This window comes from Nerophis ophidion, linkage group LG05 (assembly GCF_033978795.1).
Source record: "Nerophis ophidion isolate RoL-2023_Sa linkage group LG05, RoL_Noph_v1.0, whole genome shotgun sequence".
Lineage (NCBI taxonomy): Eukaryota > Metazoa > Chordata > Actinopteri > Syngnathiformes > Syngnathidae > Nerophis > Nerophis ophidion.
In genome coordinates, this window is record NC_084615.1 from 50,843,704 (window position 1) to 50,987,882 (window position 144,179).

The 144,179-nt window shown below is 39.9% G+C and overlaps 2 protein-coding genes across 9 annotated transcripts; both read right to left on the bottom strand.

The window, feature by feature from the left end:
• Positions 1-758: 758 nt before the first annotated feature.
• col12a1b (collagen, type XII, alpha 1b) lies at positions 759-120,771 on the bottom strand. Of its 8 annotated transcripts, XM_061901386.1 has the most exons (77): positions 120,680-120,771; positions 120,371-120,476; positions 115,986-116,102; positions 115,422-115,565; positions 115,222-115,278; positions 113,712-113,963; positions 112,962-113,126; positions 112,369-112,542; positions 112,004-112,294; positions 111,318-111,920; positions 98,531-98,809; positions 98,184-98,459; positions 82,551-82,820; positions 80,559-80,825; positions 79,879-80,071; positions 79,605-79,729; positions 76,785-76,934; positions 74,292-74,411; positions 74,057-74,221; positions 73,843-73,989; positions 72,319-72,458; positions 69,721-69,850; positions 65,308-65,453; positions 65,102-65,231; positions 64,750-64,886; positions 63,320-63,449; positions 63,048-63,187; positions 62,744-62,876; positions 62,651-62,668; positions 57,623-57,762; positions 45,866-45,995; positions 45,550-45,689; positions 45,316-45,445; positions 44,910-45,049; positions 44,714-44,843; positions 44,501-44,640; positions 39,835-39,964; positions 39,618-39,757; positions 39,335-39,464; positions 38,999-39,138; positions 38,794-38,923; positions 38,352-38,491; positions 38,030-38,159; positions 37,652-37,791; positions 37,426-37,555; positions 36,564-36,706; positions 36,010-36,139; positions 35,270-35,412; positions 34,607-34,736; positions 34,417-34,536; positions 34,205-34,351; positions 34,008-34,124; positions 31,102-31,254; positions 30,955-31,029; positions 29,771-29,910; positions 22,327-22,450; positions 22,107-22,250; positions 21,763-21,927; positions 21,645-21,683; positions 21,326-21,464; positions 20,988-21,130; positions 18,137-18,246; positions 15,811-15,969; positions 12,607-12,684; positions 12,091-12,177; positions 11,646-11,699; positions 11,476-11,571; positions 10,930-10,983; positions 8,296-8,349; positions 8,176-8,229; positions 7,933-8,004; positions 7,826-7,861; positions 7,676-7,742; positions 7,419-7,604; positions 7,219-7,288; positions 6,771-6,931; positions 759-1,136 (listed from the first exon to the last, which is right to left on the bottom strand). In XM_061901386.1, the coding sequence occupies exons 2-77, from the start codon at positions 120,438-120,440 to the stop codon at positions 1,015-1,017; spliced, it is 10,641 nt and encodes a 3,546-aa protein (XP_061757370.1). In that variant the 5' UTR covers positions 120,441-120,476; positions 120,680-120,771; the 3' UTR covers positions 759-1,014. The 8 variants fall into 8 exon arrangements, 1 of the variants encoding a protein (XP_061757370.1); XR_009806895.1 differs by having other exon boundaries at positions 759-1,648; positions 6,771-7,288; positions 37,426-37,558; XR_009806894.1 differs by having other exon boundaries at positions 759-1,648; positions 6,771-7,288; positions 72,319-72,461.
• A 3,940-nt stretch (positions 120,772-124,711) lies between these two features.
• On the bottom strand, positions 124,712-138,654 carry LOC133553322 (cytochrome c oxidase subunit 7A2, mitochondrial). The gene is made up of 4 exons (XM_061901387.1): positions 138,502-138,654; positions 138,108-138,197; positions 124,989-125,073; positions 124,712-124,882 (listed from the first exon to the last, which is right to left on the bottom strand). Exons 1-4 carry the CDS (start codon positions 138,517-138,519, stop codon positions 124,824-124,826), a joined length of 252 nt encoding a protein of 83 aa, XP_061757371.1. The 5' UTR covers positions 138,520-138,654; the 3' UTR covers positions 124,712-124,823.
• Between the last annotated feature and the right edge of the window lie 5,525 nt (positions 138,655-144,179).

A 144,179-nucleotide genomic window follows, 5' to 3' on the forward strand; every position in this document is an offset into this window, starting at 1 on the left:
CCTCTGCCCCTCCCTTTCCCTGTCGTTAGTTGGGTGCTCCCATTTTTGGTCATCCAATGGCTTGTTTTCTGGTGGTGGGGCCATGTAGGAGGCCTGTCGCTGGTTGGCTGCGTGCGTGGGACCCTTGGGGCTTTATCTGCTGTTTGGGGTGGGGCATTTTGGGCGGCTAGGGGATGTGCTCTGACTTTCACACATACTGGGCGGCAAAATATACATACACATATATACACCACACATTCATACTACATACGTACACACAAACACAAAAATAGTAGAGCTGCATCAAACGACAATTCCTGAATCGACTAATCCATCGATAATTATTTTAAATTAATCTGTAGATTTATTTAAATTGAATTAACAAATATCTACTGATCATTTAATACTTTAAAACAAAGTACTATATAATTTTAATATAATACTTTTAATACAAATATTATATTATTTGTAAAAGTATTATTTTACATTTAAAAGTCTAAAGGGGATTAATCTAAGACAGAAAACATCTTCCTGCTCTTTTATGAATTCTTGCACTGGAGCATGGTCAAAGTTCGTAGACTCCCGTCAATGTCTTGTCAACAAATACTCAAAAGTTCAGAAGTATCCAACTGAATAGCTGGCAGGAAACTCTTTTCAGCAAGGACATCTATTGGACACTGATGACATCACATAATGACATCATGAAATTTTCAGGGATGCTAAATAGGTAGTATTTAGGTCGTTATGAGGGTGCACACACACAGAAACAGGCGGACAGGTAATTTTTCAGTAGTTTTATTGAAAAATGCCTCTTGTGTGAGAAATAAATAAGAATTGTGGCATGAATAAAAACAGACATGCAACTTAACAAGGTGATGTTTGATTACAGGAAAGAAAAAGAAATAGCGGCTTTTTAATGAATCTGTGCTGATACAAAAGCAAATATGTTACAGCGCCCCAGGTGCACACTCAGAAATATTCACAGACGCTTGAAGGTGTTTCAAAAAGTCCCAGGAAGAAGAAGAAAATGGCGCCTTATGATGCTAGACTCTCAGACCCATTCCTTGCCAGCGATCTCTTCCGGCGCCGCTCCCGAGACGATTCGTCTTCCTCAGGGACCAAGACTGCGCCGGTGTCGGGTGCAGATGGACGGCGGCCTGCTCGGAAAGAGCACGCCGCCCGCTTAACCATTAGTGGTCTTTCTCTGGTGGGCGGGTGTTAGTAGGCAGGATGGGTGGGGCCACTGCAGCTCATTTGCATGTAAACCATGTTAGTCAACAAAGTCACTTGATTAGGTACTGATTGAAGACCCACTCAAGAAGCATCTACTGCTGACAGGTAACTTCTCTTTCACGCCGTCACATGTCACATGCATGATCAGATTAGATTAGATTAGATAGAGTTATACGGCTGATGGCAAGCAGCAGGTTGCTAGGCAACAAAGCATGTTGAGTGTGTTTCCATGGGGACACATTAGTATTTCTGTTGTTGTCGTCCACATGCTCCTCCTTGTCTGGTGGTCATGATGCAAACGTTGTTAGTACTGCTTCCTGTGTCTTTTAGTACTGCTTCCTGTTCTTCTTGTTTGTTAAAGCTTCCTTTAAGCCAGCGAGCGTTTCAGGAAGTCAGTGAAAGCGGCACCGGCGGCAAACAAATCACTACGCAGAACCTGAAAGGATGACACACTGATGACTTTCTCACGCATGCAGCTGCAAATCAAACTCAGCATCACGTGCACAGCAGTACTTCTGTCCTGAACTTTGTACTTCAATACTAACATCAGAATACTCCATCAACAATACTAACATTATAAAACTGCATCAATACTAACCTTAAATTACTGCTTCTGTACTAACAGAACACTCCCATCCTCAATACTAACCTTAAAATACTGTTTCTGTACCAACATAATACTCTATCATCTGTACTAACCTCAGAGTACTGTACTATAACTAACATTATAATGCTCAATCATCACTGCCAACCTCGTCTAATTAACATCAAAATATTGCATCTATACCAACTTCGGAGAACACCATCAATACTAAACTCAAAGTACTGCATAAATAATAACCTTATAACACATGATCAATACTCACATCAAAATACTCCATCATCAATAATCACCTCAGATCACTGTATCTATATTCACATTACAATACCCTGTCTTCAATAATAACATCATAATACTCCACTGTCGATACTATCATAATAGTCAATGAACAATACTATCAGTGTAATACTTAATCATCAACACTGACATCATAATACTCCATTATCAATACTGACATCATAATGCTCCATCATCAAAACTAAGCTCATAATATTCTATTATAAAATGCTAACATTATAATACTCCATCATCAATACTTACATCATAATACTTCATCAATACTAACATCATAATCCATTGTCAATACTAACATCATAAAACTCATCATCTAAGCATACATCATAATACTCTATTATCAATATTAACCAATAATACTCCATAAATACCAACATCATAATAATCCATCATCAATACTAACATTACAAGTGTCCATCAATACTGACATTATAATAGTTCATCATCATAATAGTCCACCCTCAGTACTCACATATTAATACATCATCAACACTAACATTATAATACTAAATCATCAATACTAATATAATACTCCATCATCTAGATTAACATCATGATACTCTATTATCATTGTTACACCGTAATACTCCATTATAAATATCAACAACATAGAACTACATTGTCAATACAAACATCAAAATATTCCATTATCAATATTAACATCATAAAACAACATTATCAATACAATCATTAATACTTAATTGTCAATATTATTATCTCATAACTACATTATCGATACTAACATCCTAATACTCCATCACCAACACTAACATTATAATACTAACATCATTAATATTAACATTATAATTCTTCATTATCAATATTAATATCATACAAATTAATTATCAATACTAACATCATAATTATCCATTACCAATACTAACATGACAATACTCCATCAATAAGAACATCATAATACTCCATCATCAATGCTGCCATCTTAATACTCCAAAATCAATACTAACATCATGAAATTACATAATATTAACATCAAATAATTACATTATCAATACTAACATCATACTACTCCATCATAATACCATCATAAAACTCAATCTTCAATACTAACATTATAAATATACATCATCAATACTAACATCGTAATAATCCGTCATCAATACTAACATCATAATACTCCATTTTAAATACTAACATTATAAATATCCATCATCAATACTAACATCATAATAATCCATTATCAATATGAACATTATAACACTTCATTAATGACATCACATACCTCCATCTTTAATGGTAACATCATAATACCAACAAAACAATCCATTATCAATACTAACATTATAATACGCCATCATCATTAAGAATATTATAATATTACATCATCAATACTAACAAGATAATATTCTACCATCAATACAGACATCATAATATTCCATTTTCAATACCAACATCTTAATTCTATCCATCCATCTTCTTCCGCTTATCCAAAGTCTTCCCTCTACCCAGCCACTTTGTCCAGTTCTTCCCGGGGGATTCCGAGCAATTCCCAGGGAAGCTGGGAAATAGTCTTTCCACCGTATCCCGGGTCTTCTCCGTGGTCTCCGACCATTCGGACATGCCCTAAACACCTCCCCAGGGAGGCGTTCGGGGCGCATTCTGACCAGATGCCCGAACCACCTCATCTGATTCCTCTCGATGTGAAGGACCAACGGCTTTACTCGAGGCTCCTCTGGAATGACAGAGCTTCTCACCCTATCTCTAAGGGAGAGCTCCACCACCCTGCAGAGGAAACTCATTTTGGCCGCTTGTAACCATGATCTTGTGCTTTCGGTCATAACCGACTTACTGCCAGCAATGCGGACCAAGCTCTGACACTGATCATACAGGGAATGAACCGCCACAATCAAGAGGTCCAATACGCCATACTCTCTGAGCACTCTACACAGGACTTCCCGTGGGACATGGTCGAATGCCTTCTCCAAGTCCACAAAGCACATATAGACTGGTTGGGCGAACTACTATGCACCCTCAATGATCCTGCCGAGAATATAGAGTCGCTCCACAGTTCCACAACCAGGACAAAAACCACACTGCTCCTCCTGAATCCAAGGTTCAACTACCCAGCGTAGCCTCCTCTCCAGTCCTGAATAGACCTTCACCAGGAAGTCTAAGGAGTGTGATCCCCTGATAGTTGGAACACACCCTCCTGTTCCCTTTTTTAAATAGAGGGACCACCACCCCAGTCAACCAATCTAGAGACATGGCCCCCTGACGTACACGCAATGCTGCAGAGTCTTGTCAACCATGACAGCCCTACAGCATCAAGAGCCTTAAGGAACTCGAGCAGATCTCATCTACCGGGACCCTGCCAACGAGAAGCTTCTTAACTACCTTGGCAACCTCAGCCCCAGAAATAGGAAAGCCCACCACAAAGTCCCCAGGCACTGCTTCTTTATTAGAAGACGTGAAGGTGGTATTGAGGAGGTCTTTGAAATATTTCTTCCATCGATCCAGAACATTCCCAATCGACATCAGCAACACATCTTCCCCACTATACACAGTGTTGACAGTGCACTGCTTAATCCTGCTGAGGCGGTGGGTGGTGGTCCAGAATCGCTTTGAAGCCGTCAGGAAATTGTTCTTCATGGCTTCTCCAAACACCTCCCATGTCCGAGTTTTTGCATTTGCAACCGCCAAAGCTGCAGACCTGTCGATAACTGTTCGCTGCCTCCGGAGTCCCATGAGCCAAAATCGGCTGCCTCGACGATAGAGGCATGGAACATGAGCCACTCGGACTCAATATGCAACACTTCCCTCGTAACATGTTCAAAGTTCTCCCGGAGGCGGGAATTGAAACTCTCTCTGACGAGAGACTCAGTCAGACGTTCCCAGCAGAGCCTCACTATGCGTTTGGGCCTGCCAGGTCTGTCAAGCATCATCCCCCACCATTTGCGCCAATTCACCACCAGGTGGTGATCGGTTGAAAACTCGGCCATTTTTTTCCCCCAGAGTGTCCTAAACGAGGCCACAAATCTGATGACACAACCACAAAGTCGATCATTGAACTGTGGCCTAGGGTTTCCTGTTACAAAGTGCACATATGGACACCCTTATGTTTGAACTTGGTGTGTTATGAACAATCTGTGACTAGCACAAAAAGCCAATAACAAAACACCACTATGGTTTATATCAGTGTGGCCATTTCTCCCAATCATGCCTCTCCAGGTGTTCAGGTCATACTGTCGCTGCCAACGTGAGCATTGAAGTCCCCCAGTAGAACAAGGGAATCACCACAGGGAGCACTCTAAGGTTGCTCCTTTTAGGGAATCCAAAAAGGGTGGGTATTCTGAACTGTTGTTTGGTGCATAAGCACAAACCAAAGTCAGGACCCATTCCCCAACCTGGCGGCAGAGAAAAGCTACCCTTTCGTCCATCGGGTTAAACTCCAATGTACTGGCTCTGAGCCGCTGGGGAAAAATAATTACCACCCACGCCCGTCGCCTCTCACTGCTGGCAACGCCAGAGTGGAAGAGAGTTCAGCCACTCTCGAGATGAGTGGTTCTAGAGCCCTTGCTGTGTGTCGAAGGGAGATCGTCTAGATTTAGACAGAACTTCTCTACCTTATGCACCAGCTCAGGCTCCTTCCTCCCCAGCGTGGTGACTTTCTACCTCCGAAGAGCTAGCATCTGTAGCCAAGAATAGGAGCGCCAAGGGCCTTGCCTACGACTCACAGAGCACCCGACTTCTATTCCCCCTCCTATGGGTGGTTAGCATATTGGAGGGGGGACCCATGTTGCCTGTTCGGGCTGTGCTTGGCCGGGCCCCAAGTGAGCAGGTCCGGCCACTAGGCGCTCGTCATCGAGCCCCACCTCCGGGCCTGGCTCAAAAGGGGGGCGCCAGTGACCCGCGTCCGGGCGAGGGAAACCATGGTCCTCGTTATAGGACCTGTTTGTCATAGGAGACCCTATCAAGGGCATAGAAGCCCTGGACAACATAGCTCCTAGGATCATTGGGACACGCAAACTCCTCCACCACGGTAAGGAGCATCTCAGGGAGCTAATCATTCATTCTAACAGGGGACATTATAATACTCAATTTTCAATACTAGCATTATAATTTTTATTTGTAATAGTATAATACTCCATCATCAATACTAACCTTATATTTTATCATCAATACATACATCATAATAATCCATCTTCAATACTAACATCATAAGTATCCATTGTCAATACTAACAGTATAATATTCCATCATCAATACCAACATCATAATACTCCATCATCACTACTAACATTATGATACCTGATCATCAAAACTAACATCTCAATACAAACATCATCAATACCAACATAATAATATACTATCATCAATACTATCATTAAAATACTCAATCATCATCAATTCTAACATCATATTACTTCATTATCAATATTAATATCACAAAAGTCCATCATCAATACTAACATCAAAAACATAAATCAATACTAAAATTATAATACACCATAATCAGTACTCATAGTACTACATGTGTACTACATGTGTGTCTAGTGTATATTCTTGGTGTACATCATGCATGTATGATGAGTGTTTAAAAAGCGTTAGCTTATTTTGTTGAGTGTGCTAAACTAACAACAATCCTTCAGAGGTAGCAATATATTCCTTCTCTTTGACGACATCAACAGGAAGTGCCATCCCATACCTACGTATCCTTGACCGTTGTAAGGAATACCGACACACTGGGAAGAGTCGCAGTATCCGGGAGGTCCGGGGGGTCCACGGACTCCAGCGTAACCGGGACGCCCAGGAGGACCGCGTGGTCCTGTGGAGCCTGGTGGTCCTGGCGATCCTGTCCTACTTTCCTTGTGGACCTATGGGACAACCATGGACAGTGATGGTGATGATAATGACTTGAGAAGTCTCTCAGATGAGAAATTTTTTAAGTTAGAACAGGTGAACATTGAAGACGAAAAATTCGTAAAATTTAGGAATGCTGCCTTTGATGACTCACTTTTGAAATACTTTTACATATTTGGATGCTAAGCGGGAACAAGTGTTGACAAATGCGCAACAAACATGAAAAACTATTTTGTGAACTGAGATCTGAAATGCGTGCCATGTAGGCGCAGTCAGTTGAAGGTTAAAACATACCAGGAGGTCCCTTTGGGCCTTTCGGTCCCACTCCTGCTAAGCCTCGTTCGCCCTTCTCTCCCGCTGGCCCTGAACGCCACACCCCCACACACACACACACACACACACACACACACACACACACACACACACACACACACAACTCAGCATTTGTCCGGATGACACCATATCATTTTACAGATCCAGGAGGACTTTCTACCTGCTTCTCCGGCTTGACCCGGTAAACCTGGGTTTCCAGGGAAGCCGTTTCTTCCTGCAGGTCCCAGTTCTCCCTGTGGACCGGGCCTACCGGGAGGTCCAGGTGGGCCGGGAGGACCTGGGTTGTTGCTGCGAGACATGCCATTCGGGATCTGATTGACTAAGTTGTTGACGCGGTTCATCTGGGCTGCAGCGGGACAAGGTGAGTCAGGTGAAAGCGAGTCGGGCTGCCGGGTCAGCAACACCAGGAGGACTTACCATTGACGAGCTGCTCACACACCTGCCTGGCGACGGAGCGCATCATGTTCTGAGGAGCAAAGTCACCCTGTGGGGAAGAAAGTCAAGAAAATTATGAAAGTCCAGTTTAGCCTGATGGGTGGGATCAGAATAATTTCCTGTTCTACTTACTCGCTCTCCCTTGTCTCCCTTTGGACCCATAGAACCCTGCAAGTACAGGAACAAAGAGTTACTCCACAAGAAATCTTGCACTCACACGCCTGCTGACTAAGACTCACAGCTGGTCCACGAGATCCGGTGTTTCCGGCTTTTCCTTCCACACCCGGCGCTCCTGGAGACCCTGGGGGTCCCTGCAAGACAAGTCCAATGAGAGCAGGAAGAGAACCAGCACATGCTCTACTAATGCATGTGGTGATTGTGGTTCTGTTCATTGTGTGATGGTCCAGAAACCCTTGCAGTGCTGTAATGATTACTCAGCAGTTGTTTAGTTTTGCTGACTAAGACAAGTTGATGAAGCTTACCATCGGCCCAGCAGGTCCTCTGGGTCCAACCAGTCCTTCCTTTCCTTGAGGACCCTTAAGACCAGGGGAGTACGAGTCAGCAGATTATGTCACTGATTATGTCCATTATATGCTACTTACCCTCACTCCAGCTGGACCGATGGGTCCAATGGGCCCACGAGGTCCTGGTGAGCCCTGCACACACACGCACGCACACGCGCACGCGCACACGCACACGCACACACACACACACACACACACACACACGCGCACACACACACACACACACACACACACACAGTAAATCTTCTCTGCCAAGAAAGTGCCTTTTTATTGAGGATCTTGTCTTTGAGGCGTTCCATTTAGTGGAAGAAAATATTCTGTTTTATTGACCATTAAAAGATTAGAGGGCGTGGCCTGCCAGCCATTAAAGGATGATGTTTACGTGCTCACAAGCTCTGCCCACACAAGGTACCCTCAAATGGATCCTATTGCTGTGATGTGAACTAGCCTGTCTGGTCACTTTCATTTGTTCTTTTCAGTTCTAGACAGCCCAGTCAGCAGCAGAAGTTCTCCACTCAAATGCTGAAAGGGTCATATTAGTATTTTTTTTTCTACATTTAAAACACTTCCTTTTTGTCTATGTAACAAATAACGGTGTTTTTTTTGGTAAACATGTTGTATACATTTTGTTTAACGGACCATCTAGAAGCCGCTTTCTGACTCTCTCTTCGGGATGAGCCATTTTGTGGATCGTCCTATTTACAAACCAAGTGAAGTTGGCACGTTGTGTAAATCGTAAATAAAAACAGAAATCAATGTTTGGGAAATCCTTTTCAACTCATATTTAATTGAATACACTGCAAAGATAAGATATTTAACGTTTGCACGAAGAAACTTAATTTTTTTTGCAAATCATAATTAACTTACAATTTAATGGCAGCAACACATTGAAAAAAAGTTGGGCCAGGGGTAGTTTTACCACTCTATTACATGGCCTTTCTTTTTAACAAGACTCAGTAAATGTTTGCGAACGGAGAAGACCAATTTTTGAGACTTTTCAGGTGGAATTCCTTCCCATTCTTGCTTGATGTACAGCTTAAGTTGTTCAACAGTCCCGGGTCTCCGTTGTCGTATTTTAGGCTATCATTACGCCACACATTTTCAATGGGAGACAGGTCTGGACTACAGACAGGCCAGTCTAGTACCCACACTCTTTTACTACTTGGCATTCATTGTCTTGCTGAAATAAGCAGGGGCATCCATGAAAAAGACGTTGCTTGGATGGCAAGATATGTTGCTCCAAAACTTGTATATACCTTTCAGCATTAATGGTGCCTTCACAGATGTGTAAGTTACCCATGCCTTGGACACTAATACACCCCTCATACCATCACAGATGCTGGCTTTTGAACTTTGTGCCTATAACAGTCCGTATGTTTCTTTTCCTCTTTGGTTCTTAGGAAAAGACGTCCACAGTTTCCAAAAAACAATTTGAAATGTGGACTGAAGTGTTCTTGAGCCCATGTGGTGATATCCTTTACACACTGATGTCGGTTTTTGATGCAGTACCGCCTGAGGGATCAAAGGCCACAGGCATTCAATGTTGGTTTTTGGCCTTACGTGCAGTGATTTCTCCAGATTCTCTGAATATTTTGATATTACGGACCGTAGATGGTGAAATCCCTAAATTCCTTGCAATAGCTCGTTGAGAAATGTTGTCCTTAAACTGTTCGACAATTTGGTCACGCATTTGTTTACAAAGTGGTGACCCTCGCCACATCCTTGTTTGTGAATGACTGAGTATTTAATGGAAGCTGCTTTTATACCCAATCATGGCACCCACCTGTTCCCAATTAGCCTGTTCAACTGTGGGATGTCCCAAATAAGTGTTTGATTAGCATTCCTCAACTTCACATCTTCTTTAGCCACTTGTGCCAGCTTTTTTGAAACGTGTTGCAGGGATCAAATTCCAAATGAGCTAATATTTGCAAAAAATAACAAAGTTTACCAGTTCGAACGTTAAGTATCTTGTCTTTGCAGTCTATTCAATTGAATGTATGTTGAAAAGGATTTGCAAATCAATGTATTGTTTTTATTTACGATTTACACAATGTGCAAACTTATCTAGTTTTAGGTTTTGTAGATGCTTCCACTTCAACTGCATCTTCTCCCTGTCAGCCATTCTGTAGTTTTTATCGCTTCCATATGGAGTCTACTGACACATAAGTTAAAACTCTACGCTACTTTGTATTAAAAATGGCAACAGCTGAAGATGCATGTGCATGTACAAGCCAGTCTGCCCCACAACAAGATAGAGAAAAAGAAGAAGCTTAATGACTCCAATGTCAGACTTCAATGGCGGACGCACAAGATCTTCGGGTAAAACTACCATATGAGGAGATATCCGCTGATGTCACAACTAGGAAAAACATCCCTAAGTGGGCAAATTCCAAACGGCTCATTTGGAAGAAGTATGAACAAAGGTAAGATTGTTTTATGAATGTGTCCTCAAAATTGTTTCATGAATATCTCCACCATGCCTCCAGGGTCTGCGGGTTTGAGAGACTTATGCAGATCCAAAGTACAAAAACATGTACCAATATGTAAAGTTGTTTTGCATAATAGGTGTCTTTTTAAAAGAGGTCCACATATTCTGGAGAGTTTTCCAGAAGTCTTTGCTTCTGACACCTCAGAACCGTCGTGGGTTGGACCGCTTCTGGAAACAACCTCGCCAGACAAAACAAAAAGCAGCAGAACTGGAGCAGCACTTACTTTTTGTCCAGTTAGACCGGAGTCCCCAGGTTCTCCTTTGGGTCCAGGGCGGCCCTGAACGATGAAGACAACATGATTGAAACAGCCCAGCAGCGATGTCTCACTCTGCACTATATTTCTGTGTTGATTGGTGATGAACACATTCAGTTCGCTGGAAGTCATCACTGACTTGTGCGAATAGTTAAAAGACATTAAAAATATTCGATTTAATATCCACATACATACATGACAACATGCATATAACTGGAATGGTAACTAGTAGATTATGTCAATTATTTGTTATCTGAAATCATTCATGACATAAATTATCTATTATGTGGAATCATTCATGATGAACATTTTTTATTATTTGGAATAAAAACTAAATTTAAATAGTTTATTATCTGAACTCATACAATTATGTAAATTATTCATCATCTGGAATCATACATTATTTAAAGTATTATCCAAAATCATACATGGTATAAATTACTTACAATCTGGAATCATACGTTACATAAAAGAAGACTTCTTATTTCTTAGTTCCATGTGTGCGTGTGTACTCACAGCCTCTCCTGGCATCGACCGTCCGCTGGGTCCTTGGGGTCCCGGCAGGCCCATGGGTCCGGGTGGTCCCATATCTCCATGCGGGCCAACTGGCCCCTGTGACGTGAGGTCAATGTTCAGACAAATAGCAATAAAGACGTTCAGTTTTTGTTGTTTTTAGAGGAACTTACAAGGGAACCGAGTTCTCCTCTTTCTCCCCGTGGCCCTTTTTTGCCGGGGGCACCCTGACCAGGAAATAGAAGTTAATGATGTCAGCATAAAGTAGTAGCTGATGGTTTGTCATATGATACTATAAAAAAATGAGGAGCAAAAAAGGAAGTGGCTTGTGTGGTTGACTGTTTACTAGCACCACTGTTTGTGTTACCATGGCAACCCTGTAGTATTTTATGTTTGCTTGTGCATTTTCCCAGCTTTCATCCTCGCCAACCAAAGGATGAGCAGCAGGATTCACTCACAAGTTTAATTTAAAGCTTCCAATGAAGTTACGAAGCAGCTGAGCAGCACATCTTTGTTAGCAGTCGGGACAAATTGTCGAATGAAAATAATTCAATAATTTATTATTCAGTAGCTGATCCTGTGGCTGTTGTCATAGAGACCTGCAGTGTGCTTTCTTACCACTGGTCCCTGAGGTCCAGGAGGTCCGCTGCCACTGGAAGTGCACTTGCACGCATTGGGTAGGGACGGACACTTAGTCTCATCTCTCTGGTGGACAAAGAATACAATAAAGTTTGCTTGTGGACAAACGTACACACTAATGGGAAACTGTTTGCACGTGATGAGGAGGAAGATCCAGGCTAACAAAGTCCAGACTGTCAGAGCTACAAATGTTCATGATAATGATGAGGATGACGACGTTCTCAAGCGCTACGTTGCATGACTAATGAGAAGAAGGTGCGCGTACATGGAGTGTTTATTTGTCTGACTTTGTGACACAAAAGGTGTTGATTGGCCTTGGAGAGCAGCTGCGCTCGTCAGCAAGCTTTTTAACGAGACACGCGTTCAAGGCCGTGAACTCTGCATGCGAGTTCTTTGAGCCAAAGCAGGTGAAATGTGCACGGTGTCAGTTAAATGAATACTTTGACGTGTTTGTTGTTCAATGACATCATGCAAGTGGTTGCCGTGGTTACTGACCATAGATGGAAGGTCACAGCAGCGGTCCCTGCTGGTCCACGCCAACGTGCACACAATATCAAACATCTGCAGCTGGAACTGCAAAGAAAGGAAAAAAAAGTAAACGGATGCACGTCTCGGATATGTTCTTCAACAACAGCACAGAAGGAAATAGAGCTGGAAAACTTTACGAGCTGTCGTTCACACTACAAAATAATTTATCTTTACACAATACTTTATATTTCATGTATTTGAGAATTGGTGCTTCTTCTGTGTACCAACTTTAAAGATCCTTTGATTTGTACTAAGTTCTAGAAGGTCACAGCTGGACTTTACTAAACAAAAAGAAAATAAAAACTATATAGAAATACTACTATACAAATAGAACATATTCTGTGTATGAATAAAATACATCCATTCATCCATATTCTACCGCTTATTCCCTTTTTGGGGTCGCAGGGGGCGCTGGCGCCTATCTCAGCTACAATCGGGCGGAAGGCGGGGTACACCCTGGACAAGTCGCCACCTCATCGCAGATAGACAGACAACATTCACACTCACATTGAAACACTAGGGCCAATTTAGTGTTGCCAATCAACCTATCCCCAGGTGCATGTCTATGGAAGTGGGAGGAAGCCGGAGTACCCGGAGGAAACCCACGCATTCACGGATGAACATGCAAACTCCACACAGAAAGATCGCAAGTCTGGATTTGAACCCAGGACTGCAGGAACTTCGTATTGTGAGGCAGACGCACTAACCCCTCTTCCACCGTGAAGCCCCGAATAATGTATAAATAAGATAAATACTACTGTATAATTAAAATAAATCATATGAATAAATTAAATAAACACTATGTATGAATACAATAAATACTACTGAACAAACACACACAAATAAATATTACTGTATAAACCAGGGGTGTCAAACTCATTTTAGGTCAGGGTCTACACGGAGAAAAATCTACTCCCAAGTTGGCCGGACTGGTAAAATCATGGCAGAATAATTTAAGAATAAAGACAACTTCAAATTGTTTTCCTTGTTTAAAAATAGAACAAGCACGTTCTGAAAATGTACAAATTAAATGATGTTGGGTTTTATTTTACACTTACATGTTGCAGTTAATAGTATTACATCTTCATTTGTTGTTATTTACATTTTCTGAATAAATAATGTGATAATGTTTATCATTTAACTCATTGGTGTTAATTTTCAATCTATCAAGATAAATTACAGTATGTTATTTATGTAGTGTGATAATTTTCCTCGACTGATGTACTAACATCATGTGGTTTATTTTGTAAATATGTAGCATCATCAACAAAAATACAAATGATTGCTATTGTGACATCCAGTGGAGACATTTAGAACAGCTGTTTCTTTCATTCAAAAATTTCAGTTAAATTTTTATACTTAGCAAACTCATCCCACGGGCCGGATTAAAACCTGTTTGCAGGCATGATTCGGCCCTCAGGCTGTACGTTTGACACCCCTGGTATAAACAATATAAATACCACTGTAGGAATAAAATAAATACTATGTATAAATAAAATAAATACTACTGTATTAATAAAATAAATACTATGAATAAAACAAAGAAACACTATTGTAAAATTTTTATAAATGCTATATATTAAAGGAAGAAATACGACTGTAGAGATAAGATAAATACTATGTATGAATACAAGAAATACTACGGTATAAATAAAATAAACACTACATACAAATTAAAGAAATACTACTGTATAAATAAAATAAATATGTATTAACTAAAATAATTACAATGTATAAATACAATAAATACTACTGTATAAATAAAACATACCATGGGCCTGATCTACTAAGATCCAAATATTGCACACTAAACCGTGTGCAAACTGTAAAATTGTGTGTACTATTAATTGGCGTGTCGCGTATGATTACCTAAGACTGTGTACAATTGAAAAGTGGGGCAAAGAGCCTTTTTAAATGAAGTTTTTGTGGCTTTCACCACTGACACACTCATGTACTTCACATCTGTTATCCTGTATACCTGTGGTGTTTTGCTACGGTTTTAAACAAGCAGCAAACATGTACCACTTTTTCTGGGCATTGTAGAAGTAGTGTGATCTACATCGCAACCCACTTTTTTACCACGCTAAAGGTGTGCCCTGGGAGATGCTAACGCAAACGCTGAAATGTTTCAGACGCAAGAAAACGTATATTGCAAAACATCTTGTATAAAAAACAAAGCCATTTAAAAAGGCCAATTGACACCAAAATGCATCAATGAACGCCTTTAATAATCCCTTGAAGTCATGCGGCAGCTATGAAATTATAAAATAATATTGCTGAATAGACAATATGTCAAATATTTTTTTATTTTGAGCGCCCATACTGTATGTTGACATGCATACGTAGGACATAGCTGCAGCACGATCCTCTCTTTGCTCACAACCATTTCTGCGCAACTGCCAGTTTGCACGTCCTTTCTAGATGTACTAAATAAAGACACAAATCAGCAGCCACAGAACAGTTTTAGTCTTCATAGATCACACTTAGTGCGCTAAATAATAATTTTTTACATTTTCTGCTCCCAGTATTGTGGGCGTTCTGATAATCACCATATATTTTGCTGTCAAGTTTGTGTGTGTCATAGTACATCCTTTAGTAGATCAGGTCCTATGTATAAATAAAATAAATACTACTGTATAATTAAAATAAATACAACTGTATGACTAAAATATAATATGTACAATAACAATAAATACCATATATCCATTATTTAACACTACTATATAAACATACATTAATTGAACAGATACCATGTATAAATACAAAAATACTATGCATAAATAAAATGAATATGTCTACATAGAATAAATGCTGTGCATAATTAGGTTAAATACTGCGTATAAATATACAAAATATTAGATAGATAGAGAGATAAATAGTACTTTATTTATTCTTTCAGGAGAGTTCCTTCAGGAAAATTAACATTTTTTAAATGTTAACATTTATAAATACAAAAAAGATTCTTACGAATTAAAGAAATACTATGCCCGATTGTAGCTGAGATAGGCGCCAGCGCCCCCCGCGACCCCAAAAGGGAATAAGCGGTAGAAAATGGATGGATGGATATGCATAAATATAATTAATACTCTATATAAATAGAATAAATACAAAGTCAAAAAATAATAAATATCAGAAAATAATAAAGGTAGCAGTAAGAGAATAGAGACTTACAGTGGCTGACTCTCCTCTGGAGCCGATGGACTTTGACATTTTTCCCAAGACATGATAGCCATCTTTGGACGTACTTCCAGACACTTTGATGTTCTTTTCGACCACGTGTTGGCAGTCAATGTTGAGTTTGACGTCAGTGGATGAAACCAGGATGTGCAGCTTGAGAGGAAGAAGAGAAAAAACTTGAGATTTTCAACATTCTAATTCTGGTCGTGAGCTATGATGGAGTGTTGCCCCCCTTCAAACATGTATCACTGACTCTTGAAGACATGATTAGCATTGTTAGAATTTTCAAGCAATGTCAATGGAAAATGTGTACAATACAATAATAATTACAACTGAACTCAACTAAAATCAATAATGGCAAAGTTGAAATGTTGATTCTAATAACACTGACATACATGTTGTTTTTTTGCTTTGTATATATATATATATCTATCTATCTATCTATATATATATATATATATATAGATAGATAGATAGATAGATATAGATAGATATATATATAGTATGCCAAAAAGTTAATTACAGGTGATTACTCGCTTGCGTACTTAAAATCTGTTTAAGAAAATACCCCAATATTTGTACAAAAATGCACTTGTATTGTCAGAATATCATCCAGGAATGTTTTTAAACATTGTATTTGAATGCATGTCATTTATTTGCACAAAATTTGGTAACTGTTGTAACTAAATTTGCTTGCAATTACACCAGTCAGTCTACTCACTTATTTTTGTAGTGAAGTATGCATTAATCTGATCTGTAAAAGAGCTTGTCAGGACAAAATAAATTGCATGATTAATCTAAGTGTTTACACGATTAATGCAATATTTGTTTGTGATAAATCACATGAGTTAACTCAGTAACTTTGGCAGCCCTAATATATACATAAATTAATGTGATAAAATGTTTATTATTTTAATCACATTTTTTAATGTTGATTTATTGCGATTAATTGCAGTTGTAAACATTAGCCGCTGTTTGTTGTTGTTGTGATAGTAGCCTTCTTGCCAGTAGCATTCTTGCTTGCGGCTGCCTGAAAAACGTGTTTTAAACTTGTTGCTAAATTACAAGAGAATTAGTTGCTACAAAATATGCAAAATATCCTACAGATGGTAGCCTTGCACTATTGGCTCCTCAGTCAAGCAAACTAAATGTAGTTAGGTTGTTGTAGTAGGTAACCTGAGGTTATGGCATCATGTTATGACCTTATTATGGCGTCACAGTGTAATGATTACATCATAACATAAACTCCAGAATCTTGTAGAAAGTCTTCCAGATGAGAAAAAGATTTTTTCACCTGGTAGCAAACAGACCCAGTCTGAACTTTGACCTGCATGTGGAGGGGAGGTTCTGGCCCTCAGGGATCGTGTGTGTATGTGTGTGTGTGTGTGTGTGTGTGTGTGTGAGTGCGTGTGTGTGTGTGTGTGTGTGTGTGTGTGTGTGTGTGTGTGTGTGTGTGTGTGTGGAGCCAGCACATCTGAAGCAAACATGTGCAGGACATAGTCCAAAATGTCCATTAAGAAGTGCATGTTAAAAACGCTTGATTGGTCGTTGACACTTCTGGACGCCTTCTGACTCCATCTGGAGTCTAGAAGGGCTCATTTCGACGTCTACTCTGACATTTTCCTCTCTCAGTCGCCTACCACCGTAAAAAAACAGAAGGAAAGATTCTGATAAAAGACAAGGAGCAAGATGAATTGCTGCTTGGAGGTGTGTCCAGAGGGTGTACATGTAAATCACTTATTCTTTTCCTGTTACTACAAACTGTTGAAGCAGCGCAGGACTGCCCCACTTCTCCCCCTTCGAAAGCCTGGGCTCAGTAAGTTCGGCAGCACACAGCGGCACAATGGGAGGCTCAACCGCAAAATGGGGCTACCAGGAGCAAGCAAATGTGAGGCAGGAGCGTGGGCTGCTGGGCCGCTCTGATGTCATTGTTTTACTGCAACAGCGCTGAGCCAATATTTTCCAGGCCAGGCCGCCAGCAGGGACCATGGGGCCTGTGAGCCGACCCTAATTGTGCGGGAAACCAGCAGGGCTGGAATGTGTTGGCTATTGTTGAGCGTCAGGAGGAATCTTTGACATGATGGGGAATAGTCTCTGAAGTGCAGCTATGTTTGAAGAAGTTTAAAACCGGCAGCAGACATCTGATGGAACAATATTCCACATTTATCATATTGGCCACATTATGTAATTAGTGAGTGTGGGCTGGGTCGTGTTACCCATGGACTTGGTTGAAAAGAATGTTTCCACGCAGGAAAAAGTCAAAGTGAAGTACAGAGTAAGTATGCTTGTGTTATTCAAAGCAAAACTTGGCTGTGCTTACCTTGTGGAAGCTTCCATGGAAGATTTGCTTGACCTGAGGCTCGTCGAAAGTGACCCGCTGGATCTCACCTCGCTCGTCCTTGTTGTAGAAAGACACAGTCTGTCTGGAGGCTGAGCACAGACAACATTTCAATCAACACATTTTCATCTGGTTCATGTTTCTCATGCTTCACACTGCAGGTATGACACTGTTTTAAATAAACATATACATAATCGCAGCCTAATAGTCTTGTTAAAACGGATCTCATGTACATTACAAAACAATGCAATGTGTAATATAAAAAAAATTGCATCGCAGAATAATGTCACATGTCATATAGATGCTCATCCTGCTGCATTTTTTACAACTTTAAGTGACAACATTTATCATTTCATGTAGGAGATTATGAAGGAAGATGATAAGAATTTTATCTGACAGTTTGTGGGAAAGTTTTTGCGTAACGGTGGGACACTGATATGTTACATTTTATATTCTAATCACTTCTGAAACATCATCGTTTTGTATTTACTTTCAAGCTTTCAGAATTGTGACATTTGTCCCCTTTTGAATATATATATATATATATATATATATATATATATATATATATATGTATGTATGATTTATATCCACATAAGAAAAAGGCCTGCATCACATTTGAAAAAAGTTTAATTGTATTGTTTACAAAATTGCAATTGACCTGCCGTGTAACTTAACCTTTGTGAACCTGATCGTAGATGTCAGCCAAGAACCAGAAGCACTGACATATAGATTCAAACTTTAGCTTACAGTATGTGCTGTCATAAGACTTGTTCTGAAAGTTCTGCAATTGCTAGCATGTACCTGTCAAAGCAGAGTTTCAAACTTTTTACAGTGAGAGGCCAAGGATGGCAGCCATTTTGAAAGGTGCTAAAACCATCCAATGAAGGTCAACATATGCTCACTTACCTGAATAAAACATCTTAGTTTTATAAGTAAACATCTTAATCTTATAATCAAACATCTTAGTTTTATCAGTAATAATCCTAATCTTATATTTTAACATTTTAATATTATTGGTAAACATCTTAAATCTTATTGGTACACATTTTAATCTTATAGGTAAACATTTTCTGCGATGAGGTGGCGACTTGTCCAGGGTGTACACCGCCTCCCGCCTGACTGTAGCTGAGATAGGTACCAGCGCCCCCGCAACCCCAAAGGGAATAAGCGGTAGAAAATGGATGAATTGAAGGTAAATATTTTAATCTTAAAGGTAAACATCTTAGTCGTACAGGTAAACATCTTAACCTTACCTGTAAACATCTTAGTCGTACAGGTAAACATCTTAACCTTACCTGTAAACATCTTAGGCTTACAGGTAAATATCTTAGTCTTATATGTAAACATCTTAGGGCCTGATCCACAAAAGATTTACTGCGTGTACTAAAACATGCAAACTTGATATTAAAAGCAAAGCTGATACTGTCGTCTGTCATGTTGTAGTTTTTAGCGCTTTCATATAGAGTCTATACCAGGGGTGGGCAAACTTTTTGGCTCAGGGGCCACATTGGCTTTTGAAATTTGACAAACGGGCCGGGCGAGCACATGATGCATTACAAAGCACATCATACCTGTTGGAACTAAGAGTAGGCTTGTCAAACATGGGCTATTTTAATCATAATACATCTATTTTCAACAATATCATATCATAAAATCTAAGAAAAATACAAATGCTACTAAAGGGTTGACACTGACATTCTTTTTTAGTGGGAGCAGTGTTATTGAGTATCAGTTTTGTTGTGGCAATTCTCAAAAAAATCCTTACTCAATTTTGTTTTAATATTTGGGGGGCTGGATTAAAGGGACCAACAGGCTGGATGTGGCCCTCGGGCCGTAGTTTGCCCACCCCTGATCTATACTATAAATTTGATCTAAATACAGTTACCAATAGAAAGGTTGGTTTTGCATAATAGGTATTCTTTAAAGAGCCGGTTAAAACAAAACAAAAATTGATGCGTTTTTGTGTCAGCAAACGTATATGAAATAAACTTCTTGCAATATGCATTTTCTTGCGCCTTGGAGCGCACACTCGCAGTTAGTGCCAGCCTCTCTCCTGAGCGCACTTTCAGCGCGCTACAAAAGTGGGTTCAATTCAAGGGTTGGAATTGGGAGTTAAACCACCAAAAATTATTCCCAGGCTTGGCCACCGCTGCTGCTCACTGTTCCCCTCACCTCCCAGGGGGTGATCAAGGCTGATGGGTCAAATGTAGAGAATAATTTCGCCACACCAAGTGTGTGTAACCATCATTGTTACTTTAACTTTAACTTAATTGTAAATGTACTGCAGGACTGCTTCTAAAATGCCCATAAAAACTGCTAGATGTCTGCGGCATGTTCCAAAACATAGCAAAACACCAAAGGTAAAACTTGATAACATAAATGTGCAGTAAAAAAGTGTCTCCATGGTGAAAGTTGCATAGTACACACAAAAACCTAATTTCAATAAGGCGGTCTGCATCGGGTTATCAATTGTACACACAGTCTTAGTAGATCACACGCAACTTGATCATTATTAGTACACATACATTTATAGTTGTTTTAGCACATGGTATACATATCTTAGTAGATAAAAACCTTAGTCCTACAAGTAAACATTCAAGTCTTATGGGTAAGCACCTAAGTCCTATAGGAAACATCTTAGTCCTATAGATGACTAAGCAAGTTCATTAGTGTACAATCTGATCATTTATCTTGTTAATTATCAGTTCTGATTTTCTAGTAATAAAAAAGCAGCTGCAGAATAAAAATGGCCACTGGGAGTTTGGACATAACAAGCAGCGATGTAGTGGTGCCACACAGGTGGATACAGATAGTTATATTGATTATTTACGATCAATGGTGACGCCGGTCTCTGGTTTGTGATCTGGGCTGGACACCTGCCAAATGTCAAAAGCCTCATTCGGCGAGTCAGGCAACAGGCGGAACATGAGGATGATGGTGTAGACATGAGGAAGGCCTTCTGGGTGCACTTCTCTGCGGCCATAGGACAGAATTACAAACATTTCACATTAGCAGCCTCATCTTCTCAGAGTCAATGTTGTGGACAACAGCAATAAACAATGCCCAAATGATGTTGTCCAACCTGCTAGTGAGTTTTTTTTTGGAGAAAACGATGATAGAGATTCCAGGATCTTGTCTTTACGAGTTAACAAACCGGAAGTCACTCACATGCTGGGCATCGTCAGGAAGGCATTCTTGTGGAGTCTGTAGGACGTGAAGCTGTTGAAAGATCCGGGCTCCATGGAGACACCTCGCACTTGACCGTAGCTTTTCTCTGTCAGGTTAAAAGTCTCCAGCATTCGGAAACCTGTCCCAAAAGAAGTCATGATAGTCTGTGCACTTCAGCAGGAGGACGTGTTGACCTGGTGCCTCATGTATTAAGAGCTACGTGGATTTTCTACAAAAAATTGCAGTGAAAAAAGGCGTAAGCCAAATTTTTGTGCATACGCACATTTAATACTTAAGGCTTCAGGTCTGGTCTACTCACCAGGAGACGTGAAGCCGTTGACAAAAATTAGCGGACACCCTGTAGGACAACAGAACTGTTACATGAATAGAAGACGTCCTTCCACCTCTTGTCCAGTTCCACAATGATGAATACTTACTGGAGGTGGCCGTTTCACAAATGAACGTGATCAGGTTCTCCTTGATGGTGTCAAAAGCGTCAAAGTCGTCCACAACGAAGACGTGTCTCTCACTGGGCTTGCTGCTGATCTCCTGCAGCTCCACGAAGTCCACATCAGCCACGCCAATCGCGAAGACGCTGTAACCTTAAGAGCAAGAAGCAAACAACATTTAATGTCTTCTTTGTTTGTATGAGAGTACACAGGACAGAAGAAAACAAGATGATAGCTTTCCGGACTAAAGGTGCAAACCTTCTGAAAATATTAATTTTAGACTTATCGTCAAATGTTTCATTGGTGAAGTAGCTGGAATGCAACTTGTGTACCTGCATGCTGTAGCTTGGCGGCACTCTTCTTCACTTCATCCTGAGAACGTCCATCTGTGATGACCACCACGACCTTGGGGACGTTCCTTCTCATGCCGTTCTCTATAGAGAGGGCCTTTTCGTATGTGTGCTTAAGAGCCACTCCTGCAAGAATAGAATACATTTGGAGGTGTGTAAGTGTGTGCGTGCATTTGTTTGTGGGTGCATGAGAGCAACTGACCTGATTTGGTGTTTCCTCCTCTATAGCGGATGTGATGAGGCGCCAACATGGCAACACCTTTGTCTTGGTATGCGTTGAGCTTGAACTCAGTCTTTGCATCGTCACTGTACTGCACGAACGACACCTGTGTGCAAAGTGACATAGTCTTCAAATGTAAATTAACATTTTGAAAAAAAAAGCAGAAGTTGCAAAAAGAAAACAAATAATACTCACAAAAATAATGAAAATACAAGTACATTACAAAAAATTACAAAAACAATAGTACCTGGGTTTTCATCTGCCCCGGTTTTAGTATGGTTTGGTTTCAGGCAAAAATGTCCTCCAAAAATGTTTTGTTTTGATACACTGTGTTTTATTGGAATAAACAATCAGTGTGTTTTTTTTAATTGAGTACAGCATACAGCCAAAGAAAGTTGTAGCATACAGTAATAGTCTAGTCCTTAAAGAAGGGGTATCAAACTCAATTTACCGAGGGGCCACTGGGTGCAGAAACTGGGTGAGGCTGGACCACAAGAAAACATTTCTTTAAAAAAATCTAACATGCACTTTTTAATGAATTCACCTTCTTTGAATGGCCTTTCCACCTTAGCAACATACTTGCCAACTTTTGCGATCTTTCCGGGAGACACCCGAATATCAGTGCCCCTCCCGACAATGTCCCAGGGCAATCATTCTCCCGGTTTTCACCCAGACAACAATATTAAGGGCGTGCCGTGATGGCACTTCCTTTAGCGTCCTCTACAACCTGCCGTCTCGTCTGCTTTTCCACCATACAATCAGTGTGCCGACCCAGTCACATATTGTATGAGGCTTCTGCAGACCCACGGAAGTGACTGCAAGACATACTTGATCAACAGCCATACAGGTCACACTGAGGGTGGCCGTATAAACAACTTTATCACTGTTACAAATATGCGCCACACTGTAAACCCACACCAAACAAGATTGACAAACACATTTTGGGAGAACATTTGCACCGTAACACAACATAAACACAATAGAACAAATACCCAGAATCCAATGCAGCCCTTCCGGGCTACAATGGGGGCGGGGTTGGAGGGTGCGGGGGTGTATATTGTAGCCCGGAACAGTTAGGGCTGCATGGGGTTCTGGGTATTTGTTCTGTTGTGTTTATGTTGTGTTTATGTTGTGTTACGGAGCGGATGTTCTCCCAAGATGTGTTTGTCATTCTTGTTTGGTGTGGGTTCACATGGTGGCACATATTTTTAAAAGTGTTAAAGTTGTTTATATGGCCACCCTCAGTGTGACCTGTGTGGCTGTTGATCAACTATGTCTTGCAGTCGGTTACTGCGTCTACAGAAGCCAAATACAACATGTGGCTGGGCTGGCACGCTGTTTGCACATGTAGAGGACGCCAAAGGCAGTGTCTCCACAGTGTCCCCTTAATATTGTTGTTTGGGTGAAATTCGAGAGAGTGATTACCCCTGGAGAGCACTGAAAATTGGGAGTCTCCCGGAAAAATCAAGGGTATACAAGTATGACGCTGTGAAGCGCCATTCATATAAAACTTGCGGGCCGCACCAACATTAAATATTCACATTAAGGTGCGGGCCGCAAAATAACGTTTCGTGGGCCGCAATTGAGACCCCTGCCTTAAAGACTGTGTTTCCAGTCAGTGAACTCACCGCACTGCTTTGCAAATTTAGCTAATATGGCGCTAAATGTCTCTCCTCAGAAAATTTTGTAGAGAGCAAAGTTCTACCAGCTGACATAAACAAAGTTGTTGTTTGTACTTTTTTGGATATAACACATGTGGCAGCCCTTTGATGAAGAAGCTGAAAAGGACTCTTACATTCAAGAAAGAACTCGTAGTAAAATACCTGCCCCTCCTCCCTCTGCGTTCATCGCCAAAAGTGATGTTTTTATGGATACATATTTGACAGATGTTATTTGGGCAAATATGAGGACACTGGTAAATCTGATAACTTGAAGAATAGCTGTGATAATGGAAAAAAAACGCTCTAATGAGGCGAGATTACTTTTAGTGTGTTGTAGGTCAGTGTTTTTCAACCACAGTGCCCCGCGGCATACTAGTGTGCCGTGAGATATTGTCTGGTGTGCCGTGGGAAATTATGCAACTTCACCTAATTGGTCCAAAAAATATTATTTGTAAATCAATAATTATAATCTGCAAATAATGTGCCGTTGTCTAGTGTCTGTGCTGTATGGAGCTCGGCAGGGTAACCATCTAAAACTCCACATCAGTAGTTGGCAGAAAGTAGTTCATTGCTTTGTAGAAGTCGGAACGCGTTGAGGATGGTTTGTCATGATCCCAATATGCAGAGCACAGCGGGAGACAGTGTGCAGGTAAAAAGGTATGTAACGCTTTAACCAAAAATGAACAAAACCGAAAGGAAAAGGCAATGAAGCATAGGGATGGCCATGCAAAACGAAGGTATAACTGAACTGGCTTCAAAGTAAACAAAAACAGAATGCTGGATGACAGCTAAGACTTACAGCGTGTGGAGCAGAGACGGCGTCCACAATGTACATCCGTACATGACATGACAATCAACAATGACCCCACAAAGAAGGAAAGCGTCCGCACAACTGAAATAGTCTTGTTTGCCAATAGAAAGCAGGTCAGGCAATAGCACTCAAAGGAAGGCGTGAAGTTGCTCCCGGAAAACACCAACAAAACAGGAAGGGCCATCAAAATAACAATGCAAGACAGGAACTAAAACACTACACACAGTAAAACAACAACAAACTCCAGATAAAGCACAACAACCTGGTGAAGTTTCATTTTTTAACACGAAGGTCCTGAGTATAATCCCGAGCTCGGGTTCTCCCCATGACTGCATGGGTTCCCTCCAGGTACTACGGCTTCCTCCCAACGCCAAAAACATGCACCTGGGGATAGGTTGATTGGCAACACGAAATTGGCCCTCGTGTGTGAATGTGAGGGTGAATGTTGTCCGTCTATCTGTGTTGGCCTGTGATGAGGTGTACCCTGCCTTCCACCCGAATGAAGCTGAGATAGGCTCCAGCACCACCAGCGGCCCCAAAAGGGACAAACGGTAGAAAATGGATGGATGGATGCTGGTGGTGGGCCTTAGTATTCTTTTAATGAAAGGTAATAGGGTGAGCAAATCCGCTGCAAACGGTCTGTCCTAAACTTCCCCTGAGTTCATTGTAAACAAACATGACGTTGATTGTGTGGACTCCTTTACTGCTCCATAGGAAAAGTTTTCTAGCACTATTTGCACCAAAAGATCTGCAAACATTCCACGAGGAGGGAAAAAATATTACGCTTTAACATATAAAACCTTATCAGCCACATGAAACACCAGCATTGTTACAACAATGTTTTGAAATCTTACAAAGAAGCCTGCTGCTAAAGAAGCTGCTCCAAAGAAAGGAGTGTACAAACAACACGTATATTTACATTTACAAAATAGTATGTATAAATGAGTTATCGATATCAGTCTTGAGAAGCAGGAAGTTGTTTGTATCACTTAGAAAAAATACATTGCATAAAATACAATAGCGCTTTTTCTATTGGTATTTGTATTGCTCCAGTTTTAGTGTAAAAATGCTCATTGTCATTACTATATTATTTATTTCACTAACTGCTTATTTGCTATCACTTTTATGATCATATTTGTACATATTATGTATGTGCTGGTGTTGTTCTATTGTTGTTGTTGTTATTGTTGTATTTGCTGTTGTTGTTTTTGTCTCTCTGTCTAATCCACCTCTTATCCGCACAATTTCCCCCTCTGTCTTCCTTTTTTTCTCTTTCTATCCCCTCCTGCTCCGGCCCGGCTGCACCAAATGATAATATAAATACATTTAATAAAGCCACATTCAAATAAGACAACAAGAGAAGTATCTTACACTTCTCTTTTGTAAAGTAAATCTGAACAGCCGATATGGGCATTTACATCAACTATGATTTGCCTGAGAAGCTGGACAGGACAAAAAAAAAAAAAAAGAATAAATACATTGTGCATCCTTAATATATATTCTCTACAAAAAGTGATGTTACTTATATTTTTGGATGTCCAAGGCAGTCTAATTGGATTTATATGATTTCTAATGGGAACAATTGCTCCATTTTTATACGATTTGTTATTCAATGCACCCTTTGTAATGGATTACTAAAGCAAACTGAGGTACTTTTGTATCGAAATGCCCCCTAAAGTATTGGATTTTTCAGCATGCAACCGAAGAGGTCTTAGATGATGCTTAAGTGTCCAATCTTTCCCAAACGAGAGTCACATGCTGAAAAACAAAGCGGCTGTTTTGATCTTTTAAAATATTTTTTCCTTTAGTGAAAAGACAAAAAACAGGTAACTGATGGTTATAAAAGGGAAACTCCACTTTTTTGCGGGAATTTTGCCTGAAGTCACAATCATTATGAGAGACAAGAAGACAAAGGTTTTAGTTTTTTTTGCATTCTAACTTGTAAATATTGGTGGCTAGTAATTAGGGGTGTGGGAAAAAATCCGATTCGAATACGAATCGCGATTCTCAATTTGTGTGATTCAGAATCGATTCTCATTTTCTTTTTAAATCGATTTATTTTTTAAATTATTATTATTATTATTATTTTTAATCAATCCAACAAACCAATACACAGCAATACCATAACAAAGCAATCCAATTCCAAAACTAAACCTGACCCAGCAACACTCAGAACTGCAATAAACAGAGCAATTGAGGAGACACAAACACGACACAGAACAAACCAAAAGTAGTGAAACAAAAATGAATATTATCAACAACAGTATCAATATTAATTATAATTTCAGCATAGCAGTGATTAAAAATCCCTCATTGACATTATCATTAGACATTTATAAAAAATAAAAAAAAAAGAACAATAGGGTCACAGTGTCTTACACTTGCATCGCATCTCATAAGCTTGACAACACACTGTGTCCAATGTTTTCACAAAGATAAAATAAGTCATATTTTTGGTTTGTTTAATAGTTAAAACAAATTTACATTATTGCAATCAGTTGATAAAACATAGTCCTTTACAATTATAAAAGCTTTTTTTAAAGAAATTTACTACTCTGCTCGCATGTCAGCAGACTGGGGTAGATCCTGCTGAAATCCTATGTGTTGAATGAATAGAGAATCGTTTTGAATCGGAAAAACATAGTTTTTTAATTGAGAATCGCTTTGAATCGAAAAAAATCGACATATGATCGAATCGCGACCCTAAGAATCGATATTGAATCGAATCATGGGACACCCAAAGATTCGCAGCCCTACTAGCAATGCAACCAATGGGAGAAATCACTTCTACCTCTAAATTACTTTAAAAATGCATTCAAAACTCGTTAACAATACTTAATTTACGTTCTGTAACTTGTATAATAACCAAGATTTAGCGACATTATTATTGTAAGAACGAACATTTAGGAACTCTTTTTTAAGCATAGTAACACAGCGGCATACTTCGGTTTTAGCCTTTAAAGCTAGCTACGAAAAGAAATAAGCTAGCTTCTAAGTCAGCACGAAATGCGTTTCAGTTTGTAGTGCACAACACAACGCGATAAGAAAACCATTCTTAATGCTTAAAAACGTGAACAATCATATTACAGTATCTGTAAAGTACTAGCCCACATTTCATGTTTTGGTTGTACACAGCTTGCTAGATAGCGCATATAGTTGTAATAACATGTAACATCCTCCGTATATTTAGCTTCAAAAAGGTAAGGTTGTGAGTCCTTGCCTTTGTTGTCTATTACCAAGTCTGCCATGATTAGAAAACATTCGTGCTTGTTTTCGGAAGTAGGAACACACGTTTGTTGCCTAAAGTCTTAAGTGTGCAGAAATCAATGCGTTGAATAAATCAGCCCCGATTATTATTGATTAAAATGACCAAAATACAGTAAATATTGTTCTGAACTTTTCTGTTACTATATTATATATAGACTTGCAGTATATAAATATAACGTTGATGGAGGGTTTTCAAGTTTTTTTAGAGGGCTTTGAAGGCTACAACAGTAACTATCATTAGCCGCATCTTCCAAGCGCTTTTTTTAATCATCGTTTAAAAAAATCCTTAAAAAGACATATGTGTTCTATTCTCTCATAATTATTTGTGAACAAAAGGAAAAATTTCAGTTTACCCTTAAATATTAACATTTCAGCCTATTAGTTTTTAAATTGTTTTGGTTTGTTGATATTCTACATTATGTTACAATAAAACACTTTGGACTCTCTAACCTCGGGTTTCTTAACCTTTTTGACCTCAGGGCCAAACTTTTACACTACAGAGGGAACGGGCCCACTCAAATATTAACACTGAATTAGTCATCTTACTTTTGATTTGAATCATATTGAATAATTATATTTAACCTATTATATAGTTTAACAGGATAAAGCTTGTCAAATGATATTAAAGCATGTGTTGATCACAAAGATTATTATCAAGGTTTAGGTCAAGCTGACTACAAAAAATAAATACTGAACAAAATACTTCAAAAAAAGGGACTTATAACAACTGATGAAAATAAATACATACAATTATGCAGTGCTGAAATAAATACATTCAAACTAAATGAATAATAGACAGTAATTATATTTATGTTTCTTCAATAAACTGCCAATACAATGTTGGTGCAAATGAAAATACAGGTGCACCATTTTAGTCATGATTGTTGCGCTTAACAAACTTTTCTATGACTTTAAATCAGGGATGGGCGAACGACAGCCCAAGGGGCCACATCCAGCCCGTTAGACTTTTTAATCAAGCCTGCCAAATATTAGAACAACATTAAGCAAAGCTATGTTTAGAGAATTGCCACAACAAAACTGATCCAAGACTTTGAAAAAAAAGGTCATCAACAACATTGCTCCTACTGAAAGAGAATGTAAGTATTAAATCTGTTTTACCATTTTTGTGTTTCTTTGAGGTTCTGATATGAAATAGTTAAAAATAGATGCAAAGCCCATGTTTGGGAAGTCTACTCTACTCTCAACAGTAATGATATGCTTTGAAATGCATCATGTGCTCACCCAGCCCGTGTGTGAAATTTCAAAAGCCAATGTGGACCATGAGTCAAAAAGTTTTCCCACCCCAGATTTAGATCCAGACTTCTTCTGTTTGTTTGATATTGTCATTACTGCCATAAGTGGTGGGAAAATGTATTACAACTGAGTACCGCTGCGGCCTCTACGGTCCACGGCTGACAAACAAATATTTTTGGGCAGCCCTCGAAGTGGCGCTTGGGGCCCAACAATGGCCCTACAGTTAAGAAACACTGCTCCAACTTAATGCGAGTCTTAAAGTGTTTCTTTTCTGAGACTATCAATCAACAGAAGGACCATGCCAAGGCTTAAAGTGGACAGGCAAACCTCAAAACCCAGACAGAAATGAAACTGAAGCTTTGCTTAAGTGACACAGCATCAAAGCAGAAGCGTAGCAGAAAGATGTTCTTCTACTGGTTGTTTTCACACTCACCTGCATCCCAGTCGGTCCGATCACGTCAAAGGCTCCGATAATGCTGGAGACAAAATGCACGACTTTGGTGAAGCTCTCTTCGCCGATACTCCACGAGCCGTCAATGAGGAACACAACATCTGCTTTGGCACCTTTGCACACTGCGGCAGGAAAACAAAACACGTGAGTGAGGATCTTTATGGATCAGTAGCAGTCTACCTTCAAAGTGTTTGTGAAGAGCTGAACCAAAGCGCTGAGGTATAATTCACCGCAGAGGCCACCACAGTGGATATGTTTATTTTACTTATTATTGCTAGCTGTATGTAGAAGTGTCTGTGTGTATCTGCTGCTTTAATGTCCTCTGTGTTCTTTGATGTTTGATGTTTCCCTCTTACACACATGGAAGAGGGATGTGTACTATGGCTATGAGTTGTTGTTGTTGTTTTTTTGTTTTTGTTTTTTTCTCCCCTTGGCCTCAGTCTGCACCCCCACTCCAGGGCCTAGGCTGAGACCGATTTTTTAATTTTATTTTAATCTTCTATTTTTTTCTTCCCCAACCCCCACCCCCCTTGTTTACCTGTATGTCATCTTTTTTGTAAGGGGCGCTGGAAGCCGGCAGACCCGTCAGCGATCCTGTTCTGTCTCCCTGTAATATTTGTCTGATCTTGAATGGGATTGTGCTGAAAATTGTAATTTTCCTGAAGGAACTCTCCTGACGTAATAAATAAAGTACTATCCATCTATCTATCTATCTATCTATCTATCTATCTATCTATCTACATTGGGTCTTCTCCCACACAACCCAAATCTTCTCTTGGAATGTGACGTGCATTCTTCATCCTGGTCCACATTGGACTACTTTTGTTTTTTATGAGCCTGTTTCTTTCATGAACTAGCAACACATGTGGCGGCCATTAAAGTACTGGCACGGGCTCGGCCCAGAAGGACCTGGCACTCGGAGCCGCGCCACAGCCAAAACAATTCTTGAGGACTTTCCAATCTGGGCTGAGTCTGAATGAAAAGTCTCGATCCAATCATGTTCACTTCCTGTGAATGCTGTAATGTCACATGACTGGAACACGTAAAAGTAGGATCATTTACGTAAAGGTCACAACCCCATCCTCAACTAAACAACACTTTGTAATGACCCAAAATTAGTAGCATCTGATTAGCAATGACACTAGCGACCGACAGGTGACACCTACCTTCCCATGAGGGGGGGATTGTGGGTGGTGGGCTGGGTGTGGGCGGGAGCGTCGGAATGGGAGTTGGTTTGATCACTGCAACAAAGCAACCCTGGAGTAAATAAGAAAAGTGCCATGATGTTCAGTTTGCTGGATACAAACACTCACAGGTTTTTTCCCTGGTGCTGGCGCCGGGTCCCTCCAGGTTGGGTGTCTGGACAAAGACCGTGGCAGTGTACAAGGCGTCAGGGGAAAGTCCATCAAAGCAGTACTGAGGAACGCCGGCTGGAATGGTGATCTCGTGTTGACCTCTACTGGACGCTGTGAAAGAAGACCAAAAAAGTGCTGAGTGGGACTTATTGATGGATAAATAAATAAATGATAAATGGGTTGTACTTGTATAGCGCTTTTGTACCTTTAAGGTACTCAAAGCGCTTTGACACTACTTCCACATTCACCCATTCACACACTGATGGAGGGAGCTGCCATGCAAGGCGCTAACCAGCACCCATCAAGAGCAAGGGTGAAGTGTCTTGCTCAAGGACACAACGGACGTGACGAGGTTGGTACTAGGTGGGGATTGAACCAGGGATCCTTGGGTTGCGCACGGCCACTCTTACACTGCGCTACGCCGTCCCATGCTTCTGTCAACTTGCTTTTACCTGCACCTGAAAGTCTGCTATCATGTTTTTGTTATCTTTTTAACTGCTTATGCCACGGGTTTCAAATTTGTTTTCATTGATGACCTCATTGGAGTTGTGGTACGTGGTAACAAAGAATATTATATGAATAAGCCTATACATTTGATTATGATGTATATTTTTACGTACATTGCAAAAAGAAATCTAGATTTTACAGTAAAAAAAAAAAAAATCAAATTTTTTTTCACTTCATATTACGGTAAATGGAAAAACTGTACCTCTGTTGTTTTATAGTAAAAACTGGCAGCTTAGTCACCAGAATTTTACTGTAAAATTTACAGTGGTTTGTACAACATATTACAACATATGTACAACATATTTGTAAATGGAAAAAACAATACCACTGTTTTTTTTAAACTCTGCCAACTGAACTGGCTGTTTTTCACCGTGTAAAAAATGTCATACCGTTTTTAAATTTACAGTTATACACCGCAAAAACAATAACTGTAAATTTTACGGTTAAAAAAAAGCTGGCAGCTCAGTCGACAGAATATTACCATGAAAACACAGTGGTAGTGTTTTCAATTTACAGTAATATGCGATAAAAACCTTAAAATGTTGCCGTAAAATATATTGTCATTTTTGCAGTGTACAATTTGATGGACAACTTGCTTTGAAAGCATAAGTATTATTATTATTAGTATCCTATTTATGTATTTATTTTCAGTTTGACAAAACATTGTTTGGAAAGTATGACAACTTAATATTTGTTGCAATACTCGTTACCATTAAAGTTTAAAATAAGGGCTGTGAAGTGATTTTTTTTTTAAATGTTTTAAATCTGATTAATCACACTCTTGAAATGTTGAATTAATTAATTTATTTATTTGATATGGACATAAATTTGGTCAACCAGATGCACTGCCATTTGTGTTATAGCAAGAAAAAGCACATTTTCAATAACCTACCCAAAGGGTGCTCATAGGATGTAGAATACGTGTTAATATGTATACAATGAATCGATTTTACAACACTTTAATAATTGACTGACAGCCCACACATCGATTGGGCTGTCAGTCAGCTGGAGACTCACGCCGATGACATCACGCCGCCGCCTCCTGATGACGTCATGGACCGTGATTTTTTTTCTGAATTCTGTTTCGCCCTTTAAGACTCAAGCCCTGCCCACGTCACGGACCTTTTCTTTTTGTCCACCCACACAACCTTTGTCGGACCATACACCCCTGTCCTGCCGGTGAAAACCTACACTGACTAATCTTCATTCGTTTTTGGTAACGCGATCATATTTGTGTATCAATCACATGCGCTAAAGCTTTAACGTTTACAGCCCTTTTTAAAAGATATGCAATTTAGTGCAGTACATATATATTTTTTTGTCAAAATGGAAAAAAAATCAAAGATTTAGTAAGAAAATATAAGGTACTTTATTAACGCATATTATTTCCAGGCGCTAGAGATAAAATGTAAAATTATGTGGCGGATCACATCTGGCCCCCGGGCCCTGAGTTTGACAATTGTGAATTATGCCCATGTTCTCAATAACCAACAATATGTAAAAATGTCTTATTAGTGGCAGCTTGTAAAATGTATTTATAGTTTAATCAACTAAAACTTTTTAACTTTGCTGTGGTTTCCATCCATCCATGCATCCATTTTGTACCGCTCGTCCCTTTTGGGGTTGCGGTGATTTGATTGATAATCAAATGTTTTAATCATTTATTGATTTTTACAATGTCACATTTAAAAACCAAAAGTTTATTCTTAAGTCTTATTTCAGCAGCATAAATATCATTCTGAAAGTAGACCACATAGACCTAATTCACTTTCAGAACTTCAAAGCAAGTGTGTAACTAACCCACAGCTGCATGAAGGTCACATGATAAGCTCCAGCAGAAGCTTAGGTGACGTCATAACACCCGAGGTTGATATCAGCCGAATATCCGACTCAATATTTCCCCGAGAAAACAAAGCTGGGGACCCTCTGCTTGCAGTTAAGATACCATCTGCGTCTCACGCTAGGAAAGCCATGTTTGTTCTGGTGACCTCGCTAATCACTGCCATGTAGATATTGACATGCTGGCGTTCCCTCGCCGCTTATTTCTGCTCTGTAAACCACTGACCCGTGTACGTATCCCAACCAGATGGCAATCAAAGTGCTAGCAGTTATTTAAAAGCTTGTCCTCTTTTGAGACACATAGAATTAAAAGACTGGTGGCATGTAATCATCACATGCAGGAATCTAAAGATAAATAACATTACAATGCGCGCAGCAAACCAAGCAGCGCATCCTGCTAATTTCATCTGCTCCCTGTCACATCTGACAGCCGCGTTAGTATCATACCATTGAAGCAGCGATGTTGCATTTAAGCTTAAGACTACTGATCACTCATAGAAGAAGAACGACACACTCACGGTCAACAGGGTTCAGTCGGAGGCGGTACGACGTGGCCGCTCTGTGAGGCATCCACTTGACGCAGAACTTGTTGTGAGCGATGTTGTAGGTCTCGATGTTGGTCACGTTCAGGAACACTGAGGAAAGGCAAGACATTTACTAATGTGCTTGATGGTTGTAATTTTTAACAGTCACAACACTTTGACAGGAAACATACGCGTTGTTCCTTGCCCGGCCAGCGGCGCACTCGAGCCTCCGCCGTACTGTGCCAAGACTTTGACGTCATAGGTTGTGCCAGGCTTCAGATTGTGCAGCGTGTAAGACGTCACGTCGCCCACAAAGAAGTCAATGGATTGGTCTGTCGCTATCAGAAGAAGTAGGCGGAGTCAAGACAAAAAGTAGAAGATTGTGAATGCTGAGGCAGCTCACCTTTAGGCGAGTAGATGAGTTTGTATCCTTCCACAGGAGCTGACACCGGGTCCCATGCCACCCGGAAGCGCGTGTACCACTCATCTGAGACACGCAGGTTCCTTGGACTCAGCAGGCCAACTTAGAGACAAACATCACAATGGTTTCAGCAACATGTCTCTTTCAGACACAGACAAAATGTTCCAATCACCTGTGCGTCCGTTCCCATTGAGGAGTCCTCCAGGGCCCTCAGCATAGATGGCCTCCACCGTGATGTTGTATGGCGTGTCCGGAAAGAGGTTCAGCAGTCTGGCGTTGTTTCTGTTTCCAGAAACTACAGCCTGACAGAGAAAAGCATACATCATGTTTGTGGACAGGTACCACGTTGAGAAAAGGCTTTTTCATGTCTGACACTGTGGTTCTTATTCTTTGTCCAAACTAGAAGCTTTATCTTCATTAGTCACAACAATTCAAGCAATCACACATATTTTCTACAAAAAATTGTGTGTGAATGCTGATGAGCTGAAGCTGAGTTGAAGCTTAATGCTAGCTAACTCACATAGGGCAGGTGCTTCGTTATCAGGCAAGGGCCCTGGGGGGGTGGAGTCACATCTGTATTGCCTCCAGCTGCCATCAATGGTTCAGCGCCTCATTAATAACATTATAATGATGGTGTTTGTGTAACTGACTGTGTAATCACTCCAACCAATCAGCGTCTTGTGAGTTATAAGCACAGAAGAGACCTGTGACGTCAGAGCATAGTTTGGACGCAACGTCATTGCAAAGGCTGAGGGGCAAGAGCGTAGGGAGCATGTGTGTTGCGTACACACATTTACATGTTTGTTTGATAGCATCATATCTGTGGCACACTTACATATTCTGTGATGGGGTCTCCTGTCATGGGGGCGTACCCAATCCGGTACTGTCTCACGGGACCCTCAGCATGGTCCCACCCAATGGTGAGAGAGTTGGTGGTGGCTTCAAACACTCGCAGGTTTCGAGGTCCGGTACGCGGTACTTAAGGAAAAAAAAATTGTAAGTGTTTGTTGTGCGTTCATTGATATGACAAGCTAAAGCTAAGCGTCTTTAGTCAACAAGTCAAAAAGTCAACAATTCAAAATGTCAATAAGTCAACTCGTTAACGAGTCAACATGTTAACAAGTCAACATGTGGATGAGTCAACAAGTCCACATGTAAAAATGTCAACTAGTCAATGAGTCAACATCTCAGTCGACATGTCAAAATGTCAACATCTCAAAGAGTAGACATGTCAAAATGTCAACAAGTCAACATATCAAAATGTCAACAAGGTAACGTGAACAAGTCTACAAGTTAACGTGTCAACATGTTAAGTCAAAATGTCAACAAGCTAACAAGTGAATAAGTCAACATATGAACATGTAAACAAGTCTACAAGTCAACATGTTAATGAGTCAAGTCAACGTGTCAACATTTTGACATGTCAACGAGTCAACTTGTCAAACAGTTGACATGTCAATATGTTAACAAGTCAAAGAATCAACATGTCAATAAGTGAACATATCAAAAAGTCAACATGTCAACAAGTAAACATCTCAGTGAATCAACATGTCAACAAGTCATGCTGTTTCTTACATGTTTTGCCATTGCTCTGCAGTGACACGCCTTCACCATCAGGGTACATGGCAGACACACTAACCGAGTAGGGAGTGTCCGGGATTAGGTTGTCAAGGAAGGCGTTGTTGACATTTCCTGGAACAAATGCCTTTGTGGAGATGACACCCAAAGGTCAAACAATACAGTGATGTAATCATTTAATTCGCTTGCTGAAAGCCACAATGTACATCTCACAACATCACGTTATCTCTACATTAACTGCTGCCATAGTCTTCCTTCTCAACCCTAACATAGAAGCATGCATGTAAACATCCTTCATCTACACTTGCAGCTGACAACTCTAATATACTCATCTTTATCCAAGTCTTCATTCCACACTCCTTACATGAGCTACTAACATGACATTTCATCCAAATTTTGATTTAAGCGTGTCAGTGATTAGCTCCTCAACACTGTTATATTGGAGATGCTTCCAAAACAGATATGTGCCGTGTCTCACTTTGTGCACAAGAAGAAGAAGAAGGAGTAGTAGGAGGAGGAGGACGACTAAAGCGTTCCAGAGCGTTACTCACAGACTGAGGTTGTGCGGCTCCGTTCAGGGGGGCATACTCCACACGGTATTGCTGCACCTGGCCTGAGGCCACCTCCCAGCGCACGTTGAGGCTGTTGGGGCTGGGATTGTACACCTGGATGTTACGCGGTGGCGTGCGTGGAACTGCAATGGTCACAGAAAGGAGGAGAAAGAAAGAACATTAAAGTTCTTATCAAACTGAAGGAATAAATCTGTTTCTTTTCTACTTAAGACTGTAAATGAAAGCATGTTGACTGGCTGTCCTCAAGGAAAAAGAAATAAATTGTCTATATGGTGAGCGTAGGAGAAAGGAAGATTATTTTATGCAGGGGCTAAAGCAAAGCAGATGTGTGGAAGCATACATGACACTTTAAGATACTTCATCTCCTCAAAATAGGAAAACAAATGAACGCAGACAGACTTTGTGGTCAAGTTACACAACTGCTGTTGTATAACCTCCATCAACAACACAACTCATCTTGGTTCATAATAGACCATCTCTCCAGACTTACTGCACCTCCACAAGTCTGCACGACAAACTCATGTTTGCTCCTGGAACAACTGCTGGAATCTTGGTACAGAGCTCCAATTAAAGCTTGACTGTGCTGAGTGAGCACGACACGCCGTCTGAGCAGAAACCATTCCAGCACACGCAGCAGAACATCAAAGCACACACGCACACTCACGCACTCACACACCATTGATGTCTTTACAACATAGAGAACCAGCTAGCTTGATAAGCAGAATTAATGGTTCAACATAATTGGACTTAGAAGACCATCATGTTTGGTTAACAGAGGTGTCCCTCAATGATCAGTGCTGGGTTGAATATTTTTTCTATTTTTTTGAAAACAGTGGCTTACGAGTTTGTCCCGGTTCCGTGAGGCGCAGACCCTCGCCCTCCGGGTAGACGGGCACCACGGTGACAGAATAAGATGTGTCTGAGAGGAGGTTCCTCAGAATGGTGTCAGTGGTTCCGCCTGATACCTGCTCCTGCTTGCACATGACGACACCACCATCCCCAATGAGTGGACAAAGTGAACCAATCTTTGTTAAGACAAACGTCAACAATGAAGATAAGAGACATACCATGTCCTCTGCGCCCCCGGCTACAGGCACGTAGAAGAGGCGGTACTGGCGCACATTTCCCTCCGCGGGCTCCCAGCGGACTTTGAGGGTGCTGGTGGTGGGATCTGTGACCTGCAGGTTCTTCACGCCGCCCAGCGGCTCTATCAAACACATCCAGTAGCCATTACATGAATGTCAATTCCCTGTTTAAGTCACAGCTGGCGTCAAGTTGCAGCTACGATTTACTGCGCAGGTTTTGACCTTGTGTGTGCATGATAGTCAACGCCGCAGGCTGCAGTGTCAGTCAAAAGAACATGGCATTTGCTTGCATACATTTGTGATCTTCATATCCTGCAGCAGCCTGCTGATTTCAAACATGACAGCTGTGTGTGGACTTACTTGTCTTCCCGTTCTCAGACATGCGCTTTCCCTCCACGTCGGCGTATATGGGCACCAGTGTCACCTTGTACTCTGTGTCAGGCTGCAGTTCTCTTAGCATTGCGTTGGTCACAATGCCAGACTCCTGAGTCTACACACGACACAAACAACCCAGTTTTTAATTTTTCTCAAACGTGTGCTTCAACTAGACTCCAAAATCTGTTCTTCTTCTACAAATATGTTCAATGTTGCACTTCTATCACTCTAATATTCCAACAAGAAGGTCAAAATGAGGAATGCTATTATTTGCTGTAAAAAGTATATCAATAAATTCAGTAATGACCATGAGCTCGTCTCCTCCTACAGCAGGAACGTAGAGGATCCTGTACTGCCTAACATCGCCGTCGGCTGGGTCCCAGCGCACCCTGAGGGAGTTGGTGGTGGGGTCGGTCACACGGAGATTCTTCACGCCGCTCAGGGGCTCTGAAAAAGAGAAGACATGACAGCATAGCTTTACCTCGTGTTGGACACCTCTTCACCTGAAAGTTGATGTTAAGCAATCAAAGGCGATGATCATCCATCAAATACGTCATTCTCGCAAATTACTTGTGTCAGTCACATCCTGTGTCATCATGTCCTTCCAGAACATTGCACTACTTGTTGATGGTCCTCAATTTCGCTGACTCTGACTCATTTATCCCAGTGTGACAGGATATTTAATTATCGTACTGGAATGTGAGCGTGTATGCTTCCATTGTGCCTGAACGCCTCATTCACGCCCTTACTGGTCGTTCCCTTGTCAGCCTTCGGGATGCCCTCCACGTCCGGATAGATGGGAACCACAACCACGTTGTAGACGGTTTCTGAGTCTAGGTTTCTCAGGATGGTGCTGGTGGTGCCAGCTGCCACCTCCTCCTGCACAGAACATTCCATATCAATCAATTATGGCGTTAAAACGATGTACAAGCCACACTCAAAATGGACATTCACCGTTTGTTGTACTCCATCAGGCTCTGCCGAGTATGTGAGCCTATAGCCGCGCACATTGCCCACTGCTGGTTCCCAGCGCACCGTCAGGGTGTTGATGGTCGGGTCAATCACCTGCAGGTTATTCACCCCCCCGAACGGGTCTGACAGGAACAAAGAATTTGAGTCGTTCAGCCGACGTTACATTTCAAAGGACAAATTTGAAGTTTCCTGAGAACTAATTTTGACATGTTTGTCAGGGGAAGTTTTAAAGGTAAGTTCTTAACAGTTCAGGATGCAGAACATCAACTTCTTTTCTGATGCTGATTTGCTTTTGTTAGACTTTGTCTGGCTACTCACTCGTTTTCCCGTTTTCAGACAGCGGCAGTCCCTCCATCTCGTGGTAAACGGGCACAACAGTGACGGTGTACTCAGTGTCGGGGTCCAGGTTCTTGAGCACAGTGGACGTGGTGGATCCAGACACCTGGTCCTGGTTTAGGGAAGGAATTGGAAGAAAAGAATTAGGTTTGGCAAAAGAGACCAAAGCCAGCCATCTGAAATATGGCATTTACCCCACTTTTGGGTCTGGAATGTCACGCTCTTCTCTTGTCGAAACATTCTGTTCTTTTGACATGTGACTCACCACATCCTGCTCTCCGCCTCCACTCGACACCCAGATGACAATGTACTCGCGCACGTTCCCCTCGGCGGGCTCCCAGCGCACATTAAGGGTGCTGGTAGTGGGATCCAACACCTGAAGATTCCTCACCACGCCCAGCGGCTCTGAGAAGACGAACGCTCAAATGCACCTGCACCTCTTTGGAATAGAACACTGCTTTCGAGGTATCATGTAACCTCACTTGTCTTGCCACTGTCGGTCAGACTCGGACCGTCACCCTCGGCGTAGACCGGAACCACGGTGACAGTGTAGCGGGTGTCTGGGAGAAGCTTCTCCAGGACGGTGGTGGTGGTGCTCTCAGACACTTGCTCCTGTAAAACGACACATCATAGATTTATATGTGGTAATATATTTAGAAATATATGTAGTAAAGTACATAGTAATCCATGTAATAATACATGTAGTAGTATGTGCAGTAATGTATACAGTAATAGTGGTGCGTTTCTCAAATTCTTGCTCCAATAGAATGACACAACATCATAGATCTATAGGTAGTAATATAGTTTGTAATACATGTAATAATATATTTAGTAATGGAGGTGATTCTCTCAGACATTTGCTCCTGTAGAATCAATCAATCAATCAAAGTTTGCTTATACAGCCGTTAATCACAAATGTCTCAAAGGGGTGCACAAGCCACAACGACATCAGATCCTACATGATAGTTCTATATGTGGCAATTTAATAATGATATATGTAATAATGTATGTAAATAATATGTGTAGCAATGTATGGAGTAATATATGTAGTAATTTATGAAATAATATAAAGTATGTATTAAGGGTAGAACGGGTCACAAAATCCACGGTTTGTATATTATTACAGTTTTGTGACATGGTTTGGGTTCAGTGTACATTGTTGTTGTTTTTAATAGCATATATCCCAATAATCCACCATCACCTTTTATCAGTTGTGGTTCTTACAAAAATATCTAATAAAGTAAAACTTAAAAATGACTCCTAAACTCTGACTCTTGAATTAGCGTAAACAAAAAAATTTAAGTGTACAATATTTATAAGCACATTACATGCCATCAACATAAAGTAAAGCACAAGCTTTACTAGCACAAGTTTCCTTTGTTTAAATCAAAACAAAAATGTCCATTAATTAAAGGAAAACAACCTAATTAAAAAATATATAAATTAGTGCAATATATTGAATGGCAATTTTGTCAAAGCATAATAATATTGTAACATAAATGTACCAATGTGTGCTTTAAATAAAAATACTTATGTATATTACTTTTTTGAAACCTTCATTTCAGTTGCGCACCCCACTTTAAGGCTGTAAGTGTGTTGCTGTGTGCTTACCGGCTGCTGTGGTTTTTAGTGAGACTACTTGGGGCTGTGTTAAAAAAAAAAAAAAAAAAAAAGAGTGCCTCTCCAGTTACTGCTGCTAAACCCACATTATTTACTTTGGGAGTGGGTGGTTGAGTTTTCAGGGATGAATGAGTGGTCCCAAAATCATGATTTCCCCAGACAAGCATTCTTTATCCTGTCAATTTACGTGATATTCTGCATGTAACAGTAGATTCAGTTTTTCAGATTCAGTTAACGTAGAAATCATATGGCCCTATTTCACTTCAAAAGTACACGTCTGTAATCAAAAGTACATGTGTATGATCAGAAAAACATGTGTACGATCAGAAGTACACATACACGCTCCAAACTGATTAACAACACAAATAAAAAAACATACACTATAAATACTATAACAATCTGTAACAAGGTTAATACAGTTCACTTTTTTTTCTTCCCCTCGTTGTATCTGCTTTTTTTGTCATTTAAGTTACAATTACATTTAGGTATTATTGCATTTCAAACAATTATATTATTGATAATAGAGGGAATTATTATTAGTATTCATTTTCAATGGTGCTATTTCTATTGGTATTTGTATCGCTTCATTTGTAGTGTTACAATCCACTACATGGATCGTTTGTTGTTTGCTTTTGTGTATGTTTTGATCACGTTTTGGACTCTGCCGATCCCAGTATTTGAGCACTTCCTTGTTTGTATTCGTCACCATAGCGACTTCATTTGTTCCACCTGCACTGACGCCCGGCGCACACCTGTTTTTGATTACCGTTTCTGTATTTATACCTGCCTACTCCCTTTGTTCTGCTTGAGTTCTTCACTTGCTTTATGCAACATGCACGTTCGTTTATCTGGTCCTGTTTTTGGCTTGCTAAGTTCTACCTTAGCTTTTGGGCGCATGACACGCGCAGCTTTTGGACTTTTACCCAGTGCTAGTGTTAGCCTAGCTCCCCGTGCGTTGCACGCACTTTCTTTTGTATTTCCATCAGTGTTCTTTTGTCATTTTATAAATTAAATCCAGCTCCTACCTGCTAACTTGCTTGTCTGGTCCCATGCATCTTGAGTTGACACCTCCGCGCATCTCAATGCGCACCGAAGGTGACATGTAGTGCAATAATGTTCATTGTAATTTCTGTGTTATTAATATTTACTTCCCGAACTGCTTCTTTGCTATCACTTTTTGTATCATATTTGTACCTATCACATTTGCTGACATTGTTCTGTTGTTGTTGTCTCTCTGTCTTATACATAACCCTATCGTCACTGCAATTTCCTGATCAGTCTTTCTTTTTTTTCTCATTTCTATCCCCTCCTGCTACGGTCCGGCTGCGCCAAACATTAATTTAAATCCATGTAATAAAGTCAAATATGAATAAAGTAAAAAATAGAAGTTGCCCACACTTCTCTTTTGTAAAGTAAATCTGTACCGCAAATATGGGCATCTACAAACCCCGTTTCCATATGAGTTGGGAAATTGTGTTAGATGTAAATATAAACGGAATACAATGATTTGCAAATCTTTTTCAACTCATATTCAGTTGAATGCACTACAAAGACAACATATTTGATGTTCAGACTAATAAACTTTTTTCTTTTTGCAAATAATCATTCACTTTAGAATTTAATGCCAGCAACACGTAACAAAGAAGTTGGGAAAGGTGGCAATAGATGCTCATCAAACACTTATTTGGAACATCCCACAGGTGTGCAGGCTAATTGGGAACAGGTGGGTGCCATGATTGGGTATAAAAACAGCTTCCCAAAAATGCTCAGACTTTCACAAGAAAGAATGGGGCGAGGTACACCCCTTTGTCCACAACTGCGTGAGCAAATAGTCAAACAGTTTAAGAACAACGTTTCTCAAAGTCCAATTGCAAGAAATTTAAGGATTTCAACAAAGTTTATAAAATCATCAAAAGGTTCAGAGAATCTGGAGAAATCACTCCACATAAGCGGCATGGCCGGAAACCAACATTGAATGACCGTGACCTTCGATCCCTCAGACGGCACTGTATCAAAAACCGACATCAATCTCTAAAGGATATCACCACATGGGCTCAGGAACACTTCAGAAAACCACTGTCACTAAATCCAGTTTGTCGCTACATCTGTAAGTGCAAGTTAAAGCTCTACTATGCAGAGCAAAAGCCATTTATCAAAAACATCCAGAAACGCCGCCGGCTTCTCTGGGCCCGAAATAATCTAAGACGGACTGATGCAAAGTGGAAAAGTGTTCTGTGGTCTGACGAATCCACATTTCAAATTGTTTTTGGAAATATTCAACATCGTGTCATCCGGAACAAAGAGGAAGCGAACCATCCAGACTGTTATCGACACAAAGTTCAAAAGCCAGCATCTGTGATGGTATGTGGGTGCATTAGTGCCCAAGGCATGGGTAACTTACACATCTGCGAAGGCACCATTAATGCTGAAAGGTACATACAGGTTTTGGAACAACATTTGCTGCCATCTAAGCGTCGTCTTTTTCACGGACGGCCCTGCTTATTTCAGCAAGATAATGCCAAACCACAGTCAGCACATGTTACAGCAGCGTGGCTTCGTAAAAAAAGAGTGCAGGTACTTTCCTGGCCAGCCTGCAGTCCAGACCTGTCTCCCTGGCTCATTATGAAGCGTAAAATACGACAGCGGAGACCCCGGACATTTGAACAACTGAAGCTCTACATAAAAAAAGAATGGGAAAGAATTCCACTTTCATAGCTTCAACAATTAGTTCCCTCAGTTCCCAAACATTTATTGAGTGTTGTTAAAAGTAAAGGTGATACAACACAGTGGTGAACATGCCCTTTCCCAACTACTTTGGCACGTGTTGCAGCCATAAAATTCTAAGTTAATTATTATTTGCAAAAAAAAATAAAGTTTTTGGGTTTGAACATCAAATATCTTGTCTTTGTAGTGCATTCAACTGAATATGAGTTGAAAAGGATTTGCAAATCATTGTATTCCTTTTATATTTACATCTAACACAATTTCCCAACTCATATGGAAACTGGGTTTGTACATCAAAAATATATTTGCCTGAATGGTTGGAGGCGACAGAAAAAACTACTCTATTACTCTATTTGCATGTACTTTGCTCAGCATAACATAGTATATTTGAAAAAAGTGTGCAACAAGTAGAAAGAAGAATAAAAGATACCACAATATGAATCACGTTATGAAAATACACTGCTGCATTTCGTGGAAGGTTTAAGCAAACAGATTTTGCTATCATTTATGATTACGTTTATTATGTTAGTTGATGTTCTAAATGATGCTTCTGCTTTTCCAGCACTAAAATATACTTCTTAACATTTTGAAAATGTTTAATGCTATTTAAAGTAAGACCACACAGATGACATAGAAACGCCGCTAAGCTACTTGGGTCACATGTTAACTGGGAAGTTAGCGACTGTACGTTAACTATTGAGCATTAATTCATGTTTGGCTTTTTGGATGGCTAGATATGCAGTAAATTTGCCACCATGTCTATCGTCATCATAGTGTCAATATCGTCTACTGGTTGACACTTACCACAATCTCCAGGCCTCCATCGACCGGGACGTAAATGACCTTGTAGCCTTGAACATTTCCGTCTGCAGGGTTCCAGGTGACCGTGAGTGTGGTGATTGTGGGGCTGCTTACCTTCATGTTGCCGACGCCTCCTAGAGGCACTGCAGGAAAAATCAGAATGTTTTATTTCATATGTTAAAAAGACTGATGCCCATTATTTAAACACTGACTTACAAGTCTTTCCAGTCTCAGACTGACGTTTACCCTCCCTAGCTGGGTAAACTGGCAAGACTGACACAGCGTAAGCCGTGTCAGGAAGAAGGTTCCTGAGGATGATGGAGTCGACGTTGGCAGGAACTTGCTCCTGTGGGAAGTTTTCACATTAAAGCTTCCGCTGGTGCTCATTGTCTAAGCAGACTAATGGTCTCACCATCTCCTCGCGGCCGCCAGCAACAGGCACATAGAAAACTTTGTACAACCGAACGGCTCCATCAGCTGGGGCCCACTTAACGTTGAGAGATGTCATGGTGGGGTCGGTCACCTGAAGGTTCTTTACACCTCCAAGCGGCCCTGAAGGCAACAAATTATGTAATTTAAGCTCTCCTAGTGGACTGTCTTCTGTCCCAACACACAATACTTCCACAAGTCCTTTAAAAGGTTCTTGTGAAGCAGACCTGTGCTGATCTGCCTCATGGACAATCATTCTATATCTCAGCAGGAAACACTTGTGAGCATCAAACACAGCAAGCACCATAAAAGCACGCTTGGAGGAGTGTGCTGTGGACGAACTCTTCCACTGAACAAAAAGTCTTCCGTGAAGAACGGAAACGCCTTACGTGTTTTTCCATTTTCAGACATGGTCTTGCCATCTCCCTCGTTGTAGACGGGCACCAGGGAGACGGTGTAGAGGGTGTCAGGATGCAGGCCTCTCAGGGTGGTGCTGGTGCTGCCCGCTGACACCTGCTCCTGAAGTGGAAAATGTGAAAACTAATTTGAAATGCAGACGAGAAGATTTTTCTTTCTAACGTGAACTTTAGTCATGTGACACATAATGGTCCTACCAGTCCTACCATGCTCTCAGCTCCTCCAGCTGCAGGAGCGTAGATGACTTTGTACTCTTTCACACGACCCTCGGCCGGCTCCCAGCGCACGTTCAACGTGGTCATGGTCGGGTTGACCACCTGCAGGTTCCTCACGCCACCCAGAGGTTCTGAAGGACAGGAAACGGACGTTTTTAGTAGTCTTCATTACTGTAAAAGATTGTGTGATAAAGTGCTTGTCCATAAAGACACCATTAAACACAGTGGAGGTGATTTAAATCAGGAATTTTGGTGGAAGTGAGAACTTTTCTATCCACTTTGTTGTGCTGAGTGCACGTGTTCTCACTGGTTCTTCCTTCTGCTGAAATGTCTTTGCTGAGGCCAGTGGGGTACACAGCAGTCATGGTCACCACGTACGGAGTGTCTGGGGACAATTTCTGCAGGACGGTGCTGGTCTTCTTGCCTCCGACCTGCGTCTGTTAACGCACACATCAGGAGAGTTACAATATGTGAGCAGCTGACATTATTTATAATTGTCTGAATGCTCCAAGATAAGATTCTACACCTTAGTTCCTCTATTCTTTATTATTACTATTATTATTCCGCCACTTTTGGCTTGGCATACCTTAATCCTTGTTAGTATTGTACGGTATATCGGTACTAATAATGTACCTCGGTACTAATGAATTTTAAAAAATACAGAGCCCAAGTGCATAATTTTGAGTGTGTCAAAATGCACACACAGCTGCGCATACAAGCAAAAACAATGTGGAGAGGTAGAATTGCAAAAAGCAGTGCTTCTACTAGTTCATAAAGAGGGTGCGTGAAGCGCAATATAGAGGTATTTGGGCTTCAAATCTACAGATAAAAGATAAAAGTGATGCTTTAAACCCTGAAGCACCACGTTGCAAGCTGCTTTAAAACTTGCCTCGCCAAAGGTGGCATTAAAGTATTACAATCTTTGCTTCAAACTTAGGTTTATATTTAAATAACAATCATCCAGACCTGTACAAGGAGTTTAAAGGCCTACTGAAACCCACTACTACCGACCACGCAGTCTGATAGTTTATATATCAATGATGAAATATTAACATTGCAACAAATGCCGATACGGACGGGTTAGTTTACAAAATTGCAATTTTAAATTTTGCGCCGAAATATCCTGCTGAAAACGTAAAGATAGTGTCGTTCAGGTATTAAAACTACGAGTTGGTCAACAAAAAATGAGTGGAGTTCAATCAGTGAGGCTGTAACCTAACTGCTAACGTCATTGCAAACATAGACATCTTATAAGTACACACAGCATCGACCACTACTGCCTACTGGCACTGACGAGACGCGGGGCTGCCATCTTGGAGTGGTGATTCGCTCCATAGACATCTTATAAGTATACGCAGCATTAGCTGCTGTGACATGAGAAATTCTGCCTCCATTTTGAAGTGGTGATGAGGAGCAGCCAAGCAGCCTAAACTGACAGTTGAAATGAATGGTTGTACCTGTATAGGGCTTTTCTACCCCTTTTTAAGGAGCCCAAAGTGCTTTGACAGTTGACGGGTAGAAAACAAAGATGACGGGCTGGTGTTCAGCGTTTTCCAGCTCAAATGAGCGGATTGTTGAAAATAGGAATCGGGGGATTACTTTTCACAAGTAAGATTTAACATTATTGTACTATTGGTTGTATATTGCGAAAATAATATTACCAGAGTTGAGAAGGAGCAAAGATCTTCAATAGTACTGAAGTCGTAGCCGCTTGCAAACAAGAGTATGACCATAATAGAATTGCTTGTCAATGAAATTAATTAAACATTAAGTTGAAATAAATGATGAAGATAAAGATTGTAAAAGCCAACAGGGGTAAAAATTAGGACCACAGTCTAGATTGTGTAAGGTAGGCGTAATATAGACTTTCAGGTGTTTTTATATGTTTATGTTTAAGTATTTGGCAGACGCTGTTATCCAAAGCGACATACATAAAAAATACATATAAAACTATTACTGTAAACATTATCATTTGAGGGAAGAATGTGATGCAAAATATCAATACAAAGTGTCAAGACAGAATAAACTCTCTGCTGCTGCAGTAACAGAGATACAGTCTATAGGTCCCTAAAATATATAGATATCTAATGTATTCATACATTGTTTATGTAGGATATATGCATGTATATATAACCTAATCATATTCTTGAACTTAAAAATAGCTGACCGTTTTTTTCTCCCTTCTCTGGGATTATATTCCCAGTTTTGATTTTGGACACTTATCTTGGTCACTTATACCATATAAAAATATTCTATTACTGTTAAACAAACTATGAATAATAAAATACGCCAAAAAATGTGTCCCTATAGATATCAGCGCAATTTATTTGGCAGGAGCAATGAACTGTCAGCGCATTTAATTAATCTTACCTCACTGAATACCACAGATTTTCACGCGATTTTTTGTCATACATGCAGCTATGATAAAGGACACAAGTTTTGGCGTGTTTTATTATTCATAGTTTGCTTAACAGTAATAGAATATTCTTATATGCTATAAGTGACCAGACGTCCAAGCTCAAAACTGGGAATATAATCCTAGAGAAGGGGGAAAAAAACGGTCAGCTATTTCTAAGTTCAAGAAACAATATGTTTAGGTTATATATATCCATCCATCTATCCATTGTATACCGCTTGTCTCTTTTTGGGGTTGCGGGCGGTTGCTGGAGCCTATCTCAGCTGCATTCGGGCGGTAGGCGGGTTACACCCTGGACAAGTCGCGACCTCATCACAGGGCTAGGTTATATACAGTATAAATGCATATATCCTACATAAACAATGTATGAATACATTAGATATCTAAATATCTTAGGGACTTACAGACTGTATGCAACAGAGTGTTTATTCCGTCTTGACACGTTGTATTGATATTTTGTATTACATTCTTCACTTAAATGATAATGATTGTGATTGTTTTATATGTATGTCGCTTTGGATAAAAGCGTCTGCCAAATACTTGAACATAAACATATAAAAACACCTGTAAGTCTTTATATCAGCTAAAACAATCAATATGTGTAATTGGATTCAGAATAAACCCAAATTCTGTCTTACCCAACAATGTCAGTATTTGAATGTTATTACTTGAAGACTTATTCCTGGTTACAATTATACTGTTAAGAAAGTATTGTATTATACTTTGCCTAAAATGAGAATGCATCATAATCATTGGCGGCTGATGAATTTTGTTGTAGGTGGGGCTGAAAGTTTGTAAACCAAACCCCTGTAGGAGGGTCATCATCCCCCAGAAGATTTCTTTGTGATTTTCACATACAAACATTGAAGATCTTTGCTCCTTCTCAACTCTCTGGTAATAATTTTTTCACAAAATACAACCAATAGTACGTTAATGTTAAATCTTATTTGTGAAAATTAATCCCCTGATTCCTATTTTTAACAGTCCGCTCATTTGAGCAGGAAAACGCTGAACACCAGCCCAGCATCTTTGTTTTCTACATGTCAACTGTCAGTTTAGGCTGCTTGCCGGCTCCTCATTACCACTTCAAGATAGCGGCCAAATTTCTCGTGTCACAGCAGCCAATGCTGCGTCTACTTATAAGATGTCTATGCTTATAACGTCATTGCAAACACGGCAATCTGTTGCGTCCACAGCAGTCCACTACCTTATTCATACTTTTTGTCAAGGGATTTTTTTTAGGCAGGGTTGCATGAGGTACCTATACATAACGTTACGTTAGTCAATGTATCACATACAGTAACGTAACGTTAGATGGCAGTCGGCAGCCCCGCGTATTTTAGCCACCTCCAAAAAGACAAACAGTCAAATAAAGGTCAGTTAAGATGTATACTATATTAAAAATAGGTGTACACATTGCATAGGGCCCTGACATCTGAAAAGTACAACTCTGTTCATTGTTATGTTCATGTATTTATGTTTTTCATGTGTACGCACACATCAACACACATACAGTATGAGATGAGATCAATGAGATAAGGTAAGAACAGGATAGAAACTGCTGTGTGTGGAACTAGTTACAATGCAATATGCCATGGAAATACAATGTTAACACTTTTGTGCAAATAAGCACAGTTGCACTTGTTTTTTCAAATGTGTCTATTCTGTAAAGGAATGAGTTAAATGTTTAAAATGACTGGTTAATAGTGCTGTTATGAAGTGCAATGTCAGCACTACTTTTTTTCCAGCAATTTCTAAAGCACTTGCTTTAAAAAATAAATACAGCGTCTTAAAAGCATACACAATCTGTGTAAATATATTAGTCCGTGGTTAAAAGTACTTGAAAAGACTCGAAACTCAAAATGCAAGACTTGGGACTTGACTTTAGACTTTCCAGTCTTGACTTTGGAATTGACACAGGACTTGCCTGTCTTGACTCATGACTTGACTCGGGACTTGAGACTTACTTATGACTTACAAAACAATGACTTGGTCCCACCTCTGGCATTCACTAATGATTGTATTTATCTAAACGGACAGACAGAGAGTGGCAACCATAAATCCTGAAGCATTTAATACAATGTCAGTAAAACTATTTTAATTTAATTTTAGATTATGGCAGACTATATGTAATATATAAAATTGTTCTTTTAATTGCAATAAGAACAGCCCAATGTGTTTAATGCCTTTAATTTTTATTTCAATCTTCTAAAATTGTTCTTTAAGTGCAATAAGAAACATATGTTTAATGTACTTTAAGATTTTCTGTTAAAATTAAGCTAAAAATGACATTTGTTTGTGGTCCCCTTTATTTTGAAAACTATCAAAATACATTTTAGTCCGGATACCGGTACCAAAATATTGGTATTGGGACAACCCTAATCCCTGTTCATCTGATTCAAAATGTTCGGGCTATACGGCAACGTTTGAAGCTATTTTTTTTTTTTAAATCCCAGAATTCCCAGTTTTCCATGAAGATTTTCTCATTGAAAATGAATAGGCCAACTTTTTATTTTTCCACAATTTCCAATTTTTTAACAGACTCCAACCATTTTGCTTCCAACACATTCACCCATCCTGTAAATTCAATCTAAAAATTCTCAACATTAAAAAACAATTCACGGAATTCCCGATTTTCAAAAGCCCTATTTCCACCATCTTTTCCGTCTGCATCTCCTTCCACATTTTCCAACCCATTTTCTCTATCATCAAAAACTTCTACTTAGCAAGGATATAAAAGTTAGCTATTTTATTTTTCCGAAAAATTCCCGGCTTTCCCAACATTTTTGGAATTCTGTCAGACAAATTCTTAATTACAAATTGCTACTACGTCAAAAATTATTGACCGAGTCAAAAAAATTATTCCAACACCAAACAGTTCATCTCAACTAGGGCAATTGTAATATTACAGGATCTGTGCAGATTTCATCCATCCATCCATCCATCCATCATCTTCCGCTTATCCGAGGTCGGGTTGCGGGGGCAGCGCAGGGAAGCCCAGACTTCCCTATCTCCAGCCACTTCGTCTAGCTCTTCCCGGGGTATCCTGAGGCGTTCCCAGGCCAGCCGGGAGACATAGTCTTCCCAACGTGTCCTGGGTCTTCCCCGTGGCCTCCTACCAGCTGGACGTGCCCCAAACACATCCCTAGGGAGGCGTTCGGGTGGCATCCTGACCAGATGCCCGAACCACCTCATCTGGCTCCTCTCGATGTGAAGGAGCAGCGTGCAGATTTCAACAAATCAAATTTAACACTTTTTTAAGACCATTTCCCATTAACAAGGACAAAAAAATACGAAGACAATAACGAAAATCAGAGGGGCGGAATTAATTGTAAGCGTATGAATTCATTCACTGCTCTGTCACATTGAAAAACAAAACTGTTATATTAACTAAATCCACCAGCAGACTCTATTGTAAATTAATCCATCCATCCATTTTCTACCGCTTATTCCCTTTCGGGGTCGCGGGGGGCGCTGGCGCCTATCTCAGCTACAATCGGGCGGAAGGCAGGGTACACCCTGGACAAGTCGCCACCTCATCGCAGGGCCAACACAGATAGACAGACAACATTCACACTCACATTCACACACTAGGGCCAATTTAGTGTTGCCAATTAACCTATCCCCAGGTGCATGTCTTTGGAAGTGGGAGGAAGCCGGAGTACCCGGAGGGAACCCACGCATTCACGGGGAGAACATGCAAACTCCACACAGAAAGATCCCGAGCCTGGATTTGAACCCAAGACTGCAGGAACTTCGTATTGTGAGGCAGACGCACTAACCCCTCTACCACCGTGAAGCCTTGTAAATTAATTTAAACCACTATTAGCAAACACCATACCAACTATTTTTCAGATTTGCCATAATAGTATTTTCTTGCAAATCAAATCAAATCAACTTTATTCATAAAGCACATTTAAAATTTACCACAGGGGTAGCCAAAGTGCTGTACAATGGACAGGTTAAAAGATAATACGAAGACCGAGCAAACAACACAACACAAACAGAACATGATAAAAAATAAATAAATAAAACATAAAAACAGGTTCACAGCAGGTGTATAATGGGGCGCCATTGCAGGATGGATATCACTTAGTGTTAAAAGCCAAGGAATAAAAGTATGTTTTTAAGAGAGATTTAAAAACAGGAAGAGAGGAGGCTTGTCTAACACTCAGAGGTAGGTCGTTCCAGAGCTTGGGAGCAGCAGCAGCGAAAGCTCTGTCACCTCTAAGCTTCAGCCTTGTGTCAGGGACCGTCAGTAGCAGTTGATCGGCTGATCTTAGGGATCGAGTGGGGCAGTAAGGCTGAAGGAGGTCGGAGAGATATGTTGGCGCGAGATTGTTTAGACATTTCAAAACAAATAGAAGGAGTTTAAAATTGATTCGATAACGCACAGGGAGCCAGTGAAGGGACGCTAATACAGGGTGCAGTGTGCCTCATATCTAGGATTTTCAAGTAACAACAACTAGAACATCAGCAATGGTAGAGGAAAGCACAACAATATATTGTCCGTGAAAGGGACTGTTAGCATCTCTGCTAAAGCTTTGCAGTGTTTTTGCGGTTGTCAGAATTGAGCAAACAGATAAAAACATCTACAGTACTACTACGGTATCTGCAGAAAGTGCTGGCAGAGGGATTGTCTAAAAAGAAGAATGTGAATAATGTGGAAAATATTCAAATTTACTCAGCTATATTTGTATCTGGCATGAATAATATATTTTACCTGTTTTTGTAACATTTTTGTAAACAAATTGCTAATAAATAACAACTACTTTTTATTTAAGCATGACAAGATGACACTCGCAAATATGCCTTGCTTTCCTCACCCAACCATAAAACTGAGTGTAAACACAAAACAGACAACCTTTACAGCTTTTAATGTCACTTGCTTTATAAACCTGGAGAAAATATTAGACATAAGAAGCTGACCTGAAATTATTGGAATAAATAATATAAGAGAATTGTAGACAAAGTAGCTGGGGAGAGGGAAATCTGGGCTTCTCTGCTTAGGCTGCTGCACCCATGACCCGACTTCAGATAAGCGGAAAAAGATGGATGGAGGTTTTTTTTAATAGTTTTACTGCTGTGAGTACACTAATATCACAGAGAAAAAATAGTGTGTGCATATTATATGTAATAGTATTGTAATATATGTGATATTTGTGTATGTGTCCTGTGCCTTTAAGGGATGGTTCCATTGTGTGAACAGTTTCGCGCGAGAGTTGGCTATGAGTGTGAGAGAGTATGTCAGCGTCAGTTGTGACTAACTGCATCTGGTACATGTATGTGTATTTTGGGACAACTAAGGAGTTACCGCTTGTTGATAAAGCGACTGAGCACGCATCCTCGCCTGGTTCACTCTTTCTGCACTGCGGACCATTACATTATAGTTGTGCAAGTGTTTGTGCCGTTTTAGCATCTTTTGACACAGATTTATCCCGGATTTTAGGCCTTTACATTATCATTCAATTTACTTTTACATCAAAGTTTACAGACGCTTCCCTCCTCGATGGCTCCACATCTGGGTCCTTAAAGGGGAGCTGCACATTTATTTGGCATCTTGCCTATCGTTCACAATCATTATGAAAGACATGTCGACGCATGTATCTGTTTTTAAAGCATTTTAACTCTTAAATAAATCTAAATAAAAGTTTGCTCACAGCAGAGCCAATTGGAGGTTCTCTATTCCTTTCATAAAACCCAATAATTAACCATCCTAAAAGTGCCAACAATTCTCTATCTTTCGTGACTTGAATATTAACCAAGTATTAGTGATATTGTTATTAAAAGCGCTTTATAGCGGCGCTGTGATCACAAGCTAGTGTTTAATGCTGACATAATTGACTGGTCAACTGTTTCCTCGCTTCCCTGCTCCCTGGAAGTTTATTTAGATCATAAATCATGCCTCTCATGGGGATAGAAAAAAGACGAGGACTTATTCAGACAAGGTGGTAAACTTTGACAGCCAATTTAGACTCGTAAAAGGCAAGAACGACATGAAAAGACGCTTGGCTCCACCTCCCTTTCTTTCGCGAGAATTATGAGTCATTCTTCATCTAAACGGGAATATATTAACATCCAGCAGTCTGCATCCTAATGACAGCAAACCTTATACAGTAAGTGATGTTTTATTATGTTTTTTGGCTCTATTGAAGTCTGCAGTGAGTAATAATCAATGATGTAGTAAGGAAAAAAAGAAATCTTCGTGATGCATTTTTTTAAATTAATGCGCCGCATAAGCTTAAAATGATCACAATACGTAAATATTAAATATGAATGTGCATTCTAATACGTTGGATGATTTTTTAAGGGCTTTATTGGCAGAATAGAGCGGCTCCGATAGGATTCATTGTAAGCGGACTTTCGATCAAATGTATTTAATATTTAGAATGCAAAAAAAAACTGTGTTCTTTTTTACATAAAAATTGTGAACCATATTCAAAATTCCCAAAAATGTGCAGTTCCCCTTTAATACTTTATATGTTTCCATCCATCGGCCTCAAGCATGCATTAAATTGATTGTTTTAAACCACAAATTGTTGAACATGCACTTAACCATCTGATGCAAGTTTTTCGTTTTTGCTGTGGGCTTTAATTAAGTTTTCTCCGCTGCTGCGCACGCACAGCTCACTGGGTGATGGTCCGCCATAACTTCTGACTGAGCAGCACAGGTAGCCTACTTTAGTTCCGTTTTGTAGTTATGTTATTGTGTCCGCAAAAATTCAAACAATTAAAAACAAGACTGAAGTTTATGCATGTTATAAATAAAAGTAACGTTAATAGATTTTTAAGACCTTTCAAAATCAAATTCAGGACCTTTTATGAGATTTTAGGAGAACATTAGATGTCCTGAGGCCTTAAAATCAAATTGTTGGATTCAAAACTTTTTTAGACCCCACGGATAGCTTGTATTATCAATATTGTTAAAATTCCTGGTTTCCCAAAATTCAAGGGAATTCCCCTTCAAATGAATGGACACTCCAAGTATTCCCAAAGCCCTATTTCCCCGCTTTGTCTTTTTTAGTTCTCCTTCCACATTTTCAACCCATTTCAACCATTCCACCATCAAAGCATTATACATAGTTATCTATTATTTTTTCCCTGAAAATTCCCGGTTTTCCCAGAATTACGGATTACCAATTGTCAATTACAAAGTGTTAGTAAATATACATTTCTTGACCAATTCAGAAAAATTCCAACACCAACCTATTCATCTCAGTGCAATCATTACATTTTCCATATTCCATAAGTTCCAGGTTTTCCCAAAATTCCCAAGTTACAAGAAATTTCAATTCCAATGAATGGCAAATCTTTCAAATTACCAATTCCCACATTCCTCAACCAACTCAAAACATTCCACCATCAACCATCAATTTACTATGAATTGATTAACGTGGACCCCGACTTAAACAAGTTGAAAAATTTAGTGGTCAATTGTACGGAATATGTGCTGTACTGTGCAATCTACGAATAAAAGTTTCAATCAGTCAATCAAACAATCAAAACCAAGTCCACTCAAGCTGGACATTCAATTCATTCTGCTAATTCAGGGCAAATGTGCTCTTTTCCATATTACACACAATTTCCGGTTTGCCCATAATTTCCAAATGTTCAGGAAATTCCCATTCAAGTGAATGGAAACGTTTTCCAAGTTCCACAAATCCCACATTTTTCACCGATACATAAAATTCCAACATAAACCCGTTCAGCTCATTATTGTAGTTACATAGCGCCATCTAGAAAGTATGCTAACCGTTCCAATGTTAGCAAGCTAACAATAACATTTTATGCTAAAATGTTGAAGAGGTTCATTTGGCCTACTGACGTGTATTTGTAAATGGTTGATTTATATAGGCTAGTAAGGTTAAGTGTTGTACCTGACAAGTTTCGGCTACCTTGCTTCTGCAGCCTTCATCAGAGGTGTCACGTTACACATCACGTGACACCTCTAAACACTTTACCTTACTAGCCTATATAAATCAACCATTTATAAATAAAAAAATATGCTAACATGCTTAAATATTTATCACTTTTTAAAAAAATAAACATGGATTTTGTTACCTGCTGAAATTTTAAACGTATGCTAGCTTTTTACCTTTTACCACGCTTACTTAATTTGCTAACATGTTAGGCTAATATTCTAGCAAGTTTAGTACATTTTGACCTGGTAATCATTAATTTTGTTACTTGGCACCATCTTAAAAGTGTTCTAGCTGTTCCTTGATACCACTATTTAATATAATTTCACACTTTTCCTTTAAATAATCATAATTTATTTCCTTGGAGCAATCTTAGAATTATGCAAGCTGTTCCTCTGTTACAATGCTATTTTTAGCATGCTAATGTTTTATGTTAGCATTTAAGATGATTTTGTACATTTTAACATGATAATCATGTATTCCGTTACTTTGCAACCTCTAATAAGTCTGCCCGCTGTTCTTCTGATACCATGCAATGTTGGTATGCTAACATTTTGTGCAATCATTTTAGCCAATTTTGTACTTTTTGACCTAATAACCATGTATTTTGTTACATGGTGCCATCTTAGAAGTGTGATAGCTGTTTACCTGTCACCTAAGTGTTAGGATGCTAATGTATTATGCTAGCATGGGGCGGTAAAGCTCGGTTGGTAGAGTGGCCGTGCCAGCAAGACACTTTACCCACCTGCTTCCAGTGCCACCCACACTGGTTTAAATGTAACTTAGATATTGGGTTTCACTATGTAAAGTGCTTTGAGTCACTACAGAAAAAGCGCTATATAAAATATAATTCACTTCACTTCACTAATTGTGTACTTTTGAACCTAATATTTATGGATTTTTTTACTTGGGGGCATCTTGGAAATATGTCAGCTGTTAACCTAATACCAAGCTATTGTTACCATGCTAACGTAAGCTTGCTAACTATTTGCAAGTCTTTTGATTAATTTATACTTTTCCACTAAATAATTATGAATTTAATTACTTAGTGCCATCTTAAAAGTGAAGCTAATATTAGCTAATGTTAGCACTGCAACATTTTATAATAGCATTTTAGCAAATGTTGTTTTTCTAAACCTACCACTCATGGATTTCGTTACTTGGCACTATCCTAGAAGTATGCTAGCTATTCCCCTAATATCATGTTAATGTGAGCATGTTAAGGTTTTATGCTTGCATTTTAGCTCATTTTCTATTTTTTAACCTAATGTTAAGGGATTTTGTTATTTGGCTCCATCTTAGAAATGTGCTAGCTGTACCCCTGTAGCATGCTAAATTTCCATGCTAGCATTTTAGCTAATTTCAAATAATAAGAGCTGAAAATCATAGATTCTGTTACTTTGTATATTCTTTAAAGTATGTTAACTTTTTTTTATCTGTACCAACATTTAGCATTTCAACATTCACACCACATTTAAGTACACCTTAAGCTATTCAACTTTCAAACCCTTTCTATATTATGCAATTATTTCAGTTCAGCATTTCAACATTCAAACCATTTCCACATTAAAACCTTTTCAAACTTTAAACTTTTTCTCATTCAAACCCGTTCTACAATTATTCTACGTTCCATCAGCAATTTCAATTCAGCTTCAGCATTTGAGCATTCACACACAATTTCTACATCTATTTATCATTATTATTATTATAGTAATGAGCATTGACATACAGCAAGGGGCTCGCCACCAGCAAGAGGAGCGTAAAGGATCTTGTAGTTCTGCACGGGGCCAGGAGCGGGGTCCCACCTCACCGCCAATGTGCTGATTGTGGCATTGTAAACTTTCAGGTTTCTAGGAGGTTCCGGTCGCACTGATAGAGCATAAAAGAAACACATTTTTTTTTAGATGTGAAGCTTTTTTAAAGATAGATGGTGATGCTGATGATGATGATGATGACAATGATGATGATGCTCCCACATGGAGCTGAAAGGATAAAGGCTGCATGGAAGAAGTGAGTAAGCACAGGATCAGTATTTGATGACCAAGCAACATGCAACAAGTTTTATGACATAACTAATGATGTTACATGAGATGAATGAGATACAGACGAAGAGCAGTGATTGACACACTCACACCTGTAATGTATGCAAATCACTGTCAAATAGACCTGTCTCATGGACCAAACATCACATTGGGCTGCTATGTCTCAATTAGCTTACTAAAATTCTTCTTGGGTCCTGATCGACTAAGATCCAAATACCAAGTGCAAAAGAGCATGTGCAAACTATAAAATTCAGCGTACTGTTATTGGGCCTGCTGCATATGATCTACTAATACAGCGTGTACAATCAACTGTTGCAGACAGCTTTATATAAATGACATTTTTGTATGTACTGCGCGGCTCTCACTATGGAACCATTCATTTAGCGAACATTTATGTTATAATGTTCCTTCTTGTGGCATTTTGCTATGTTTTTAAACATGCAGCAGACATATACAACTCATTCTGCGCATTTTAGAAGCAGTCCTGCAATGTGATCCACAATGGAACCCACTTTTTTAGCGTGCTGAAGGTGCGCTTATGGGAGATGCTGGCACTAGCTGCAAATATAGCAAAAAGCCACAGGTAGAATAATGATAACTTTGATGAGCAGTAAATGGGTGTCTCCATGGTGAAAGCTGCATAGTCTACACAATTACCTCATTTAAATAGGGCAGTCCGCACCAGTTATCAATTGTACACGCATCAGTCTTAGTAGATCAACGCAACATGCCCACAATTAGCACACGCAATGTTTTAGTTTGCACACGCTATTTTTCACGTCATCCGGGTTTTAGTAAATCAGGCTTTTAGTGCCTGATTTACTAAGGCCCCGTTTACGCTGCACACCAGATCAGATTATTCTGCCCTCAAGTGACACAGATCTGATTTTTTTGCCAGTCTAAACACTCGAAAGTCTTTTAAATCAGGAAGTAGTCCTGAATCCAATTGGAATCTGATATTTTTAAATGTGACCGCAGTCTAAACGCATCGAAAGTCTTTTAAATCAGGAGGTAGTCCTGAATCCGATTGGAATCTGATATTTTTAAATGTGACCGCAGTCTAAACGCAATCCGACCTGTATGTCCACCATAAATCACCATTAATGATTCCCGGGCGCGGCACCGCTGCTGCCCACTGCTACCCTCACCTCCCAGGGGGTGATCAAGGGTGATGGGTCAAATGCAGAGAATAATTTCGCCACACCTGGTGTGTGTGACAATCATTGGTACTTTTAACTTTTATGTGACCTGAAAATTATTTTTCCGACAGCTTTTGGTGAGCTATGTCACTCGCCAGAAAGACGGAGTCGGCAGCGCAAATGGATATTTCATCACAACACCCGGTTTCAGTTTCTATTTAAGATGACCACATTTTCGGTGCATCACTTGTCAATAGTGCGAAAATAATAGGCTATATGTAATATATGAATATCTATTTTGATTCCAAAGAAATAGCGATTGCTAAAAGACGGGAATTGGGGTACATTTGCTTACATGTGAGTTGAAAAATAAATCTCCTGTAGATCTATGCAGATGTCTGTGTCCCCTCTACTTAACAGCCATAAAAAGATGACAACCCTCTCAAATTTATTACACCATATACACATCAATTCATACATTATATTACGATGAGGTGGCGACTTGTCCAGGGTGTACCCTGCCTTCCGCCCGATTGTAGCTGAGATAGGCGCCAGCGCCCCCCGCGACCCGAAAGGGAATAAGCGGTAGAAAATGGATGGATATTTACTTTTACGTAAAAAAACTAAAATTTTTAGTGTTGCGACTTTTATTTTATTTTGAAGTAGTAGCGACTTCCTCCTGGTCAACTTCCTTTATTTTCACTTTATCGAAGTGTGCAAGCAAATGATGATGAGGGCCACATTGGGGCTTGTGGGCATTTACACTGGAGTCTGATAAAAATCACATTTTACTTGCAGTATAAACAGTCAGCTGGAAAAAATCAAGGGTTTCAAAAAAATCCTATTTGGGCCACTTTGGCCCGCAGAGTAAAAGTAATTAAAGATCCAAATATCATGCGCTAGACAGCGAGCGCAAACAATAAAACCGCGAGTAGTATGAGTGAGCGTGTTCTGTGAATTGAAAAGTGGTTCAGACCGCCTTATAAAAAGGGGAACATTATCACCAGACCTATGTAAGCGTCAATATATACCTTGATGGTGCAGAAAAAAGACCATATATTTTTTTAACAGATTTCCGAACTCTAAATGGGTGAATTTTGGCAAATTAAATGCCTTTCTGTTTATCGCTCATGTGGTGATGTCAGAACGTGACGTCTCCGAGGTAATACAGCCGCCATTTTCATTTTCAACACATTACGGGTCTCAGCTCTGTTATTTTCAGTTTTTTCGACTATTTTTTGGAACCTTGGAGACATCATGCCTCGTCGGTGTGTTGTCGGAGGGTGTAACGACACTAACAAGTTGCACCACTGGCCCGAAGATGCGAAAGTGTCTGCCGCCAGACCCCCATTGAATGTACCAAAGTGTCTCCACATTTTACCGGCGATGACAGACATGGCACAGAGATGTATGGATAACCTGCAGATGCATTTGCAACGACAAAGTCAACAAAATCACAAAGGTGAGTTTTGTTGATGTTGACTTATGTGCTAATCAGACATATTTGGTTGCGGCGTGACTGCCAGCTAATCGATGCTAACATGCTACGCTAATCAATGCTAACATGCTATTTACCGGCGGTGCTAAGGCAGACATGACACAGAGATGTATGGATAACCTGCAGATGAATTTGCAACGATAAAATCAACGAAATCACAAAGGTGAGTTTTGTTGATGTTGACTGCCAGCTAATCGATGCTAACATGCTAGTTACCGGCGGTGCTAGAGCAGGCATGGCACAAAAATATATGGATAACCTGCAGATGCAATTGCAACTATATTACGTTTCCTTCCACCCACATTTAATGCGAAAAAAACACCTACCAATCAACGGATTTAAGTTGCTCCAGTGTCAAGAGATGCGAAAGTCCTGATCGTTTGGTCCGCACATTTTACCGGCGATGCTAACGCAGCTATTCGGCCATGCTATGGCTATGAATAGCGTCAATAGCTATTGGCTCAATAGCTCCAGTTTCTTCTTCAATACTTTCATACTCCAACCATCCGTTTCAATACATGCGTAATCTGTTGAATCGCTTAAACCGCTGAAATCCGAGTCTGAATCCGAGCTAATGTCGCTATATTTTGCTGTGGTATCTGCCATTGTTTGTTTACATTGGCAGCACTGTATGACGTCACAGGGAAATGGATAGTCGCATCGCAAATAGCGAAAATCTAGCACTTTAAAGCTTTTTTTAGGGATATTCCGGGACCGGTAAAATTTTGAAAAAAAATTCAAAAATACAATAAGCCACTGGGAACGGATTTTTATTGTTTTTAACCCTTTTGAATTTGTGATAATGTTCCCCTTTAAATTATAATTTTGAGTGCATACGGGGCTTTTACCACAGAGACACTTTAATCATTTTTCTGCACTTTAATGTTATTATGCTCCTACTTGTGTGTGATGTGTTGAACCAGCAACACATCTATAATCTGTAACACCGTTTCTCAATCTCAATCTAGACAAAGGAAACAAATGCACACGGACACTTAATTCTGTGCATGAGGCTGTGGATGGCATCACCAGGGCATTCATGCGGAATGACTTAAACGCAAGAAAATGCATATTTAAAGATGTATTTTCATAATGTAGCATATATATTATAGTAATATATTTTCTAATTAAAAAATAAACAATATGAAAAAATGCATCAATTGAATTAATTTTAATCAGCCCATTAAGCCATCCAGCAATTATACAATTATAAAAGGAAATGGCTGAATAGATGATATATTTAATCATTTTTATTTCTGATCTTCCAAATATGTTGACACACCCACATATGACGGAGGAATCCCTGTTCATCGTCTGTCTTTGCAGCGCATGCAACGGTCCTTTTTCACAGCGGTGTGTGGAACTGTCAGTTTGCAGATCTTTCTCACAGGTGCTAAACAAAACACTAAATAGTGCTCCAAAAATGGTGATGAGTGTTGATTAATCACATTGTGCATGCTGTATAATATATCTGTATTTTCTCCTCCCACTATAGTGGCCGTTTTAATGATCAGCATATACTCTGCATATTAATGAAGACAGAGACGCAAAATGAATTGCATGCCTTATTCTTCTCATTTCACAATCGCAATCCACTTTGCACACATTTAGTAGATCAGCTTTGTGTGTTTTATCAAGTTTGCCCGTGTTTTATGACACGCAAACCTTTGGTAAATCAGGTCCTTAGTCTTTTGAGTGCAAAATGTATCCTTAGAGTTTGGGTTTTGAGTGCATAAGTATGTTACACTTCCCAGTGTACAATAACAGTAATAGATCTGGGACAGCACTACACCGTCAACATTTACACACTGAGTCAGGAAGTAAGTGCACAGTATGGTAATACAGTAAACTTATTGAAATGTACCGATGCAAGTATTCCATTTGAGACAAAGCATTGCTTTCATCCACCATGAGCTAATGTGATGCTACAATGCTTTTTTGGCATCAAGCAAGCTCACTGGTGAACAAAGAAATGGATGTGTTGAATGAAGTTACTGAGGTGGTAAATGTTCCTTCATTAAATGTTTTAGTGTCATTCATACACGCAACAAAATTTCCTTATAAGGAAGCTGACATACCCTCCACAGCCTTTAACACTACAAAGAGAAAACAGGGTTACTCCAAAATAAATACTTTTTGTGATCGAAAACTTCCCAGCTTAAAACACTTACACGTGCGCTCGTTTCCCATTAAGTCTTCACTTTCGGACTCATCTGGGTAGATGGCCGTGACCGTCACGGAGTACTCGGTGTCTGGGTCTAACTGCTGCAGAATATGGGATGTCTCATCGTTGCCAAGGATGGTCTGGTGGTGGATGCAAAAATATATAATGTATGAAGTTAGGAGAGATATGTGAGTGTGTGTGTGTGTGTGTGTGTGTGTGTGTGTGTGTGTGTGTGTGTGTGTGTGTGCGTGCGTGCGTGTGTGTGTGTGTGTGTATATGTGTGTGTGTGTGTATGTGTGTTGCTAACGTACAGAGTGGTCGTCGTTTTGGCCTTTCTTCGTCCAGCCGATGCGGTACAGAGCCACATCCGGCGCTCCATGCTCCCACGTAGCCCTAAAGGAGGTCAGGTCAACTTCAGAGAACTGCAGGTTCTTCGGGGCTGGAACAACGTCTGGTCACACAAACGAGGCCAAATGTGGAAGACGTTAATACCATGATTTCCATGAATTACTGCTGTGCTGCAAATGACTTTCAACATTCCTGACTGACAAGTTTGCAAGTAAACAGAAAAAAGCGTGCAGACCTGTGATTGCGTTTCCAAGCATGGGGTTGGCAGGCCCTTCGTCGTAGACTGGAGTCACGGCGACGTCATACTCCGTTTGGGAGGTTAGGCCAGATAGGTCAAAGGTGGTGATGTCACCGCTGACCTCACGCTGTCAGAGAAAAACGTCCCCATTAGGTGGCTATTCAAGCCATTTTAGACATCTGTACAGTGAAAATATGTTTTATTAAATAAGTACTATGATAGCTCTATTAGAGACAGAAAGTTAAAAATATAACATGAAATAAAAATTGTACATGTATTTGTATCTGATGAAATACATATTTTATCCTCAACCAAGCAGCAAGCATTGTAACTCGTGTACTCTTTGTGTTCATGAAACGCACAAATGAGTCCTGCACCCTTTAAGGAAAAATAATCTAAGTTAATTAGTATAACATACCCTTGTAATTCACCATGGACAAGACCAAAGATAAGTCAAATGGACAAGATTGTAGCCTTGCACAAGACTGGGATGGACTACCACTGTATAAGTCCAACTTTGTGGGTCAAGATTGCAGACCTGCACAAGACTAAAACCAACTACCACTGCATGCTTCCAACTTTGTGGGACAAGATTGTGGACTTGCACAAGACTGTAACATACTATCACTGAATGCTTCCAACTTTGTGGGACAAGGTTGAAGACCTGCACAATACTGGAACGGACTATTACTCTATGCTTTCAACTTTGTGGGATGAGATCATAGACCTGCAAAAGACCGGAACAAATTACCACTGAATGCTTCTAACTTTGTGGGACAAGATTATATACCTGCGAAAGACTGAAACACACTACCACTGTGACTGTATGCTTCCAACTTTGGGTGAGGAAGCACTTGGCGGATGAGCCTTAATGTTGCCACAGAAGCTTGCTTGAAGTAGATTACTGCGAAAGAAGATCAGGTCCACATACTTGAGTATTTGTGTAATGATTCTTGCTTTGATCAGACTGAGAGAGTAGAGGTCTAGCTGAGTCATGACGAGGTGAAAGATGAAATGCTGAGACGTGTCTGCACACAAGCTTTTTCCATTCTACGCTGAGCAGCAGCAGACAGGAAACCCTGGCATTGGGCCGGCGTCGACGCAGCAGAGCAGAAGCCTTCAGTGGTAATCCAGAAGACAAGTGGAGCTGCATTGTGTCATCCATCAGGACTTTCTGGAAAATTCTGGCCGGCGTGCAATGTGACTCATCCAGACTGTTAGTCCTTGGAGTGAAGAATAATGAGGACAGAGCGGTGGAGGGCTAATGGGAGCGAGACTTTCCACCGTTTGATGAGGTCTCAAGCACCTAAACTTGATCTTTGTAAGTAGGTTAGCAGCACATTCTTCATCTTTAGGTCAACGTCCACAGAATGGAGCCGCTGGAGCCAAAGTTACAGCAGACAGCTGGTGAGCAGGCAGCGCTTTACCTCTTTGGAGTCTCCATCCTCGGCCCGGTAGATCACCAGGTACTTGCGCACAGGTCCTGGCGCGGCATCCCAGTTGAGTCTCATGCTGCTGTGAGTGACGGCCGAAATCCTGAGAGCTCCACTAGGAGGCAAAGGCACTGAGGGAGGACAATGTGAAAATAGGTCTAAAGAAGGTGTGCAAGGTGCGGAATGTTCTATCCATAAAGTAAAACATGATGAAGGAGGCTCTGGGCCAAATTGGAAAGAGATAAATATTCAATAATTGAACATCTTTATCTTGAAAAATCTTCAAGTTTTTGGACAGCCGTGCTTTCAGCTAAATTCTAGAATTTTCAACCAAGCAGTGACGTACGCGTAACTCCAGTGCCCTTCACCGGCTCGCTGACCGCTTCTACGTGCTGAGCCAATATGGAGATTGAATATGCCATGTTGGGAAGCAGCTGTGTCAGCTGGATGTCGCTCACATCTGCTCCAACACGGACCTGCAAGCAGACGCCATAAAACACGAGTTGAGCGAAGACAAGAGGTCTCAAAAGGTTGATTGATGCAACGCCTTACCTCCTGATCTATCTGAGGCTCTGTAGCGTTGATGGAGCGGTATAACACAACGTAACCACTGGCTCCGCCTACTCTCTCCCAACGTACCCTCATAGAGTTCATCGTCTCATCGTAAACATTCATGGACGTTACGGCCGGCAGCGGCACTGCACAGGATAAGACAATTATTATTATTTTTTTTCCAAATACTAATGTGTAGTATTGTAATCATTCTAACCAGTCTTGATCACAGGTATAGTATTCTCATACATCCAATAAATCTTAAAGAACATGTGTGGTATTCCCATCTAACTTAATGCTCTTAGTCATGTGTGTAGTATTCCCATCTATTCAAATACGCTTAATCACATGTGCATTAATCCAGATACTCAATATCACGTGTGTGGACTTTTCATCCATCCAAATACTCTAAATCAAATGTGTAATTTTGTCATCCATCCAAATACTCAATATCACATGTGCAACCATCAAATACTCATTATCACGTGTGTAGTATTTTCATCCATCCAAATCCTCTTAAAACTGGAATATACTCCCGCGTCTTGTAGCTTGCGTACCCCCAACGGCGTCTTGTTTGATTTATAGTTCTTGCGTATATGTCGTGCCAGACTTGTAATTCTATTCCAAAACACTAAGGGGCAGTGTCTCCAGAAGGAGCAACTGCGGCTGTTGTTGACTCAATAAGGACTAAGTTCTGTGTGTGAGTGTTGTCAACCACTGAACTACACTGGAACTACACTGGAACTAATCATTCACAATCTTCAATTTACTTTTAATGGACGTTCTACTTATAAACCGGAAGAAAATACTTTTGAGAAGATGGACTGTGCTACTTCTGAACGACTCGCGGCAGAGGGCGCTATTATTATCTGCAACGCTATTCGGCCATTTGGGACATGGGACAAGAGTGCGCTAACATGTAATTCTAAATTAACTAAATTGTTAAATAACTATTGTAAGTTAACCACGTGCTGGTGTTAATCTGTATGGTCATGATCAGAGTTAACAATTGTTTCTATGTATATCGTGCCTTAAAGATTATTGACGGAGAATGAGAAGTTTGGTGTGTGAGGGAAAAAGACGTGTGTGCACGAGAAACAATATGTTTCGGAATTGAACCTGTTGTTAGCACAAGATTGACAATAAAAGTTGAAAAGAGTGTCGTACTTGTGACTACTTCTGGGCGAAACAAAAACACAATACGCTGAAAAAGACACATACATTAATACTTTTTTTAGAGCACACCGAGTTATATCAGTTGTCATGCAAATGTGCTGCTGTTTCAAATCATACAATGATTTGTGCATTTTAAGCACAGAATCTGCTCGCCTGGGTTAAGGGAACTTCCTAAGCAAAAACTGGACCCCAGGAAGAATAGTATCCACTGCGGTGGAGACTAATGGGGATTCTTAACAAATTAAACTAAACTAAACTGACCAAGCACAGCTCTGCGTTGCTGGCGATGTGTACCTAGGATTTTGGGGTGGTGCACGGGAGGCTACGCAGGGAGAGGAGTGGACGGCGCAACGCAAGAGTATACACCAGGCTTTAATCAAGTGTGTGGTATTTTCATCCATCCAAATACTCATAATCACACATGTACTTTGCTCATTCACCCAAATACTCTCAATCAAATGTATAGTATTCCATCTGAATACTCTTTTTCACATGTGTAGTATTCTCATCCATCCAAATACTCAATCACAAGTGTGGAGTACTCTCATTACTCCAAATATTTGTAATCACAAGTGTGAAGTATTCTCATCCAGCCAAAAACTCCTAATCATGCATGTGTAGTATTCTCATTCATCCATATACAACTTATCACGTTTAGTGATCTTATCCATCCAAATAACATGTGTAGTATTTTCATCCATCAAAATACTCTTAATCAAATGTGTAGTATTCTCATCCATTCCATTTATTACATGTGTGTAGTATTTTCTTTCATCCAATTACTCTATTATATATGTGGTATTCTCAGCCATCCAAATACTCTTAATCACAAGTGTATAGCATCCTCATTTATCCAAATAGTTTAATCAAATGTGTGTAGCATTTTCATCCATCTAAATACACTTTATACCATGAGTAGTATTCTCATCCTTCCAAATACGTTAAATCCCAAGTGTGTAATATTTTCATCCATTCATATCCTCACGTGTAGTATTCTCATTCATCCAAATACTTTTAATCACATGTTTAGTATTCTCATCCAAACAAATACTCCTATTTACATATGTAAAATATATTTTCATCTATCAAAATACCGTACTCTCAATCACATGTGTAGTGTTCTCATCCAAATACTCTTAATCACATGGGTAGTATTCTCATCCATCCAAATACTCATAACTGCATGTGTAGTATTCCCATCCATCCAATTACCCTTAATCAATTGTGTGGTATTCTCATCCATCCAAATACTCATAACTGCATGTGTAGTATTCCTATCATCCAAAAACTTTTAATCATGCGTAGTATTCTCATCCATCAAAATACTCTTAATCAAGGGGAACTACAATTTTTGGGGGAATTTTGACTGTTGTTCACTATCATTATGAGAGACAAAAAGACAGATGTATTTTTAATGCATTCCAATTCATAAATAAACTTAAATACCAGTCAAATCTATTCCGCTCATGAAGCCTTCTAAACAACCTTACAAAAAGTGCTACATTTCTTGACCTGAATTTTAACTAAATATTACTGATATTTTTATTATAAGCGCTAACACAAACCAACTGTTTTTGGCAGCGTATTGCCACAGACAGCTAAGAAATTTGTTGCTGCTATATTGACGTCATAAGCTGGTGAACTGCATTATCGCCTGGGCGCTCGTGAGAGTTTATTGTACATTAAAAATAATGACTGTCACCTTAATAGTAGAAGTATGAGGACATAATCCAACAAGTTGGTCAACTTTGGCATCCAAAGGAAAAGCAAACGTGATGCGTTTTTTAAATTATTGTTTAGAATTCTGATCCATCCAAACATTCTTATTCACATGTGCAGTATCCTCATCTATCTAAATACTCTTAATCACATGTAGGATTCTCATCCATCCAATTACTCTGCCGTACGTGTAATATACTCATCCAACCAAGTACCCTTAATTACATGTGTAATATACTCATTCAATCAAATACTATTAATTACATGTGTAACACACTCATCCATCCAAATACTCTTAACCACCTGTGTGTATTATAGTATCCCTCCAAATATTCTTAATTACAAGTGTGTAGTAATCTCATCCATCCAAATACTCTTAATCACATACTGTATGTAGTATACTCATCCAAACAAATACTGTTAATTACTTTTGTGATATTCTTACCCACCCACGTGTGTAGTATGCTTATCCATCCACATACTCTTAATCACAAATGTGGAAATTTATACTCTCAATCACATGTGTAGTATTGTCATCCATCCAAATACTTTTAATTATGCGTGTAATATTGTCATCCATCTAAATAGACTTAATTACATGTGAGGTATGTTATTCCATCCAAATAATAAAATTCACATGTGAAACATTCTCTTCTATGCAAATACTCTCTTAATCTCATGTTTAAAAATCTCATCCATCCAAATACTCTTTATCACATGTGTAGTATTCTCATTTATCCAAATACTCTTAGTCACATGTGTAGCATTCTCATCCATCAAAATTATCTTAATCGTGTGTAGCATTTTCCATCCATCAAAAAACTTTTAATCAAATGTGTAGTATTTTCATCCATCCAAATACCCTTTATTACATGTGTAGTATACTTATCCATCCAAACACTCTATCACATGAGTGGTACACTCATCCCTCCAAATACTCTTAATCACAAGTGTGTAGTATTCTCATCTATGTAAATCAGGATGTACTATTTTAAAGGTCGAGGTTTAAATAATTTATTTACATCCATCTAAATACTTATAATATTGTATGTAGCTTTCAACATAACTTTTTAATGTTTACTTACTAAGTATGAAAAATTATATCTATATCATGCAGTGCTATATGTGTCAGGAGAAATGTCCACATTTCAGCCTACAAGAATTCCACTTCCAACTAGAGAAAACATTTTGCTTTAAGTTGTAGATGTTGTTTATGTTTTAGCTACGTTTATGCTATCCTTAGCCCTGTTTTAACGTCATAAGTGCTGGTAAAATGAGCATCATTTGTAGTACATTTTGTTGTAGTGTTTCTAAAGCACGCACGCAAGGACACACCCACACACATCATCTTTTGACAAAGTTTGTGGCGACGCAGCATTGTATCAAGGAGCATGTTTCCATTTTTTATGTGTTGGTCGATAAATGAGCAGAAGCAGAAATGTTTAGCAGATCAGCAGGAGAACAGGAGAAGAACGTGAGAGACGACACCAAACAAACAGGAAGGTGAGAAACTCTTACAGGTGGTCTCTGTGCCCGCCAATGGCTCGCTGCTCTCCTCGCCAGCCACAGAGTAGACGCTAACAAAGTACTCAGTGAGCGGGCTTAGATCGTCCAGGATCACAGAGGTCACAGAGCCGTCAAGCAGCATCTATGAGAAAGAATAAATTACCTTAGACACCTGACATTGTCCAAAACACTAACACAGCAGCTGCCAAAGTGATTGGACAGAAGAAAAAAAAATTCTGGGCAGCTTGCTTGAATGCTACCTGCTTGTAAAGTGTAGAAAAGAAAATGTGGAAAAGGAATATGCCTTTCTGGCAATTCAGACAATGTGCATCCGTAAAAATCTCTGCTAGTTACAATCAGACTCCCAATAAAAGCCCTTTTTTTTTTTTTTTACCCCACCTTAATATTGTTCTTTAGTTATATAAATTTATATAAGGTATTCACAGGGTTTCCAACACATTCATTTATTTGTTGCGGCCCGCCACGAAAGAATTACGGCCGCCACAAATTAAAAAAAATAATAATAATAAAATTAAATTTAAAAAAAATTAAAAAAAATAAATATATATATATATATTTATTCATTTTTTTCCGGCTTTTGACTCGCTCTACCGCTCATAAAAGCAATGGGACTCTGTCTGTGAATGGAGCTTGTAGTTACATATTATATAAATATGTAAATATTATATAAATATGTATATAAATATGTACATAAAGTGTTGTAATTATATTCCAACTCCGCGTTCTTCTTGGTCATCGACGCCGCCGCTGACCCCCCCACCCTCCACCCCCCAGCCGCCCGACCACACCTCCACAAATAGATGCCTGACCTGTGGGAAACACTGATTCATAGTTAATAACACTGTGCAAGAGTCTTGTGCTGGCTGTGGCTACATGCAAATTCCCTAGAAGCTTCTCATAAAGGGGACATATAATGCAAAACCAACTTATTTTACCTGATGTACCTGCTTTTGCGTATTTGGGATCTCCATAAGTCCATAAAATTTGTAATCAAACCGTGGCAACATTGTGCAGATATTCATAAAATAGTCTTGCACGTTCACGGTACAAAAATACATATACTGTACAAACATACATATAAACATACTGTACATATACATTTACTGTACAAACATTCATATACACATTCTGTACATATACAAGTACATATACAGTACATACATACACTCATTCACATAATCACGTTTCATCAAACATATATTAACGTTGTTGCCCTAGGGGAAACTGGGTAACACATGGCACACTGACAAAGCTTAACCCATTGTTACTATAACAATATACAATATTAACATAGGTTGCCTCTCTCTCTTCCCCTCCATCTTTCAGTATTCCTTTGTTTATCTGTAGTTATCATTATGTTTATGTATTGTTGCATTTGAACAACTGTATTGTTGATAATAGAGGTAAGTTATTGGTATTGTTCATTATCAATAGTGCTATTTCTATTGGTATTTGTATTCCTCCAGTTGTAGTGTAAAAATGCTCATTGTCATTTCTGTATTATTATTTATTTCGCTAACTGCTTCTTTGCTATCACTTTTACGATCATTTGTACATATATCGTATGTGCTGGTGTTGTTCTACTGTTGTTGTTTTTGTTGTGTTTGCTGTTGTTGTTTTTGTCTCTCTGTCTAATCCCCCTCTTGTCCCCACAATTTTCCCCCTCTGTCTTCCTTTTTTTCTCTTTCTATCCCTTCCTGCTCCGGCCTGGCTGCACCATAAGATAATATAAATACATTTAATAAAGTCAAATTTAAATAAGGCAACAAGAGAAGTATCGTACACTTCTCTTTTGTAAAGTAAATCTGAACAGCCGATATGGGCATCTACATCAACTATATGATTTGCCTGAGAAACTGGACAGGACAAAAAAATAATAATAAATAAATAAAATAAAATAAAATAAAAAAACTAAAATAAATAAAATAGTCTTGCCTTCCTTCATAGTTCCTCCAAACAAGCCGTTTGGAATTTGCTCTGACCTGTCTCTGTGGCATTTTCTGACCAGTGACGTCAGCGGATATCTTCATGTATGGTACAAATTTATCTGAGGATCTTAGCACGAGTCCGCTAATGTACTCCAATGCTGTATTCAATAAGCTCCTTCTTTTTCTCTATCCTCTTGTTGTGGAGGAGATTGGCTAATACATGTACATGTATCCTACACTGTTGCCATTTGTAATATAAAGTAGCGTATAGTTCTAACATATATCTGTCAGTAGACTTGATAGAGAAGTGGTAAAAACTACAACATGGCTGATGCGGAGAAGACGCAGTCGAAGTGGAGCTACGTACATATGACCACCCACAAAACGGCCCATCCTAAAGAGACGGTCAGAAAGCAGCTAGAGGATGGTCTGTAAAACATTACTTAAGCCATATTTTGACCAAAGAACCACTATTACCTGACCACAAAAAAGTGTTTTAAATGTTGTAAAAAAATATCATAATGTGACCCCCTTTAAAGAAATATTTCAAGTTGATGGAGCAACAAATATGAACATGTGCTTTAACTTCATAAACTATTTTTTCTGTCATGAGGAGGGGAAGAGTGGGTCGTCTGTCAATCACATGATGTTTTAAACATACCTCTTGTGCAGCTCCTCCGGCCGCCCTCACGTATACCACACGGAATCTCTCCACAGGACCGTCAGGCGCGGTCCAGGTGGCGCGGAAGGAGCGATGGGTCACCTCGGAGGTCACCAGGTTGGTGGGCGCCTCCAGCTCTTCTGCTGCATGAGCACGAGTACACATGATGTGACTTGTCAAACGGTTCAAGGGGCTAACTCAGCAGCCAAAAATCTTTCTTTCCGAAAGCCTCGCTGTAAATCACCATTGTATTTCCTCTTAAAAGTGATTTACCCACGGAATGTTCCACCAGTGGACTTTATCACCTTCTGAGTGCTTTATTCTGCTTTCATTGTGAGCTGCAGCCAGCGAGCTGACACATGGCTGTACATGACTTCTAGAAGACTGGTCAACACTTCTTTACAAACCTGATATGGATTCATGACTTCACTCCACCAGACGTGACGCCCCCTCCAGTGCCTCTACAAGCACTCATAAACTATCAAAAATGTTAAGTTGTCACTCTAAGCAAAAGCAGAAAAGTCAAACTTTCAGAACTTATCATCTGCGCTGCACAGCCATTAATTAGTGGAAGGTGTAAATCTGACTTAGCACTATTTACCGAATAATTATTGTGACCAGTCAGAACTTGTGCTTTGACTGCAGTTTTGACATCATTCACTTAACATGATCCACTTGAAAGGCTGATGCATCCATCCATCCATTTTCTACCGCTTATTCCCTTTTGGGGTCACGGGGGGCGCTGGCGCCTATCTCAGCTACAATCGGGCGGAAGGCGGGAACAGATGTAATCAACTTGTCAACTTTGGACAACAACAACCAAGGAAAAACAAACTTCACACACACAACGATGTCAATCATGGATTTAAAGCCTCAATCTCCAAAATACTTTATGGCCAACATACTAATCAATACCTCATACAGTATGTCATGTTCATTCGAGACAAAAAGTGTGAGCGTAATTCTACCAGCCTTTTATCCCAAGCCTGCTAGGATAGGCTTCAGCTTACCATGACCTTAATGAGGACAAGCGCTATGGAAAATGGATGGATGCATTAATCATCAATGATCTGTTTTAACATCACATGCATGTCAATTTCAACAATATCATGCAGTCAATGTACAATCGCTCGCTGCCTGTTTAAAATTCAGCCTACGCTGATTTCTTACCGAAGATTTGGAAAACATGTGGGGGTGCTTTTCTACGAATGTTATTTTGCAGACAAAACATTTCTTTCACCCTCAGTGGTTAATAAATGGGAAATATATGATAATAAAGCATCAAATTTAGGGCATTATGTTGCATATATGTAACAATATGCTGTCAGTGTAAGATGGCGGTATCCTGTGTGGCTACATTATCACCCACGACTACACAACATGTTAGTATATTATCATAATTAAACTGTAATTTATGTAAACGTGACATCGGACAAACACCGACTGTGACAGCTAGCAGGATACCACATACCAGTTCTAGCTGCTTTAGCGGGCGATATGGAGTGTTAATGGAGTTTGTCGCACCTGAGCCCTTGACGCTGTTACAAAGATTGAGGGTGAGGTCATCCACAATGTCCATCAGAAACTTGAAGTCGTTGACGTTGTACATGTGAATTTCATCGGGATCGCTGGCAATAGACCGAAGCTCATTCTCATCTGCGTTCTTCACGCCTGGAAAAAAAGAAATACAAATAGCGTCAGTGGATAGAATTGTTAGCTACCCCTCATGACAACTCACCGATGGCGTAGAGCTCGATGCCGCTCTCTTTCAGATTCTGCGAGTTGGTGACAATTTCATCCTGGGACTTTCCATCTGTGATCAGGATGCCGATTTTACGAGAGTCTTCGCGCATTCCCACGTTGCGCTTGAAGTTGTTCTGGAGGATGTAGCTTAGAGCCAGCCCTGCAGCACAGTTAGGGGAGGAGTTTAATCTCTTTTGAACCAATCCACTGTGAGGACGCGAGCTTGTCACCTGTCATGGTGTTTCCTCCTTTGTAAGGCAGGTTGCTCACAGCCTCCAGCAAGGACGCCTTGGTGGGGTGAGCATTCAAGTGCCACTCGGTCTTAGGGTCTCCACTGTACTGAGCTAAACCTGCAGACAACACAGCAACCACTTTTTCAGCGTTTGATACAATATCTCTGCAAAGCCTGGCGGAGACATGTAGCCGTCGGCATTTGTGGTGAGTGACCAGAGAACTAAAAACGGTAGATGAATTTTGTCCCAACACATAAAACATGTCCCACTTTCTGCTGAGCAATCAATCGTGTGCTAAACAGCAAGTGGCTTTATTTTGGATTGGGCCAGCATACAGTGTAGTGGTAGTATACTAGTAATACTAGTAAAACAATCTATTGGTAGCTCTACTACTAGTTGTAGTAGCACTTCTTTGAGTATTGGCAATAGTAACAGTAATAGTTGTAGTACTTTTTTGATTGATTGATTGGTACTTTTATTAGTAGATTGCACAGTTCAGTACATATTCCGTACAATTGACCACTAAATGGTAACACCCGAATAAGTTTTTCAACTTGTTTAAGTCGGGGTCCACGTCAATCAATTCATGGTACAAATATATACTATCAACATAATACAGTCATCACACAAGTTAATCATCATAGTATGTACATTGAATTATTTACATTATTTACAATCCGGGGGGTGGGATGAGGAGCTTTGGTTGATATCAGTACTTCAGTCATCAACAATTGCATCAACAGAGAAATGTGGACATTGAAACTGTGTAGGTCTTACTTAGTAGGATATGTACAGCCAGCAGAGAACATAGTGAGTTCAGATAGCATAAGAACAAGTATATACATTAGAAGTACATTTGAGTTGTTCATAATCCGGGGAGATGGGATGTGAATGGAGGAGGGTATTAGTAAAGTGTTGAAGTGGCCTGGAGGTGTTGTTTTAGAGCGGTTTTGAAGGAGGATAGAGATGCACTTACTTTTATACCTGTTGGGAGTGCATTCCACATTGATGTGGCATAGAAAGAGAATGAGTTAAGACCTTTGTTAGATCGGAAACTGGGTTTAACGTGGTTTGTGGAGCTCTCCCTGGTGTTGTGGTTATGGCGGTAATTTACGTTAAGGAAGTAGTTTGACATGTACTTCGGTATTAAGGAGGTGTAGCGGATTTTATAGACTAGGCTCAGTGCAAGTTGTTTTACTCTGTCCTCCACCCTGAGCCAGCCCACTTTGGAGAAGTGGGTTGGATTGAGGTGTGATCTGAGGTGGAGGTCTAAAAGTAACCGGACTAGCTTATTCTGGGATGTTTGGAGTCTAGATTTGAGGGTTTTGGAGGTGCTGGGGTACCAGGAGGTGCAAGCGTAATCGAAGAAGGGTTGAATGAGAGTTCCCGCTAGAATCCTCAAGGTGCTTTTGTTGACCAGAGAAGAGATTCTGTAGAGGAATCTCGTTCTTTGGTTGACCTTTTTGATCACCTTGGTTGCCATTTTATCACAGGAAAGATTAGCCTCTAGAATGGAACCTAGGTAGGTGATCTCATCCTTCCTGGTGATAACAATGTCACCCACTTTTATAGTGAAGTCACTGACCTTCTTAAGTTTGATATGGGACCCAAATAGGATGGATTCCGTTTTACCTAAGTGTATGGATAGCTTGTTGTCAGCGAGCCAGGTGCAAATATTGAGGAGTTCAGCACTTAGGATTTGTTCCACCTGTGACTTGTCCTTGCCGGAAACCAGCAGGGCCGAGTCATCCACAAACAGGAACAATTCACAGTGGCATGCTGATGGCATGTCATTTACGTATATTAGGAACAGTAAAGGTCGTAGTATACTACCTTGGGGGACTCCACAGTTTACTAAGAGGGGAGGGGACATGGTGCCGTTCACCTCTACCACCTGTTTCCTCCCCTCCAAGTAAGATTGCATCCAGCTCGATGAAGTTTCGTCGAATCCGATTGCTCGGAGATTATCCAACAGTGTAGCGTGGTTAACGGTGTCAAAGGCCTTCTGAATGTCCAGCATGACCATGCCGCAGTATTTGCCCGCGTCCACCTCATGTTTGATGTGGTCGGTCAGAAAGAGAAGGCATGTGTCAGTGGAGTGGTTAGTTCTGAAGCCGGATTGGAATTTGTACATTAGTTTATTAGTAGCAAGGTATCTATCAACATGTTCATAAACTATTTTCTCCATTACTTTCGAAATGGAACTGAGAATAGAAACAGGTCGGTAGTTACCGGGTTCTAATTTGTTTCCTTTTTTATAAAGGGGGGTTACTCTTACTATCTTGAAATCCTTGGGTACTTGGCCTTGTTTGATTGAGAAGTTTATTATATGAGTGATTATTGGGGCAATGGTGGTGGCAGAGTCCATGAGGAATCTGGAGGGGATATTGTCAAGGCCGGTGGCCTTGTGTGGGTGGAGCGCGCTCAATTATACTGGCACTATTAGTGGTACTAGTAGTAGTAGTAGTAAGCAGTGTGTGGAAGACTTACCGATCTGGACATTATTGGGGCTGATGTCAAAGACGCTGACCATGCGAGTGATGAAGTTGCGTATAGTTTTAAAGTTGATGCGGCCGATACTCCAGGAGCCGTCGACCAGCAGCACAATGTCTGCCTTGGATGAGGTCTTACATTGTGTGTCTGCGGGGACAAGAACATAAGGACTAATGTGACGTTTTAGACTATTTTAAACAGGCAGTGTGTGTGGACATAAAAGGAGTGAAAAAGAGAGGAAACAGGAAGTTGTACATGGAGTAACATCACAACAAATCACACACAGTCTTTAAACATTCTCTTTTTTTTTTACATCCAGACGTCAGTGTTCCTTGGGACTCCTCTTCCTCACGATCCATCATTTTGTCTCAGCAGGTAACCTGTTGGAGTGAAAAATGGACGCTGCATGGCGGCCATTTAAAACCTGGAGCCTGTGTGTGCGATTGAAAAGAGGTTAGACGACAACACAAGTACACATGGATGCAATCTGCGACATGACCGGCCAATCAAACACCAAAGCAGCTTTACTTGGCCAAATGAATAATCTTTCAGAGGCACGAGCAGTAATCGTTGTTTTATCGCTGTTAATTGGTTCTGGACATGACTGCAAATAATACATTTCCGCAATGTAGGAATCATTAAAGTAAAGCTAGAGCATAAAAAGTCAGTGTAGTATCTTCTAATTCCATTTTTTAACACTACGAGAGCCCGTTAGACATGAAATAACACCCTTTCAATAGTAATGCTGCCAGGGGCTGAGCCAATCAGTGGCTACAATACTGAACAGCGGCATTAGATTGGTTGGGTCTCATCTAGTTACCAATACTACTGTAGTATATATTTTTATGTTGATTTAGCCCTTTTTGTACTTAGAATGCTTAATTTCGGGTACAATTGTTATATGCTTCTAAAAAACAAAAAAATCTGCTATTTGGTGAAACCGCAATATTTGTGTTTTACATCCGCTTTTGTGTGTTTTTAGTTGTCTGTCTGTTCCTTGATAAGCTATCTACTTACACGTGACTTGCTGCTACCTGATCTTAGCTCTGCCTTTCATACAGATATCATAACATTTTATTAGAACAGATCAAAACACGTATTTGTATGTAAGACCTTTTCTTGGTTTAACTCCTATTTTACTAACAGGAGTCAGAGCGTTTACCATAACAAGGTGACCCATACTTGCCAACCTTGAGAACTCTGATTTCGGGACGTGGGGGCAGACACGCTGTTTGTATTGTGGGAAAGTGGACGTGGAAACAGGGTGTCCTCAGTCAGGTCCACATGGAGCTGGAGGGGGCGTGGCCTCCAGCTCTGCCTGAATTTCGGGAGATTTTCGGGAGAAAATTTGTCCCGGGAGGTTTTCGGGAAAGGTGCTGAATTTCGGGAGTCTCCCGGAAAATCCGGGAGGGTTGGCAAGTATGAGGTGACCTTGGAGTATGTTAAGGTAACGTTCAAAGTTCCACAGTGTTCGGTTTTTGGCCCTGCACTCTTCAGCATCTATTTGCTGCCACTAGATGACATCATACGCAAATACGGTGTTAGCTTTCACTGTTATGCTGATGACATCCAAATCTACATGCCCCTAAAGCTGACCAACATGCCTGATTGTAGTCACCTGAAGACGTGTCTAAATGAAATTAAACAATGGATATCCACTAACTTTTTGCAACTTAACGCTAAGAAAACAGAAATGCTGATTATCTGACCTGTTAGACACCGGCACATATTTAAGAATACCATTGTAACATTTGACAACCAAACAATTACACAAAGCGACTTGGTAAATAATCTGGTGTGGTCCTGATGGCTTCATCAAGCTCTGACCTTCGGTGTTAAGCTTTAGTGTGAAGCTTCTAGGATGAGACTCAGAACCTGCAAACCTATGGTTCTCATTGAGAAACAGGGTGTTTTTCACCTTTTGAGTTGGGAGTGAGGTCTTGCCCCAGGTGGAGGAGTTCAAATGTTTTGGGATCTTGTTCACGAGTGGGGGAAAACAGAAGTTTGACATCTGCAGTAATGCAGTCTCTGACAGAACTGTCGTCATAAAGAGACAGCTTAGCCGGAAAGTAAAGCTATGGATTTAGCCATTTATCTATGTTATTACCCTTACCTATTGGCTCAAACTTTGAGTGGTGACCACAAGAGCCAGATGGTGGCTCCAAATGAGACATACAAGTGAGTTTGGACTATTAGTGTGAGTGAAGCTAATGAAAGCTTTCAGTGAAACGTTTTCAGAGTCTTCTCTTTGTTACACAGGTATCTGCTCCCCATTACAGATGGAATTACCGCCTAGCGTCAGCCCCTCCTGGGGGTCTGAGAGCAGCATAACATTTTCCAAGCCGTATGTAAATTGCTGGGATTCAGGATCATTAGTAGCGTGTAATCGTGTTTTCCGGTTTGAGACAAGATCACAGTTGTGACAACCCTAAAAATCAACATTTGGGCAACGGGGACTCCCTGGGGAGCTGGTGAAGATCTTTGTGATAAAAAATATATGTAAAATACATAACTTATGAGCTGCAATTGTCAATAATGAGTGTCTGCACATCTGTTAAATTGCATGTCAATTAAGTCTGACGGAGAAATGAACGAGGTGAGCCCAACAGCTCTTGCTAATTAGCCTTAATCGTAATCATGTGCAGCCGGCTTCATCCCTCCATTCCAGTGTCACTGATGTTGATTGCCTCCGACAACGCCAAGTACAACCTTCTGGCGCTGCTTTGGAAGAAGTCAAGGCCGGTACATGCTGCTGAGGAACAACCAGAACCGTCCCGCATGTTGGAGTAGAAGTGTGTCGGAGACGTCAGTTTTTACCAGAAGGACCGAACGCAGGTGGCTCGGGAGCGTCAGAAAGTGTTGTCTTTTCCTCTCCTGCCAGAGGCAAACTCTCCCCTCCATCAAACATCCCGAACACGGCCACCGAATATTTTGTTCCCGCCCTAATACATACCACATGAAGAATAGCTGTTATTCCTGTCATGCCAACTTTTAAATCTAATGAAACAACTACATTTTCTTCATGCCACTAAATTGTGATTTTTTAGTATGTCTCTATGAGCATTTTATGCTAATGCTAAGAAGCGCTCACCTGAGTTCCTCCAGAACCACAGTGTTATCATAGGGGCCCACAAGCAGCTCAGCCAGGTCAATATCATTCCCAGCGGGGTGGAAGGTCACCTTGTAGCCCCGAACATTCCCAGGTGATGGATCCCAGGAGACTCTGAAACTGGTCTTGGTGGGCTCTGAGGTCTGCAGGTTCTGTGGAGCCTTGTAAGGTGACACTGAAATACAAGAACCAGGTGGGAACGTCAATGGTTTGAAAGTTTGTCATGTCCGTGTCAAAGCGAGTTTCTGATGAGTTCAAGTTTTTGTTTTCATCAGTACAAAAGTATTATGCGATTGCTAAGTGTAACAACACAGTGCTAGCATAAGATGACCGCCTTTATTGAGTACTTTTACACACACGCTGTCACGCTTTTGTTTTATCTGTGACATCAAAATCATTTGATGATTCTGTGTCAGTGTTTGTTTGAATATTAGCATTAGCAAAACATTATTGTGTGCATACGTACATTTGTGTCAACCATTCATAGTCTTTCATTCATTTGTTAAGGTAAAGAAGCAGTAATATATTGTATGTATTTTTAATGGCTACCTGTGTTGTTCCTGTGACAGTAACGTCAGTTGAAGGCTCGCTTACACGAGAGCTTTTTCAAATGTTGTGTTTGCCATGTTTGTGTGATGTGATGTTGAACGATGGCAACGTACGTGTGCTTCCTACTCCTTGCCTTGCTTTTCCTTCCCCGCGCTTGTAGATGGGATGAACACTGATGCTGTACGAGGTTAAAGGCTGCAGTCTCTTCAGGACAGAGGACGTGACCCCCTCTGGGATCTTGAGGACTACTTCCCGGCCTCCAGCGCTGGGAATATACTTGAGACGGTAGTGGAGCACCTTGCCGGGCGCCGGCAGCCAAGTGACCTTCATGCTGCGCTCTGTCTCATCAGTCACGCTTAGACTTTTACCCTCAGCGGAAGCTGCGAGCACACAACCGCAAAAAAAATGTTTTATGGTGACCACATCTAAACCTACCAAGTTCTATGAAGCAATTAATCATGTACTTAATGAGCTGAAGGAAAATTTGTCACAGTACTTTTAGTACTTCTAGTTGTAGAAGACACATGTGCAACATCTGACTTAATTGAAGACATGTGTTCATTTAATTTAACATTACTTTCATTTGACTCACGTCTCTGCTGCTTTCTTCTTTTACACATTTTATTATTGCTCTTTACATATAGTATACATGTTATTTAAATGTTGCATGCATGTTACTTACATTTTGTATACATGTTGTATTTACATGTTATGTACATGTTATTAATGTGTTGTTTATGTATTGCAGTGTTTTTCAACCACTGTGCCGTGAGATGCAGTCTGGTGTGCCGTGGGAAATTATCTAGTTTCACCTATTTGGGTTAATAATATCGTTTGCAAAGCAGTAATTATAGTCTGCAAATGATGTGTTGTTGTTGAGTGTCGGTGCTGTCTAGAGCAGGAGGCAGCGTGCAGGTAAAAAGGTGTCTAATGCTTAAGCCAAAAATAAACAGAAGGTGAGTGCCCCTAAGAAAAGACATTGAAGCTTAGGGAAGACTATGCACAACGAAACTAAAACTGAACTGGCTACAATGTAAACAAAAACAGAATGCTGGACGACAGCAAAGACTTACTGTGGAGCAAAGACGATGTACGTCCGAACATGACATGACAATCAACAATGTCCCCACAAAGGAGGATGAAAACAATTGAAATATTCTTGATTGCTAAAACAAAGTAGATGCGGGAAATATCGCTTAAAGGAAGACATGAAACTGCTACAGTGAAATACCAACAAAAAAAGAGAAAAAGCCACCAAAATAAGAGTGCAAGACAAGAAGTAAAACACTACACACAAGAAAACAGCAAAAAAGTGAAAATAAGTCATGATGTGATGTGACAGTTGGTGACAGTACACCTACTTTGAGACAACCATATGTTACTGTTAAGTGAGTTTCCAATTTAAATCATTTCTGCTGGTGGTGTGCCTCCGCATTTTTTCAACGTAAAAAATGTGCCTCGGCTCAAAAAAGGTTGAAAAACACTGATGTACAGTATACATGTTGTATACATGTTTACATATAATTGTGTACATGTTATTTTAATTTTGTGTACATGTTATATGCATGTTATTTTACTTATTATTTACATTTTGAATACATGTGTATATGTTATATGCATGTTATTTTACTTATTTACATTTTGTACACGTTATTTGACTTATTATTTACATGTTGTACATTGGTTATTTACATATTCTATGTTTCTTACATGTTGTATACATGTCATTTGCATATTTTAAACGTGTTATTTACATATTGTATACATGTTACATACATGTTATTTTACTTATGTACATGTTATACACATGTTGTTTACATATTGAATACATGTTATTTACAAATTGTATACATGTATTGTACATGTTGCTCAAATGTTATATAAATGTTTTTTACATGTTATACACATCATTTACGTATATGTTGTCTACATGTTGTTTATATGTAGTATACATTGTTATTTACTGTACATATGCATTTTTTGTGTTGTTGTGAGTTCAGCAAGTCGCTCACCATCAGTTATTTATGTTGTGTTGTTGTGTGTTCAGCTGGTCGCTACTATCAGTGGTTTGTATTGTATTGTTGTGTGTTCAGCAGGTCTCTCACCGTCAGTGGTTTCGTGTCCAGAGACTGGCTGGCTGTCTTTGTGCTGATAGTTGGCGACCACAGAGACATGGTAGAGCGTCTCTGGGCTCAAACCTTCTAGCAAAGTGTAGGTTTGGTCTCCTGGGATCATCTTCTCACCAGACTCTTGGGAATACATGGACTGCCATCGGACTCGGTACATTCGAACATTCCCGGGAGCGGCCGTCCACCGCACGGAAAAACTGTTGTCTGTCACGTCCCGAGTTAACAAGTTTTTAGGAGCACCCACCTCTAGAAGGAAAAAAATGAAGAATATACATGAAATATTTTCAATGTAGTGACATGTTTTAGGAAGTAAAGTCATTCTGGTATTGAATTGCAGACTTCATATGTCCTCATATGGCCTGTGAACTCCAGCAGAGGCTTATGATCTGCCTCTAAGATTTATCTCAAGCAGATGAGTGCAGACATTTAGTCACTGGCACTCCCACAGAACCATGGAACAAGGATTAAGCAGCTGCGAGGCAGACGAGCAAGACAAGCAACAGATAATTTAAAAATTTCAGCACGCGTGAAATGATTTGTTTTCCAAACGTGCCAACAGAAAGACATCTTTGGAGGAAGGCATTGAGATGCTTCATGACACTAACAAAATAACACATGAAAGATTTTTATCTTGACATGCTTCAAAAATTTATGCTGCAGCCAAATTAAAAGACGCTGACTTTCATAGAATACATCAAATAGAAAGGCTTTTATTTTGATGCCAACAAACCCTCGCCAAAGATTTTGACCTTTTTTGTCAGCTATAACTGTAAGCCGCAGACAACAATCCAGCAAAATATCATTTACCACATATAATACATCTAACACCACACGGAATACCTCACATACCATCATTTGTAATACCACATGGAATGTCATATCACAAAGATTATATTAAATATCTTGTGGAAAATCACATGGTATACCACACAGAATATCACATGGAATATCATAACACATAGCTCATATGCAATGTACACAGAATATCATATGGAATATGACATGGACTATCATATGGAAGATTGCATAGAATATCACATTATCAGGAAGAATACCACACAGAATAACACATTAAATGTCATATCCCCTGGCTCATTATGATTATCATATGGAATATAATATGTATTGTCACATGGATTATGATATGAAATAGCACACACAAAATAACATGAAATACCAAATGGAACATCACATGTAATATAAAAAATAACAATCACATATGGAATATCATATTGAATACGACCTGGAATACCACATGGAATATCATATGGACTACAATATGGAATATGACATGGAATACCACATGGAATATCACATGAAAAAATATGGGATAGCAGATAGAATACCGCATGAAATCAGACATATGAAATATGGAATATTATAGGGCAATCATTCTCAAAACTGTGGTACATGTACGTGGTACATGGGTTCCACCCAGTGGTATGCCAAAGAATCACTTGATTAATGTACAGTGTTTTACTTTACTATATTCAAACACGGTGTTACTGTTAAAACGGTGTCTTATGTTACAGTGGCCAAAAATATTAAATACTCTGGTTAAATAGAACATCTGCCTTTTTTTATGAATACTTGGGCCTACTAACCTACTGTATTTAATCTTGGTCATTAAAGGCCTATTGAATCCCACTACTACCGACCACGCAGTCTGATAGTTTATATATCAATGATGAAATCTTAACATTGCAATACATGCCAATACGCCCGGTTTAGTTGACTAAATTGCAATTTTAAATTTCCTGCCAAGTGTCCCGTTGAAAACGTCGCGGAATGATGACGCTTATGTTGACGCGTGCTTGTGACGTTATTGGTTGGAGCGGACATTTTATCCCAGCACCACTCACGGCTAAAAGTCCTCCGATTTAATCGCATAATTACACAGTATTTTGGACATCTGTGTTGCTGAATCTTTTGCAATTTGTTCAATTAATAATGGAGACTATAAAGAAGAATGCTGTTGGTGGAAAGCGGTGGATTGCAGCTGCCTTTAGCAACACAAACACGGCTGGTGTTTATTTGTTTGTTGTGAAGCTTTAATATGGAACGGAGCGGTCAAGCGAACATGTTTCTCTACCACATGTCAACCGGCAGGTTTCGGTGAGAAATTTGTGGTAATAAGTCGGCTCTTACCGGCGACATGAGCGGAGTTTGCGTCCTCCTGCAGCTGTCAAAGAGGCAGCTGTGACTTTCTTGGCTCCTCCATGGCTTCCATCAGAGACACTGGCGGTCACCACACCCCTCCGACTTTCAGGTAGGACTTTATAATCTCACTACAACACTAGTAACACAATAAGCAGATAAGCTGAGATAGGCGCCAGCACCCCCCGCGACCCCGAAAGGGAATAAGCGGTAGGAAATGGATGGATGGATGGATGGGATTTTCCAGAATTATACTAGTAAATGTGTCTAATAACATCTGAATCGCTCTCACTGCCCTCGCCTTTTTTTTTTTTCTTCTAGTACTTCAATCTCACTATCCTCATCCACGAATCTTTCATCCTCGCTCAAATTAATGGGGAAATCGTCGCTTTCTCGGTCCGAATCGCTCTTGCTGCTGGTGGCTATGATTATAAACAATGTGAGGATGTGAGGAGCTCTACAACCCGTGACGTCACGCGCACATCGTCTGCTATCCGGTACAGGCAAGGCTTTTTTATTAGCGACCAAAAGTTGCGAACTTTATCGTTGATGTTCTCTACTAAATCCTTTCAGCAAAAATATGGCAATATCGCGAAATGATCAAGTATGACACATAGAATGGACCTGCTATCCCCGTTTAAATAAGAAAATCTCATTTCAGTAGGCCTTTAAGGTGGTACTTGGAGAGCCAAGATTTTTCCAAGGAGGTATTGGTGAAATAAGTTTGAGAAGCACTGTCATAGGGGATAGCAAATGGAATATCATATGGAATAACATGGAATATCACAAGGAATATTATAGGGAATATCACATGACAAATATCAAATGGAATATCACATTGAATATGATATAAAATAAATATGGAAGAGAACATGAAATGTCATGTGGGATAACATATGGAATATGAAGGAATACCATAGAGCAGTGATTCTCAAATTGTGGTACGTGTATAGCTTGGTTGGTAGAGCGGCCATGCCAGCAACTTGAGGGTTGCAGTTTCGATCCCCGCTTCCGCCTTCCTAGTCAATGCTGTTGTGTCCTTGGGCAAGACACTTTAACAACCTGCTCCCAGTGCCACCCACAATGGTTTAATTGTAACTTAGATATTGGGTTTCCCTATGTAAAGCGCTTTGAGTCACATGAGGAAAAAGCACTATATAAATATAATTCACTTCACTTCACGTGTCCCACGAGTTTCTACGTGGCTTCCAACTAGTGGTACGCTAAAGAATCACTTGATTAAAGTACCGTGTATTATTTTCCTATATTCAAACACAGTGTTAACGTTCAAACTGTGTCTAATGTTACAGTGGCCAAAATATTAAATACTATTGTTAAATAAAACTTCCGTCTATTTCTTAAATAAACATGTGGGCCTACTACGTTACTGTGTCTTAATGTTGGTTATTATGGTAGTACTGGGAGGGCCAAGTTTTTTTCTGAGGTGGTACTTAGTGGAAAAAGTTTAAGAAGCACTGTCATTGGGGATAACACATGAAATATCACATAAAATATCACATTGAACGTACAGCGTGATATGTCACATGGAATATCAAATTAAACACCAAATTAAATATGACATGGAATATCACATGAAATATTACATATCACAATATCGTATGGAAAAAAATATGGAATATCCTATGGAATAGCATGGAATGTAATATGGAATATCACATGGAACATCATATGGAATACCACATGGAATATCACATGAAATCACATATGGAATACAACAAGGAATATAAAATGCAATTTTACATGGAATACCACAAGCAAAATAACATTAAATCCCATATAAAATATCACATGGAATATCATATGCAATATCACATGAAATACCTAATTTATTTCCACATGGATTACCATATGCAATATCATGTGGTTTATGTCACTTGGAATAGCATATTGATAATCAAATGAAATACCATATAGAATATCACCTGGAATATATGGAATACTATACAGAATACAATATGGAATACCACATGGGACATATGCAATATCAAATAGAATACCGCACAGAATAGCACATGGTATATCATTACACAACTCATATTGAATATCATATGGATTACCACATGGAATATTACAGAATATCACATGGGATATCATATGGCATGTAACATGGACTATCATATGAAATATCACACATAATGTCAAATGAAAAACAAACCCCGTTTGCATAAGAGTTGGGTAATTGTGTTAGATGTAAATATAAATGAATACAATGATTTGCAAATCATTTTCAACCCATATTCAGTTGAATATGCTACAAAGACAATATATTTGATGTTCAAACTAATAAACTTTTTTTTTGCAAATAATAATTAACTTAGAATTTCATGGCTGCAACACGTGCCAAAGTAGTTGGGAAAGGGCCTGTTCACCACTGTGTTACATCACCTTTTCTTTTAACAACACTCAATTCAAAAGCCAGCATCTGTGATGGTATGGGGGTGCATTAGTGCCCAAGGTATGGGAAACTTACACATCTGTGAAGGCACCATTAATGCTGAAAGGTACATACAGGTTTTGGAACAACATATGCTGCCATCTAGGCACCATCTTTTTCATGGACACCCCTGCTTATTTCAGCAAGACAATGCCAAGCCACATTCAGCAAGTGGTACAACAGCGTGGCTTCGTAAAACAAGAGTGCAGGTACTTTCCTGGCCCGCCTGCAGTCCAGACCTGTATCCCATCGAAAATGTGTGGCGCATTATGAAGCGTAAAATACGACAGCGGAGACCCCGGACTGTTGAACGACTGAAGCTCTACATAAAACAAGAATGGGAAAGAATTTCACTTGCAAAGCTTCAACAATTAGTTTCCTCAGTTCCCAAACATTTATTGAGTGTTGTTCAAAGAAAAGGTGATGTAACACAGTGGTGAACATGCCCTTTCCCAACTACTTTGGCACGTGTTGAGGCCATGAAATTCTAAATTAATTATTATATGCAAAAAATAAATTAAGTTCATGAGTTTGAACATCAAATATATTGTCTTTGTAGTGCATTCAATTGAATATGGGTTGAAAATGATTTGGAAATCATTGCAATCCACTTATATTGACATCTAACACAATTTCCCAACTCATATGCAAACAGCGTTTGTACCAAATGGAATATCAAATGGACTAATAGGGAATATCACATGGAATACCATATGAAATGTTATAGGAATTTAATATGGAATACCAAATGAAATAACGTGGTATCAAATGAAATATTACAATGTCAGTCATAATAGCACATGGAACATCATATCACATAGCTTATATTGAATATCATATGTAATATCATATTGGATATCATTAGTATTATCATATTGGATATCATATAGAGTATTATGTGGAACACAGTATGGAATGTTACATGGAATATCACACAGAATATCACATGAAACCACATATAGAATATCACATGGAATATCGAATGGAATACCACACAGACTATTACATGGAAAACCGAATGGAATATAATACGAAATACTCCATGGAATATTATATGAAATCACATACAGAATATCACATGGAATATCATATGCAATATAATATGGAATATCACATTGATTATTATATACAAGGTCAAATAGAAATTCATATGGAATATAATATGAATACCATATAGAATATCATATTGAATATTAAATAGTCTATCATGGAATATAATATGAACTAACATATGGAATATCACATAGAATATCATATGAAATATCATACAGAATATAATATGAAATACCACATGAGATAGATTAAATGTCCTGGTATTACAATGACCTGTATGAATGACACATGGAAGATCATATGCAATATCATATTAGATATCATATGCAATGGAATATATTTTAGAATATCATATGGCATGACATATCACATGGAAAATTACATGGGATAGCCACAGCAACATTGAATATCATTTGTAATATATTTCTGTGTGCATGCGGCAGCTGGTCTTGTTTGTCAATGAAAGACTGCAAAATGACAATACAAAGAGAAACACATTGATGGTGAAAAAATTGATGTGGTTTAGTGAACTGTCATAACATTTTTGTGGTTTGTGGAAAAGAGCAGCAAAAAGACATCAGTCCATCAGCCGCTAATAGTCACTGTTAAATATCGATGTTTCCTCACAAGTTGAGCAGATGAATAACTAAAATACAACTATACATAAAACACGTGGTTAGCTAACAAGCGCAGCAAGAAGCTAGCTTGTAGAAAACATTTAGCGTGAGTAAAATCTGCTGCTTGCAGTGGAAAGTCTGCTGGCGTCCTGCACTGTGTAAACTTGGCTCCTCCACATGTTCCATCTTCCATCAGACATTTTAAAGAACCCAGAGGAGCGTGGGATGACTCAGCACTTTTTACACGGGTGGCCCAGATGGAGAAAAGTGTTGTGTTATCTTTTTAAAACCGCCAGTCTGTCAAAGTCAGTAAGGAAAGGAAAGAGAGCGACAAGGCGCCACATCACATCACATCAGAAAAAAGGTGATCAAGATATTTGCTAACCAACTGTAACGCTGGGGTTACTGAAGTTAACTAGGGAAGACTCAAAATTTCTTTTGACGACAGACAAGCAGGATTAACTCTTTTCTGAGGTGTCGGAAATTACAAAATGATTTGGCTTGTCCTGTTTAGAGGTGGGGGAAATAATCGATTTTTAGATAAATCGCAATTTGGACAAGGATGATTATGAAATTGATTAGCAAAGGTCAATCATCTATATATTATTTGCAAATAAAGTAATGCAGACAGTTCTAACATTTAGCTGATTGCAGCGAGCCAACTCACTGAGAGATCCAACGAGCTCCTTTATATTAGGGCACTTAAGTTCCAGTTTTGCACACATTTCCATTCAATAAATAAATGTGATGGGAATTTCTTATTACAAATGCACTATTTCTAAAAGTGCAAGTGATAAGCACTTATTGAGTGAAACAAAAAGAAATGTAAAACTGCATCAATATACATAAAATAAAGATGCATAAATAATTTAATTTTAATCAAATCGTAGCTCCTGAATCGTAATTGAATCTGGTCCTGTTTCATGTCCAATCCAGTGTCTTCTCCAAAGCTTGGGAAGCCTTTCTATCCAAGTTCCCACTGAAATCTGGAAGTGCATTTTGGGCTTCTTTCAAATGAGATTTGAAAGAAAAGACTGCTAAACCTGGGAACAGACAAGTCTTCTTCTCTAGCTCCACTTGACTTCTAACGTTCCACATTTCCTGTTCCCCCTCCAACACAAAGTGACTAAGCAGAGTTCTCCTCACTAGATATGAAGTGAACAATCTTCCATGTCTCCAGGCCCCAGCAGTCCATGAATGCAACACAGCGGAACAAATGGACTCAACGCATCGGAGCCAGCGGAGAGAGCTTCATTCCAAACAAGCGCTCACAAGCAGCGTGAAGTTGCCAGAAGTTTAAGTCATCGCACATTTTTTTAAAGGGCCACTACTATGCAAAAACAACCTTTTTTATCTATTGGTACCTGTTTTTGTGTATTTGGGATCTGCATAATTCTCAAAAAATTTGAATTCAAACCGTGGAGGCATTGCGAAGATATTTATAAAACAATTATGCCTTCCTTCATACTTCCTCTGAACGAGCTTTTAAGAACTTGCCCGATTTGTGAATTTTTTTTAAATTGCTGACTTCAGCGAATGTCTCCGTATATGGTAAAGTTTTGCCCTTAGAGCTTTGCATGAGTCTTCCATTGTAGTCAATAAGATCTTTCTTTGTTGCTATCCGATTGTAATGGGGCGGACTTTCTTATACAGGCACATGCATTCTACGCTGCTGCAATTAAATTTTTTTAGCATATAGTTCTAACTAATATCTGTCAGTAGACTTCAAACGGAAGTGCTAAAAACTATTAACATGGCTGTCGGGGAAAGACGTACTCGGGAGAGGAACATAAATAAGACTGCCCACAAAACGGCACATCCTCAACAGACGTTCAGAAAGCAACGAAAAGATGGCTTGTGAAACATAACATATGCAAAATGTAAACCACAAGGAAATGTTTTAAATGTAGAAAAAAATCATAATATGACTTCTTTGAACTCACGTCTTCATCTTCACGACAGAATTCCTGAGATGGCTTTTCTTTTTCATTCTATTCCCTAACCTGAAGCCAACATGTTAGACTCCAGATCACCTAATGTGTGTACACTCGACATTTTAGGTAGATAAATCAACTTTTATTAAATACACAATGTACTTACTTAAGTGTACTAAAATGACACATATTTTGGTGTTGGTGAAGGGTTGTTGAAAGGTGTTGTGCTGAATGCTAACACAACTAATGTGTGTGATCAGTAGGGATGGGACTTGTTAAGATTTTCACGATTCTGATTCCATTTTCAATGCTGCTTAACGATTTGGGTCTATACCTGTTCTCTTACGGATTGTCAATTGTATAAAAGGATAACAAACAACTTGTGTTTTACAGAGGTTCCCCAGAAAAAAGGTTTTCAACATAACTATAATATAATAATAACCTAAATAGTCCATAGTAGAAATAAACAAATATTACATACAATCATTATTTTTTAAATAATATATGAGGCAACCACTCAAAAGTAAAACTCTGCCAGCTAGTGACAAATACAAGCAAGTCAAGTCCAATTAAACTGTGCATTGTGCAATTCTGCAACCATCAGCTATAAACATTAATATCGCAGGGCATTCAATCAATCGCAACTGCAATGTTTGACTAACCAATCTAAGTCTATGAACACCAACTGATTAAACTTACTCGGATCAGAGGTGAAACGTTTTCTAAGACAAACCAAACAGTACAGTTATGATCGTTTGAATGGCCTAAGACAGGGGTCGGCAACCTTTCAACTTAAAGAGCCATTTTGACCCGTTTCACAAAATAAAGAAAACAATGGGAGCCACAAAACTCTTTTGAAATTTAAAATCAAATAACACAGCGTACAAACTTTTTTTTTGCTTTGTTCTATGTATAAACCAGGGGTCTCAGACACGCGGCCGCACCTTTATATGAAAATTTAATTAGTGCGGCCCGCGAGTTTTAATTGAATGCCGCTTGACAACATCACAATTGCCATCCATCCCAATTTATCCGGGAGACTCCCAAATTTCAGGGCAACTGTTCTCTCGAATGTCTGCTGATTTTCACCCAAACGAAAATATTAAGGGCGTTCTGTGATGACATTGCGCTTAACACCCTCTACAACCGTAACAAACAGCTTGTCAGCCCATTTACATATTGTACGTGACTTCTGCAGACACACGTAAGTGACTGCAAGGCATACTTGTTTAACAGCTATACAGGTCACACTGAGGGTGGCCGAATAAACAACTTTAACACTCTTACTAATATGCGCCAAACTGTAAACCCACAACAAACAAGAATGACAAACACATTTCGGGATAAAATCCGCACCGTAACACAACATCAACACAACAGAATAGATACCCAGAATCCCATGCATCCCTAACTCTTCCGGGCTACATTATACACCCACGCCCCCCCAACCGACGCACGGAGGGTGGCAATTATGCAGCTGAGCCACATTAGAGTGATCAAAGGGCCGCATGCGGCTCCGGAGCCGCGGGTTGCCGACCCCTGCCCTAAGATGACAATGACCTGGATAAATGAGAACATCCATAGACAATAAAAATTAACAATTTTTTTGCAGCAAATTAAGCATATCCGTTTTTTTTAATGACTAATCACGGTGTCTCCACAGTGGAGAACAATTCTCAGACAGGGAGAAGGCGTGCAGCCTGACAGTCAGACACGTTGTTTTCACAATTTGCATAAGTATTAATTTCACGTTTAAAGTTAATAATAGCAGCTTTTACTATGACAGGCAGTGTTAGTTAGTTAATTATAGGGATGTAAAGATATGACCAGAATTATCACAGCTACTATTATCATCAGAATTTGAATCATTATCAGATTTATTGGCCAAGTATGTTTAACACAAAATGAATATGACTTGGTAGACTGTGATCTGTTTGTTCAATGCAGAAAACAGAATAGTGGAATGTGCTCAAAAATGTATTATACACATACTAAAATCTTATGAGCAAGTCATTTTTTAAATTCCTTAAATTAAATAGACACACTAATAGAAAACCCATTGCTGTATTTTAAAAGTTTTTTATTTGTAATGCTTCACTGATAACGTTTTAGTCTTAGTATTTTATCTGTTTTAATGGCAAATATTTTATTGTTTTGAATATGGGTTTTTACTGTAGCATGTCAAAGCGTAATAAATATAATCTATTATTTATTATTTTGATGTAGTCGTACTCTGTTCAGCGGTCCTTAAATACATCGTGAAAAACCACTGTCTTTTTTACTTTGAGGAAAGATCGATCGCACTGAGAGACACTAAGGGCCGGATTTACTAAAGGTTTGCAAATACTAAAACATGTGCAAACTTGATAGCACACGCAAAGGTGATCTACTAAACGTGTGCAAATTGGATTGTCTGTTAAAATGCCAGTAGAGTGGAAAAACAAGTTGCCTCTATATAGGATAGGATAGGATAGGATAGGTCTTTATTGTCATTGCACAAGCATAACAAAACTTTATAGAAGCTATTATCGTATATATTAGATTTATGAGGGATGAATAGAGATGATCTAAATGGTATCAATCTTACAGAGATTCCCAAGCAATTTTAAGAGCTAATGAGAAAGCCAGTCACAAGATCGCGTGACTTCACACTAAGGACTAGAGCTGCAGCTATCGAATATTTAAGTAATTGAGTATTATATAGGATATACCAATTGTTTAATCGAGTAATCGAATAAATCATATTTTTGCTTAAAAAAACTAAACTTTTTTTTTTTTTTTGGTCCCGTTCAGATTCTCAGGCAAATCATACGAACTTGTGCTAGTGTGGTATGCGAGCTCCACTTTGCAATGTTTGCATACTACTACTGCGTTTTCCTTCGATTTTAGTGTGAAGTGTTCCCACACCTTAGACAACTTTTGTCGCTTCTTAATTCCCTCATTTTGCTATGGCTTTTGTCCACTGCTTTCTGCGGCGTCTGCCATTGCGAGTTATGTCGGCGAAGAAGATTTCTAAACTCAAGCATATTTAAAAGAGCGGTGCAGGGGGCATATGATCTGTGAGGTAAACACACTGGGCAATACCTAAAAAGTCCGTGCGAAATGCCCACACGAACACAAACATATTCAAAAACACATATTTGGGGTTAAAACGACCTCGATGCACACAAGTGTAGATTTAAAACTGTCTATGTCTACACACAAACACATACAGATGCTGTCATGCACATTTTGTCCAATCAGAAGCCTGAAAAAAGCAGCAATGTCTGACTTGGTGGCATTACACCTCTTATTATATTTATTTTGACATACTTTAGACGTACAATGGCATGTACATTATCTTTAAAACCGGCCTGCACCTCCACAGAACCCTGGGAACATTATTAAAGAGTGAATGCACGCCATTGCTGCTGAAACCCAACACTCATAGAATTATAACACATTGAGCAACATGGTGATGTGTACATTATTTCTAAAATCAGCAAGTACTAACAAAAACTTTTTGCATGTTAAGTCTCTATATAAAGTGCACGGACATGCGTGTACGGCTGCACAACTCTACTGGAATTATAAAGCATTTAATAATCAAAATAGTGATATGGTACATGTGTAATGAACTGCATAGTGTCTTTAACATCAGTACACACTACAAGGGCGACGCTACATTGTTTTTTTAGTTGCTTTTTACGCGCGAGCACGGTCACACCCGGCCCCATCTACAAGAATGGAGGCAAGACATGTAAGTTAACATCACAAGGACTAAAAACATAACATAATGTTGCACCTTTCTTAAAACACAGAGCAAAAAGTCTTGCTTGTCAAAGTTGTCCCATCAGCTGGAGGTTCCACAGCGATTGTATCCAAAACAGGAGTGTCGCAAAACCCATTTTGATGTGTCTTTTTTATTATTGTTCACTGAAAATAGCTGCATGTTTACGTTCAAACATACATTAAGCCCTCAACACTGCAGCAAGGCAGTGTTGTTAAGCTTGGAAATGACAGCGTACAACCGTGATGTCATCACAAGTCTCCGCTGAGAGGCGAGTTTTGCATCTCTACACTTTGGCCAGCGTTTGTAAAAGTCTGCGTCTTTAAAGAGAAAAGTATGCGTCTGCGTGTGGAAAAGAGGCCTAAACGCAGAGATAAGTATGCCTTTATTATGTATCTGTGTTCGTGATGACATGGCCTTAACGAGGCAAAATGCCATAAAGAAAAATGCTTGCGACGCCACGAGACAGCAAAAATTCCTTGAATATATTTTGTAATCGAATTACTCGAGTTATCGTTTCCGCTCTACTAGGAACCCCAGATCCCTTCCCCATTAACAAGAATGCTAATCAACAGACTTTGTGAGAGCCAACAACGATTACTTTGGGAAAAATGATGATCCAAGACTTTATATTTTTGACAAACACTTACTCTAATATTTCCACTCTCGCTGGAATGCCGACTGACGGTACACTCACATAATTCCATTTAGATGAAAAATCAATCACAATACTCAAAAAGGATTAAAAAAAAGTTGCTGCAACAAGCGTCTTCTTAGCTACTCTGGGGAATGTACAATTCAGTAGGTCCATGGCCACATTTCTCTACTACCAGGTGAGAAATTCATTAATTACAATCTAGAATTTACTTTTAGCAAGTTTAAGACAAAGCTAAAGCAGTCGCCGGCTTATAATTTGTCAATAAGAGCAGCGTAAGCTAGCGTTAGCTCACTACTATCAATGAACCGCTAAAATAGTCCGTCTGCGTTGGCGCTTATAATGACAATATCACTCATATTTGGTTAATTTTCAGGTCACGACATGTAAATGGTGTGTTGTTGGCAGTTTTTGGATGTTTTCAGAGTGGGTAAAATGAGCGCAACTGAGGACACCTAATCTGTTGACCAAATTTTTAGGCATATATTTATGATTTTGAATGCTTAAAAAAAACTAAACCATGTGTGTTCTTGACTTACATAAGGATTGTGAATGTGTCAAAACCAGCAGCATAAGCTAGTGTTATCTCACTGCTATCAATGCGCCGCTAAAATAGTCACTCTGCATTGGCGCTTATAATAAATAACATTATCACTCATATTTGGTTAATTTTCAGGTCACGAGTATTGTTGGCGGTTTCTGGATGTTTTTAGAGAGGATGAGTGCAACAGAGGACCCTCGATCTGTTGACATAATTGTTAGCTATTTATTTAAAAACATATGTGTTCTTGACTTACTAATGATTGTGAATGATGAACGGCACATCTCTTATAAATTTTGGCATATTTCCAAAATGACTCATCCAATAACATGGTCAGAGTGCAGAAGTGTCTCCATTGTGATGTCAATCTACAGAAGGTGAGTGGACCATTAAAACTAGCTGACTGAATTTGTGGCATCTTTTGACATTTTAGACGGTATTTTCACATACTTTGCGTATTTTCAATACTATGATATGATATGGTTTAATGGATACAATTAAACACAAATAAGCATATAAAGTCAACTGTTTTTTCCACTCTACTGGTACGTTAATTGAGCAGAATCAGGTTTGTCATCCATTTTGCGTCTCTGTCTTCATAATATGCAATATATATGCTGATTATCCAAACGTCCACAGTACTGGGAGGAGAAGATGCAAATATAATTATACAGCACTCTCAATGTGATTTATCAACACTTATCACTGTTTTGCGAGCATATTTGGTGTTTTATTGAGCATGTTTCAAAAGGATGTGCAAACTGACACATTGCCACATTTGGCTGCAGAAACAGTGCTCCGTCCTACATGTGTGTGTCAACATTTTGGTGGATGGTCAAAAATTTAAATAAAGGACATATCGTCTATTCAGTTATTTCATTTTCTAATGTTATCACAATATTCTAAAATCTCCATAATTATTTTTGAGCGCGGCCAACGCTGCTGCTCACTGCTGCTGGCCTCCCAGGGGGTGGAACAATGGGATGAGTGAAATATAGAGGGTAAGTTCCATCCATCCATCCATCCATTTTCTACCGCTTATTCCCTTTTGGGGTCGTTCATCACACCTAATATGTGTGTGGTACTTTAACTTTAACTTGTATTGCTGCTGTACAACTTATGGGGCTCATTAAAATGAATTTAATTGATACGTTGTGGTGATTGGTGCTGGAGTTTTTTTTTTAAATGCCGTTCGATTTTTTATTTACGAAATATATTACTGTAATATACCTCCTACATAAAAAGACGTCTTTACGGAGCATTTTCTTGCATTTTAGTCATTCCAGACCCACAAATGCGCTGGTGATTCAAGCCACAGCCTCGCCCACTCAATGTGAAAGTGAAAGGAAATTGCCAGAAAGTGTCAGTGTGCATATGTTTCTGTTGTTGAGATTGCAAAGCAAAAACGTGTTACAGATTACAGATGTGTGTTGCTGATAACACATCGCACACAGGTTGTAGCATGTTAACATGAATGTGAATGTAATGATAGTCTTTGTGTTAAAAGCCCTTTATGTACACAAATTCCTGATTTAAATAAAGCGGCCTGCACAACTTTTCAATTGCGCATGCATTGTTGGTAGAACAGATCCAACACGCCCACTCATATTGCACGGTATTTTATTTTTTGCATACAGTGTCTCGCGAGTGGTATTGGGATCTTAGTAAATCAGGCCCTGGGAGAGCACAGTTTGTAGGTTCGATGTGCACAATTAAATATCTTACTTAGTCAGATAGCAATGTGTTTATACAAGTTTAGATTGGGGTTTGTCATTTCTTAATGGGGAAATACGTTAATGACTCTTTTTTTCATGTTAGCATTTAACCTTGCGGCAGTCAATGAATTTATCAAAGTTCTTTTATCGATCTCCGTTTTTTAATAATTACAATTTAAAACAGTACCACTAACCGTCAGGAGTTTTATTGTGGTTATCATTGTTACCATTTATCGTTACTTCTCAAGTTAGTTACTTGCAGTATTAACAGCAGACGACGTGCTGACATCACCACTAGTGCTACTGGTGGAGATTCACTTCCGGCTCGAACGGGATTGAAAACGTGCCATTCATTCAATGTTTTTGTTATTGTGTGTGCTAATGTTTCAGGTAGTAATTCCTCTCTTTGATGAAATATCCACTTTGCAAATATTGCTTGTTATATCGTTGTCATTCTTTCCGGTGAATAACTCTCCAGTTTTTGTGCCACTTCCGCACCGTGTAATGACGTCATGCGTGCCCAAAGGAATTCATTGGGGAATCGTATGACAAAACCGGCAAATCATTCCCAGTATTTGAAACACTGGGAGCCAGATCTAGACAAGAACCGGTTTTGGAATCCCACCCCTAGTAATCATTGTAGCACACAAACAGCAGTAACTACAGCAGACCATGACTGTGTCAACATGGTAACAAGAAACATAAATCCTCACCTTCTTTAGTGGTGCCATGCGTCTGTAGTGGCGGTCCAGAGGCTGACTGGTACTCAGCAGCGACAATGACCAGATAAGTGGTCTGAGGTTGGAGCCCCTGCAGCACGATGGTGGTCTCATCACCGAGCGTAGTCACCTCTGCCTTGGCCCCTGCTTCACCGACAGGTTCAAAGGTCAAGTGGTAGCGGATTACTGCTCCTCTTGCCGGCTGCCACGACACCCGGAAGCTGTCCGTGGTCTCCTCGGACACTCTCAGGTTGCGAACTGGACTTAGTTCTGTGAGCAACAGGCAACACTTTAATTGCATGCGTGGACCACCGATCTGAAGCAATTAGAACATCACTTACCCTCAAGGGTGGTCTTGTAGCCACTCAGGGGCAAACTGTCGCCCCGGTCATACTGAGCAGAGATGTTGACTTGGTAGCGTGTAAGGGGGGTCAGGTACGGTAGGATGGCAGTGAGAGTGTCCCCGGGTACAGACATGGACACCAAATGGCCGTCGGGGTTCTCCGCAGGCTTAAACTGAACCAAATAGGACTCCACGTCGGTGGCGTCCATCTCCCATGAGGTACGCATGCTTCTCGAGGTGACCTCAGAGAAGGACAGGTCTCTGGGCTGAACCAGCTCTGAAGATGTGTGAAAAGGTAAAATGTCACATTGACGTTTACAAAGTTCATACACAAACTACTACAGCAAAGGTGTTTATAGTGACCATCAAGGGAAAGTGCAGGTTGGCAGCCATTTTGAGTAAGTATTTGCAATGGTTGGAGCCATGAAAACTCAGGCGAGACTAGACAGTAGAGAACTCCTGCTTTCTGACTGGTAAAAATTTTGGAGGCAAATGCTCATTGGCACAGGATAAAATGATGTAAGTGTAGTGCGTACAACACCACCTGCCAGACTGGAGTAGGTTTATGTAAACCGTGAGCGAGCGTCATAGCTAATTGCTGTTATTTATTAAACCGTTAAAGTGTAAAGTAAAGTTCTGTGTGTGTGTATCTGACGTGTGCCTACATTTAACCAACTAAGAAAGACACCGCACAATTTAAACTAATCAGAAACAACGTACAGCTGAGAAGCGTGAATGAGAGACGCCAAGAACCGCCTAACGTTGTTTCTTGTCTTCCATTATTGATGAAATGTAGGCGCAGTGGATTGATGGCTCGGTCTGGTATTGGTTATTTTGATCAATCAATCAGAGTTACTCGAACTACGGCAAGCTGCGAAAACTAAAGTTTATAATTGTGAAAAAATGTAAGTAGTGAACAGGGAATATAAGTGTAAAAAATGTCAAGTGTGGTGTGTAGCGTGAGAAAGGGTTTATTTGCGTGACTGTCAGGCTCAAAGTATGAAGCACAAGTGTTTGAGCATGGTACATCGTTGTTGACTTCAAAGCAGAATAACATAATCAGTGATTGCATGCGCCGACTAGTGGAGAGGATAAGGAAAAGCAAGGGAGAGTTATAGACAGACAACTCTTTTTACAAGTTCAAATTGCTGAACAGACAGATCGAAATAACCAATTTCAGACCAAGTCATCAATCCACTGTGCCTACATTTTACCAACCACGGAAGAAACTATGCAATTTAAACCAATCAGATACAATGTAAGGCGGGTCTTAGCGTCTCGCTTTCACACACCTCAGCTGTACGTTGTTTGTGATTGTTTAAAATTGTGTAGTCTTTCGTGGTTGGTTAAATGTAGGCACACCTCAGTTACACACAAACAGATTGTATTACACGCAAGCACTTCTGAATGTGCGTGCACGTTGTATTATTACACGATCATCAATCTGGGTGCGCTTGCTCAAATCTTACACGGCAGAAGGGTCGTAAAAGACACGTGTAAGTAGACAGCCTATCTATGGTTCTTTTTTGATTAGGGACAGATAGACAACACACGTAGGTGAATTTAAAACACACTTACGCGGATATAAAAATCACATGTATACGGATCTGAATATACACACTCAGATTTATATACAAACACAAAAATTAGTACACACACGCACACTATTTGGCATATACGCGCACAGATCGAGAAACACTTTTGCAAATAATTTTGACACAATAACACTTCCATGGTGGTGTCTTTCAAATTATGTTGCAGCCGCCATCAAAAAGTGATACCTTTAGTTTCGAAATACTGATTTAGATATCAAATAAAACCCCTAATAAAATAACCACTTACTTGTTAGGCCAGTGAAAAGTCAACTCTTCTTCATTTTGAAAGATTTACTTTAAGTCATCTTCCTTAGGTTTTAAAAATTATTAAACTGTGCATGCAAGTGACAGCGTGGACACATTGAGGCCACATTGGTGCATGTGCGCGTTTATACTGGAGTCTGATGAAAATCACACTGGTGGTGTAAACAGTCAGCGAGAAAAAAATCTGATCTCAAAAAAATCTAATTTAGGCCACTTTGACCTACAGTGTAAACATAGTTTATGACTTTAGCTCCAAACTTCTTCTCTGTGTTTGAGATTGGGATGAGTGCTACAAGTTGCAGAAAAGTGTATTACAATTGAGTACCGCTGCTGCCCATACGGACGACAGCTGAGAAAAACACATTATTTGGCGGCCATCTAGAAGAAAATCTGTAGTATTTGTTTTCAATGACAAATACAGTATCTTATCTTATGTTATGTTACATTATCATTGCGCCTTTATCCTAAAAAGAGTAAATGAAATAATACCAACAAATAAGACTCCTATCAAAACCATGCATCCGTGCAGCACATTCTGATAATAGTGAAAAATAAGGATGTCAATTTTGCAACAACACATTAACTCAATTACAATGTTTGGGGTGATGATTTAATTCAGAATTGATTTTTGATCCAAACCGTTTCTTGCAACATGTTATTTGGTATATAAATTATGATTTAAAAAAATATATTTTTGGCTGCTGATATATGGCATAACATTCAGTGAGTAATGGAAGGTAATGTATAGCTTGAAAATGTGTTGTTAAATCGATTCTTGAACATTTTAATCGATTAAGAACTGTAATAAATAGTAATCCTGATTCTAATGGTTATACATTTTTCAGGGACCACTATTAGTGGCCGGTATAAGGAGTAAACAAAATTATTCTGAATGCAAATTATGTGGGAACTATAGTCACGATTTAGAACACTACTTTTCTATGCTGACATTGTTTTCCTAAAACAGGTTTGAATATCTATATTGATGTCACCGTCACCACTGGTCTGCTAGGTAGCCAGCAGTAGCACACTCCATGCTAGCTGAGTGCTGCTATCAATCCTTAATAAAAGAACAAGAGGTCATCATGGCGAATATGACAAAAATTTGACTGATGTACTGTAATCATTATGGATGTGATCAATATGATAAATGTGACTCTAGATGTGATAAATAGATGTGAATTAGGGTTGGGCGATATAAATGGTATACGATATAAATTGTATACATTTGTTCGATTATAACGTTTTTAATACTATTGTCATACGGTGATAATGTATGTTGATGAAACCGTCAAGCTAAGTTCTGCAAATTTAACAGCGACAGGCAAACAGTATCATGTCCAGTATCTGGTCGATACTACAGTGGTTAGATCTACATTTTTTAATGTCAAAAATGTATTTGTCGTTTTTGTTATTGTTGACAGACTCAGGAAGACTTCAAGGCCAAAAACCAAAGGATTTAAATCAGAGCCTCAGCCAATAGTAGGAAATAATTACAATATTTAATTATGGGCCTGCTGCAATGCAAGCGCCGATTCACATCCTGCAAGCAGCAGTGAATGGGCGCCTGCAATGCAAGCAGCCCATATTATTACTGCTCATACTTCAAACTTTATTGTTATAGTTCCTACCTAGCTGCCTAGTCAACAGACAGCAATGTGTCATGTTCAATGGAACACTTTCAAATATTAAGACATAATGCGGACGTTGTACCGATCCGTTTTGGTGAAGAAGGAGCTGAGCCGGAAGGCAAAGCTCTCAATTTACCGGTCGATCTACGTTCCCATCCTCACCTATGGTCATGAGCTTTGGGTCATGACCGAAAGGATAAGATCACGGGTACAAGCAGCCGAAATGAGTTTCCTCCGCCGTGTGGCGGGGCTCTCCCTTAGAGATAGGGTGAGAAGCTCTGCCATCCGGGAGGAACTCAAAGTAAAGCCGCTGCTCCTTCACATCGAGAGGAGCCAGATGAGGTGGTCCGGGCATCTGGTCAGGATGCCACCCGAACGCCTCCCTAGGGAGGTGTTTAGTGCACGTCCAACCGGTAGGAGGCCACGGGGAAGACCCAGGACACGTTGGGAAGACTATGTCTCCCGGCTGGCCTGGGAACGCCTCGGGATCCCCCGGGAAGAGCTAGACGAAGTGGCTGGGGAGAGGGAAGTCTGGGTTTCCCTGCTTAGGCTGTTGCCCCCGCGACCCGACCTCGGATAAGCGGAAGAAGATGGATGGATGGATGGATATATTGTGGTATTCCCCAGGGAAGTTTCGTGGGACCTTTATTATACTCAATATTTGTAAATGATATGTCATGTATTTTAAAGAATGGTTGCTGTGCAATTTATGCAGATAACACAACAATATATGCTTATGCAAATAATTGCACAGACCGGAGCAGTATACTACAAGACGAGGTCTTGCGGATTACTAAATGGGTTACAGAAAATAAATGATAAATAAATGATAAATGGGTTGTACTTGTATAGCGCTTTTCTACCTTCAAGGTACTCAAAGCGCTTTGACACTACTTCCACATTTACCCATTCACACACACATTCACACACTGATGGAGGGAGCTGCCATGCAAGGCGCCAACCAGTACCCATCAGGAGCTGGGTGAAATAAGATGAAACTTAATATTTGGGACGGCGTGGCACAGTGGAAGAGTGGCCGTGCGCAACCCGAGGGTCCCTGGTTGAATCCCTTCCTAGTACCAACCTCGTCACGTCCATTGTGTCCTGAGCAAGACACTTCACCCTTGCTCCTGATGGGTGCTGGTTAGCGCCTTGCATGGCAGCTCCCTCCATCAGTATGTGAATGTGTGTGTGAATGGGTAAATGTGGAAGTAGTGTCAAAGCGCTTTGAGTACCTTGACGGTAGAAAAGCGCTATACAAGTACAACCCATTTATTTATTTATTTATTTATTTCCAAAACAAAATGTCTTGTTATTTGCTCAAAACATGCTCAGAGAATGGAATGCATATTAAGCGTTTCTTAGAATAGAATTCATATTGAACAAGTTAAAGAAGCCAGATTGCCGGGAGTTACAATAGATGAAAGACAATCTTGAGCCACTCACATTATTAATAAGATAGTAACAAAAATGAGCAGAAGTCAATCATAAGACAAAGTGCCTATTTTTTAACTAACACAACCTACAATCCCTTGTAATGTCACATCTTGACTACTGCCCAGCAATCTGGTCTAATGCATTTAAACAAGAACTAAATCAAATCCAGTTTACCCAAAACAGAGCTGCGGGACTAGCTCTCCATTGCTCATTTAGGACCGGCATTGAGATAATGCATAATGCATTGTCATGGATGAGAGTTGGTGAAAGACTAGCTTGTAGTGTGATTCTATTTTTTAAGAACATCTATACATATGCTTATCTGTATTCTCAGCTGTTGCATGCAGTCACAACTATTGTACCAGGCTAGTCCTGACAGGTGCTCTCACCCACCTTAAACCCAAAACGGATGTTTTGAAAAAGACTGTTATGTATAGGGCAATCACTTACTGGAATCGAATCCCACAATATCTGGTATCAATCACCAGCAGAGTGGGTTTTAAAAATAAGACTGAGAGGAGAAGAATTGCGGAAAGAGATTATTCTTGATTGTACCTAATGTCATGACTGGTTAATTTATATTCTTTTGACTCATTTTTTGCTTAAATTCATTCTTGTTTCTGGATATCGTTTTTATATTGATATTTTCTTGATTTTGTATGTACTCTACGTCATATTTTATCCATTATGGTACTTTTTTGTCACTTTTTGGTACACTAATACGTATATTGTATGCCATTGGTTCTTTTGTTTTATTTTTGCAAAAAATATATATCTATTTTTATATTGCTCTTTTTTATCTTTGGTATTAATATTATTATGAAACTCCAAGTTATTGTTTTTTTGTTTTTTGTTGTTGCTATATTTTTATTACAACATTTTATTTTTGATCATGTTATAATGCTTCGAAATCTTTTGTTTTGTGATTGTGTGATGTTTTTTGCCTGGACCCCAGGAAGAATAGTTTCCACTGTGGTGTAGACTAATGGGGATTCTTAATAAACTAAACTAAATCTCTTACGTCTAATATGAGACAAACAGGCCAACGAACCCCCACATGAGTTATACTGTAGCAGAACGCTCCAATCTGCAAGATTACCTCCTCTTGTAGCTCAGTCATTCTTTCAGTTAGCTCTGTGTTTAACGTCTCATTTTGTTCACCGACTTGTGTACTTTCACCCTGGCTAAAAAATGTTTTCGTTCATTGTTTGGTTTTGGCTTAATGGCCATCGGAAGGAGGTGAGCGCTATCGGAGTTCCTCCATTAAAGCGGATGGCGTCCACTCTAACTTACTAGAGCGTGTAAGCCCCGAAAATACACTTTTCTTTTGGTGAACAACCAGGCCTCACGGCCACATCTGTTATCGCATTGACATGTGTTTCGGTGAAATTGTTGACACACATGTCCTCTCTCAGAAAATCTAATTTGTATGGAGGTCATTTGTCTCATTTCGTTTCTGTTGGCCCACAAAGCCAAGAAAGTCAGCTATATTTTTCATTGACTTCAATGTTAGATGTCGGCTGGAAAAAACAAAAAACATAAAAATTATATTTTTCTACTCGCTTGAACTCGGACGTTTTTCCATTTATTGGAAATCTGAGAACATGGAACGTTCCTCAAACCCTTGAGGCGTTTACGGATTTTACGAAAAGTCGATATCTCAAAGTGTTTGCCCACAATCATACTGTTCAGCATGAAGTTTTTCAACAAATCCTGCATAAACTGCTGCGTCATTGTGTAATAGTGGCAGGGTCATCTAATTACGTGTAGTCCTGTGAAGTCACGTGACTGCCCCGCCCCTCAGGTGTCTCAGGCTGTGTCTAAATTTGGCGGCTAAATCCTTTGCAGTGCGCATTTGTGTGGTGCTGACGTCATCGCGGTGCGCGAAGGCTGTCCCAATTAAAAAAAGTTCCAAGTGTCCTTCGAATCCGGCCGAAAAATGTGTCATTTTCTCCCATTAGCAGAAAGGTTGCATTCGTGTACACTTAGTGTCCTGTCATATCCCAAAATTCTTTGCGCGCTAAACTCTGAAAATTATTTTCAACACAAAGACGCCATGCGGAGCGAAAAAAGCCACCTTAAAATGTAAGTACTGTTTTATTTATTCATATAAAACAGCTAAAAAACAGACATGTCAAGTGATGTTCATTTGTGTCAAGATACAAGACTTCGACTGTAATGTTGAGCGACCTCTTTACCCCGAGGGAGAGACATGTGTCCAGCCATTGCAGACAGCTTCCGTGCCCGAAGCTTTTTTCAAAGTTTGAAAGGAAAGCCCGACAACTTCTAATTTATTTTTTTAGATCACCACCTGGTGGTGAGTTGGCTGCGATGGTGGGGGAGGATGCCGGACAGACCTGGGAGGCCCAAACGCATTGGGAGGGTCTGCTGGGAACGTCTGGCAGAGTCTCCTGTCAGACAAAGTTTCAATTCCCACCTCCGGAAGAACTTTGAACATGTCACGAGGGAGGTGCTGGACATTGAGTCCGAGTGGACCATGTTCCGCACCTCTATTGTCGAGGCGGCAGATCGGAGCTGTGGCCGCAAGGTAGTTGGTGCCTGTCGGGGCGGCAATCCTAAAACCCCTTGGTGGACACCAGCGGTGAGGGATGCCGTCAAGCTGAAGAAGGAGTCCTATCGGGTCCTTTTGGCTCATAGGACTCCGGAGGCAGTGGACAGGTACCGACAGGCCAAGCGGTGTGCAGCTTCAGCGGTCGCGGAGGCAAAAACTCGGACATGGGAGGAGTTCGGGGAAGCCATGGAAAACGACTTCCGGACGGCTTCGAAGCGATTCTGGACCACCGTCCGCCGCCTCAGGAAGGGGAAGCAGTGCACTGTCAACACCGTGTATGGTGCGGATGGTGTTCTGCTGACCTCAACTGCGGATGTTGTGGATAGGTGGAAGGAATACTTCGAAGACCTCCTCAATCCCACCAACACGTCTTCCTACGAGGAAGCAGTGCCTGGGGAATCTGTGGTGGACTCTCCTATTTCTGGGGCTGAGGTCGCTGAGGTAGTTAAAAAGCTCCTCGGTGGCAAGGCCCCAGGGGTGGACGAGATCCGCCCGGAGTTCCTTAAGGCTCTGGATGCTGTGGGGCTGTCTTGGTTGACAAGACTTTGCAGCATCGCGTGGACATCGGGGGCGGTACCTCTGGATTGGCAGACCGGGGTGGTGGTTCCTCTCTTTAAGAAGGGGGACCGGAGGGTGTGTTCCAACTATCGTGGGATCACACTCCTCAGCCTTCCCGGTAAGGTTTATTCAGGTGTACTGGAGAGGAGGCTACGCCGGATAGTCGAACCTCGGATTCAGGAGGAACAGTGTGGTTTTCGTCCTGGTCGTGGAACTGTGGACCAGCTCTATACTCTCGGCAGGGTTCTTGAGGGTGCATGGGAGTTTGCCCAACCAGTCTACATGTGCTTTGTGGACTTGGAGAAGGCATTTGACCGTGTCCCTCGGGAAGTCCTGTGGGGAGTGCTCAGAGAGTATGGGGTATCGGACTGTCTTATTGTGGCGGTCCGTTCCCTGTACGATCAGTGCCAGAGCTTGGTCCGCATTGCCGGCAGTAAGTCGAACACATTTCCAGTGAGGGTTGGACTCCGCCAAGGCTGTCCTTTGTCACCGATTCTGTTTGTAACTTTTATGGACAGAATTTCTAGGCGCAGTCAAGGCGTTGAGGGGTTCCGGTTTGGTAACCGCAGGATTAGGTCTCTGCTTTTTGCAGATGATGTGGTCCTGATGGCTTCATCTGACCGGGATCTTCAGCTCTCGCTGGATCAGTTCGCAGCCGAGTGTGAAGCGACCGGAATGAGAATCAGCACCTCCAAGTCCGAGTCCATGGTTCTCGCCCGGAAAAGGGTGGAGTGCCATCTCCGGGTTGGGGAGGAGACCCTGCCCCAAGTGGAGGAGTTCAAGTACCTAGGAGTCTTGTTCACGAGTGAGGGAAGAGTGGATCGTGAGATCGACAGGCGGATCGGTGCGGCGTCTTCAGTAATGCGGACGTTGTACCGATCCGTTGTGGTGAAGAAGGAGCTGAGCCGGAAGGCAAAGCTCTCAATTTACCGGTCGATCTACGTTCCCATCCTCACCTATGGTCATGAGCTTTGGGTCATGACCGAAAGGATAAGATCACGGGTACAAGCGGCCGAAATGAGTTTCCTCCGCCGTGTGGCGGGGCTCTCCCTTAGAGATAGGGTGAGAAGCTCTGCCATCCGGGAGGGACTCAAGGTAAAGCCGCTGCTCCTTCACATCGAGAGGAGCCAGATGAGGTGGTTCGGGCATCTGGTCAGGATGCCACCCGAACGCCTCCCTAGGGAGGTGTTTAGGGCACATCCAACCGGTAGGAGGCCACGGGGAAGACCCAGGACACGTTGGGAAGACTATGTCTCCCGGCTGGCCTGGGAACGCCTCGGGATCCCCCGGGAAGAGCTGGACGAAGTGGCTGGGGAGAGGGAAGTCTGGGTTTCCCTGCTTAGGCTGTTGCCCCCGCGACCCGACCTCGGAAAAGCGGAAGATGATGATGATGATGATCACAACGAGTAATTATGTTCTAATAATGGCTGGTCAGAAAACTGAAGTACTATAAACATCAATCAATGAACAATCATCAATGAACCAATATTGACTATTGCTGTTTTTTGTGCACATTTGCATGTTATATGAAAATGTTCACTTCTATCAACCATTATTGTGATTTTGTTTTTAACTTTTCTGCTTTTTTTTTGACCGTGCAGAATAATCAAGGAGGACTTGGACAACAACAGAGCACAAAGAAATGACACAAACACGATTATACCAGTTTGGATGATCATTTAAAAACTAAGTATTTTTATAACCTATATACATTAACAAAGTCATGTACTGAAACTGTAATTGTTGTGATTGATTTCCTCTGCCTTCATTGCAAATAATTATATGATAATAGTAATATTATACTATTCCAATATTTACTGTTACTGGCTATAACGCTAGCAATGTGACACGATTAGAAAAGGACATTAGTTGTGAATTTAATATTAATAAAGTAACTGCTAAATAAGAGATTGGGATAGGGATAGACCGTGAGGAGTCTTTCTGGGACATCTTCTGGCTTGTCTGCATATTTTTAAAGGTACATATGTCCCACTCCAACAAGCATTCACAAGCATAAAAATGTATCATTATCTAATAATTAGGAATGAGAGCTTTAGAACGCTTATCAAACAAGTGAAACATCTCCATGACAACCATCACCCATGATCATGGAAATCAGACGTGCCGTGAGCTCTTAGCCACTTCCTCTGGAATACGGTAAAGGACCAAGAGAACACAAAAAAATCTATTGGACATTCTTCTCTTCAATTCGTCATTAGTAAACCTCGGGCGACTGAGCATCAGATACACGACATAAATGCAAGGCCGGAGAAAACTGACGTAACCAGGAAGGGTAGGCTCGACGGTCCCAACTAATATCACTCCAGACGCTGCTGGAGGACTCTCACCAGGACCCACACTTTGTCGACCGCATGGGCTGGGTCCTTGGAAGGATGCAGCCCCCGAATTGAGACATAGCTCATGTCTGGTGTCTGTACAGGGGCATAACTAAAAGTTCAACGGGAACACAACATAGACAGACAAGAGGGCCAACCCAGTACAAAAATCATGTTTTTTTTAAAAATGCGCTGGAGTCGAGCAAGTTTGGAATGCACGATAACTGTTAACATACTTGTGAAAACGTTAGCATGCGAGCTTTTTTTTCCCAGCGTCTGTCATATTAGCATGCTAACATTTTATGCTAGCTTTTTTGCTACTTTCTATGTCTACACCAACAAATACTGCATTTTGGTATTTCTTCTTACCCAGTCATGTGCTAGCTTCTTAACGTTAGCATGCTAGTCTGCTAACAATAGCATGGCAACTTTTCCAGCTAACAGTACGCTTGTTTCTCGAATTCCGCCACCATACACCTTAGAGTCAAATAACTTGGAATGTTACACTTGTTAACTGTTAGCGTGCTAACTTTAGCATGCTAGCACGCAAACATTGAAGTGATAAATTTTTTGCAAATTGTACACTTTTTTCTCGAAATCCAAAGCCATACAATTTACAGTCATATAACTTGGTATGTGAAACATGCTAACTACTAGCATGTTTACGTGAGCATAATAGCATGCTATCATTAAAGTGCTAGCTATTTCAGCTAACTTTGCAACCTTTTAACCTAGAGTCATATAACTTGGTATTTGAAACTAATGTTAGCATGCTAGCATTCTAACATTAACCTGCCAACTTTTTAGCTAACTTTATATGTTTTATATGTTTTTTCTCTAATTACACAGCCATACATACACCTTATGGTCATATAACTTGGTATGTTACACATGCTAATTTTAGCATGCTAACGTTTTGAGCTAGTTTGGCAACCGTTTACCCCATAGTCATATAATTTGGTGCATGACACTTGTTAACTGTTAACATGCAAACGATAGCATGCTAGCAAGCTAATTTAAGAATGCTAACTTTTTATCTAATTTTACACTTTTTTCTCTATTTCTTCAGCCATACACCTTACAGTCATGTTACTTGAAATGTGAGACATGTTAACTGTTTGAATGCCATCGTTAGCACACATGCTAAGTGTTAGCATTTTAATTTGCGCATGCTAACATTTTAGGCTAGCTCTGTAGCTCATTTTGTACAGTTATACCTAAAACTCACGGATTCGGACACTAGGCACCATCTTCTAAGTACGGCCACTTCCGACGACCCCCGGCCAGAGGTCCAGAGCACAGATAGCAGGGCCATCAAAATTTCCACAGTAATTTTCTAGTTTATACTACTACACAGTTAGCCTATGTTTCTGTCTAGATTATAATTGATTAAAAAAAAATTATGATTCAATAATCTTCAAAATTTGAAGTATCAGTAAAAGCATATACCACAGTAACTACTTGGTATCGGAGTAATACCCAAATTTGTAGTATCACCCAAAACTAATGTAAAGTACCAAAAACAGAAGAATAAGAGCTTATTACATTTTAACAGAAGTGTAGATAAAACCATGTTACAACAGAAGGTAACCAGCTATTTACAGTCAATTAGCAAAAAGATTAATAACAGTGTTGAGAAAAAAATACCACTGGAAATTACCCAATATGACGTTACCACTTGTGTTAGCAGCCAAATTATGAGCCTTTGTAACCTGTTCTGAAATAATTCCTTTATCATGTATGTGACACATAATATAATATATTGTGATATACAGTATGTTGTTGTCACAGGAGGCTATCGCCCATCTCTAATATGAATATAGTTATTATATATATGATAGACGTAGATAGATGATAGATGTGAATGAAGATGTGACAGATATGATAGATGTCGATATGATGGATGAGAATATAAATGTGACAGTTATGATAGATGTAAATGTGATGAATGTGAATGCAGAGGTGACAGATATGATAGATGAGAATATAGATGTGATAATTAAGACAGCTGTAGATGTAATAGATGTGAATACAGATTAGATAGACACAGATGTGATAGATTTGACAAACATGATGGATGTGGAAGTGATAGATGTGAATATAGATATGATAGATATGATGGCAAAAAAGCAAACTGTGTAAGCGTGTAAAAGAGCAAATAAGTGTGTAATTGAGCACACATCGCATGTCGGAACTTGGTGAGCAGATGGTCTGTCCGGCTAATGGCTCCAAGGAATGCATGTCAGCCCTGACAGGTAGGACATGCCTTCACAGTCACCTGGCTTTTAAAAGATGTCTGCAAGCGCCACTTAACCCACTTGTCATGGTTGCAAAGGTCAGCATGTGTTGACCACATGACGGAAAAAGAACAAAATGGAGGCAAGGGACTTACGTCTCTTTTGGATGTTGCGAAGCTCCTGCTCTATCCTTAGGCAGATGGACTGTGTGAGCTCTTTGGATATCCTCTGGAAAGCATCAAAGTCTTCCACGGTGTACACGTGCGTCTCAGCCGGGGCGTTGGCGATAGCCTCTAGCTCTGATCGTACGGCATCTTTCACACCTACTGCAAAGATCTCCACATCGGCATCCCTCAGCTTCGTGGCCGGCTCCTGGAAGGTGTCGGAAGACTTTCCGTCCGTGATGAGGATGGTGACGCGAGGAACGTTGGCCCGTGCACCTTTGGACAGCTGGAAGATCTTCTCCCTCACGAAAGTCATGGCCTTGCCTGTGTTGGTGGAACCGCCTCGGTACGGAAAAGACCTCACCGCTTTGACCACACCGCTCAAGTCGCTGTGGGTGTTCAAGAAAAATTCGGTGTGCGGGTCGCGGCTGTACTGGGTCAAGCTGATCTGGACCTTATTTGGTCCGATGTCAAAGGTGGTCACTAACACCTCCAAAAAGGCTCGAACTTTAGCAAAGTTGGCTAGGCCGATACTATAGGACCCGTCCACCAGGAGAACCACGTCCGCTTGGACGTCCACACCAAGAGAACATTCTGGAATGATAGACGAACACAATGGCCACTTGTGAGAAATACGTGTTTGCACCAACACAGGTTGGAGTAGCTGTTCTACTCACCCACTGACACCTTCACTGGCTGAGTCCTCTGCAGGGCAACCACAGGCTCACTTGGTGTGAGACCTTTCAACGCGAACAAGCTGATCTGGTACTCCATGTCAGGCGAGAGGTCTCGGACCACCAATGAGGTCTGGCTTGAGCCCACGTACAGTTCTTGATGCTTACCACCAGCCATCATTGGAATCATCTGCAGCTTGTATCCAGAAACATCGCCAATGGAGGCGCTCCAGCTCACCCTCATGGTCTTTGAGGCCACCTCCAGGACCTGAAGGTTGGCTGCGGGCTCGACGACTGCAAGGAACCACAAAGTACACATTGTGAAGACACCAAGAGCTTGCATGTGAAATATCTGAACAAGCTCTCACCTTCTTCTCCACTGGCCAGAGAGCTGAGCTGGTCTTCCACGCCAGCACACACCTGACTGACGACCTCCCTCTGAATATTTTGAATCCTGTCCAAGGTGGCCACCTTAAAGACATGACCTTTGGAAGGAGAAGAGGCCAGCGCCTTCATCGTCTCGTCATCGCCCTGCTGGATTCCTACAACGTGTAGAAGGACGCAGTGAGAGTTTGAATATGTTCTTCTTGTCTCTGCTTTCTATCACACACAAGTCATAAGTGTTGCAACTCTTCTAATCCTTCCACACCAAACTCCTCCAAACAACACATCTGGAAGCATGTGTGTGAGTGTGTCAATGTGGTGCAAGTGGAGCCCCCTTCAGGTTGTTCTCCAACAGTGCTCTTTGATGTCTTCCAGCTGAAGAAGAGCTGATTGTTTATGCAGCTCCTCCCAGCGCCATGGCAACAGAACACTTATGTTTCTGCGGCCACCTTGTGGAAAGGCTGACGGTGCTTGCATTCTTGCTTTCACTTGTTAACCGTGAAGGAATCTAAGCAGGATTGCGCCATCAGAAGCAGTTGTTGTTAGGGAGCATCAGAGAAAAAAAAGACAGAAGTACCGACAACAAAGATCTCCACGCCCGCGCTCCTCAGTCGCCTGGCAGAGCGTTGCACGGAATCTTCCCACATGCCGTCTGTGATGATCAGCAGGACTTTAGGAAATGCTGTTCTGGCGCCCGCCGTCTCCGCGAAGGTGTTTGTCAACAGGTAGTCCAGAGCGTCACCTACAGCAGTAAAAAAAAAATTTAAAAAATTAAAAAAAATTACTTTTTCAATGGCTGCAGCAAGTCAATATAGACATGGGAGCTTTGGCTTCCTGACAGCCAGCAATCAAACCCACGTCTTCTGCCATATATTGTGGCATTACACCAGGGATCATAAAAGTTGATTTTGTGTGTCACATACTAAACACATATTAACAACGCAGCTCCATATAAATAACATTCCTATATTATATATGATATATTCTTTACAATATACTATGTTACATTACTCTATTATTTTCCCATTTATGATTAAATTAAGGTACTTCCAAAGGAGTATAGCTTTTGTCTGCATCACACAACATCATTTGTATAAACTAAGCTCTCATCTCAGCTGTTACAGCTGACAAAGCTAATCAGAGTAATTCCTGTAATATTGTTGTAGCTTTACAATATGAATATGGTTAATTAAAAATGTCTTAACATTCATTGATCAGTATGTTTAATATTGTAATTTTTTGTAATGAATGGCACTGACAGGGTCCTAACACCTCACTCATATACCCTAATAAAATTACATTTCACATAGAAGATGAAGATGGCCACCTGTCCTGGTGTTGTCTCTGTCGTACACCAGCGAGCCGATGGCATGCATCAGCAAAGGTCGGCTCAGGTGCCGGTCCAGTCTGAACCCGGTGGGCGTATCCCCGTTGTACTGGACCACTCCCACACGTGTTTTATCTTCGCCGATTTGAAAAGCGCTGGCCACGGCCGACATGAAAGTGCGCACATGTTTGAAGTAGGTCCGACCGACATCCACCAGGAAGACCACATCTGCCACTGCGCTCACAGAGCATTCTGGAAAGATTGATGAGGAATCAGTCATCACTTATTGTCTCGTCTTCTAGCTTTGACTGGATTGTTTCCACTTGGACTGAATATGTTAAACGTCCAGGAATGCCAGACATTCCTGAATTTTCCACTAGGAAAACTTTCTAGTGATGCGTCTGATGAAAAGAACCATCTGTGACGCCTTCCACTTCTCTCAGCACTTTACAATGACCCCCCACTCTCACACGCTTAGCTTCGACTGTTTCATTCATAGGCCCCACCTTCTATGACATCATCAAATAAATCAAGTAGTTGTCATGTGACATGAGAAGAAAGCTGCGTCTCAAGCTGTGTGAAAGTGTCTCAAAAGGAATAATTCTATTAGTACACTTCAGTAAGTATACTGTACACTGTGTACAGTAAGTACAAAAGTGTAACACACTAAGGGCCTGATCTACTAAAGTTATGTCTGCATTAAAACACATACAAACTTGATAATACATGGAAATCTGATCTCTTAAGGTTGTACCCCCTTGGAGAGAGTACACTTTTGTACAGTAAGTACAAAAGTGTAACACACTAAGGGCCTGATCTACTAAAGTTATGTCTGCATCAAAACACATGCAAACTTGATAATACATGGAAATCTGATCTCTTAAGGTTGTACCCCCTTGGAGAGAGTAAAAAAAGCAGCTCAATCCGTTTAGCGTGTCTGTCGTCATGAATGTGCAAAATAAGTGCTGCTCATCAGAACAGCCACAATACTAAGAGGAGAAAACACAAACAGAAATATTTAGCACTAGCAGTGTGATTTATTATGACTGAAACTGGACTACGGGAGCTGTTTTCTGTCTGTATTTAGTTCGTAAAGAAAGGAGGTGTAAAAGAAGAAAGTTTAAGTAGACAAGTGTGAATAATAAGTCTAAGTATGTAAGTTTATAAGTGTAAGAAAATAAGTGTAAGAATGTAAGTATGTAAATGTAGTATGTAAGTATATAAGTGGAAGTATGTAAGTACATAAGTGTGAGTATGTAAGTGTAGGTATATCAAGTACAAGTATAAGTATGTATGTATGTAAGTAAATAAATGTAAGTCTGTAAGTGATAGTACATACAAACACTCAGAAAAAGACTGACTGAGTGATGTGGAGTCTAGGTATGCAAGTACATAAGTGTAAGTGTGTAAGTATCTAGGTACAATAGTAAAAAGTATTTAGGCGTAAGTATGTATGTCAGTTTAAGTATGTAAGTGTAAGTATAGACAAATACCCATGAAAAAGACTTACTGAGGGAGGTGGAGTCTGGTCTTCTTGAAGGTCCTTGCGAAACGTTGCCTGACTTGACTGCAGAGCAAAATTATTTGCAAATTGAGGCAAAAGAATAAACAACATTAGCTAATTGTTCTTATGCTAACAAGCCGTCAACATGTCAAACACATATCGTGCACACCCCTCAGTGCACATGCATGGCTGATTCAGGCACTCACTCGTGATCTGACCATAGACAGGAAGACTCTCCTGTGTTCCTGCGTACGCTGATATGCTAACAGAGTAGTCCACATCTGGACGCAGGTCAGAGATAGAGGTGCTGCTGGCAGATGGGGCCAAAACCAATTCTCGTGTTATTTCTCCTTCAGCAAAGAAGAAGAGAACCAGCGTCAAATATCATCTTATTACTGTCATACTTGTCTGACACCTTCAGGTATCAATGGCTGAAAATGTCTTCTCAAGGACGTATTTATACTGCTGCTAAATGTGGAGAAGACCAGCATCCAACTCATTTTGTTTGCATTGTATATTTTGAGGAGCTCCTGGTGGAGGTAACAGCTATTTAATAAATCAGTGACACACATGTACTGTTGTAACACTTGAAAACACTTAAACATTTTATTGTTTTCATGTTTCCATGTTTAGCCTGAGGACCAAAAGAAAAAATATTTACTTGTTGAAGATGAAAGCGTTTTCCTTGGCAGCGTGTGTTCATGTGCAACAACAAAGTATTCTAATTGCAGGGCGTGTCCCTCGTGTCGGACATGCTCACGCTCGCTCACCTGTGTCAGATGTCACGTGTATCCTGTAGCCCTGAATGTCAGAGCGCGACCGCCTCCAAGACATCTGCACCGTCCTCCCATCCAAAATGTGAAAGGTCAAATCTGAAGGAGGTGCGACTGTGGACAAATAAGGTTAAAAAAGGTGAACTAAAAGTTGGGAAAAAAAGGTTTAAAAAGAGTGAAAACAAGCTGAATTAAATGTGAAAAATGTGAATAAGCAGGTGAAAATATTGGTAGAAGAGGTGAAATTAAAAGGTGAAAAAGTAGGTTTAAAAAAGGTTAAAATAAGCTGAAATTAAAGGTGAAACATGTCTAAAACAAGGTGAAAAAATATAGAAAAAATTGATAAGATAAAGATTAGAATTTGAAAAATAAACGGAAACAAGTAAAAAGGTGAAATAAAAGGTGAAAAAGGCTTCTTGTAAGAATTTTTAAAAAGATGAACAGTGAAATAAAAGGTGAATAAAAGTTTTAAAAAATGTGAAATAAGAGTTGAAAAACATATAGAAGTGTTGAAAGAGTCGAGTAGAGATATGTTACATATGTTGTGTTGCTTGATTAGTATGAAGACACCAAAACAACTTCCAACACTTAAAGGGGAACTGCACTTTTTTGGAATTTTGCCTATCATTCACAATCATTATGTAAGACAAGAACACATACATTTTAATTTTTTTAATACTATCTAAATATTGAATAAATGTGATCAAAAATCACCTTACAATGGAGCCTTTGGGAATCGCTCCATTCTGCCTATAAAGCCCTTAAAAACATTCAAACAACTCCATTAAGGTTTTATAGGTAATTAAAGGCCTACTGAAATGAGATTTTCTTATTTAAACGGGGATAGCAGGTCCATTCTATGTGTCATACTTGATCATTTCCCGATATTGCCATATTTTTGCTGAAAGGATTTAGTAGAGAACATCCACGATAAAGTTTGCAACTGGAGAAAAGCCCTGCCTCTACCGGAAGTCGCAGACGATGATGTCACACGTGTGGGGGCTCCTCACATATTCACATTGTTTTTAATGGGAGTCTCCAACAAAAAGTGCTATTCGGACCGAGAAAACGACAATTTCCCCATTAATTTGAGCGAGGATGAAAGATTTGTGTTTGAGGATATTGATAGCGACGGACTAGAAAAAAAAAAAAACGCGATTGCAATCGCGTTGCATTGAGACGGATTCATATGTTTTTAGAGACATTTACTAGGATAATTCTGGGAAATCCCTTATCTTTCTATTGTGTTGCTAGTGTTTTAGTGAGTTTAACAGTACCTGATAGTCGGAAGTGTACGTCCACGGCCGGGTGTTGACGCGCAGTGTCTCTGGGAAGTCGACGGCAGCTGTACGGGAGGCGCAAGCTCAGGTGATATCCGGTAAGTGGCGACTTTTTAACCACAATTTTCTCACCGAAACCTGCTGGTTAACAAGTGGTCGGCATTCATGTCCGCTGTGATCCATAGGAAAGTTTAAACACCGTGCATTTTACACAAGGAATCACCGTGTGTTTGTGTGGCTAAAGGCTAAAGCTTTCCGACTCCATCTTGCTACTTTGACTTCTCCAATATTAATTGAACAAATTGCAAAAGATTCAGCAACACAGTTCTCCAAAATACTGTGTAATTATGCCGTTTAAACAGACGACATTTAGCTGTGTGTGTGCGTAGCGCTCATACTTCCTAAAAACCTGTGACGTCTTGCGTACACGTCATCATTACACGACGTTTTCAAGACGAAACTCCCGGGAAATTTAAAATTGCAATTTAGTAAACTAAAAAGGCCGTATTGGCATGTGTTGCAATGTTAAGATTTCATCATTGATATATAAACTATCAGACTGCGTGGTGGGTAGTAGTGGGTTTCAGTTAGCCTTTAAAGGGGAACATTTTATAATAACATTTCCAATGTATGTATTCTGATCATTTTAAGCGTACGCGGCGCATTAATTTTAAAAATGCATCACAACGTTCGCCTTTTTCCCCACTACATCACTGATTATGATTCACTGCAGACTTAATGAGAGCCAACAAACATAATAAAACACCACTTAGTGTATAAGGTCTGCTGTTAGATGAAGAATGGACTCATAATCCTCGTGAAGAAAAGGGGGTGGAATCAAGAGTCTCACCGGTGCCAGGTCTAAATTGGCTGTCAAATTGGACCAACATGTCGAATTACATCCCTGTCCTTCTACTATTAAGGTGAGCGGTACGATTTATGATCTACATTAAACCTATACAAGCAAGGTGATGTAAACATAGGCACACACGCTAGTGTTCACGGCGCTGCTATAAATAGTTTGTCTGCGTCAGCGTTTATAATATCAATATCACTAATACTTGGTTAACATTCAAGTAACAAAATGTAAATGGAGTATTATTGACGTTTTTTGGATGTTTTCTATTGGGTTTAATGGGCGGAATAGACAACCTCCTTTGGCTCTGTTGTAAGCTGACTTGTATTTATGTTTATTTACGAGTTATAATGCTGAAAAAAAAAATACATCCGTTGTCGTGTCTTAATAATGATTGTGAACGATAGGCATAATTCCAAAAAAAAGTGCAGTTTCCCTTTAAACACACTCCATTACGGAAACAAGCAGAGCATTATGGAAGCAAAGAAAGGCCAAAATCTATGATATAATAATTTCAATTTATGTAAACATAATAGCTTTGATCTATATATGGGTTTTATTTGACAGGGAGAGTGAAAGTTATTTAACACCACATTTGGCTAAAGTAAATTTTAAGTAAAAAAAAAAATTACAATCAGCCCTGCGATGGGATGGCGACTTGTCCAGGGTGTACACCGCCTTCCGCCCGATTGTAGCTGAGATAGGCACCCGCGCCCCCCGAACCCCCAAAGGGAATAAGCGGCACAAAATGGATGGATGGAAAAAATTGCAATCATTTGGAAATAAAAGTATTGATTTTTGGTTGTATTGATGAAGTGAATATTAATTATTGATTGAGTGACGGTTGTTGGCTTTTCTTTGCTCACACATGAAAATAAAACATGTTTTCATGTGAGAGAAAAAACACAAAAGTGTTAAAAAGTACAACATGGATCCCAGCATCAATCCAACTGTTGGGAGTTGAATTGTGAGTGACACTGGAGCAGGAGCAGGATCAAGTTCTGGTTCTATGTGATGTGACCACTCTCATGCACGTGTACATGATAAGTTGTTGGCAACAACTTGTGGACAAAAAGTGTCATGTACACAAAGACTGTAATGTGTTCTTCACCAATATTTCAAGGTAATATTGATCAGGTTGGGGTGGAAAAGCACATTGCCTTGGGGCTTGTTAACTAGCTAAACAGCGTCTCCGTACTTTCTGTTATTTTTCTGTTAAATCACAGCTGTATCATATGTATCAACAATTAATAAATACTTTAACAATAGCAGTAAAACGTTACTTAAAGTAGAAAGTTCACATGAACAAGCTAGCATTAGCTACATGTTAATACACTAAACATAGACATGGTATAAAAATGGTAGGTTTTGGTGCTAAAAACATGCTTAAAAGAGAACAGTAGTAAGATTCAAGAAGAAAAAGTTCAATTGAGTCTTTAGCTGGAACATTTTTTTTCTTCCTCCCCGAAGCTTCTAGAAGCTTGAGTTTCCACCGCCAACCTCCTTGGTGAAGAATATGACCGTGAAATATTGCCTTCAAGTCCAGACAACATCCGGACTTGACATGGCGGCAAAAATGGACGAACACCAACCTGCAAAGATGCTTCTTGTGCCTCCAAAACATTACTAAAGTGTCCAGAAGACCTGCTTTCATCCAGATGACTTCAACAAATGTTGACTTTTAACACCTCTAGAAAAACTAAGTCAGCTTTGAACAGTAAAAAAAAAACACTTTTTACTGTAGCGTTACTTTTGGGAAAAGTCCAATTACTTTCTTCATCGTCTTTTTTCTTGGCAGGCTGGCTTTGAGCACCAGCACCTCCTAGCGGCCACCTGTATTACTACAGGAAGCCTGCTGTCGCGTTCAAAAGGAAGTTTTTCATGTCAAATAATACATCATGTAAACAAATGTGACGAATATTATAATAACATCATACCAAATTAAATAGATATAACTGTAAACGCAAAACAATAATACAACAGGAAACAAAAAATAATTTAACAGCAGTAAATGTACATTAATACAACAGAAAACATTACTGTCTTAACTATCACATTACAACAATAGCAAATGACAAGATATAAATACATGTATTCAATACCATGCATGCTCATCTGTAAAAAAAAAAATCAAACACACAATTGTTGCTTTCTCCTGACTTAAATTGTCATGGATAATAAGAAGAGGCACCAGGAAAGGCAGAGGTGAAAGGTCACAGGTACTGAGCGAGAGGTGTTGGTCTTACCCTCGTCCTGACCCAGACAGGAGGACAGCAGCAGCGCCAGCAGGACCGAGACCACCGCCCACACTTTCATTTTCAACGCCTGTGGATCACCAACGCATGGAGATACCTGCCAGGACCACATCAGACACTAAGATGCATGATAATCAAAACATGCGTGTAAACATTGATCAACTTGATCGATAAATAGTAACAATGACAAACTTCCACAAAGAATGTGAACAACGATAGAGACAATGTAAACATTGAAAAATATGATCAATAAATGAAAAATAAAATAAAATAAATCATAAATCAATGTGTCACACTGACCTGAAGCCAAAGGTTTCCGAGAGCTCAGCAGGCAACGTGGACTTTTCCTCTAAGTGAACCAAGCCTCCTCTCAGCGCGCTACTTAATGCAGGGTGGGGGTGAGGGGGGGGGGGGGGCGGGGTGCGCTCACCACACACCGAACCGAACCAGAACTCACTTGGAAACTTTGAGATGGTTTTAGTGCATTCCAATGAGCTGATGAGGCGGGAAAATGTGACAAAGAAGAAATAAGTATGCTCATAGAAAAGAATAAGTGGCAGCCATTATTATTAGTAATAATATGATGAACATTTATCTTCATCTCATTATATCAGTATATTATATTTACAGCACACACGTCATCAATCATGCTGGGTGGACACCTGAGACCTCAGCTTCTAAGTTGGAACAAGATCCATGCATCATAGCTGGGCGACATCTAGTGGCTACTACAAGAACTGCACCACAAACAGCCTGTCGTGAAGTCGGGAAGAACCGAATGGACCGGCATGTGAACCAGCATGGGGTGGTACCAGTAAGTAGACCAAATAGGAGGACCAGTAGGAGGGGAAAGGGACAGTAATAAAAGAAGGGGACCAGTAAGGACCAATAAGGACCAGTAAGGAAAAGAAAGCTGCAGAAAGGGCCAGTAAGGATAATAAAAGGACTATCAAGGACCAGTAAAGACAAAAAAGACGAGTAAGGACCAGCAAGTAAAAGAAAGCACCAAAAAGGACCAGTAGGGAAAATAAATGCACAAGAAAGGGCCAGTAAGGATAAGAAAGGTCCAGTAAAAGTAAGAAAGGAATATTAAGGATAAGTTCATGCACTAGAAAGGGGCAGTAAGGACAAGAAAGCGCCAGTAAGGATCAGTAATGACCAGAAAGGACAACAAAGGCAATTGAACATATAGATGTCAATGAAATACTGATTAAATGTCCATTATGAGACATCGTTATTGAAGGCAGTGTCATATATGAATTGTAAAAATAAAAAATAAAAAAATCCCATCAATACAAAAAAATAATCAACACTAAAGTAGATAAGATGGAAAATACAAATTGTAGCATTTTAAGTGCATAGTTATTATTAGTTCATCTCATGCTTTCATGTTTTTACTTTACTTTTCAAAAACCTCTTAATTGTATAAAAAACATGTGTGATTTAATGATAGGACACTTTTATTAATCCCAAAATGGTAACATTAAGTGCAGGTGATAGGGCTGATTCAACAAGTCCTCAAAAAAGTATTAAAAGTAGCGCAAAATCACAAATGGCCAGCCCTCATTGCCCAGTTCCGAAAGGGTTTAAACCAAAAGGTTTAAATACATGCATGTTATTTGTAAAATATATGCATGTTAATTATTTTATAAATAAACGTGCTACTTGTTTGTGTCATAAATGTGTGCAAGTTATTTGTGTTATAAAAATATGTTAATTATTATGTGTACAATAATAACAAGCTAATTATTTATATATTAGTCATGCATGTTATTGGCATTTTAAAATGAAAATTAATCGTAAATTGTCGACAGTGTTGCTTATCAGTAAGTGTTTTGTGATTGACATGTGACCAGTCCAGGTTGTACAAGATCATTTGGCATATATAGTCCAGCTCACCCACAGTATATCTAAGCTGCGTAGTTTAACTACAAATTGCAGTAGCTTGGCGATAGCTTAGCTACTTTTTTAAACGAGTAGCTTTTCCTGAAACTTAGCTACTTTTAGAGCCATGTAGCGAGGTAGCTTGCATTAAGGCTGCAAGCGACAAAGAGAGAAAATAGACTGCCAATCCTGACCAAATGGAGAAAAAAAATGACCTGGATAATTGAGATTTTCCATACGTACGGAGAAAGTCCATGATGATTGCATGGTGTTCGTATGATGAGTCACAATTGGCTGAGGTTAGAGCAAAACATTACAGACTGGCCAATCAGAGACAAGATAAGGCGGGTCATCGAAACTAGTCAGTAAAATTAATAAGAGTCACGCACTCATGTAACATGACGAGAGAGTCGGAGACAGAGGGACGCTTCAAGCTGACTCCTCAAAAAAAAAATAACGTACTTGAAAATGGCAGAGGGATTCTTTCCTGCAGATTAGATTTTTCCTTTAGTGATGAAGATGACGTGCAGGAAGCCCACAATAATACGTGTCCTTGTCCATATTTAGACAAATGTATACGTTTAGAGAAAACAACGCCCAAAACATTTGTTTGTAATTGTTTACTCATCCATCCATCCATTTTCTACCGCTTGTCCCATTTGTGGTCGCTGGAGCCTATCTCAGCTGCATTCGGGCGGAAGGCGGGGTACACCCTGGACAAGTCGCCACTTCATCACAGGGCCAACACAGATAGACAACATTCACACTCACATCCAGACACTAGGGCAAATTTAGTGTTGCCCATCAGTCTATCCCCAGGTGCATGTTTTTGGAGGTGGGAGGAAGCCGGAGTACTTGGAGGGAACCCACGCAGTCACGGGGAGAACATGCAAACTCCATACAGAAAGATCCCGAGCGCAGGATCAAACCCAGGACTACTAAGGACGAGTATTGTGAGGCACATGCACTAACCCCTGTTCCACCATGCTCCCCTAATTGTTTGCTCTGTAAACCAAAATCATAACTGCTCTCTTCATCTAAGACGTCCAATACACATTAAGGTGAGTTGAGCTCATAATAGGTTTTACTGCATATAACCATTACCAACTGATCCCAAACAACACACAAGTCATTGCTTGTTTTTTTGTCCAGATATAGATGTATGCCACGGGGAAGACCCAGGACACGTTGGAAAGACTATGTCTCCCGACTGGCCTGGGAACGCCTCGGGATCCCCCGGGAAGAGCTAGACGAAGTGGCTGGAGATAGGGAAGTCTGGGCTTCCCTGCTTAGGCTGCTGCCCCCGCGACCCGACCTCGGATAAGCGGAAGATGATGGATGGATGGATGGATAGATGTATGCGTTTTTTTTTTTTTTACTGTAGATAGAGAAAATGAACATCGTAGAGGTGGGCCAAAGAAAAGGCAGAATAAAATAAATACATACAGTGGGGCAGCGGAGACACCTAAAGGGTGGTCACCAGCCAAATGACAGATAGTTAAAAATGGAGCCTTATTGGGTCCATTTGTACACTGTAATACATTAACAATGATATGGATGGACGAATTAAACATGTGGGTCTGTAGATATAAAACACCATTAAATGTAGCTTTGAAGAAGCAAGCTACTTTTACAGTGTAGCTTGCTACAATTCTCCAGGGATAGCTTCTCCTGTGGCTTAGCTACATTTAATCGATGGTAACTTGTAGCTTAGCGTACTACAATTTCCAAATAGCTTGCCCATCAAGCAAGAATGATCTTTACAATTTGAATGACAGTAAGCGTACCTTTTATCCTTTTGACATTTTCCACCTCAGACTGTATTTAAATGGCTGCCTATGACATACATTAACACTATATTTTTTCTCCATTAACATGCATTAATTGAGGAAGAAATTTTACTTCTAATGTTCCAATGTATATTATTTGTATGTCTTCTGGTGCACATTTGAACTTATTTGTCTGGTAAAGCGTACACTTGTGTACTTACACTTTGTCTTTGTAAAAAGGTGCAGCACACTTAAAGTTAAAGTGTTAAAGTACCACTGATGGTCAAACACACTAGGTGTGGTGAAATTACCCTCTGCATTTGATCCGTCCCCTGGGAGGTAAGGAGAGCAGTGAGCAGCAGTGGTGGCCGCGTTCGGGAATCATTTTGGTGATTTAACCCCAATTCCAACCCTTGATACTGAGTGCTAAGTAGGGAGGTAGTGGGTCCCGTTTTTATAGTCTTTGGTATGACTCGGCCAGGGTTTGAACTCAAAACCTGTGTCTGTGGAGTACATAAGTGCAGTGCACTTGTATACATAGTGGCTTTTTAGTAAAGATGATGTTGCAGTGGACAGTGCAGCAATAACATGTACTACCCTACAGTCACCATCTTCTCACACAGTTTATTTACTGAAGTCTACTGATTGAAGTACACCACTTGAGACAAAGCATTAGTGGTCAAGAGTCATGAAATAAGTTTAATAACAAGCTTAGAAGTTTATTTGATCCTCAGGAAGAAATAAATATTGATCCCATGAACATTTTTCACAACACACGGGGGACGTCGAGGTTAGTCTTTCTTCTGAGGGTATGCTGCTTTCACCAGCGTGTACAGCACGTATCCCACACCTGTGCAACACACACACACACACACACACACACACATACATACATACATACATAAGAAGACAACCCATGACGCAACACGACATGACACTACTATGACAACACTGACCTACGACAGTCAACGTCATGGTGGTTCTGTACAACAGTGCGTCGCCCATTCCACCTTTTAAATGGACGGGGAGCCCGTTGTCCTCCTGCAAAGAAGAAAAGTCAAGTGATCAAAATACGGTAAATATTGAACATATTAAATATTGTTATGAACGTGTGTTACATTACATGTAGACTTGCAGTGTTTATGTATATACATTGTTGCTGGAAGGCTTTTAAGTTGTATTAGAGGGCTTTGAAGGCTACAAGAATTACTCCCAAAATCCATATCTTTCAAGCACTTTATCATCTTTAAAATCCTAACAAAAAAAAAAAGACGCATGTTCTTGTCTCTCATGATTGTGAACAATGGGCAAAATTCCCAAAAAATTTGCAATTCCCCTTTAACTGAGATAAATGAAAGAACTGTAAGACAAACTAGCGGAACAATACTTTATACAGCAAGTTTATAGCCTGCATTAAAAAATCCCAAAAACATACTCTCTCCATCTATACCTTTTCTACCGCTTGTCCCTGACATATAATATCTACGTACATAATTTATCATCAAACTATGGAGAGCAGCCAGACTTTCCATTCAACAAAGACAACTAGATGAATTTGTCTGCTTGGCAGTGCACACTTCACTTGATTCGTGGCTGTGGTTTCTGGACCCAACATGTCAGCACAGAGGTTTCAGTTTAAACTTTGTGGCCAACATCGCATTGTGTATGGAAAGTCATCAAGTTCAGTCAGCCTTCTTAACATCTATGTGCTAAAAATATTTCTCTGTCTTCTTAATTCGTCAATTTTTTGAGTGTATCACTGTGTTGCATATTAGGACATATTTAGTATTTTGAGGGAATAAGTACGTTATACTTACAGTCAGTCCTTTGAATGCATAATGTCATCGTCACACTTTCTCGGTAAATGTACGACAATAAAGAATTATTACAGGGTCTCACTCAGCAGGTTTCAACAACTCAAATGAAATACTTTTTAAAGACCATTTAGAATACAATTTAAGACATATTTCACATCGATAGGTGAGAGCCATTATTTATTACGTAGAATAAACTTTCCCGAGCACCGAAGCAGCTCACCAGCCGACGATGTCAACATAGCCACACAAGCTAGTAAGCTCTCTGATCACAGCGCCGCTAAAAAATTGTCAGCTTTAGCGCTTATAATAACAGTCTCACAAATAGCTGGTTAGTATTCAAGTAACAAAATGTAAATAGATTATTGTATTGGATGGCTATATAAAAGGATTTGCGGGTGGAATACAGGACCTCCTATAGGCTCTATTGTAAGCGTACTTTTGCTTGCATTTATTCATGAGTTACAATGCATTAAAAAACAAACATCGGAATTCTTGTCCTATATAATGATGGTGAATGATAGGGAACATTCCAAAAAAAGTGCAGTTCTCTTTATTAACCAGTGGCCTGGGACGGTAATAAGTCAATTAATTGAACGATAATTGAAAATGAATGGATAATTTTGCCGCCATTGATAAATTGCCATGCCTGTGTGTTTGTTTTCGTCGTCTATTAAATTTCAAACGGGGTACACTCTGTGCTTTGATCTCAACACCTGAGCGCATTCATTCAATAGCAGGATAAAATGCAGGGATGTGAGCACCCTTTGAGAAAAAGAGAACTGACCAAAAAAAGAGGACAAAAGATGCTGCCACGCAAGATCAGAAAAATTATTTGGAAATCAAGACTTCCTTACCTGCATTTCTACATTATAATTAAAAAAATAAAATCATTCTCTTCTACAACCTCTTTTGGCAGTCTTTTTAACACTTACTGGGGACGGCGTGGCGCAGTGGGAGAGTGGCCGTGCGCAACCCGAGGGTCACTGGTTCAAATCCCACCTAGTACCAACCTCGTCACGTCCGTTGTGTCCTGAGCAAGACACTTCACCCTTGCTCCTGATGGGTGCTGGTTGGCGCCTTGCATGGCAGCTCCCTCCATCAGTGTGTGAATGTGTGTGTGAATGGGTAAATGTGGAAGTAGTGTCAAAGCGCTTTGAGTACCTTGAAGGTAGAAAAGCGCTATACAAGTACACCCCATTTATCATTTACTGTACATGTCCCGTGTAACGTACCAAAGCAGGCATGTGATTTGAGCTTAATGAAAAAACACTTAAAAAAATAAGTCGGGGGTCTGTTTCAAAATTATTCAACATTCAATTTCAAAATATAAACAGTAAAAATAATAAGCAAAATGTCAGCTACTTTCTTGTTCTAAAACATAGATTAAATGAAATTTAGCATTTAGACAGGCTATACTGTAGCAAAAAGCATCACGTGTGCCACAATCATTTGTTTTTAAATGTGTATTCCACGTCTTCCATGTCGAGAGCAGTTTTGGGGACTTACATGGCAAACAACTCAAATTAATGTGTTGGGCATTGTTTTATCCAGTCGCATACATTTGTCAAACTGTGGCCAAGTAGACACATTGTGGGTTTCCTAGACATCGTGTATATCGCTAAGAGAAAAATCTAAGGAAAAGAATCCCTCTACCATCTTCCACTAGTTTTTTTAGTATATAAATCTGTAGTCGTCATTTGGGATGTGCACGTTTGTTGTGATTTCCTTTCCTAGTTCTATGACTCACCCTATCTTACCTCGGATTGGCCTGTCCGTAATGTTTTGCCCTAATCTTAATCAATTGTGACTTATCATAGTAAACCAACCAACTGATCATGGATTTTCTTATACGTAAACCAACCAATCACCATTGATTTTTCCCGTATATTTTGTCCCCTGCCCGTGAAAGTAATAATTTTTAATGTAACATTGTCGATTTTACCACTGGATTATCAAAAAACATACTCATTACTGAAAAACCTTAGTTATATTCAAGTATGGCGAAGAGACGTATCAAGATTTTAACAGACATTGTAGGTCGGAAAAAAACAAAGAAAAACTGAAACATTTTTTATATTGTGACAGAGATCTTTTAAAAAAGGTGGATTTTATAGACGGAAAAAAATCACATGCCTGCCCAACGATTTTTTAAAGTTTTTTTGTGGAGATTTACCAACATTATTAAAAATGTAGTGAAAATTAGAAAATTGTGAAACATGCATACAACTAATTCGGAAATCATTTCCCATTTGGCACCAGCTCACGGTGTCAGGGCTCAGATTATTGAGGTCCAGGTCATTGGGTGGGGGAAAGATGGGGCACTCGTGGATGATGTAGTGGGCGGTCTGTTCTTCGGCTCCGCATGGTCAGGCTGCTGATAGGCGCAGGCCCCAGCGGTGCATGTTAACGTTGAATCGGCCAACACCCGTCCGTATCCGGTTTAGTGTTGACCAGTTCTTGCGAAGAAGGTCAGCGCCCGGTGATAGGCTTGTATTTGGGTTGACAGAGTTGAGGGGATCGGGGGGTCTCCTGCCAGCTGGTTCTCCATGCTTCAAGAGTGTTGAATTTGGCTCCACCAAGAGTTGCTGGGTGGCGGGAGAATGGCCGCCGGGAGGGTAGGCGATGGTGACCAAGGTCTTGGGAGTCTGCTATAAGTTTGTGCAAGAGATAGGATGGATCCTGTGAGGCCTTACTCACAAGTCTGTGTGTGTGGTTTTGCCTGCGTAGGGCATCTGGTGCGATAGCAATGGGGCCAGTACTGATCCTTGGCGGACTCCATTTTTGAGGCGCCGTAGGCAGCTGGCAGTCCAACGCTTGTCTTCAGTATGAAGAGGATAGTACGTATGAACTGTACTAGCTGGCGGTCTGGAACACTCAGGAGGAGCTTCAAGATAAGGCCCTGGTGCCAGATGGTGTCATAAGCAGCGGTGAGATCCAACAGAACAACGCCCGCTTTGTGACGTTTTTCGAAGCCGTCTTTGATGTTGTTCGTCAGGTTTGCGGTCTGGTGGACCGTGCTACATCTGCGGCGGAATCCTGCTTGTTGGTCAAGTAGTTGGGGGTCTATGGTGGGGTCCAGGCGGGCCAGGAGTCATCGCTCCAGGACCTTGAATGGGACGCAGAGAAGTGAGATTGGGCGGTAGTTCTTGCGGTTGTCCGTTGGTTTGTTGGGTCTGGGTAGGGCAATGATTGTTGCCCTTTGCTAGATTTTGGGTATTGCCAGCCTGTTGAGGCAGGAAGAATAAAACTCCTTGTGCCGGTTCTGACATTTTTGGTCGCAGTGTACCAAGAATTCTGGTGGGATATTGTCTTGCCTCTGTGCTTTCCCACGCTTCAGTTGTCCGATGGCAGTGGAGAGCTCTTCAAATGGGAAAGGTATCGACATGTGGACGACTACTCCTGGGGCTTGTGGTTTTTTGCTTGACGGATCGGATATGGTCTTTTGCTGTGTCCGTGAATCGGCCATTTGCAAGAAGTTGTTCAGCAATTGAATTGGCTGATACAGGGTATTGTGTTGGTCTGGTGCTTCTGGCTGTGAGGCGCTTGAAGGTCTTCCGGGCCATTCTGCTAGAGTGGGTGAAGTCGATGCCTTGGACTGTTTCCACCCATCGCTCTATGCTTTTTGGCAAAGCATTCTGTCAGGTCTGATGCTTTTGAGGCTGCCTCTTTGCCGGGTTCAGCATGCAGGTATTGATTGTAGTGTGTGTCACACTCCTCGTCCCAGTTGGGTATATACGGACAGCGGAAGCCGCGAAGGATGGCCTTTTTTGCTGCCCTGATGGTGAGTTTGCAGAAGGCCGAGTCAGCAAGGTTCGGGTTGGAGGATCATGGAGGAGGAAGGTTGTCTATCCCTGAGTCCATCTAGCCTTGCGGAAGTTCCACCTCTTCACTGGCTTGGTAGATATTGGTTCAATTGTGTTGTTTGAATTGATCATTGATGGTCTGTGCTGGGACCTGGGAAAGGGTTCCAGAATAGTGCAGTGGGGTGAGGGCCATTGAGTTTTGCAAATGCAAAGTCAGGGTTTGGGGTGGTGTTCCATCTTCCAGAGTGGAAGTTATCTGGTTGCTTGAGGTCATACAAGAGTTGGACAGCGGACATTGAAGCCCAAACCTTGAGTGCTGCTCCGTCTGGGTGTGTTGAGCTGTAGCCCCAGGTAGTGCTGCGGCAGTTGAAGTCACCGCGTAGATGCAGGGCAAATCAAAAGGCAGGGATAGTGTCTGAGCAGCCGGGTCGTAGGGGGCTTGTATACATTAATGATGGACACACGTTATGTTTTTGGTAGCTGTCCATTCCACTGCGGAGTTTTGAGAGGAGGGAGCAATTGCTGTCCACCTTGCAGAGCTCCGAACAAAAGTGGCTATCTCATGGATGTCACTCTCCGTAAAGGCGGCCAAAGTTAAACCAGGAATTTTGAGTTGGGAGCTTTCACTCATGTGGGTTTTTTGTAGGAGGATGGCGGTAAGATTATGGGCTTGTATTAAATGCTCGATAATCGATGTCTTAGCATTGGTGAGGCCTTCCACATTCAGGTATAGCGCAGTGATGCCGTCCTGTATGACATCTTGTGAAGCCTTGTTGGCACCAAATTGCATACTGTGGATGTGACTAATGCAATGAGTTGGAAATTTAGGTTGTGGCTGTAGCTGTTGCTTCTGTCTCTGTTTGTTATCGTTCCCTGACAAATCAGTTTCCAGGGCTCACCACGAGGAGGTCAACAACTTAAACCCGTACTTCCGGTGTTGAGACGTGGGTAAACAGAGGTCACATTAAAAATTATACCTTCTCACTGGCTACAAATGAAAACTCTACCACAGGGGTGTCAAACTAATTTTAGCTCAGGGGCGATATGAAGGAAAATCTATTCCCAAGTGGGCTGAACTGGTAAAGTCATTGCATGGCAACTTACAAACAAAACAACTTCGGATTTTCTTTTTAAAAAAATAGACCTAGCATATTCTGAAAATGTAAAAATTGTGTTTTTATTTCTTCAAACTCACCTTGCAGTTAATAGTATTCTATCTACATCTGTTGTTTTTATACTTACTGAATAAATTATGGTAAAATGTTCATAATAGGTGAATTGAGTCTGGCAAAATTTTAAAATGCTCCCATTGGTGTGCATTTTTAATCTATCAGAAGGGGAAATCAATAACAAAATCAAACTACAGGATGTTAATGTAATTGACAAATTTTCCTCAACTGATGTACTGACAATGTGGTTTATGTTGTACATATGTAGCATCAGCTACAACAAAACTTCTGAATTTGGACTAATTTCATTAATCACACATGAAGTTAGAAGGGTATACATACTAACTGTGTCTCAATTCGGCAGCGGCATCCTTTTGCTGTAAACATTTGTGGGGTATGCGAAGGCTATCCCAATTCAAAAAAGTTCCAAGCATCCTTCGAATCTGGTCAACAAATGTGTCCTTTTCTCCCATTAGCTGGCTAATTGGGAGCAGGTGGGTGCCATGACTGAGTACAAAAGCAGCCTCCATGAAATGCTCAGTCATTCACAAACAAGGATGGGGCGAGGGTCATCACTGTGAACAAATGTGTGAGCAAATTGTTGAACAGTTTAAGAACAACATTTCTCAACAAGCTATTGCAAGGAATTTAGGGATTTCACCATCTATGGTCCATTATATCATCAAAATGATCAGAGAATCTGGAGAAATCACTCCACGTATGCGGCAAGGCCAAAAACCAAAATGGAATGCCCGTGACCTTCAATCCTTCAGGCAGTACTACATCAAAAACCGATATTGGTGTGTAAAAGAGATCACCACACGGGCTCAGGAACACTTCAGAAAACCACTGTCAGTTACTACAGTTTGTCGCTACATCTGTAAGTTCAAGTTAAAACTCTACTATGCAACGCAAAATCCATTTATCAACAACATCCAGAAACTCCGCCAAATTCGCTTGGCCCAAGCTAATCTAAGATGGACTGATGCAAAATGGAAAAGTTTGTTGTGGTCTGACGAGTCCACATTTCAAATTGTTTTTGGAAACTCTTGACGTCGTGTCCTCCGGACCAAAGAGGGAAATAACCATCCAGACTTTTATAGGCGCAAAGTTCAAAAGCCAGCATCTGTGATGGTATGGGGTGTATTAGTGCCCAAGGCATGGGTAACTTACACATCTGTGAAGGCAGCATTATTGCTGAAAGGTACATACAGGTTTTGGAGCATCATATGTTCCCATCCAAACAACGTCTTTTTCATGGACGCCCCTGCTTATTTCAGCAAGACAATGCCAAGCCACATTATGCACGTGTTACAACAGTAGTAAAAGAGTGTGGGTACTAGACTTGCCTGCCTGTAGTCCAGACCTGTCTCCCATTGAAAATTTGTGGCACATTATGAAGCATAAAATACGACAACGGAGACCCTGGCCCGTTGAACAACTTAAGCTGGACATCAAGCAAGAATGGGAAAGAATTGCACCTGAAAATCTTCAAAAAATTGGTCTCAGTTCCCAAACGTTTACAGAGTGCTGTTAAAAGGTTACATGTTTTATATTCTAGCTTCTTCAAAATAGCCACCCTTTGCTCTGATTACTGCTTTGCACACTCTTAGCATTCTATCAATGAGCTTCAAGCACACCTGTGAAGTGAAAACCATTTCAGGTGACTACCTCCTGAAACTCATCAAAAGAATGCAAAGAGTGTGCAAAAAAGTAATCAGAGCATAGGGTGACTATTTTAAGGAAATTAGAATATAAAATTAGTTTTCAGTTATTTAAACTTTTCTTGTTAAGTACATAACGCCACATGCGTTTAGTCATAGTTTGGATGCCTTCAGTGACAATCTACAATTTAAAGTCTTTATAATGAGATGGTGTGTCCTAACTTTTGGCCTGTACTGTATATACCAGTATGGATGATCATTTAAAAAGAAAGTATTTTTATAACTTATACAAATTAAGAAACTCATTTTGAAACTGCAGTTGTTGTGATTCATTTCCTCTAATATGCTATCCCAATATTTACAATGACTCGCTATAAAGCAACCAATTTGACAAAATTAGAAACAGAGTACATCAATATTGAATGACATAATGAAATAACTGCTAAATCGGATTATGTGGTGTTTCTGTATGGATGAACCATGAGGACTCTTTCTGGGACATCTTGATTGTCTTTGTGTTTTTAAGGGTACATGTCTCACAAGCAAAAAAATAAATCCACCTAAACTAATAATTAGGAATAACAGCCTTAGAATGATTGTCAACACATTAAACATCTTCATGACAACCATCTCACTTGATTGGTCGGCTCTAACCTAACGACAGAGAACGGGCAATTTTGCAATGCTATTGGGTCGTTCGGGACGTGGGACAAGAGAGCTAGTAATTATAAATTAACAAAACTGTGAAATAACTATTGTAACGGTAACCTGCTGAGGAATATTAATGTTCATAGTTCTCAGGCTTGCTAATATACCCGCTGTGCCTGAAAGATAGTCACAGACAATGAGGAAGTGTTGTGTGTGAGAGAAAAAAACATGTCCACAAGAAAGAATGTTAGTCAGAATAGAACCACTTAAAAGAATGGCCATAAAAGTTGTATTTTATTTCATTTTTAGAAAAGAGTACTGTTAGTTTGACTTATTTTCAACGAAACACCACAATAAGCTGAAAAACAACACATTAAGTTATAATTTTTAGCACACCAAGGTATTAAGTACACAATGTGAGTTTGCATGCTAATGGTTTATCACTGTTACTTTATTTCATAAAATAATGTGTGCATTTCAAGCACAAAGTCTGCTCTCCTGTGGTCAGGGACCCTCTTCAAAAGCTAACCAATCACAGATCTGCGGTCTGCGTTGCCTCTGACGCAAAGCAGCTAGGATCTTTAGAAGGTGAAGCGAGGCTCTTGAAAAAGTACGCAGGCTGAAGGGGACAAGACAGCGTAGCTAATGCAAGTTACATGACGCGAGAGTATGATCCAGGTTTTAATAAAATGGAATAAAAGGTCAGCAGATAAAAGGGGGCGGTAGATAAGAAGTCTAGAGTGACTATTTTATCCGAGACTTTCACCCTGTCAAGACACCTCTTCTCATAGCAATCACACTCTTCCGGCTTCATTAGAATAGCGCTACACGTCACAATCGGTCTAACTACCACAACAAAATGAAGAATCGTCTTATATTACGATCATGCTTTGTCAAAGATGTTTTGTAATGAAATATGTGATATTTCTACTAACAAATGTTTTCTGGCAGATTGAAACAAAGCGTACATGCGTACATTCTTTTATAACCTGTTTTGATTGGTAGTCTGCAATTACATCATTTTTAGCAGGCTGAATATTAAATGTTTTAATAAATAAGTAAGGTTAACATATGTCATGCAGCAAAACAAATTATGATTAACTTGTACAACATGCAACGTTCAGAATACCAGACGCAATTATTCAGGTAGAAATATCAGAGATTACATTACCAAACATCTTTGACAATCAAATTATAATCGTAACAATCCTCATTGTGTTATGTGAAACTGGTATCTAAACATGGTGTACCTCCTCTGAATGCAAGTCCTTCTACAGCAGGAATACACATTGTATTCCTACAAAATCTGGCAAGAAACCAAAGCACTGCAGGTTTTTTTTTTATTGTCATTAAAATATTGCTTATGTCCATCTTGTGTTGAGCTTTTAGAAAAAGCAACTTTATTGTCTAGTCTTGGTAATAAAAAACTTGAAAAGTATATGTCTAGGGTACATTAATTAATGATGAAAAATTATATCTATCTGCAATTAATCACAATGATTGTGAGTTTCGTTAAAACAAACTGCAACTAATCACGATTAAATATTTAAATTGTTTGACAGCCCTCGTTAAAATATACAATTCAGTTACTTTGCCAACATGGCGAAATATTTTTGTTGCATTATAGTTAATATCAAAATTGTAGATTCTCCCTCATATGCCTCCAACACAAAATGTTGTCCCTGTAGAGCAGGGGTCACCAACCTTTATGAAACCAAGAGCTACTTCTTGGGTACTGATTAATGCGAAGGGCTACCAGTTTGATACACACTTAAATAAATTGCAAGAAATAGCCAATTTGCTCAATTTCCCTTTAATAAATAAATCTATATACTGTATATATATATAAAAAAATGGGTATTTCTGTCTGTCATTTCGCTGTACATTTTTTTCACTTTTTTTGTAGGGGATAAATGATGAAAAAAACACTTAATTGAAGGGTTTAAAAAAGGAGAAAACAGGAAAAAAAATTAAATTTAATTTTGAAACATAGTTTATCTTCAATTACGACTCTTTAAAATTCAAAATTCGACCGAAAAAAATGGAGAACAACTAGCTAATTCGATTCTTTTTGAAAAAATAAAAAAAATAATTTATGGAACATCATTAGTATTTTTTCCTGATTAAGATTAATTTTTGAATTTTGATGAAATGTTTTACATAGGTTAATATCCAATCTGCACTTTGTTAGAATATATAACAAATTGGACCAAGCTATATTTCTAACAAAGACAAATCATTATTTCTTCTAGATTTTCCAGAACAAACATTTTAAAAGAAATTCAAAAGACTTTGAAATAAGATTTAAATTTGATTCTAAAGATTTTCTAGATTTGCCAGAATATTTTTTTTGAATTTTAATCATAAGTTTGAAGAAATATTTCACTAATATTCTGTCGAAAATACAGAAGCTAAAATGAAGAATTAAAATGTAATTATTATTCTTTACAATAAAAAATATTTTTGTTGCATTATAGTTAATATCAAAATTGTAGGTTCTCCTTCATATGCCTCCAACACAAAATGTCGTCCCTGTAGAGCAGGGGTCACCAACCTTTTTGAAACCAAGAGCTACTTCTTGGGTACTGATTAGTGCGAAGGGCTACCAGTTTGATACACACTTAAATAAATTGCCAGAAATAGCCAATTTGCTCAATTTACCTTTAATAAATAAATCTATATACTGTATATATATAAAAAACAAAGGGTTTTTCTGTCTGTCATTTCGTCGTACATTTTTTTCCCTTTTTTTGTAGGGAATAAATGATGAAAAAAACACTTAATTGAAGGGTTTAAAAGAGGAGAAAACAGGAAAAAAATTGTAATTAAATTTTGAAACAGTTTATCTTCAATTTCGACTCTTTAAAATTCAAAGTTCGACCGAAAAAATGGAGAACTAGCTAATTCGATTCTTTTTGAAAAAATAAAAAAAATTATTTATGTAACATCATTAGTAATTTTTCCTGATTAAGATTAATTTTAGAATTTTGATGACATGTTTTACATAGGTTAATATCCAATTTGCACTTTGTTAGAATATATAACAAATTGGACCAAGCTGTATTTCTAGCAAAGACAAATCATTATTTCTTCTAGATTTTCCAGAACAAACATTTCAAAAGAAATTCAAAAGACTTTGAAATAAGATTTAAATTTGATTCTAAAGATTTTCTAGATTTGCCAGAATAATTTTTTTGAATTTTAATCATAATAAGTTTGAAGAAATATTTCACAAATATTCTTCGGCGAAAAAACAGAAGCTAAAATTAAGAATTAAAATGTAATTATTATTCTTTACAATAAAAAAAAAATACTTGAACATTGATTTAAATTGTCAGGAAAGAAGAGGAAGGAATTTAAAAGGTAAAAAGGTACAGTATGTGTTTAAAAATCCTGAAATCATTTTTAAGGTTGTATTTTTTTGAGGGGTGGGCAATTTAATGCGTTAATTACGAGTTAACTCATCAATCTATTAACGCCGACAATTATTTTATCGCACATTTGTGTATGTTGTTTACATGCCTTTATTTTGTTAACGCCTTTTCTTAAAAAGATGGCGTCGCCCGGATGGGCTTCAGCCTCGAGGGGCTCTTGGTAAAGATGGAACATTTGGCAAAAATACCGGACAATTCTGTAAATTTCATGGTTGGCTTACAGCGTGGTCACTCCGGGATCACTTACGACAGCCAGACAATTCTGAATGTGGATAGATCGGCCGTATAGGACTGAATGACGCGTGCTTGCTAGACCGGCTAGCTAGCATGGGAATACTTTGCCGGCTACATCCAGCGGCCTGTGAAGCAGCGGAGTATATGTGTTGTCTGTTCATTTATGAATAATACAGACGAGGAGTGTTGGCTGAGTTCTTAACGTTTACTTTCAGAGCGTGCATATAACAACATACAAGATGCCGTCATGGCGACACAACCGGGCTACCGCGCATGCTCGTCACTCCTGTTGCATGCTGGGTAGGGTAGTTCTTTTTTCCCCTGGCTCATAACATCACAATATAGTACCATATATATGCGTTCAGTTTATCAAAGCACCAAGCAAACAATCGGAAAATTCCCATCATATCAATTCCTAGATATGGTCATAATTATTTTAAGCGCACTACGCAGAATAAACACAACATTATTAATATTGCTACTACGGATAATTTGATCAAAAATTCCCTAAAACAGCCCACTACCTATAATATAGGTTTTTTTAAACATAAGATCCCTGATAAAAAAAAAGTTTCTGCTGTTACCTCAGAAATTGCCTGTTCAGATGTTATGATTGTGGCTCAGAGATTTGTATGTAGATTATATTTATTTTCCATAACAAACAGGATAACTTAAATACCCTGGCAATGGCAATAAGCTTAAATGTTTGTATTTACATTTTTTGAGTTGATTTTCATAAAATATGCTATTTAACTGCTACTGTTTAACAAGGACTGATTTAAATTGTGTTTGCACAACAAATGTTTTGGCGCTTTTGTTCATGTGGGGGAATATTCCAATAAAGGTGCACTACACACTACTTTTGAATTCATTATTGGGCTTTGCGTATACAATGCAGTTAATCGCGATTAATCTGAGAAATAGTACGATTAACTTCGATTAAAATTTTTAATCGTTGCCCAGCCCTAATTTTTTCACAAAAATTGTCCTTCTGAAAGTTATAAGAAGCAAAGTAAAAAAATAAATGAATTTATTTAAAAAAGTGAAGCCCAAGTTTTTAAAATATTTTCTTGGATTTTCAAATTCTATTTGAGTTTTGTCACTTTTAGAATTAAAAATGTCGAGAAAAGCAAGACCAACTTGCTAGTAAATAAATAAAATGTAAAAAACAGAGGCAGCTTACTGGTAAGTGCTGCTACTTGAGCTATTTTTAGAACAGGACAGCGACTCATCTGGTCGTTACGGGCTACATGGTGCCCGCGGGCACCGCGTTGGTGACCCCTGCTGTAGAGGGAATAAGTCTGACCTGGAATAGTTTCTGGTTCTTGGGGACTTTGTTCTCCACCTGACGCCGAGCAGAGTTGCAGAAGGTCCGCCGCGCCACCTGCTGGAGGGCCTAGAAACATCAGGACAGGGGTGGTGCATTAAGAAACGCAGAAAAAGTCGACACATTTGACAACTGAAGACATTGAAAGTTTAAACACGCCTCAGTAAACTAAAACGTGCGAGAACCTAGATCTAAGATCATTTTTAAAAAAAAGGTCGTTGAGTCAGACGACAGTATTAGCCGCTTTTGACCGCTAGCTAGCACTTTGAGGCTAAATGTTCTTCAGCATACACTTCTGTTACGAAACAATATCCGACACAATAACTAAATAAACTCTAAGTAAAATAGGACTTAAAGTAAAAGAGTGCCTTACAAATACGCCTCTATTCATAGTTAACGTCGTCTGTGGTCGTCTTTCTAGCACAAGGACATCAGACCAGACACTTCCTGTTCTTCTTCTTCGCCAAATTTCGTGACATCATTTAATGGACGCGAGCTCTGCTGCCCTCTTTGGTCTTTGCTGGAACCAACTAACCCACTTCACAACTTTCAATCAACAATGATCTTTATCCATCCATTTTTTACCGCTTGTCCCCTTTTTTGGTGTCGCAGGGGCTGCTATATATTTGATTTATTTCGTTTTGGTTTTTTTTACCACAACCATTTCTTTCCTAGTCTATTTCGAACATGAACATACAGTATACTTACAACCAGGGGCGTCACTAGACCTAATACTGTACTGGGGCACAAATAATTCATGTGAGCGTGCAAAACGCGCAAGCAACAACATTTTTAGCACTTATTTATCATAAAAAAATACATAAATAGTGCTTTAAACTATGAAATCATATCAGATTATTTTGTATGGATCTTTGATTAACCACCTGAAATTAACTAATGCATTTGACCTACTTGTGCACTTTTTTACTCCAGACTTCTAAACTGCTACTGGTAAAAGCAAAAAGGAAGAGCAATGAATCTTTTTGAAATATTTATTGCAGTAATCATCTGCAAAATTAACATCTACAAAAGTAAAACAAAAAATAAAGCACCCCTACATCTCTGGGTTCTTTTATATTATTTAATTTCCATTTATGGCAATGTGGCTAATCCTATTTCAGATATACAAAACTATAAAATATACACAAAACAATAAAGCCACAGTAGTAAAATAAATGAACAACTGTTGTGTGTCTTTTCAGGGAATCATTTTCTGAGAAGTAAACTGTAACGTTTCCTTTTCATTTTTGCAAAGTGGTCAATCACTCTGGACAGACATGGAAATATTACAGTAACTGTTATACAGTTGACCAGTGGTTCCCAACTGCTGGGTCGTGACATAAAAGTGGATTGTGTGTCATTTTCAGTGAGTCGCAGTCAGATGCTTGCATGAAAAAAAAAAAGTTTAGGGAGAAAATAATCAAATTGTGGCAAAAAAAACCCAGATATTTTTAGCCATTTTTCTAGTGACTATTAGTGAGTATTTTAGCAAAAGGCAAACCGACTAACAAGTTGGAGGAGGACTCAGGACAGACATGGAAATATATTTTTTAAAAATCTAAATGGGGCAACAAAACCCGATATTTTCAGCCATTTTTCTGAAAACAAATACAGAAATGTTACTATTTTTTCTGGAAACAAAACCAGATGCTTTAGCTGTAGCCATTTTTCTGGTGACAAAACAAGATTATTTTAGTCAAAGTCACACCGATTAACAAGACAAGTCTACTGTGCTATTTTTCTGTGAAATAAACACTGGGTGTGAGTTTTCCTTGCCCTTTTGTGGGTTCTTCCGAGGATGTCGTAGTCGTAATGGTTTGTACAGTCCTTTGAGACATTTGTGATTTAAGGCTATATAAATAAACATTGATTGATTGATTGATTGATTGAATGATTTAAAAATTTGGCTCACGACTTGATGATATGGAAAAATGTTTTTCTTCCTGAAGATAAACCATTTGAGAAGCACTCAACTCACACATGCTTACTCCAAATCAGAACCAGCAGACAATAACCAACATTATGTTTCATGTTCATTGGAAATTCCCCCGACAGCTCGTACAGCAAATGAATATGTTTGTCTTGATACAAGGAATAATGTTAGCTAACTTAGCATCAACTTAAGACAATGATGTTGCCTAGCTAGCTAGGACTTCACTTACATCTCTCATTCCTCGCTTCTTCTCTGCTGCAGGTGAATAACTTTCTTAAATCCATCTAGGAGTTACAGTTTGAGTCAAATCAAAATCAAAATAATGTTATTAACAAATTGTTTTTGGCTAACGTTACCTACCTCACGCAGTGATTTGCATGCCTCCCTCTCCCTCTCCCTCTCTCTCTCTCTCTCTCTCAACCGAAGTCTCATCCACACGTGAATAAATTACCATATTAAGTAGCCATGTGCTCACTGTTTCGTGGAGTGAATACAGTAGCAATCAATTACCATACTAAGTAGTATGTGCGCTGTTGTCTATATTATGTAGACTTAAAACTCTGAAGTGATTTTTTTTTATTGGTGAAATTTTCACTGGGGCACTGCAGATCAACAGTGGGGCACGTGCCCCAGTGAAATATGTCTGGCGACGCCCCTGCTCATAGCACCAATAATACCAGACATAAATGGTAAATGGGTTATACTTGTATAGCACTTTTCTAACTTCAAGGTACTCATAACGCTTTGACACTATTTCTACATTCACCCATTCACACATACCTTCACACACTGATGGCGGGAGCTGCCATGCAAGGCTCTAACCACGACCCATCAGGAGCAAAGGTAAAGTGTCTTGCCCAAGGACACCGGACGTGATGAGGTTGGTAGAAGTTTGGGATCAAACCAAGAACCCTCTGGTTTCTGGCAAGGCCACTCTCCCAACTGTGCCACGCCGTCCTCATGACATGAGACATGAAAGTAATTTATACATTTATAATACTGGAGACGCATATTGAAATTAGGAGGAACAAATTTAATGGCGTGATGTGGCTCAGGTTGTACAGCAGCCACTTGGGGGTTCCAGATTCTATTCCAGCGTTGTGTCCTCGGGCAAGACACTTCACTCGCCTTGCTCCCAGTGCCACCCACACTGGTTTAAATGTAGCTTAAAGATGTAGATAATGGGTTTCACAATGTAAAGCGCTTTGAGTCTCTAGAAAAAAAAGCGCTATATTAATATAAATCACTTCACAATTGAATAAACAAACAAAGTTTACAAGTATGTTTTATTGCAGGGGTAAGGAACCTATGGCTCGTGAGCCAGATGTGGCTCTTTCGATGACTGCATCCGGCTCTCAGGTAAATCTGAGCTCACATTGCTTGACACGATATGTAATGAATAATTCCACTTGTAATCACAGTGCTAAAAAGAAATGTTGAAAATATAAAACATTCTCATGTATTTTTAATCCATCCACCCGTTTTTTACCGCACCTGTTCAAGAAGTTGTGTTAATGGTAAGAAGTTATTTATTTATTATTGGTTAGTGTGGGGCTTGCTCTCCTGGGGGGTTTTCACACCACCAAGCACCGACATGAGAGCCTGTTTCAGGGTTGCTATATTGTTTTATTTTTCAATAGTTTCCAGCAGTTGTCTTTTTCTCTTTCGTTCTCGGTCGCACTCTGGCTCCAGCTCCAACCCTGTCTCTCCTCCTGGCTGCTGCTTATAACAGAGCGATAGATGATTAGATAACAAGGCCCATGTGGGCCATCTACGCACCTGTCGCTGATTCCGAGGCCGGTCCTGGCACACCCCCTTCGCTGCAGGCCCGCAGGCCATGCCCCCTCCACAGTTAGCTTCAGAATACCATTGTTATTACAAAGAATAAGAGACATATTATACTCAAAAAATGTTGGTCTTACTTAAAAATGCACGGGTTTAGTTGTGTTCTGTGTTGAAAAAAATATTATATGGCTCTTATGGAAATCCTTTTAAAATATTTGAATTCTTGGCTCTCTCGGCCAAAAAGGTTCCCGACCCCTGTTTTATTGTGTGAATTAATGACAGCTAATTTAAGTACTAGTGAGGTGGAAAAGCAAGTTGTCTCTATATTGAAGCTATATCTGATGTATGACACCGAAATACTTCAAAAGTTTGCGAGTAAATAAATATGATCAAAATAATATACATTTTCACAGAGATTCCCGAGCCATTTTGAGAGATAATGAGCTCGAGTGACAAAGAGGTAGGAACCAAAGATCCCTTTATCACCAACAACAATGCAAATCGTGCAGACTTTGTGAGAGCCAACAACAATTACTTTGGGAAAAATTATAATCCAGAAATGTATATTGTTGATCTTGAACATGAGGAGGATGAGCTACAAGTTTTAGAAGCTGTGTGCTAAACAAATTCAGCTTTAGTGAAACACTAAGCATCATGAAGCAGTATTGCTAAGTGTTAAACAAGAAATACTACAAACATAATAAAACATTACTTTATTGTAAAATATCTGCTCTTACTGCGATGACGACTGATAGTATGTCCATAGCTTCCCGTTTAGATGAACAATAATCATGATCGACACAAAGGGTTAAGAAGGAAAAGTCCCACTGCAGACACTGTCTTCGGTTGTGTGTGTTTCACTCTAACTCTGGGTATGCGTTGAATGTCACAGTAGAACAACTTCTAGATCAAGAATGTACAAACTATGGCCCGCGAGCCCGAAGTCTTCAATTTTGCCCGCGAGTAGACGTCTTTAAATCGGCCCACTAGACAAAACAAGTTCAATAAGCAATATGGCCCTGGAGCGGCATAATTATATCATGTACAACGACAAGAGGCAATTCCTGAAATAATTGTGTGTGAATCCTCCAATGCTGAAGTTGAACTGAAATGCTGACAGAATGTGGTATGAATGAAAAAAATACTTTAAATGTTGGAATAGTTTGAATGTTGAAAAGCTGATGCTGTGTTGCGATCCGCTACTTGGATCACCACATATGGTTTATACTTCCAGTTGTTGTATCATTGTTGTTCTACACCCTTACTTCCTGTTTAGTCAGTCACCATGGTTGCTCATTGATCCCACCTGCTAATCACGGTTTCTGCACACCTGTCACTTTTTGATTACTCCCCTATTTAAGCCCGTCCCTTTTCGTTATTCTTTCTGGGACTCTAATTTGCCTTCGAGCAACATTCACGACTGTCTACTACCCGTATGTATTTTTCTCGCTAGCTCTTACGCTAAGCCACTCGATATTCCAGCTTTCATGCTGAATGTTTTTTGTTTACTCTTTTGTGTCCTTCGTGCCAAGTATAGTTTTTGTATTTTCTATTCCTAGCTTTCATGCTAGCGCCCTTGGTTTATTTTTGTCTGTTAGCTAAATAAATAAATGATAAATGGGTTGTACTTGTATAGCGTTTTTCTACCTTCAAGGTACTCAAAGCGCTTTGACACTACTTCCACATTTACCCATTCACACACACATTCACACACTGATGGAGGGAGCTGCCATGCAAGGCGCCAACCAGCACCCATCAGGAGCAAGGGTGAAGTGTCTTGCTCAGGACACAACGGACGTGACGAGGTTGGTACTAGGTGGGATTTGAACCAGGGACCCTCGGGTTGCGCACGGCAACTCTCCCACTGCGGCACGCCGTCCCTCCAGTGTTTTTGTTCATAGTCGGTTTTTGTTAAGTGTAATAAATCATTTAAACTTACCATTGCTGTGTTCATGCCGACGCATCCACGAAGGGACCAATTTGGCATCACTATGCCAACCAGTCGTAACAGTAGAGTCCCAGCAAGAAAGAAAAGTTCCTTCGCGTCTGGCAACCATGAGGAGACCTTCGACGAAGGCACATGGAGGGTATTCCGAGCGATGGAGGCTGAAACTATCCGATGCAATCCACACGATAGCATGATGTGGGACTTGGAGGGAAACCTGGTTCCGATCGATGCTTCCGGGTCCGGTGGGTTTCCCTCCCTCAGCGCTCGCGCTCGTCCGCGTAGGCGGAAGCCGCGAACGATGGCTTCGTGCCGCGTCAGTGACTTTCCCGCTCCATGCCTCCCTCCTCATAAACACAGCAACCTACAGTCAGCATACAAGACCCCT

Bases quoted from the DNA above. Each gene is read 5' to 3' on its own strand.
- col12a1b (XM_061901386.1), bottom strand. From the start codon at position 120,440: ATGAAAGTGTGGGCGGTGGTCTCGGTCCTGCTGGCGCTGCTGCTGTCC. The intron at 44,641-44,713 runs GTAAGTCAGTGT...TTTTTCCTGCAG, and splicing joins GTCTGAGACTGGAAAGACTT to TGCCTCTAGGAGGCGTCGGC. The intron at 6,932-7,218 runs TATGTTTTAACC...ATAGGTCCACAA, and splicing joins GGCCCAAAGGGACCTCCTGG to GGAAAGTAGGACAGGATCGC.
- LOC133553322 (XM_061901387.1), bottom strand. The intron at 125,074-138,107 runs GTCAGACTTATT...TCTTCTTTGCAG, and splicing joins AGAACCAGAAACTATTCCAG to GAGGACAACGGGCTCCCCGT. The intron at 124,883-124,988 runs GTCAGTGTTGTC...TGTGTTGCACAG, and splicing joins CATGACGTTGACTGTCGTAG to GTGTGGGATACGTGCTGTAC.